This window comes from Felis catus, chromosome F1 (genome assembly GCF_018350175.1).
Source record: "Felis catus isolate Fca126 chromosome F1, F.catus_Fca126_mat1.0, whole genome shotgun sequence".
Taxonomy (NCBI): Eukaryota; Metazoa; Chordata; class Mammalia; order Carnivora; family Felidae; genus Felis; species Felis catus.
The window spans coordinates 66455101-66559903 of NC_058384.1; the positions used below are offsets into that span (position 1 = coordinate 66455101).

At 59.0% G+C, this 104803-nt stretch overlaps 4 protein-coding genes and 1 long non-coding RNA gene across 21 annotated transcripts; 1 reads left to right on the forward strand and 4 right to left on the reverse strand.

Moving 5' to 3' along the window:
- The first annotated feature begins 6529 nt into the window (after window positions 1-6529).
- On the forward strand, window positions 6530-33336 carry LOC102902050 (SLAM family member 9-like). 8 transcript variants are annotated; one of them, XM_045048619.1, is made up of 7 exons: window positions 21879-22462; window positions 25813-26216; window positions 27138-27530; window positions 27900-28196; window positions 29530-29664; window positions 29867-29952; window positions 30210-33336. In XM_045048619.1, the coding sequence occupies exons 3-7, from the start codon at window positions 27215-27217 to the stop codon at window positions 30300-30302; spliced, it is 927 nt and encodes a 308-aa protein (XP_044904554.1). In that variant the 5' UTR covers window positions 21879-22462; window positions 25813-26216; window positions 27138-27214; the 3' UTR covers window positions 30303-33336. The 8 variants fall into 8 exon arrangements, with proteins under 8 accessions (XP_044904551.1, XP_044904553.1, XP_044904550.1 ...); XM_045048615.1 differs by lacking the exons at window positions 21879-22462; window positions 25813-26216; window positions 27138-27530; ... (2 more) ...; window positions 29867-29952; window positions 30210-33336 and adding exons at window positions 6537-6820; window positions 11110-11502; window positions 11869-12165; ... (1 more) ...; window positions 13872-13948; window positions 14189-14253; XM_045048614.1 differs by lacking the exons at window positions 21879-22462; window positions 25813-26216; window positions 27138-27530; ... (2 more) ...; window positions 29867-29952; window positions 30210-33336 and adding exons at window positions 6541-6820; window positions 11110-11502; window positions 11869-12165; ... (1 more) ...; window positions 13872-13948; window positions 14189-14759.
- Window positions 33337-41685: 8349 nt separating this feature from the next.
- Window positions 41686-43703, reverse strand: LOC105260258. Its single transcript, XR_889999.4, has 2 exons — window positions 43445-43703; window positions 41686-43301 (listed from the first exon to the last, which is right to left on the reverse strand). It is a non-coding gene; the product is annotated as an uncharacterized LOC105260258 (long non-coding RNA).
- A 5251-nt stretch (window positions 43704-48954) lies between these two features.
- LOC105259618 (SLAM family member 9-like) lies at window positions 48955-57123 on the reverse strand. Of its 3 annotated transcripts, none has more exons than XM_011291198.4 (6): window positions 56836-57115; window positions 52852-53244; window positions 52188-52484; window positions 51260-51394; window positions 50980-51056; window positions 48955-50739 (listed from the first exon to the last, which is right to left on the reverse strand). In XM_011291198.4, exons 1-6 carry the CDS (start codon window positions 56906-56908, stop codon window positions 50647-50649), a joined length of 1068 nt encoding a protein of 355 aa, XP_011289500.3. In that variant the 5' UTR covers window positions 56909-57115; the 3' UTR covers window positions 48955-50646. The 3 variants fall into 3 exon arrangements, with proteins under 3 accessions (XP_011289500.3, XP_023103205.2, XP_023103203.2); XM_023247435.2 differs by having other exon boundaries at window positions 50676-50739; window positions 51256-51394; window positions 56836-57123; XM_023247437.2 differs by lacking the exon at window positions 50980-51056 and having other exon boundaries at window positions 56836-57121.
- A 6049-nt stretch (window positions 57124-63172) lies between these two features.
- On the reverse strand, window positions 63173-71431 carry LOC123378936 (SLAM family member 9-like). Of its 3 annotated transcripts, XM_045048599.1 has the most exons (7): window positions 70766-71426; window positions 67530-67821; window positions 66446-66838; window positions 65781-66077; window positions 64314-64448; window positions 64036-64112; window positions 63173-63795 (listed from the first exon to the last, which is right to left on the reverse strand). In XM_045048599.1, the coding sequence occupies exons 3-7, from the start codon at window positions 66633-66635 to the stop codon at window positions 63703-63705; spliced, it is 792 nt and encodes a 263-aa protein (XP_044904534.1). In that variant the 5' UTR covers window positions 66636-66838; window positions 67530-67821; window positions 70766-71426; the 3' UTR covers window positions 63173-63702. The 3 variants fall into 3 exon arrangements, with proteins under 3 accessions (XP_044904534.1, XP_044904533.1, XP_044904532.1); XM_045048598.1 differs by lacking the exon at window positions 67530-67821 and having other exon boundaries at window positions 64310-64448; window positions 70766-71431; XM_045048597.1 differs by lacking the exon at window positions 67530-67821 and having other exon boundaries at window positions 70766-71430.
- A 6472-nt stretch (window positions 71432-77903) lies between these two features.
- LOC111556210 (SLAM family member 9-like) lies at window positions 77904-98536 on the reverse strand. 6 transcript variants are annotated; one of them, XR_006591598.1, is made up of 7 exons: window positions 97786-98535; window positions 96173-96571; window positions 95510-95806; window positions 94574-94715; window positions 94295-94377; window positions 93556-94037; window positions 93355-93445 (listed from the first exon to the last, which is right to left on the reverse strand). XR_006591598.1 is itself a non-coding variant. In XM_045048602.1 (6 exons), exons 1-5 carry the CDS (start codon window positions 97856-97858, stop codon window positions 78777-78779), a joined length of 981 nt encoding a protein of 326 aa, XP_044904537.1. In that variant the 5' UTR covers window positions 97859-98536; the 3' UTR covers window positions 77904-78535. The 6 variants fall into 6 exon arrangements, 5 of the variants coding, with proteins under 5 accessions (XP_044904537.1, XP_044904535.1, XP_044904536.1 ...); XM_045048602.1 differs by lacking the exons at window positions 93355-93445; window positions 93556-94037; window positions 94295-94377; window positions 94574-94715 and adding exons at window positions 77904-78535; window positions 78777-78853; window positions 79057-79191 and having other exon boundaries at window positions 97786-98536; XM_045048600.1 differs by lacking the exons at window positions 93355-93445; window positions 93556-94037; window positions 94295-94377; window positions 94574-94715 and adding exons at window positions 77904-78535; window positions 78777-78853; window positions 79053-79191.
- Between the last annotated feature and the right edge of the window lie 6267 nt (window positions 98537-104803).

Sequence of the window (104803 nt, forward strand, 5' to 3'; positions counted from 1 at the left end):
GGTGAGGGAGGGGCAGAGAGAAGGAGAGAGAATCCCAAGCAGACTCCACTCTGTCCGTGCAGAGCCCCACTCAGGGCTCGAACTCACGAACCGCGAGATCATGACCTGAGCTGACATCAGGAGTCGGACGCCTAACTGACTGAGCCCCCCCAGGCGTGCCTACTCATATCTTGAGGCACATGGCCGATCAAACTGTCCCCACGGCAACCCAAGAAGTAAAAAACCTAAATGAATCTAAGACAGAGTTGTAGGAAAGTTACATTTCCCCTCCCTCCCCCCTTCCTTTCTGGGAAACACGAGAAAATCTCGTACACTTAAAATTAGTAACTTCCAGGGGCGCCTGGGTGGCGCAGTCAGTTAAGCGTCCGACTTCAGCCAGGTCACGATCTCGCGGTCCGTGAGTTCAAGCCCCGCGTCGGGCTCTGTGCTGACAGCTCAGAGCCTGGAGCCCGTTTCAGATTCTGTGTCTCCCTCTCTCTCTGCCCCTCCCCTGTTCATGCTCTGTCTCTCTCTGTCTCAAAAATAAATAAACGTTAAAAAAAATAAAATAAAAAAATAAAAAATTAGTAACTTCCACTCTACGTACCTTACACATCAATAAAAAAAATAGCTGGTGAAGTACAAACCCTGCTCCCCCCACTTCTGCGCCTTTCCACGCCCTTCCCTCGGTGGTTCCCGGGCTCCACTGGCCCCTGGAATCCTCTACTTCGGTTCGGAAGCGTTTGCTGTTTGTGAGCAAGGACGGGTGCGTCTGTTTCTTTAATGTGCGTTTCACTCTCCCAGCACATGCTACCCCTCACCCGGTCCTGGGAAGGTGAGACGCAGAGGGCTGGACAAACCCTTGTCTGGCGTCTGGATCGGTTCCCCCCGTGGTCGAGATTGTCCGTGAGCCTCGGGGCTTGAAAGCCTGTCTCAGGGCCCCAGCAAGTCCTGTTTGCCTTGAAGGATGCGTAATGCACACATTTGTTCAGAGGTACCCAGTGAGGGAGCCACCATCACGATGCAGGGGGGAATATTTCCATCGCTAACCCTTTTCTCAATCCGTCCCCCTCCCTCTGGATCCCCCTGGATTCGGGCAACCAACGCCCGATCTGCTTTTTGACTCTGTAATTTTGTCTTTTCTAGAAATTTATGTAAACGGAGTCATGCAGTCTGTGATCTCTTGTGTCTGACGCCTTCCGCTGAGCATCGTGCCTCGGAGAGCCCCCCACGTTTCCGTGCGTGTTCGTGGCTGGCGTCTCCCTGGTGCTGAATAACGCTGCCCTGTGTGGATGCAGCAGAGCGTGATTGTCCACCCACCAACAGATACACTCGAGCTGTTTCCCCATTTGGGCTGTTACACATACCGATGCCACGAACACGCGTGTCTTCGTGTGGCCACGTTTGCTCAGGGCAGGGACCAGGGTGAGTCAGGGAAAGCGTCAGGGCAAGCTTTAAGGAGACACTCGCTCTCGGGGTCTTGCAAGAGCGGCCCCGGGTGGGGGAAATTTCCCTCCCTGGACACCGATCTCGTCTCCGCTGGCCTCAGCCTTGGTTTTCATTTCTTTGGGAATAGGACTTTGGAGTCAACAACCAAGAGTGAGATTTTCTGACTCATACAGTCCACGTGCATTTAAAATTATGAGAGACAGGACGCCTGGGTGGCTCAGTCGGTTAAGCGTCCGACTTTGGCTCAGGTCATGATCTCCCGGTTCGTGGGTTCAAGCCCCGCTCTGTGCTGACAGCTCAGAGCCTGGAGCCTGCTTCGGATGCTGTGTCTCCCTCCCTCTCTGCCCCTCCCCTACTCATTCTCTGTCTCTGTCTCTCAAAAATGAATAAACATTACCAAAAAAAAAAAAATTAAAAAAAAAAAAGCTCCGGTTTGCGTGGCTCCATCTGTCCGTAAGAGGCCCCTCTCTGCTGTGCTGTTCTTTTCACCGGGTCCCCGGGGTCTCCCTCTTGTGGGAACACTTTAGCTGCCAGGCAGGGGGTTGACACATCGCTTTCTGATTTGGGGTCTCAGTCCCTCTAGATTCTCACGCTTTCTGATTTTTCCTCCAAACTTCCAGCTGCTTGACAGCCCTGAACTCTGGCCTCGCGTTTGTGGGTTCTTTTGGTGTTGTGTCCCAGGGTCCAGCTGGGGAAGGGGCCACCAGGTGCCCTCGGGCCCAGTCTTCCCCTCCGGTCCTTCCCAGCAACCACAGGCACAGGCCCAGCCCAGGGTCTTGGTCTGCGGCTCCAAGAGGCAGAAACAGGGGACACGGGGACCCTGCAGCCAGCCACCAGCAGAAATGCTCTGCTCCTCCTGCTGCTGTGGCATGAGAGGCCACAGCCTGGCGGCGAGTGACCTCGTAAAGCGGCCAACTGCCCTCTGCACCCTAGTTCGGAGCCCTCTGATCGTCCCGTTCTCAAAACTGAGCTGAGGTAGGGGCAGGAGAGGAGCTTCTGGTACCTGGGCGTCTGAATAACCTGCCTCTTCTCCCAAACCGGAGCCTTCTTGACACTGAATCTCTGGGAAGGGGGGCTCCTTCCAGATTGACTCGGGTTTAAGTTTGCCTCTGCAGGGAACTGCAGGAGGACCCAGGTCATGGGAGAGCACCTGCCTGCTTGGGACAGGTTGAAACATTAAATGGAAGAAAAGTGATCACTGTGGAGTCAGGCACACAATAGTGCACCTGCTCCTGCCCATGCCGGGGTGGAGGTGGGGGGGGGGGGGGCGGGAAGGGGGGGGAGGGCAGGGCTGGCTCCAGGTCCCTGGCGACACAGGAGCCGCTGCTGTGGAGCAGGACGAGTGGCCCCAAACGGAAGGACGTGCACGGCTCCTCGTCCGCAGGGACAGCAGGTCCTCACAGGCTCTGGAAGAAGGGGCCGTGGCCCCTCCAGTTCCCCCAGGCCCCCCTGAGTCCTTAGTAGTTTCTCCCTCGGGGACCCTCTCTCCGCAAAACGTAGTGGTCTCGCCACTCAAATATGACGGGATTTTCCAGTGGGTCACGTTCAGGGATGAGTGTAGAAAATCAGAAAAGAGAAAATACAAGCAGCTCGGGAACCTGGGGCTCATGTTCCGAGTGGCTGGTGTTCTAGACACACAAGGGCGGTGAGTAGGGAGGAGTGTGAATTGCTCCCAGCATGTGCCTCCTCACTCACATCTGTGAATAAATCCCAAGGCGGAAAAACCAAAAATATTGGGAACAATTTATGCTCAAAAGTTGTCCACCGTGTTCTCTGTTAAAGACCCTCCCTTTAAAAAAAAGAAAGAATAAAAAATTAAATTAAATTAAAAAAGACCTTCCCAGTTGTGGGAATAATACAGAGAGATCACAGCATAAACCTATAGGGGAATGAATTAAAGAAACACTCCACATAAGCAGCAGGGGTCAGGACAGGGACGCCCCGGCCCCCAGGAGTCTCCCTGTGTCCTCACGAATCCCAAAGTCCCCGTCCCCATCGTGAGCCCTTGCCGCCTCTCTCCAGTTGGACCACCTCCGTAGGCAACAGGAACGGGATGGCCGACTTGGCCTGTTCTGGGGGTGCACACAAGGCCGGTCACAGAGCCTGTGGTCTGTCATCTGCGGCCCCTCCCACTCGATCCCGACCTTCTTCCCGCGAGTCCTGGTGCGGGTGCCGGCACCTCTGTAGAGCAGGTGGGGAGGAGAGAACCGCGGAGCCACAGGGGGTCCTGGAGAAGGCGCGGAGCCCCCTGCACAGGGCCCTGCACGCGGGGGACGCTCGAGGCCTGTGCCCCGCCCCCCCCCCAGCATGACGAGGGCCGGGCTCCCCAGGAGGCGGGACGTCCCCACTCTGTCTGCTCCGTCTGTGGAACTGACCTGCTTCCCAGCCTCCTCCTACCACCCCTTCCCCCAGCGAGTCCGGGCCCCTTCCCCCGGGTCCCCAGGGACACAGCTGTGTCTGCGGCCCACACGGCTCCCCTCCCGGGAGGCTGGCTCAGGATCCCTTCCAGGAAGAGGCCCAGGTTCTCCCAGGGGAGCCCCGCTCTGGGTCCCAGCCCGATTCTTCACCAGGACCCTCCCGGACAGGACGGGGCTGCTGCAGGTTCAGCCGGTGATTTCACACAAGCACGTGGGACAGGTTTAATCTGACTTTCAGAGGCAGAGGAATACGGAGGCTCTTGGGACATTTCTTCAAAGAAACCGAGGCAAGGACCATGAACCTGGAAAGTGGAGGCAGAGGGAAGTACAGGGTGGGAAAAAGGGAAAATGTAGAGTCTGGACGGGGAGCTGCTGGGAATCTGCTCAGGAGTAAGCCAACACATTCCGGACGCAGGAGGTTTCTCCTGGAGACGGGCATTCTGGATACACTTGGAGGCTTTCTGGAGCATTGGTGACCTTACCGGCCCCACAGAGTCCCGGTGATTAACCCAGTGACCCCTGGAACGTCTCCAAATCCCTCCGTGTTGAGAGCTCACTGGCTCAGGTCCATGGAGCCATTTGTCCCCGGACATGCAGGAAATGAGTGAAAAAGATGAGATTCTCACTGGGTCTGGTCCTAAAGCTGCTGTCCCAGCAGCTGACTGTGGCCCCGGCACGTCCAGGAGGGTTTCCAGCCCGAAGCCCGCGGGTCAGCACAGAAGCCATGTTGCCCAGGGCACATTCTCCAGCTCAGGGTCATGATCTAAATTAGCTGCTGCCAGTCTGGTTAGAAAGTTCCGGAAGCGGCTGAGTGTGGGAGAAGTAAGCCCCACGGTGAACAGGGCTGGAGGCGCTGGCCCACCTGTGACGCAGGCAGGGTAGGGGGGTGGCTGTGGTCAGCAGGGGCCTCTTTGGACCTCAGATGCTGCAGGGTTCAGGCCACAGGGCCTGTTTCCTCTGCCTGGGGGTGTGAGAAAGGAGAGAGGCTGTCCGGGGGCAGGCCTGGCCTCCCTCCCCCTTCCCCTCCAGTGGGGCTTCTGAAGGTCAGGAGGGACTGAGGTCTGGACAGACCAGTGGACTATGAGCCCGAGATGTGGGCCTGGCCCCGCCATGTCCCGGCTTCCAGACCGTGGGCCCATCAAATACCCTAAATGGGCCCCGACGTTGCTCATCTGTAAAATGGACGCGAATCTTGATATCCGCCGCCTCTCGCAGGGACCGAGCCTGGGAACCGCAGAAACCAGACACGCTGTGCACGGGTGACGTTAGCTCTTGCTGCCCAGGACGGCGGCGAGTGACAAAGATCAGTATGTGGGGTAGAAATGTCCCTGCTGGGGTGCCGGTGTGGCACGTGTGTTGGCGGCCCCTCCCGTGTCCCTGACCTGCAGCTGCTGGGGGTTCCCTCCAGGGCCCTGGGCCCCCCTCCATGCAGTGGTTTGGGTGAGCAGACACTCTTCCCCCGAGACGCTCCCCGGGGGTGCAGGGACAGGGACAGGGGCATTGCCCACTTGCTCCCCATCACGCCGAAGTGACCAGTGGTGAGCTGCCCGGATGGGGCCTCCGTCCGAGGAGTTTCTAACCGTGAGGTCAGGGACTGAGCCTTCTGAAGAACCGTCCCCGTTACGGGACGGGAGTGGGGGAAGAAGGCAGTGTTGATGCTCTCTTGTCCTAGGAGCGCAGAGCAGGTCGGGGAGCCCAGAGTGGACGGGGTGACTCTCAGAGGCCACACGGTGGGAAGGGACGGGGCCTGGGATGTTGGATCTCAGAGATCACGGTTAGGAGTCAAGTCCTTGCTCCATCCTGCTGAGTGACCTGCAATGGTCGCCCACACCCTTAGGATGGGCTTCCACATCCCCAGAAGGGACTTCCCAGCCCATAGGCTGACTACCTTCATTTCGTGTCCCCGGCCATCCTGGGGTCCAGACTTAGGATCCGAGGCTCTGAGCAGCTGGGAGGAGCCTCCGTGGGCGGGGAAAGGGCACGGCCGGCAGGGAGTTATGGGGCTGCTCCCCCAGGGTCCACGGGAGACAAGGTTCTCAGAGGTCGTGGGGCCCCGTCTGGGGAGAAGAGGCATGACCCTCAGCAGGTGGCCGTGAGTCTGAGGCAGCCGAGCCTGTGGGTGGAGGAGCCCATCCCTGCCCCCTGCCTGTGTGTGAGAGCGGGCCTAGGGCTGGCAGAGCCTTAGGGGGATGTGCTGGTGGGGTGCTGCCCTGTTGGGGGGGTTTGCCTCGTGGGGGGGGGCAGGGCGGGTCTGGGTGCCCAGAGGGCCTGGGGTGCTGGCAGTAGCGAAATGTCCGTGTTTGCACTGGGGTGTGGGGGGGTGGGCCCTTCCCACAAAGCGTTTTGTTCTTGTGCTCAGAGCGTCTTCCTTAAACACCCGACAGTTAAGTGCAGAGAAAGTCAGAAAGGAGATTTGACTCGTTCAATGGTGTTAAGACAGAGGACAGGCCCAAAGCAGGGGGGTCACTGTCTCCCTGGTACAGGTTTGTGTGACTTTGGGCCTGGCCATCGGCTGGCCCTGGGGAGCGGGGCTGCCCGGGGGGAGTGTGGACCCAGGGAAACAGGTAAGGGGTCCCAGCAGTGCCGCCTGGGGAGCTGAGATCACCAGGCTGGTCGTGCCCACAGGTCGGGGCGTCTCCCACACAGCGCCTCACCGAGGGGGTTCCTATGTTTATTCCACCATCGTTCCCGAGGGTCCCTGCAGGTGCCAGAGAGAAGAGGAAGCATCTGAAGGGCTTATCTAGAGCAGCCAGCTTGTCCTAGGCAGTTAGCTCCGCCCTTGGGGTGGGAAGAGCCCAAGAGTGTTCTGAGCAGAAGCTCGCCTCTTCTCTTGCCTCTGCCTTCTGGATGTTTCCTCCACGGCCAACTGGGCCCAGACCAAGCCTGAAGGAGGCAGCCTGTGATGGGAGCCCACTCGGAAGACCCCCACCTGTGCCGGGCCTCCCGGCTCCTGGGGTTCAGCAGCCTCGTCCTCAGTGAGTGGCCCGGGCTCCCCGGGGGGGAGGCCGGTGTGCGGGGCAGGGAGGCGGGGGTCCCGTGTGTCTGATGTCTGTGGGGAACGGCCCGAAATACCAGCTCTGTCAGGGAGCACGCGGGGGGCATCTGGCTCTGAGCCGGGACCCGCCTGGCACAGGGGAGAGGCTGCCTCTGCAGCTGTGAGGGGAGCAGGGGCCCGACCCAGGGTCCCCGTCGGAGCTGGAGGACGCTGGTCCCGCTTCTGGGGCGAGAGGAGGGCATGGAACACAAGGAACCAGGAAGGGAGGGCGGCTTCCGGAATTTGAGGGTGTCTGCGCCCACTTGCTGGAAGGGTGTGGATGGAACAGAGGGTGCTGATAATCAGGGCCCCGGGACAGGGTGAACGGGGTGACGGGAAGGGAAGCAGCAGGTCCCCAAAGGGAACTGAAAGAAAGACTGTCCTGAGGAAACCCAGATACTCCCGTTAGCACTTCCCCCGAGACCATCCGCCTTCGTGAAACAGACGAAATATAAACAAAGGACAAGACCTAGGTCTCCAGAGTCAAGGATTCCCCGGGAATTTCATTTCCTGCCATGTTTTGCTTGAGTGCCCTGGCCTCTCTGGGGGAGGGGGATGCAGGGGTTCTAGGAAATTCCCGAACCTGGGGCATCTGTAAGCAGGGCGTCTCTCATCAGACATGAGGGTTGCGGGGACCTGGGGGCTCAGTTGAGCGTCTGACTCTTGATTTCGGCTCAGGTCATGATCTCACGGTTCACGTGGAAGAGCCCCGCGTCGGGCTCTGTGCTTTGTCAGCCTGGAATTGTCTCTCCTCCCGTCTCTGTCCCCACTGCACTCATGCTCTCTCTCTCTCTCTCTCTCAAAATAAATCAATACATTTAAAAATTTATTAAAAAAAAAAAAGAAGAGGAGCTTTGAAGCCATTGACATCTCTCTGATCTCAGTATTTTGGCCACAACAAAACGTAGGCTTTCTTTCTTTTGATTTTAATTAACTGGAAAAATACGTGAGATGACGTAGAGTTTTCTCCGTCAACATCTGGGTTGGAAGATTATGTAGGAAAGAAGGAAAGAAAAATGGAAGAAAGAAGAAGAAAGGAAGGAAGGGGGGAAAAGTAAAAATTTATGTTCACTGCTGAATATTAAATTTTACATTCGTCAGGGCCTCCTGGGTGGCTCAGTTGGTTAAGCTTGGGACTTCAACTCAGTCATGATGTCACGGTTAGTGGGCTTGAGTCCCCAGTCGGTCTCTGTGCTGACAGCTGGGAGCCTGGAGCCTCCTTGGGATTCTGTGCCTCCCTGTCTGTCTGCCCCTCCCCTGCTCTCACTCTCTCTCTGTCTCTTGAAACCAAATCAATGTAAAAAAAACAAAAAACAATAAATAAATGTTATCTTCTTTTTTTTTTAATTTTTTTTTCAACGTTTATTTATTTTTGGGACAGCGAGAGACAGAGCATGAATGGGGGAAGGGCCGAGAGAGAGGGAGACACAGAATCGGAAACAGGCTCCAGGCTCCGAGCCATCAGCCCAGAGCCCAACGCGGGGCTCGAACTCATGGACCAAGAGATCGTGACCTGGCTGAAGTCGGACGCTTAACCGACTGCGCCACCCAGGCGCCCCAAATGTTATCTTCATAAATGAATCCTGGCTCTCTGGATCACAGCCACCTGTGTCCCTGGCCGTCTGTCTCTCTGTCCTTCTGTCCTTCCTCTCTGGGATCAGCACCTTCTGCTGATCTGACAGCTCTCACTGCCTTCCTCCCAGCTTGAGTCGGCTTCCAGCCTCCTGAAGCCCAGGCTCACCATCCAGCCTGGGGGGCAGGCCCTCCCCTGCAGCCTGAGGGCTGAGCCTCCTCCCTCCCTGGTGCCCTCCTTGCCAGCAGGTGCCCGAGGTCTTGCCCTGCCCCAGGCGACGGGTACCTGGGTGCCCTTTGCCAGGAGAAGAGCTGGGGCGTGAGAGCCCAGGACTGCTGGGAGCCGCTGAGAGTGAGCCCCTGCGCAGGGCAGGGTGGGGCAGGGGGAGAGGTGCAGGCAGCTCCCTGCAGGGGAAGCCCTGGCCTGGGGGAGAGGGAAGCCGGCTCCATGGGCAGCAGCCCAGTGGAGAGAAATGGGGAGATGCCCCCACCATGTGGAGCCACAGCACCCGGCCCTCCCTCGTCTCTAGGACGCTGCCCCCCCCTGCACAGGTGTGCTCAGTTTCCTGCTGCGTGGACTTGACAGGGACCATGGAAACCAGCTGCCTTGGACATGGCTCTGAGAGCTTCACGGCTCTGAGCAGAAGGCCCGGGGGGACTTTGGCTCCCGTGGCCGCCTGTGGGGCGGCACCATGGGTGTCTGTCTCCCGGGAGCCCGTCCCTGATCCCGGGAGGAGACCCCGAGAGGGCAGCTGGTGGGGAGCACAGGGCTCCATCCGGGACCTGGGAAGTTCGGGGCGGACCCCAGTTGTGCTTGCCAGGAGCAAGCATCGTCCTGATGGGAACAGCTCACGCCTAAGGGAAAGCTCTCGCCTTCTGACACCCTGGCAACGGTTCCCTGAGGGGAGCACGGTCATTGTCTCTGCATCAGAGACTCAAGGAGAAGGCAGGGAGGTTACATGACTGCCCGAGGCCACAGACTGCAGAGACGGAGGACTCCCGCCTCCCGGACCCTCCCCCGGTCCTCACCGCCCTGCTGCAAGGGACCTCCTGCTCTGAGACCCAAGCACAGTCCCTTCCGGTCACATTCACACACCAACACTGCAACCGCAAAAGTTCTAGGAGGCATGCAGACCGAGTTCAAAGCACACTTTTGCTGTGGGGCCGATGTTTTCCTGCAAGACGTAAAACCAATAAGCCTTACAAGTAACGGATACATCCAGCTTCTTGAGGCTGAGAGCAGGGCCAGAGGCCACAGACAGAGGTGACGTGCACGTTGGAGAAGAGTTACGTTATCTGTGTTAGAAAACAGGCTGATGCTCTTATGACAGGTGCGGCGGCTCCTCTAAAGTAATGGGACACAACAAGCCAAGGACACAAGCAGATGCAAACCGCAATGGGACGCAGCAGCTGGCACGTGGGGACAGGGACCTGCCGTCCGGGCCGGGCAGCGTCAGGCGGGACGCAGCCGCCTGCTGTCGGAATGAGGGAGTTAGTGAGGACATCATTGCGTAGAAGGATCTGGAATCTTCTACAAGCAATACTGGCCTGAGCCCTTCTCTGGGTTCTCTGCACCCTGGGAGAGCCAGGAACGATGTGAACACAGCGAGGGGGCAGGCCCCGCGTGAGGACTGCTCACGGACCTGGAGAGGCGTCTGGGGCCCTGGCAGGCAGCGGTCCCCCAGGCGGTCCTGCCCTGCTGCAGGGGACACATGGGTCTTCCTTTCAGGACAAGGTCGTTCTTTGCCCGTCCCCTTCTTTCCTATCCCGGTCTCCAGAAGGACCCAGGGTATCAGGTCCCCTGGGCTGTGCCGCATGGGGCATTTTGGGGTCTGGAGGGGTGGCCCGGAGGCCCTTGCCTTCTGGTCACGGCTCTGCAAGAGGTGACTGAGGAAGGACATTGAGGGTGTCTCGAGGACCGGCTGGGGAAGCGTGGTCTTCGTGGCAGGCACAGCAGAGCTCACCTACCCATCATATCTTCTCCCACATTTTCCAGTTCTGGGTGGGTAGCCAGGGCCCTGCGACTAGGTGGCCAAACCCATGAGCAGAGATCACGCCGCTTCTGGAGGGGAGAGAAACCCCCACGGGCGATTCCCCTGTGTGCCTTCCCTGCTGTGGCCCCGAGGGGTGCAGCCACCAGGGCGTGATGCCTCTACCTTGTGTGACAGGAGCCCCCTCAGTCTCAGAATCTCCCCTTGTCTCAGCCCCTGAGCTTCTGGAGTGCGGGTTCCCGTAGCACAGCCTCCCTGAGCCTGACCTTGGGCCACTCCGCTCCAGAGCAAGTCACAGGGCACGGCCCCCACTCCAGGGCCGGGGCTCCCACAGCGCGTGGGCAGCCACGGTGGAAGCTGCCTCCTAGCCTGGGCACTTGGCATCGGCCCAGATGTGCTCGGGCCTCTTGATCCGTGATGTCGTCACGTCCAGACTCTCAGAGTTAGGCGGCGAGGACACTGTGGGAGAGCAAGTCAGGACTGGATTCAAGGGGACGCCCCACTAGGATCAGGACCTGATTCCAGCATGACTCCAAATTCTTGCTTGGTCCCGCCTCCCGGAGTCAAGGGAGTCTACTGGGCGGATTTCATGAGCGCCATGGGTTCTAGGGTTTTCTCCTTATTCTCAATGACCAAACACTCACCGTGTCTGTTTCCAATGCCCTAGCCGCCTTCAGCACTGTGGTGAACAGTTCTGGAACTCATAGAACTCAAGTGGAGGATTCTGGAAACGTGGTTTCTCTGACGGGAACTCAAGGAGGTTCTGTGTCGTTTCATGTGACCCGAAGTCCAGAATCACCTCCAGGAGTCACACTGGAGAAGATTTCTTGGGCCATTAAATCTGAGTCACATGGCACGATCATCCTGCACGTGTCTCCTGGGGAAGATGTTCCAAAATGGGTCAACTTCCAGGACAAGTTCGAGAAGAGGGTCCATGTGCTCAACACCACGACCCTGAGGATTGACAACCTGACCCTTGAGGACAGTGGGCAGTACTGGGCTCGAGTCTCCTTAACAGGAGGAAGAGAAATGAACCGGTATTTCCACCTCACTGTCTATGGTAGGTGGTGGCTCCTCCCCCAATACATACTTACCCCTTTCTTTTGTCCCTGGGAGTGTCCCTGGCCCCCCTTGCAGGACCCCTTCCAGACCCCAGACCTGAGGCTCTGGCTTCTCCCTTGAAACTGGACGCAGTGTGTTCACCACAAGTCGAGGCAGAGCTGAGATCACGCCTGAGGCTTCACGCAGTGGCTCCGTCCTCATAGCCACTCGCTGTATATTTGGGTCAAGTCTGTCTTATCTGGAAAGTGGATTCACCATCCTTGGGGGAGGATGCCAGGGGGAAGTGAGATTTTGCCCAAGAGAGCAAGAGGCGTGATGCTCCCCACTCACGTGACCCCGTGTCCTCTTGTCCCTCCTGCCCCAGAGCCCGTGCCCCGCCCCCAGATCCTGGCCGAGACTCCATCCATCACACCAGACTGGTGCAATGTCACCCTGGGGTGCCACGCCCCAGGTCACAGAGAGGACGTGAATGTGTCCTGGGAGAGCAAGGGCCTCCCCAGGGAGCTGGAGCAGAGAGGGGTCCCAGGACCAGCCCCCAACCCCTGGACACTGGCTCTGAAGGTGCCCCTGAGCCAGCCCAGCCCCCGCATCACCTGTGTGGTCAGCAACCCGGGGGACCAGAAAACTGCCACCCGGGACCTTGGGGACGTCTGTGCCCACGGTGAGTGCATCCTGTCAGAGGGGAGGGGACTCCCGGGGCTCACGTCCACCTGGGTGAGGGTTCCGGTCTCTGTCCCCCAGGTTTAGGTCACCTCCTGCCACCGTCACCCGTCCAGGAGGCTGGCAGGCACAACCCGCTTGCTTCTGCCTTTCGGTGTCTCTCTCCTGCTCCTCTGCACCCCTCACCCTGCTGGTCCAGGCAGCCCCCTCGGGTACCTCACCCCTGCCTCATCCTTCAGTCCTTGTGTGTCCCGGGAGGTTTCCAGCAAGAGAGGGGGGAGCGTCAGTGGTCGGTGCCACCTGAGGGAGGCCGAGCCAGCCGCCGCCTTCAAGGTTCAGGCGTCGGGGCTCGTGTGCCCGTCTCCGGTCTCGGGGACCAGCTTCCCGCCCAAGTGCTCGCCTGGATTCCCGGATGTGTCCTGGGCTCCCCAGGTTTCAGCCTCTGGCCAGGCTGCTCCTTCTTCCCCCAGACCTTCCAGTCCCACCTCCTCCCCTTCCCCACTTACTCCCGTCCAGGGACCCCTTGCCTGCAGCTGCCCCATCTTGTGTGACCCCTGCCGGCCCACAGGAGCCCCCGCTGGGGACCCGTCCAGCAGGCACTGACCTCGAGCAGGGCTCCTCACCTCATCTGCTCAGGGCCCTGCACGAGTCCCCTCTGAGCCACCCTCACCCCTCACCTCCTCTCAGGAGCACAGCCCCCACCCCACCCCCCACCCCCGCCACCGAGAGCTGATGCTGTGGCCGAGGATCAGTGTCTCCAGCGGCCTGCTCACCTGGAGGGAAGGGCCGCGGCTGCTTCTGCTTTGCCTTCCTGTCCCACCTCGGCCTCCCCACCTGACTTGCTCACCGTCAGCCTGTCCCCGAGTGAGCAGTGACCGGCTTCCCCGTGTGCCGCCTCGTCCCTCCACCCCATCGTCCCCTGCTGCCTCAGCATCCCTGAGTCCCCGGGGAAGTTCGTCCCTCAGTGACCCCTACCCCTCTGGAGGAGCCTCCTGCCTCCCACTCACCCTCCTCCCTCCGGCTCCTCCCTCAACTCAGTTCGGCCCTCCCCTCCTCCGGGAAGCCCTCCCTGGAGACCCGTGTACCGGCTGTGAACCTCTAGTGCACCGCCATGGCCCTGGCTGGCTGCCTTCGGCCTTTTCCCAGCCCTCCCCCCACGGCTGAGCTGCTCAACACATGGACCCTGTCCTGTCCCTCTCAGCACCCCGGCCCCAAGCAGGGGCCCGGCGCTGGTTGAGTGACAGGACCTGCCGTGTTCCCCCTCTCCAGCTGAGACGGGGTCCCTTCACACGTCTCCATGTGCCTGGCAACAGGCATGTGACATTATCTCTTGTCTCATCCTTCTTTACTGTCTTGTGGGAGGCAAACAGGTCCACTTGGACAGGCCGGTGCTGGTTACTTGAGAGACATCCTGGGGACTCTTGGCATCACGTTCCTGATCCTTGGAGCTGGACTGTACCTTCGGTGCTCACGTGGGAAGAAGCAGAGCTTGGAGCCTGGGAGAGGCAGGTGCACTTCAACTACCGGGGCCATGTACCTCCCCCCGCCCCCTACTGACCCTCAGCTCCGTTCCCCCTGCATCTTGCTGCTAAGGGATGTCCCTGCAGAAGGCTGGTGGGTGTGGGCGTGACCGAGGGGGTCATGGTGGGGGAGGGTACAGGTTTCCAAGGCTCAGATTCAAGCTCCATCCGTGGGACTCTCGTGCAGGGTCGCAGGAAGAGCACAGGGACCGATTTGGTGGCGTCTGTTATGCAAGGAAGATGTCCCGAGACCACAGGAAACAGGTGAGGCTTGGGTTCTCCCACGTCCATGTGCCTGGGTGTGAGTTTGTCAAAGCCAGGGATCAGCAGTTTCTGGCCTCGCTGACTCTGTATCCCTCTCCAGACAGTGCAGAGTTAACACGGGGTCCGTGCAGTGCTGGGCGCTTTGGGGGGAGGTCAGGTGAGCGGCATGGCATCTGTGTGGGTCCCTCTGGGGCCTCTGTGTCCCTCAGCTGTGGCAGGAACCCTCTGTCTGCGTTCCAGGGTTCGGGGGAACCACATCTCGAACAGGAGACACCGCTCACGACAGTCTACAGTGAGGTCCGCCACCCAGGCCAGGGCTTGAGGGTGATTTAACTGGAAGAAGCAGGGAATCCAGCCTCCCCCCGACACCTCTGTTGTGCGTGTGATGCCTGGGGCCCTGGTCCTGCCCCCTCGCCCTCTGACTGCTCTCAGCAGGGACCGGATTCATCCACCCTCCGTGAACCTCTATGCGGACACGTCGTGCCCAAGTTGAGCAGAAGACACACATCGCGGCAGATCGAGGGGGACCTTCGTCGTTAAACGAGTCCAAAGCTGTGGTCCGGTTCCGCTCAGCCTCAGCCCCTTTGGCAACCGTAAATAGAGCCCACTCTCCCCACGTCTGTGCCCCGTCCGTCGTCCTGTCCGGACCCTCGGCCCCTGGGACCCATCGACATGAAGTCTCAACTACTAGCCTCGACCGGTTCACCACCAGCCAATTGTCAGTATGTGCATTTTCCTTCTGTCTCTCTCCCCAAATATATGTGTAAATAACCACTTAGAAAAAAAAAAGATGAAATTTGTCTAAGACCTATTATGGCTTTGTAATTTCAGGTTTAATTTGAAAAAGTTTGTTTTCACTCTGACCCTTGTGACTCAACTCACAGCAGGACCCCGGCCCCTCCCTATCCATCTCTTACTGCCCCCACCCTCCCATCCTCTGCTGGTCCCCACGGAGCCTTCGTCTCTCCCCTGCCACCACCTCTACCCCGGTGACTCCGGCTAAGTCCCAGGCCGGAGCCTGGACGTGCTGAGCCCGCGTCTCCAGTCCTGAGCCGGCACCCTCACGCGGCTGCCTGATGAACATGGGCTCTTGGAGGCACAGTCACCTGTGGGAAACCCGATTCCTGTCTCACGGGGACCCTCCCCCTCCCCGGCTCCTCCATGGGCTCTGATGACCTTTCCAGCTCCCTCGGGTCCCACCGTCCACGCACTGGCTTCAGCAACACCTGGAGGTCCCCTTTGCTCCCTCGTTCGCTCCCCCCTGGCGTCCACACCACCGGCAGCCCGTGGGTCCCCGTATGTGCCCTGCTCTCTGCACGAGGTCCTCGCCGAGCGCCCGCGTCCTACTCTGGCGCTCGGCCCCAGCTTCCTGCAGGTCCAGAACGCGGACCAGAACCCGGTACCGCCTCGTCCCCGGGACCTATCTGTGGGGCCGGCCCGTGGGCGCCCCCTTCCCAGCATCGGGGGGCCTGGGGGGCTGACCTAGCAGCAGAATCCAGGCAGAGGAAGGAAGAATTTGAAGAGGAAAGATTGAGGACCCTGAGGACACCCCACACCCAGCTCTGGGATCCCAGGTCCAGGGACACTGGTTGTTCTGCACACAGGGCACAGTCAGCCTGAGAGATGCCTTATTCGTAGCCTCGGGCCAGCTAGTAAGACACACCAAACTTCAGAGCTGCAGGGGAGGCCTCAAGGCCCAGAGAGCCAGGCCGGGTGGGGGCAGGAGAGAGAGGAGGCGCTGGGCTCATGGGTGGGAGACACCCCGTGCTGACCTTCGCCTGCATCGCCCTGTCCTGCCCGTCCCTGTCGTCAACTGTCCAGCAGTGAGGTGGACGAGGTGTGGGCCGCCTCTGCTCTCCCAGCAGGTGTGTGCAGGCGGGTGTGGCCGGGACCTACAGCCTTGATCAGGGGGGTGGCAGCAGCAACCCCCCCCCACCCCGGAAACCCATTGTGTCCACGGAGCAGGGCCGGAGGGGTGTCCTCCACACGACTCTCATCCAGGACACCCAGGAATGAGGGGCAGGAGAGGAGGGCACCTGGCAGCCAGCCCTGTCCTCTGGTACCTCGGTTTCCCCTTCCTGGGCTATGGCCCTTGGAGAGGGACAACTTGTGAGTGGGGGTGGGGCCATGGCACCTTTCCCAGTGTTTCTGGTAGGTTAAGGGTGGTCTGTCACCCTCACTCCTCCCTGCAATCTGCTCTGACCTCACCCCCAGCCCCCCTGCCCTGTTCCCTGGCTCCCAATGAGCCCCCGGGGACCCGCAGCGGCAAACACAAGAGGGACAGACAAGGGCCAGCCCCAGGGAGCGCGGGGGACAAGCTGACTGTGCACCCTGCATCCGGCCCCCAGGAGTCTCCCTATGTCCTCATAAACTCCAATGTCCCCGTCCCGAGGCGTGAGCCCTTGCCGCCTCTCTCCAGTTGGACCACCTCCGTAGGCAGCAGGAACGGGATGGCCGACTTGGCCTGTTCTGGGGGTGCACACAAGGCCAGTCACAGAGCCTGTGGTCTGTCATCTGTGGCCCCTCCCACTCGATCCCGACCTTCTTCCCGCGAGTCCTGGTGCGGGTGCCGGCACCTCTGTAGAGCAGGTGGGGAGGAGAGAACCGCGGAGCCACAGGGGGTCCTGGAGAAGGCGCGGAGCCTCCTGCACAGGGCCCTGCACGCGGGGGACGCTCGAGGCCTGTGCCCCACCCCCCCCCAGCATGACGAGGGCCGGGCTCCCCAGGAGGCGGGACGTCCCCACTCTGTCTGCTCCGTCTGTGGAACTGACCTGCTTCCCAGCCTCCTCCTACCACCCCTTCCCCCAGCGAGTCCGGGCCCCTTCCCCCGGGTCCCCAGGGACACAGCTGTGTCTGCGGCCCACACGGCTCCCCTCCCGGAGGCTGGCTCAGGATCCCTTCCAGGAAGAGGCCCAGGTTCTCCCAGGGGAGCCCCGCTCTGGGTCCCAGCCCGATTCTTCACCAGGACCCTCCCGGACAGGACGGGGCTGCTGCAGGTTCAGCCGGTGATTTCACACAAGCACGTGGGACAGGTTTAATCTGACTTTCAGAGGCAGAGGAATACGGAGGCTCTTGGGACATTTCTTCAAAGAAACCGAGGCAAGGACCATGAACCTGGAAAGTGGAGGCAGAGGGAAGTACAGGGTGGGAGGTCCGGGGTGGGGGTGCAGCGAAGCCGCCTGGCTCAGGGAGGGCAGTGGGGGTAGGGCGGGGGCTGGACAAACAGCCGGGTGCCTCAGTTTCCTCTATTTGTTTCTCTGTCCTTTTAATTATTTTTTACATTTATTTTTTTTAATGTTTATTTATTTTTGAGAGAGAGAGAGAGAGACAGAGCGTGAGCAGGGAGGGGCCAGAGACAGAGGGAGGCACAGAATCCGAAGGAGGCTCCAGGCTCCGAGCTGTCAGCACAGAGCCCGATGCCGGGGCTCGAACTCAGGAGCCGTGAGATCATGACCTGAGTTGAAGTCGGTCACCCAGCCGACTGAGCCACCCAGGCGCCCCTGTTTCTCTGTCCTTTAAAAGGGCACTTTTGTGTCCCCACTGCTGTTTCCAGGGTCTTGTGCCATTTGCAAGGTGGGTCTCTTAGTCGTAGCACCAGGTTTCAGGAGGAATTCCTGAATATACCTGTGGGTTAAGGAACAGGCTTTAAGGGCTGAATCACCTGGAGAGGTTGGCAGGAAGAGAAGGGGACGTGCCCCAGCCCACTGCTCGTCCCGGGGAAGGTGTGGCCGGGCCTCAGGGATTTGCTGGACACACAAGGGGGCTGCGCTGCCTGGAGGGGGAGCACGGGCGATCACTGACCCCGGAGGCCAGGCTGGGCACAGCGGGCGTGAGAGGTCTGGGGGTGCGGGCTGTCCGGCACAGGGCCCTGGGGGCCTGGAGCACCCACAGACCCTCTGTCCTGGAGAACGGAGTGACGACCTCATGGGAGGTTGAGTGGGGGTGCAGACCCATCGGGAGGAGGATGGGCCCCCAAAACCAGTAGGGGTGGGTGGTGTGCAGGACCCAGAATGAGCCTCAGTCATTTCTGCTTGTTTCTCAGCTAATGTCTGGGTGACCTGCCCACACTCCTCCAATATTCGCTGAGTCCCAAGGTGAGGTGAGGGCTCAGGGTCAGAGAAACCTCAGGCACAGAGCCCGCGGTTGCTGTCCCCATCGTGAGCCTGCGCCGGGTCCTGGGTCTGGGCCTGCCGGGGCAGGGGTGAGGCAGGTGCTCACCGGGGTAGGACGGGGGTGGCGGGAACAGGCAGCCTTCTCTGGCCGGATCTGTGGGAACTGGGTGGTCAGAAGCCCGAGGAGCAGAGGTCAGGTGGGCAGGGCCTCTGAGCTCTGACCTGAGTCTAGAAAAACCTTCAGGGAGAGGTCAGCTCAGAGCCTCAGGCCTTCATCGCTGGGGACACCTGTGGGAGGCATCGTCTGCTTGTATCTGGTGCGGTGTGTGACCCACATCGAAGCTTGGTGCCCAGAGACTTGTCCCAATTCCTCTGTAAGGTCTGTGGGAGTAGAGCCTTCCTCACCTCCAGAAAACATGCATTGCGTGCCCACTACCCACATGGCCCGCGTGACACCTGAGGACGCAAGATGGAAAGACCTTCCTGGACCTCAGGGGCCCCGATTTCCTTCGGAAGCTCCTGACTTCGCCCCCAGCCGGACGGGGACCCCCAGCCGGGGAGGAGGGGGTCCTGGTCCTGCTGCTCTGCTTGTCCATCATGCTCGGGTGCCCTGAGACACGGGACACCGTCAAGTGAGGCGCCTCGGCACCTGGCATACAGTAGGCGCTCAATAATGTCAACCGCCCGAAGATGCAAGGCAGCACTGCTCGGGAACACACAGTGCCAGATGTCCCCGGCCCACAAGGCCTATTGAGACCCCACAGGTAGATTCTGTTAGGACAGTAGAGTTGGGCCTCTGCTCCGGGATGTGGGTCGAACTATTTCCAGGTCCAGATGTAACGACAGGTTGGTGGCATCCTCAGCGGTAATTTTCCCCCAGGTCAGGTCGGGGCCCTGCTCCGATTGTCAGAGTCTGGCAAGCAGGCCCTCCTAGATCTGGGGACCCTACAGACAATGGGGACAGTGACTTGCCTCCCCCCTCTCCAGGATCCCTTGGCAGGAGCCTAGGAAAAGAAGGGGGGGGAGGGGACGGAGTATTGGACCCTCACCAGCTAAAAAGGGCCGAGGCCGCTGTCACTGGGCCTGGAGGGTTGGGGGCAGGTCTGAGTACGTAGCCGGGGTCCACCCCCGGGTCGGCCATCTCCAGGAGGGAGGGGCCCTTCCACGCCCGGGTTGGGGGGTTTTGAGGGGTTTGGCAATAGACGGCAGTGTCATGACTGGGTTCCTGGCCCTGAAGGTCATCGGGGGGGGGGGGGGGGGGGGAGGCTCCCATGCCGTGTCAGAGCCAGTGTCCCGAGGGAGGACAGTGCAGGCAGGACCCGGCTGCTCACACACCCCAGGGCGGGAGGGCCTCATCACTAGCCCGGTTCCCTCTGGGATTGCTGTTAGAGACGCCAGGTGCGTGGGGCCCGCGTGCACTCAGGATCCACCCCGCGGTGCGACCTTGGGGTGCACATGACTCAGTATCTCGCGTTTGTTTCTGGCGCACACGGGAGGTAGACGCATTTCCCGTTCCTCTTCTGTCGGTCCCCGTCCGATGGCCACACGTGCGCGCCTTACGTTTGGGCTCAGTGGCCTCCCTCTCCTGGGGGAGAGACTCCATTGTGCTGTTGGTGAGTGTCTACAATATACCCTCACATTTCTCTGTTGGGAGCCGGCCGCGGGCTCCTGACCTGAAATGCTGACGGGAGCTGGAGACGGAAGGAGTTTCTATCCTCAGGGGTTTCCCGTCCTCAAGGTCAGTCCTATTTCTGTGAAAGGAAATTAGGGAAATGTAGAGTCAGGACGGGGAGCTGCTGGGAATCTGCTCAGGAGTAAAGCCAACACATTCCAGACGCAGGAGGTTTCTCCTGGAGACAGGCATTCTGGATACAATTGGAGGCTTTCTGGAGCATTGATGACCTCACTGGCCCCACACAGTCCCGGTGATTAACCCAGTGACCCCTGGAGCGTCTCCAAATCCCTCCGTGTTGAGAGCTCACTGGCTCAGGTCCATGGAGCCATTTGTCCCCGGACATGCAGGGAATGAGTGAAAAAGATGAGATTCTCACTGGGTCTGGTCCTAAAGCCGCTGTCCCAGCAGCTGACTGTGGCCCCGGCACGTCCAGGAGGGTTTCCAGCCCGAAGCCTGCGGGTCAGCACAGAAGCCATGTTGCCCAGGGCGCATTCTCCGGCTCAGGGACATGATCTAAATTAGCTGCTGCCAGTCTGGTTAGAAAGTTCCGGAAGCGGCTGAGTGTGGGAGAAGTAAGCCCCACAGTGAGCAGGGCTGGAGGCGCTGGCCCACGTGTGACGCAGGCAGTGTAGGGGGGTGGCTGTGGTCAGCAGGGGCCTCCTTGGACCTCAGATGCTGCAGGGTTCAGGCCACAGGGCCTGTTTCCTCTGCCTGGGGGTGTGAGAAAGGAGAGACTGTCCGGGGGCAGGTCTGGCCTCCCTCCCCCTTCCCCTCCAGTGGGGCTTCTGAAGGTCAGGAGGGACTGAGGTCTGGACAGACCAGTGGCCTATGAGCCTGAGATGTGGGCCTGGCCCCGCCATGTCCCGGCTTCCAGACCGTGGGCCCATCAAATACCCTAAATGGGCCCCGACGTTGCTCATCTGTAAAATGGACGCGAATCTTGATATCCACCGCCTCTCGCAGGGACCGAGCCTGGGAACCGCAGAAACCAGACACGCTGTGCACGGGTGACGTTAGCTCTTGCTGCCCAGGACGGCGGCGAGTGACAAAGATCAGTATGTGGGTTCGAAATGTCCCTGGTGGGGTGCCGGCGTGGCACGTGTGTTGGCGGCCCCTCCCGTGTCCCTGACCTGCAGCTGCTGGGGGTTCCCTCCGGGGCCCTGGGCCCTGTCCCCCACACAGTGGTTTTGATGAGCAGACATTCTTCCCCCAAGGCGCTCCCCGGGGGTGCAGGGACAGGGACAGGGGCATTGCCAACTTGCTCCCCATCACGCCGAAGTGACCAGTGGTGAGCTGCCCAGGTGGGGCCTCCGTCCGAGGAGTTTCTAACCGTGAGGTCAGGGACTGAGCCTTCTGAAGAACCGTCCCCGTTACGGGATGGGAGCGGGGGAAGAAGGCAGTGTTGATGCTCTCTTGTCCGAGGAGCACAGAGCAGGTCGGGGATCCCAGAGTAGACGGGGTGACTCTTGGAGGCCACACGGTGGGAAGGGACAGGGGCTGGGATGTTGGGTCTCAGAGATCACGGTTAGGAGTCCAGTCCCTGCTCCGCCCTGCTGAGTGACCTGTGATGGTCGTCCACACCCTTAGGATGGCCTTCCACATCCCCAGAAGGGACTTCCCAGCCCATAGGTTGACTACCTTCAGTTCCTGTCCCCCGCCATCCTGGGGTCCAGCCTTAGGATCCGAGGCTCTGAGCAGCTTGGGGGAGCCTCCGTGGGCGGGGAAAGGGCACAGCTGGGGGGGAGTTATGGTGCTGCTCCCCCAGGGTCCACAGGAGACAAGGTTCTCAGAGGTCGTGGGGCCCCGTCTGGGGAGAAGAGGCCTGACCCTCAGCAGGTGGCCGTGAGTCTGAGGCAGCCGAGCCTGTGGACGGAGGAGCCCGTCCCTGCCCCCTGCCTGTGTGTGAGAGTGGGCCCAGGGCTGGCAGAGCCTTAGGGGGACGCGCCGGTGGGGTGCTGCCCCGTTGGGGGGTTTGCCTCGTGGGGGGGGCAGGGCGGGTCTGGGTGTCCGGAGGGCCTGGGTGCTGGCAGTAGCGAAATGCCCGTGTTTGCACTGGGGTGTGGGGGGTGGGCCCTTCCCACAAAGCGTTTTGTTCTTGTGCTCAGAGTGTCTTCCTTAGACACCTGACAGTTAAGTGCAGAGAAAATCAGAAAGGAGATTTGACTCGTTCAATGGTGTTAAGACAGAGGACAGGCCCAAAGCAGGGGGGTCACTGTGTCCCTGGTACAGTGGTTTGTGCGACTTTGGGCCTGGCCATCGGCTGGCCCTGGGGAGCGGGGCTGCCTGGGCAGAGTGTGAACCCAGGGAAACAGGTAAGGTGTCCCGCTGGCTGCCAGCTGGGGAGCTGAGATCACCAGGCTGGTCGTGCCCACAGGGCGGGGCGTCTCCCACACAGCGCCTCACCCAGGGGTGGTTCCTATGTTTATTCCACCATCGTTCCCCGAGGGTCCCTGCAGGTGCCAGAGAGAAGAGGAAGCATCTGAACGGCTTATCTAGAGCAGCCAGCTTGTCCCAGGCAGTTAGCTCCGCCCTTGGGGTGGGAAGAGCCCAAGAGTGTTCTGAGCAGAAGCTCGCCTCTTCTCTTGCCTCTGCCTTCTGGATGTTTCCTCCACGGCCAACTGGGCCCAGACCAAGCCTGAAGGAGGCAGCTTGTGATGGGAGCCCACTCGGAAGACCCCCACCTGTGCCGGGCCTCCCGGCTCCTGGGGTTCAGCAGCCTCGTCCTCAGTGAGTGGCCCGGGCTCCCCGGGGGGGAGGCCGGTGTGCGGGGCAGGGAGGCGGGGGTCCCGTGTGTCTGATGTCTGTGGGGAACGGCCCGAAATACCAACTCTGTCAGGGAGCACGCGGGGGGCATCTGGCTCTGAGCCGGGACCCGCCTGGCACAGGGGAGAGGCTGCCTCTGCAGCTGTGAGGGGAGCAGGGGGCCGACCCAGGGTCCCCGTCGGAGCTGGAGGACGCTGGTCCCGCTTCTGGGGCGACAGGAAGGCACGGACACAAGGAACCAGGAAGGGAGGGCGGCCTCCGGAATTTGAGGGTGTCTGTGCCCACTTGCTGGAAGGGTGTGGATGGAACAGAGGGCGCTGATAATCAGGGCCCCGGGACAGGGTGAACGGGGTGACGGGAAGGGAAGCAGCAGGTCCCCAAAGGGAACTGAAACAAAGACTGTCTTGAGGAAACCCAGATACTCCCGTTAGCACTTCCCCCGAGACCATCCGCCTTCGTGAAACAGACGAAATAAAAACAAAGGACAAGACCGAGGTCTCGAAAGCCGTGCATTCCTGGGAATTTCATTTCCTACCATGTTTTGCTTGAGTGCCCTGGCCTGTCTGGGGGAGGGGGGTGCCGGGGTTCTAGGAAATTCCCGACTCCGGGGCATCTGTAAACAGGGCGTTTCTCATTAGACATGAGCTTGGCTTATAAGGCTTTGACGTCCCTGTTATCCAAATAATTCTGTCAATAAAAAAACGTAGGCTTTCTCTTTCTTTCAATTTAATTGACTGGAGAAATACGTGAAATTACATAGATTTTCTCTGTAAACATCTGGATTGGAAAATTATGTAGGAAAGAAAGAAAGAAAAAAGGTAGAAAGAAGGAGGAAGGAAATGGAAAATTTTATGTTCACTGTTGAATGTTGAATTTTATCTTCTTTAAATAAAGCCTGGCTCTCTGGATCACAGCCACCTGTGTCCCTGGCCGTCTGTCTCTCTGTCCTTCTGTCCTTCCTCTCTGGGATCAGCACCTTCTGCTGATCTGAGAGCTCTCACTGCCTTCCTCCCAGCTTGAGTCGGCTTCCAGCCTCCTGAAGCCCAGGCTCACCATCCAGCCTGGGGGGCAGGCCCTCCCCTCAGCCTGAGGGCTGAGCCTCCTCCCTCCCTGGTGCCCTCCTTGCCAGCAGGTGCCCGAGGTCTTGCCCTGCCCCAGGCGGACGGGTACCAGGGTGCCCTTTGCCAGGAGAAGAGCTGGGGCGTGAGAGCCCAGGACTGCTGGGAGGCGCTGAGAGTGAGCCCCTGCGCAGGGCAGGGTGGGGCAGGGGGAGAGGTGCAGGCAGCTCCCTGCAGGGGAAGCCCTGGGCTGGGGGAGAGCAAAGCCGGCTCCAGGTCTGTCTCTGCCTTTCATGACCCGGGGTAAGGTCACTCCTGACGGAGCCCCTTCCTCTGTGAAAGGTCCCCTCAAGGCCCTCCCCACTATGACATCCTGAGCCTGGGTGCCCCCATCTGGACAGGACTCTCCTTTAGCTTCTCCAAGGCCTGTGCTCTCTGTCTCCATCCTGTCCTAGTCCCGGGTGCTGACAGGGACGAACAGCTGAGGACCCTTCAAAACCAGGAGCCTAGGCTTTCTGCCTTCAGTGTCTCAGCCTCCCAGGCCGGAAGGATATCGTCTCTTCGAAGCTCCGCTCACAATCCTTGACCCTCTGCTCTCTCTGTCTCCATTCCTGAGCAGGGTCTTCTAGACCATGTGTGAAGGCCAGCAGCCCCTTCCCCGGTGTTTGCAAACTCTGTGTGCACGGCAGGCTCAGGACACGAGCCACAGCGGTGAACCGACAAGAAGCCGCTAACCCACAGCCCGGCTAGAGCCGTGCAGGCCCGCCTGTGGTCAGCACAAAATGCCACCTCCCTTCTCTCCGCTTCCCTGGTGCTGAGCCCCTCTCACCGACGCTGGGGGCACCGAGACAGTCACTGTTGGCTCAGAATTGCTGGCGAACAGCCCTCGGGGAGGTACCACAGTGGAGGCTGAATCCCAGTCCCTCCGGGAGCCCAGTGCACTGTCCCCACCCCCACCCCGGTTGCAACAAGGGCTGTTTCTCCGAATTTCATGGAAGTTGCAGCCAACTTTGCCTATTTCCACATCAGCTCAGCCCTGACCGTTTGGCCGGGGGGCTGCCTTTGGGTCTCCCCGGACACTTCATTGGGCCCATTCATTCCTGAGGGAGCCAGCAGGTGCTCACAGCCCAGTCAGAGAAGGATTGGAAGGATCGAGGGCACACTGGTCCCGGCCATCAGGAAACTCGAAGTGCAATTACCAACATATGCTGCGTTCGCTCGGGTGGATGGTGTTTGCAGTTGCCTGAACAAACATACACGACCTGGGCATCTGACTCCTGGAGGAGCCTGTCAGGGGGGGACCCACGCCTACCTTCTGCTTCGACCAACTGCACCATCCGTAGGCTAGCTGTGATGAACACACAATATGTTAGAGCCACGAGGAAGCCCGGTGGAGAGAAATGGGGAGATGCCCCCACCATGTGGAGCCACAGTACCCGGCCCTCCCTCGTCTCTAGGACGCTGCCCCCCCCTGCACAGGTGTGCTCAGTTTCCTGCTGCGTGGACTTGACAGGGACCACGGAAACCAGCTGCCGTGGATATGGCTCTGAGCTTCATGGCTCTGAGCGGAAGGCCCGGGGGGACTTTGGCTCCCGTGGCCGCCTGTGGGGCGGCACCATGGGTGTCTGTCTCCCGGGAGCCCGTCCCTGATCCCGGGAGGAGACCCCGAGAGGGCAGCTGGTGGGGAGCACAGGGCTCCATCCGGGACCTGGGAAGTTCGGGGCGGACCCCAGTTGTGCTTGCCAGGAGCAAGCATCGTCCTGATGGGAACAGCTCACACCTAAGGGAAAGCTCCCACCTTCTGACACCCTGGCAACGGTTCCCTGAGGGGAGCACGGTCATTGTCTCTGCATCAGAGACTCAAGGAGAAGGCAGGGAGGTTACATGACTGCCCAAGGCCACAGGCTGCAGAGACAGAGGACTCCCGCCTCCCGGACCCTCCCCCGGTCCTCACCGCCCTGCTGCAAGGGACCTCCTGTTCTGAGACCCAAGCACAGTCCCTTCCGGTCACATTCACACACCAACACTGCAACCGCAAAAGTTCTAGGAGGCATGCAGACCGAGTTCAAAGCACACTTTTGCTGGGGGGCCGATGTTTTTCTGCAAGACGTAAAACCAATAAGCCTTACAAGTAACGGATACATCCAGCTTCTTGAGGCTGAGAGCAGGGCCAGAGGCCACAGACAGAGGTGACGTGCACGTTGGAGAAGAGTTACGTTATGTGTGTTAGAAAACAGGCTGATTCTCTTACGACAGGTGCGGCGGCTCCTCTAAAGTAATGGGACACAACAAGCCAAGGACACAAGCAGATGCAAACCGCAATGGGACGCAGCAGCTGGCACGTGGGGACAGGGACCTGCCTTCCGGGCCGGGCAGCCTCAGGCGGGACGCAGCCGCCTGCTGTCGGAATGAGGGAGGTAGTGAGGACATCATTGCGTAGAAGGATCTGGAATCTTCTACAAGCACTACTGGCCTGAGCCCTTCTCTGGGTTCTCTGCTTCCTGGGAGAGCGAGGAACGATGTGAACACAGCGAGGTGGCAGGCACCGCGTGAGGACTGCTCACGGACCTGGAGAGGCGTCTGGGGCCCTGGCAGGCAGCGGTCCCCCAGGCGGTCCTGCCCTGCTGCAGGGGACACATGGGTCTTCCTTTCAGGACAAGGTCGTTCTTTGCCCGTCCCCTTCTTTCCTATCCCTGTCTCCAGAAGGACCCAGGGTATCAGGTCCCCTGGGCTGTGCCGCATGGGGCATTTTGGGGTCTGGAGGGGCGGCCCGGAGGCCCTTGCCTTCTGGTCACAGCTCTGTGAGAGGTGACTGAGGAAGGACATTGAGGCTGTCTCGGGGACCGGCTGGGGAAGCGTGGTCTTCGTGGCAGGCACAGCAGAGCTCACCTACCCATCATATCTTCTCCCACATTTTCCAGTTCTGGGTAGGTAGCCAGGGCCCTGTGACTAGGTGGCCAAACCCATGAGCAGAGATCACGCCGCTTCTGGAGGGAGAGAAACCCCCACGGGCGATTCCCCTGTGTGCCTCCCTGATATGGCCCTGAGAGGTGCAGCCACCAGGCCGTGATGCCTCTACCTTGTGTGACAGGACCCCTCTCAGTCTCAGAATCTCCCCTTGTCTCAGCCCCTGAGCGACTGGAGTGCGGGTTCCCGTAGCACAGCCTCCCTGAGCCTGACCTTGGGCCACTCCGCTCCAGAGCAAGTCACAGGGCGCGGCCCCCACTCCAGGGCCGGGGCTCCCACAGTGCGTGGGCAGCCCGGGTGGAAGCTGCCTCCTACGCTGGGCACTTGGCATCGGCCCAGAGGTGCTCGGGGCTCTCGATCCGTGATGTCGTCACGTCCAGACTCTCAGAGTTAGGCGGCGAGGACACTGCGGGACAGCAGGTCAGGACCGGGTTCAAGTGGACGCCCCACTAGGACCCGGATCTGATTCCAGCATGACTCCAAATTCTTGCTCTCTCCCACCTCCCGGAGTCAAGGGAGTCTACTGGGCGGATTTCATGAGTGCCAAGGGTTCTAGGGTTTTCTCCTTATTCTCAATGACCAAACGCTCACAGTGTCTGTTTCCAATGCCCTAGCCGCCTTCAGCACTCTGGTCAACGGTTCTGGAACCCATGGATCTCAAGTGGAGGATTCTGGAAACGTGGTTTCTCTGATGGGAACTCAAGGAGGTTCTGTGTCGTTTCATGTGACCGGAAGTCCAGAATCACTTCCAGGAGACAAGCTGGAGAAGATTTCTTGGGGCATTAAATCTGGGTCACATGGCACGATCATGCTGCACGTGTCTCCTGGGGAAGATGTTCCAAAATGGGTCAACTTCCAGGACAAGTTCGAGAAGAGGGTCCATGTGCTCAACACCACGACCCTGAGGATTGACAACCTGACCCTTGAGGACAGTGGACAGTACTGGGCTCGAGGCTCCTTTACAGGAGAAAGAGAAACGTACCGGTATTTCCACCTCACTGTCTACGGTAGGTGGTGGCTCCTCCCCCAGTCCATAAATATCCACTTCTTTTGTCTCTGGGAGTGTCCCTGGCCCCCCTTGCAGGACCCCTTCCAGACCCCAGACCTGAGGCTCTGGCTTCTCCCTTGAAACTGGACGCAGTGTGTTCACCACAAGTCGAGGCAGAGCTGAGATCACGCCTGAGGCTTCACGCAGTGGCTCCCGTCCTCATAGCCACTCGCTGTATATTTGGGTCAAGTCTGTCTTATCTGGAAAGTGGATTCACCATCCTTGGGGGGAGGATGCCAGGGCGACAGTGAGATTTCGCCCAAGAGAGCAAGAGGCGTGATGCTCCCCACTCACCTGACCCCGTGTCCTCTTGTCCCTCGGGCCCCAGAGCCCGTGCCCCGCCCCCAGATCCTGGCCGAGACTCCATCCATCACACCAGACTGGTGCAATGTCACCCTGGGGTGCCACGCCCCAGGACCCAGAGAGGACGTGAATGTGTCCTGGGAGAGCAAGGGCCTCCCCAGGGAGCTGGAGCAGAGAGGGGTCCCAGGACCGGCCCCCAACCCCTGGACCGTGGCTCTGAAGCTGCCCCTGAGCCAGCCCAGCCCCCGCATCACCTGTGTGGTCAGCAACCCGGGGGACCGGAAAACTGCCACCCAGGACCTTGGGGAAGTCTGTGCCCACGGTGAGTGCATCCTGTCAGAGGGGACGGGACTCCCGGGGCTCACGTCCCCCTGGGTGAGGGTTCCGGTCTCTGTCCCCCATGTTTAGGCCACCTTCTGCCACCATCACCCATCCAGGAAGCTGGCAGGCACATCCCACTTGCTTCTGCCTTTCGGTGTCTCTCTCCTGCTCCTCTGCACCCCTCACCCCTGCTGGTCCAGGCAGCCCCCTCGGGTACCTCACCCCTGCCTCATCCTTCAGTCCTTATGTGTCCCGGGAGGTTTCCAGCAAGCGAGGGGGGAGAGTCAATAGTCGGTGCCACCTGAGGGAGGCCGAGCCAGCCGCTGCCTGCGGGGTTCAGGCGTCGGGGCTCCTGTGCCCGTCTCCGGTCTGGGAGACACGCTTCCCGCCCCAGTGCTCGCCTGGATTCCCGGATGTGTCCTGGGCTCCCCAGGTTTCAGCCTCTGGCCAGGCTGCTCCTTCTTCCCCCAGACCTTCCAGTCCCGCGTCCTCCCCTTCCGCACTTACTCCCGTCCAGGGACCCCTTGCCTGCAGCTGCCCCACCGTGTGTGACCCCTGCCGGCCCACAGGAGCCCCCGCTGGGGTCCCGTCCAGCAGGCACTGACCTCGAGCAGGGCTCCTCACCTCATTTGCTCAGGGCCCTGCAGGAGCCCCCGCTGAGCCGCCCTCACCCCTGGCCTCCTCTCAGGAGCACAGGGGCCCTCCCACCCAGAGCTGATGCTGTGGCCAAGGACACCGGAGGGAGGGGCCGCGGCTGCTTCTGTTTGCCTTCCTGTCCCACCTCGGCCTCCCCACCTGACTTGCTCACCGTCAGCGTGTCCCCGAGTGAGCAGCGACCGGCTTCCCTGTGTGCCGCCTCGTCCCTCCACCGCATTGTCCCCCTGATGCCTCAGCACCCCTGAGTCCCCTGGGAAGCTCGTCCCTCAGTGACCCCTACCCCTCTGGAGGAGCCTCCTGCCTCCCGCTCACCCTCCTCCCTCCGGCTCCTCCCTCAACTCAGTTCGGCCCTCCCCTCCTCCGGGAAGCCCTCCCTGGAGACCCGTGTACCGGCTGTGAACCTCTAGTGCACCGCCATGGCCCTGGCTGGCTCCCTTCGGCCTTTTCCCAGCCCTCCCCCCACGGCTGAGCCGCTCAAGCGCCTGGACCCTGTCCTGTCCCTCTCAGCACCCCGGCCCCAAGCAGGGGCCTGGCGCTGGTTGAGTGACAGGACCTGCCGTGTTCCCCCTCTCGAGCTGAGACCGGGTGCCTTCACACGTCTCCACGTGCCTGGCAATGGGCATGTGACGTTGTCTCTTGTCTCATCCTTCTTCACTGTCTGTGTGGGAGGCAAACAGGTTCACATGGGCCGGACGGGTCTGCCCACCTGCCAGCTATCCTGGGGGCTCTTGTGGTCGTGCTGCTGATCCTCGGAGCTGGACTGTACCTCCTGTGCTCACGTAGGAGGAAGCAGAGCTTGGAGCCTGGGAGAGGCAGGTGCACTTGTCCTTCCCGTGCCCACGTACTTCCCCCGCCCCCCACTGACCCTCAGCTCCCTTCCCCCTTCGTCTTGCTGCTAAGGGATGTCCCTGCAGAAGGCTGGTGGGTGTGGGCGTGACCGAGGGGGGCATGGTGGGGGAGGGTACAGGTTTCCAAGGCTCAGATTAAAGCTCCATTGGTGGGACTCTCGTGAAGGTTCCCAGGAAGAGCACAGGGACCATGATTATGGCGTCCACTATGCAGAGCTGACCCAGCAGACTTCCAGGGAGAGCAGGGACCAGGTAAGGCCGGGCGAGGTGGTCAGCCTGGGTTCTCCCACGTCCCTGTGCCTGGGTGTGAGTTTGTCAAAGCCAGGGATCACCAGTTTCTGGCCTTGTTGCCTCTGTATCCCTCTCCAGACAGTGCAGAGTTAACACGGGGTCCGTGCAGTGCTGGGCGCTTTGGGGGGACGTCACGTGAGCGTCATGGCATCTGTGTGGGTCCCTCTGGGGCCTCTCTGTCCCTCAGCTGTGGCAGGAACCCTCTGTCTGCGTTCCAGGGTTCGGGGGAACCACATCTCGAACAGGAGACACCGCTCACGACAGTCTACAGTGAGGTCCGCCACCCAGGCCAGGGCTTGAGGGTGATTTAACTGGAAGAAGCAGGGAATCCAGCCTCCCCTCCCCCCCCCCGACACCTCTGTTGTGCGCGTGATGCCTGTGGCCCTGGTCCTGCCCCCTTCCCCGTCTGACTGCTCTCAGCAGGGACCGGATTCATCCACCCTCCGTGAATCTCTATGCGGACACGTCGTGCCCAAGTTGAGCAGAAGACACACATCGCGGCAGATCGAGGGGGGACTTCGTCATTAAACGAGTCCAAAGCTGTGGTCCGGTTCCGCTCAGCCTCAGCCCCTTTGGCAACCGTAAACAGAGCCCACTCTCCCCACGTGTGTGCCCCGTCCGTCGTCCTGTCCGGACCCTCAGCCTCTGGGACACATGGACATGAAGTCTCAACTACTAGCCTCGACCTGTTCACCACCAGCCGGCTCAGTCTGTGCTTGAGAGCTGTGTAAAGAGAATACAAAGTCGCACAGCCAGGGCTTGCTGAGTCCCGGCCCCGTGACGGGCACTGATCTCGTCACCCTCCTCATTCGTCACTCACTGGGCCCTCGCAGACGCTGTGTGAGCTGGGTGTCCTTGCGCCCACTTTGCAGACGAGGAGCAGGAGGCCAGAGAGGCTGAGTCTCAAGGCCGCACAGCTGGGGGAGCCCGAGCCGCACCGCAGCCAGGGCCTGGGTCCCAGCCGTCGTCTGGTTTCCCGAGTCCTGGGAAACCTCCTCCCTTCTGTGCGGACGTGCTGGCACCTGGCAGGGCTCCTGTTTCTCAGGAAAAAGCAGAAGCTGATGAGTGAGTTCTCGTTCTGCCAGTTAACTTTTCCCTGACCGCTTACTGACCTCTGCCTCCCTCTCTCTCCTTCCCCACGGGGGACACTGAGCTCCTCCTGTCTAAGAAGGACCTTTCCCTACACGTGAGGCACCCGTCCTCTGGTCCGTCCCCCTGACCCTGCTGGCTCCCTCCCTGCAGCCTGCACCCTGGCTGGGGCTCCGCCTACTGAACAGCTAATCCCGCACCTGGGCCCCACCTCACGGGGACCCCTAGAGCCCCCAGGGGTGACCCCCACGCGTCAGCTGCCACCTCCACCCACAGCAGGTGCCCCTTCTCAGGAAATGGGCCACACCCTGGACTCCTTCCTTCCTGCTCAGGGGCCCAGATCCGGTGCCTCTGAAGCCCCAGGCCTGTGCCAAGCGCCTCGGGTGCAACGTTTATTTTGTTGTCGCACTTGTAAGAGGAAGGCCGGAGACGCTGAAGCCTTAGCGGTTTCTGCCACTTACTCAAGAGGACACAGGACCAGTCCCTGGGTTGGCACACGTGCTTTTCGGCTCTCCTTCCCACCTGTTGGGGCTGTAGGTTCGGCTCCCCCTCTTCACCCCTGCGCTGTGTCCTCCCCCCCCCCTGCCCTCACAGCCCAGCTCCCCTTCTTTAAATCCAGGGGCCAGGCAAGACAGAGCAGGAGCTCGGCCCCCACAGGAGGGAAAGTGTTTTCAGGCCATGAATGTGCGTGTTCCGTTCGGAGGAGAGGCTGGTCGCCTACCTGAGCCTCAGGTCACCTCTTGGACGCACAAACTCTCTCCTTCCATCTCTACCTCTTCCCCCCCCCCATGCATACAGAGTGGCCTGCTATTTGCCGGAATTAGTAATCCAAGCAGGACAGAAGTGGGTCTCAAGTGTCCCTGCCTGTCCGTCTCCCCAGCTCAGCCTGAGGCTCCACCGGAAGCAGGTGGATCCCCCGAGATCAGAGGAAAGCAGACGAGCTAATCGCCCCTAAAACCTCAGCTTCTGCAAGGGAGCATGCACACACCAGCCTCCAGCCAAGCAGCTGCGTGTGCCTCAGAACTAAGGCTTCCAGAAACATCCACATTGCAACTGAAAGGACGATTCTAAGTATCTGAGAACGGCATCCGCATCCGGAGAGGGGGCAGAGCCGGGCTGTGTCTGAACCTTGCAGTGAATGTTGTGAAACAAGCCTCTTCCCCCTTCCCCCCGCCCCGGGGTCCTGAAACCTCACCCCTGCTGGTGGGCAGGGAGCACGTGAAAGCATCTCCTGGACGCTGGGCTGCACGAACTATAGCAGGTGGTTGGTATGATTAACCTCACTGCACACAGTCAGTGAGAGAGGAGCCCCGACCTGAAGTCTGAAATGATTCTTATTTTCAGTGTAGACTAGACAGGCAGGGGCATGAGGTACACAGGACCAGGGTACCACCCCAATCCTGATGGGGCTCCCTGGCACCGGGGACCACCTCCTCTTCATCCCCTTGTGCGCGACCACACGCCCCACCTGCCCCCACACACCTGCTCAGGGCCTCCGTGACCGCTCCCGGCCTGGAGCACAAACTGTTACGTGTCTGTTCCATCCTGCTGGTACAATGGCCCGTCAGTCCCCTCCCCGTTGGCCTCTATCCTGCCCTCTTGGCAAACTCGCTTACTAGTCTGGGGAATTTTCTGTAGATTCCTGGGATTTTCTACGTAGACAAACATAAGTAACGTCTGTGATCCAGACAGCTTTTCCTTTCCCCTTTCCCATCTATATCTCACTTTATTTCTTTCTCTTGCCTTAGTGCATCTGCTGAGACTTTCCCTAGATGCTGCAGAGGAGCGGTGAGCACAAGCACCGTTGGCTCGTTCCCAACATTAAGGGAAAGCGTCCAGTTGTCCGCCTTCAACAGTGATGTTCGCTGTCGGCTTTTCGTCAATATGTTTTATTACCTGACTCAGTTTCATTTTCTCTACCTTCATTCTTATTTCCTCTCTTCCACTTGCTTTGCATTTGTTTCGCTCTGTTTTGTATAGGTTTGTAAGATAAATGCTTAAATTATACATTTGGAGCATTTCTCCTTTGGCAAACCATGCTTTGAGTCATGTTCATTTCCTTATAAGCACCTTGTTCGCGTCTTTTCCCACGTTTTGATGTCTTGTATGTTCATTTCCGCTCCCTTCAAATGTTGAGATATTTCCCTTCAGGCGCCCTCTTTGACATGTGGGCTATGGAGACTTGTTTCGTTTCCTCCGTGTTTGGAAATTTCCCGTCATCTTTCTGTTATTAAATTCTACCCGAGGTCTGTCCCAGTCCGAGAAAACACGTTATTTCAGGACGCGAAAAATGGTTGACGTGTGTGCTCTGGCCCAGGATGGGACACTGTCTTGGGGGCTGAGAGGGCTCTGCAGGCTGCTGGTGGGGCCGAGTGTTCCTCAGACATCAGCCGGGTCAGGCTGGTTCGTGGTCGTGTTTAGCTGACTGTCCGCCCCTCGCAGAGCTGCCGGGACGGGAGTGCTGGGCCCTCTGGCTGCGATGGTGGACGCACCTGTGCCTCCTTTCAGTTCTGCCATTTTGCCACGTGTATTTGGTGCCGTGCCGTCTTCAGGTGGGCACACGTCGGGGGTTCTCGTCACGTCTTGCTGAACTGACCTTCCGTCATTGTCCACTATTCTCCTTTGCCCCTGGTAACTTCCCGGGCTCTGAAGTCTTCTTTCTCTGATATTATTTAGCCTTTGTACGTTTCTTTGGATTCGTGTTTGTGCGATCTGGTGGTTCATTTTATACGTCACCCGGCTGGCCACAGTGCCGAGAATTTCGGTCAAGGATCATTCTCGATGTTTTCGCGAGGACATGTGGGATGAGATAAACTGAAAAGGATAAACTCTGAGTAAAGCAGGCTGCCCTCCACAACGTGGGTGAGCCGCATCTCATCGGGTGAAGGCCTGGAAGCTGCCAAGTCTGACCTGCCCTGAGGAGGACAGATTTCTGCAGCGGACGGTCAGGGGACGAGACCTCCAGCACTGGCTCTTCCCTGTGTGTCCAGGCTGATGACATTTGGCCTGAACCTCAACAGCAGACCTTCCCTTGTCTCAGCCTGGCTCCCCCACCCTGCAGACTCCAGGCCCGCCAGCCTCTCTAAGAATGTGAGCCAAACCTGTACAATGAATCTCTCTAGACTTGCAAGCATCCCTTTAACTCTGCTTCCCTGGAGAACCCGGAGGGACACCACGGCATGTCTGTTCCTATCCTTTGACTGGGAACCCAGCTCTGTCGAGCCAGACGGGAAGTGTGGTCGCAGAGGGAGCTGACCCCCAGCCGTGCGTGCAGCTGCCCGTCCGCCCCCGGCCGAGGCGCCCCCTGGCCATGCCCTGCCTGTCCCTGTCCCGGCGCCCACACTGAAGGCCCCACACCAATTCTCTCCCCGCTGTGCACTCGGGGCTTTGGTTCTCCCGGCGGCTGATTTTCCTGAGATCCTCTCCTCGCCCTCTTTTCTCCCACTCTGACTGACCGTCCCAGCGAGAGTCACGGTTCCCTTGTCCCAGGCGTCCACCCAGCCTGAGGGGACTCCCGGGGCACCTTCTGTGCCGGCGGGACCTCGGCCGCTGCGTGAAAACCGTGCCCCGGAACTGGAGGAAGAGGGCGGAGGGGTGAGGGGAGGGAGCCTCCAGGTCACGAGGGGACGGTCCCACCCTGCCTGCTCCTGCTCAGCTGTGGGACAAGGAGAACGGAGGCGATGGGGCTGCTGCTGCTCGCGGGAGAGGATGTTCCTGTGCTGAGTGTTTAGAAAACGCTGCTGAAAACGGGCAAAGGGGCGGCAGCGAGAGGGGGAGGCAGACGGACAGGAACGCACGTGGAGCCGGGAGCCGGGGTCCGGCTCTCTCCGCCTGCCTGAAGCCACAGGCCGCCGAGGAAGGCTGGAGGACACTAGAGGTGCAGAGGCCCTGAGAAGGCGTTGGACACGTGGCCTCCGGGGGGTGCGGCTCCGACCGTCCAGTTACAGGGCTGCAGGGCGGGAAGTGAGCGGCTCCATGATGCAGGAGGCGAAATCTGGGTGGATGAGCCCTGGGATGATCAGTTGACCTCATTCCCTCCTCCCGCGTCGCCATCCAGGGTGGAGGGGACGGGGCCCGGTCCTGGCCGGGGCCGCCCAGTGCCCGGGTCCTGGCACCTCGACTCCCTCTGCCCTCTCCCCCCTTCCCACCTGCCACATGGGCTTTAATGGGATAGACCGGATGGTGGGGACCAGTCAACTCTCCCCCGGGAGCGTCTCTAGGAGGCTAAAGTTCCTGCCTCCCTTACTTCTTCTGCAAAACAGCGACCGGATCGAGCTTGGGTGCGGATCTCTCTCCTGGGTTTGCTTCCCTTCCACACCCGGTCCCCGCGCGGCTGGCAAATGCTGCTTGTGCGCGGGGACGTCCTTAGCTTCCGCGTCATTTGTCCCCCCCTGCACCGTAGGCGATCGAGGGCAGAAGCCTCACCTCGCCCTCCGCCACATCCCCCGTCCCTCCTACAGAAGTGCGTCGCAGAAGCAGTTGAGTACCTGTGGCTGGGAGGTGGCGAACATTTGCCCCGAGAGAATCTGTCCCTCGTCTGGGCTTGTCCGGGAGCCCCCCAGCCCCTACGTCAGCTCGCCCGAAGTTGAGTGTCGTTGTCCCTGCGGACAAGCTACTCAGAGCTGCCCGCTCGGCTCTGCAAAGGGCACCCGCCGGGGTCTCCTAGGAGAAGACCTGCTCGGGGTGCATCCGGCCGTGGGAACGCGGTTTCTGCTGCTAAGGCCAAGTCTCAGTCCGTCTCCCGTCATGAGGACCCACCACGGGCATCCGGCCTGTGACACGAGCAAGTGAGAAGGACGTAGCGGGTACCCTGGAGCCCTGGGCCGCAGCAAAGCACCAGGACGTGGACCGTGAGTCTCCTGAAAACCAAGGTTCCTCACACTCTGTTACAGGTTCTAGGGGTCCAGGCCCTTAGGGAGCATCAGCACATCCCTCCAGGTGAAAGCAAATGTGTCACTTTTTGCCCCTTCATAGGGAAGGAGACACCAGGCTTTCCAAGGGTTTGTGACTCTGACGAGCGTGTCACAACGGGTGTGCAACGTCACTCCACTCACACATCACACCCACTTGGAAGACAAGAGAAGGTTCTCTCGCTGGGGCTGCAATGTATGTGGCCCTGCGATCGGCCCTGTGGTGTTGGAGCCACGGGGCTTTGACGTGATCTTGAGACCTGACCCTTCTTGACAGAAGAAAACTCAGAGGTTCCTCTGGGGTGAAGAGAACCACTATTTCCGCAGAAAGCACCTCTCCTCCCAGGGAGAGGGTATCGGACTCGAGCAGGCGCTTAGCGCCAGACCATGGGCCACACCAAATGACCACGTAACCCGATGACGGCCCTCAACCGCGTGTTTTCTGAGCCACAAGACCACACCAGCGGGCGCGTCTGGTCACATTGCGAGTGGAGCTTGCACACGAGAGCAGGCTCCAGCAGGACCCTTGCAGCCCCGTGTGCCTGCCTTGCTGCTCAGACCGGGTCTGTTGGTGGACAAACGCAGATCCACGCGGCCTGTGTCCCCACGTGGTTAAACGCTCAACACAGCAAGCTCCACTCTGCCGTGAAGTCCGGTCCTCTGAGCACACTTGGAGCTTGCTGTGTTGAGCGTCAGGTCACTTATGAAGCAACGAGTCACTTGTGAAGCTGTCGGCCGGACAGTGGTGTTGACCCCTCGGAGCCACGAGTCCTTCCGAAATCAGAGACATCCCTGGGAGGGAAAGGAGGCCTGTGGCCAGCCCTGGGCTGCTGGGGGCCTCCCACCTGCTTCCCCTGATGCAACAGAGTCTCCTGAAGACTGATGGCCACTGGGGGGAGCCGCCCCCAGGCCAGGGGACACCTGGTCCCCTGATCAGCAGACACGGGGCCGTGCCAACGACCGAAGGCACGCCACAGTGTGGTTCGGAGGAGAGGGGGGCGGGTTAGAGAAAGGCCGAAAGGTCCATATGAGACACCGTGTCTCGGTTAATTTTTTTTTTTTAAGTTTATTTATTTCTTTAGAGAGATTGAGAGCGTGAGCGGGAAAGGGGCAGAGAAAGAATCCCAAGCAAGCCCTGTGCTGTCGGCACTGAGCCGGACGCGGGGCTCGAACCCACGAACAATGAGACCGGGCCCTGAGCTGAAATCAAGAGTCGGGCACTTAGCCGACTGAGCTGCCCAGGCACCCCCATGTCTGGGTTGCAAGTTGTTAGGTTTCTTTTTAAATTTTTTTTTAACGTTTATTTATTTTTGAGAAAGAGAGAGACAGAGCATGAACGGGGGAGGGTCAGAGAGAGAGAGAGGCACAGAATCTGAATCAGGCTCCAGGCTCTGAGCTGTCAGCACAGAGCCCGACGCGGGGCTTGAACTCACGGACGTGAGATCATGACCTGAGCCGAAGTCGGATGCTTAACCGACTGAGCCACCCAGGCGCCACAAAAGTTGTTAGGTTTCTGACCACACATCAACCACAGGGCAGGAGAGGCCTCCACACATGCAGAGGTCAGAGGGATTTGCTTACTGGAGACTGACAAAAAGTCACGTAGCTTTGTGTAAGAATCTGCAAGGGTGTCTGACGGAGGAGTCCCGGGCCTCACCAGACGGGCCTCCAAATTACTGTTCTCGGGGCAGCTGTTTGAGGAGGAAGAAAGGTTGGTGGTGATTCGTCGATGGCTGGGTTGGGTGGGGACATCGGTGGGGTTCAGGGACCGGGGCGGGGCGGGGAGGGGGGCACCGCGGGTACGTTGAGCCCCTGAGGTTACATTTGTGCAGAGCAGCCTTCTGAGGGAAGGACGGACAGCGTCCACCTCCGGGCCCGGAAGGGGCCTCAGACCCACTGTGTAAGGGGCGCCGTCCCATACAATGGCCGCTCACTCATCTCCGTGTACGCGGGCTGGGGCAGGGAGCTGTCACGGGACGGAGCACTGCTCTCAGCGCCTGGGAGTCGTGGGGTGTGTGGAGTAGATTCGGACAACCCGAGCCCTGCCTGCAGCCGGGAAGGCGGGAAAGTCCCTAATGGTTTGTTTTGAGTCAAGGCAAAACAGGGTGTTATTAACACCGACACCGGAAGCAGACCCCACCTGGGAGTCCAGGAATCCAAGCCAGGAAACGGGGTGTCCGAGTGAGGGGTAGTTTCAGACCGACCGGTAAAAGACCTTAGTCGATAAACTCTTCTCCCCCTGAAAAGGGAAGAGCATCTACCAAAGGGTGTCCTCTGCCGGTGCACGGGCTGTGATCCCAGGGGTGGCCCTGACCTTCCGCAGGCAGGCCGTGTGAGCGACCGGCTCTAAGGCCCGGGGGCCGCCGGGTTGGATCAAACAACAGTTGCACACATCACAGCTTGAACCCCCAGCCCCTCCTGTGGGTACAGGGAGACCCCGCCGGGCTGGGTTGGACAGATAAAGCCGTATTTGACAAGCCGGCGCCCCTCAGGGCCAGAGCCATAAGGGACCACAAAGTTACAGGACCGTGGCAGGTGCCCAGAGAAGAGTTCTGCACCGCCCTTGGAGAGAGGACAGAGTGCGAGATCCCACAGGACAGGGCAGCCCCGTGTCACAGGCGAACATGGTGGTCGGTCGTCCCCTCTCCCCCCTCGGGAGACGGAATGTGCAAGGACCTATAGGACTCCTCCACGATGACGTGATGGGACGGAGAGAATGGCGTCCACCAGGACTGCAGAGGTTGAAGAAGGCTGACCGGCCGGAGGAGGAGACAAGCAGTCAGAGTGCGGAGGCTGGACCGCCCGTGAGGAGGGCCACTTGTCGAGAGGGGTCGCCCCGGCACCGAGGCGGTCAGGCACACGGGCAGCCCCCCCCCCCCGCCCTGCCGCGGCCTCCAGATGCCGCTGGGGTCACCACACCAGCCAGTGGATTAGCCCAGGCGAGCACTTCTGCGGGGTGCACACGGGGCACCCGTGCAACGCGCGTACCTGGGGTCCGCAGCGGAGAAGCCACGGGCAGGACAGCGAGGCTGCGGACCTCAAACATTACCGGTCTGACGGCCTGTGGTCGTCTCGGGCTGTGAAAGAGGGATTCAGGCCAAGTTCAATCAAGTTCACGTCTGCGTTACATTAAAGATGACGTTCCAAGAGGCGCTGGAGGAGATAAACTCCCGGCATTGGTTTTTCAGTGACACACGTGTCATTCATCGGGGTGCGAGGGCTTTTATGTTGGAGAGGAGCTCAAAAGGCACCTGCTTACCATGCCCCCCCTCCCCTGCAGGCTGGATGACCCTGCAGCAGCGTGGATCAGCCAAGCCTTCAGCGGGCACTGAGCTGACGTCCTCCCTCCTCCCTCCATGGCCGCTCCTCCCCGCTGGGGACATGACCCCAGACAGACCGGCTCCTCAGGAACCACATATGGGAATGGAATCAAATTTCCCAGAACCTCGTAAACAACCACTTCTCTGTCTCTCCTCACCCAGAGTTCGTGACTCCGCCCAGCAAGCATCTCCCTTGGTCTTTTCTCCTTAGTTTGAATTTGACTCTGTCCAGAAGAATCTCGGTTTCTCCCTCAGAGGCTTTGTCACAGAACCTGTCCGCCTTGCCTCAGTCCACTTGTCATACGTCCCCAGGCCTGAACACCCTCTACAAGTCAAGTCTTGTGTGGCCAGTTGGGATGGGGGGCGAGGGGGGGGGTACGGATGGTGGAGAAGAGAGGAGGCTTTTCCCTGCACAAATTCCTTTTTGCCAGAGACAGCAAGCTGACTTCCAAAAAAATGCTCAAATTCACGGATCATCACCGAAATAAGAAATGGAAGAGAGGGGCACCTGGGGGGCTCAGTCGGTTGAGCGTCCGACTGCTGATTCCGGGCTCGGGTCATGATCTCACGGTTCGTGAGTTCAAACCCTGAGCCAGGCTCTGTGCTGATAGTGTGGCGCCTTCCTGGGATTGTCTCCCTCTCTCTCTCTCTCTCGCCCTATCCCCCACTCATGTGCATGCTCTCTCTCGCTCAAAATAAATAAATAAGCTTAAAAAAAAAAAGAAGTGGAAGAGAATACCACTTCCATATATCAAACTGACAGTCAGGATAATCATGTTCAGCGTTGACAAGGCTGTGGAAAAAAAGGGAACTCACATACACCGTTGGAAACTGACACTTCCCAGACCTTTGTACGACAAGGGAGGGCTGATGAAATACAGGAATTCCGTGGGGGGAGCTCGAGGAAAAGCCCTCTCACCCTCCCCCTCTTTTCTTCTTTGTGGCGTCTGGAACTTGCAACAAGATGGCTAGAGTTACAGCAGCCATTTTGTGACCTTGAGGACAGAAGCCACACACCGAGGAACAGAAAAATACAAGTAGCCTGGGACCTCGATGCTTCGCAGAGTCACCACTCCTGCCCTGATCTGCTTGCCTACAGGCTTTTTCTGAACACCAGAGAAAAACAACCCCATCATTTGTTTAGGTCACCACGATTAGATCTCTCTCACGGCAGCCCACGAGAGTACAGTAGAGAGAGTCCAGAGTACAGAGAGTATAGTAGGCCCCCTTGTTCGTGGTTTCACTCTCTGCCGTCATCACAGTCGGGAGGCAGATGACTCTCCCTGTGACAGCCGTAGCCTAACGCCATATCACAACGCCTGCGTCCTTTGCCTCCCTTCCCCTCGTCACAGGGGCATTTTATCATCTGACACCATCCTCGGAAGGAGAGTGAGATATTTTGAGAGAGAAAGCACATACACGTAGCTTTTATGATAGTACACGGTTATGATTGTCCTGTTTTCGTTAGTTAGTATCGTTAATCTCTGTGCCTGACTTGTAAATCAACCTTTATCACAGGTGTGTGTGCACAGGAGCGAATACAGTCTCCATGGGGTTTGGGACTCTGTGGCCTCAGGCATCACCGGGGGTCTCGGGACGCATCTCCCGTGGGTGAGGGGGCACTACTATATTTCTAAAGGACACAGATATTGGTTGTAACATTGCTTTAGAATAATGTTAGCAGCCTAAACACCCCTAGCTCCCACTTTCCTGAGGCTTTCCACGTCCGATCCCCAGCTCAGCACGTGAGATCCTGACCCTCAACCTCTGTCTCGTAGCGAAACTTGAGCATGGGTCTAGTTCAGCACGTGCCTCCCCGGCTGCTAGGGAACCAGATGTGTAATTCTAATATTTCTAAATGTCTGGAAAGGAAGACACAAAGTACACAAGACTCAAGAAGTATAAACTGTGTAAAACCCCAAGTTACATCAGCAAAAACTGAGAAGTAGGAGAAAGAAAATGGGTTCGTTCTCACGAAACCCAGGAACAGAAATAGAGGTCTGTTCGTAGCGTTGATAACGAGAGACAGAGTAGATTTAAATTCCTTATTTATTATTTACAGGATACCACTAATAAAATTAAAATTAAACTAGGAAGGACGCCCAGAGCATCAATCAGTTAAGCACCAGACCCTTGATTTCTGATCAGGTCATGATCTCGAGGTCGGTGATATCGAGCCCCACGTCGAGCTCTGTGCTGACGGCACAGAACCTGCTGAGGACTCTCTCTCTTGCTCTCTCTTGCCCTCCCCCTCTTGCTCTCTCTCTCTCTCTCTCTCTCTCAACGTAAATAAAACAAATTTTTAAAAAATTGAAACTGGGATGTTAACCTTCCAAATCTTTAGGAGGTAGAGAGGCAAAGAAATAAAGTCTATGTTGGTGGTTCATCAATTTTATGGCAAGATTGCAAAACGTACGTTAAAAGATTTTAAGCAGACAATCTCACAATATATTTGTCAATTTGGGAATTGCACATTTTAAAGCATACACCAAAAATTACAACCTAGAAAACATAAGATATCCATACCCAGGAAACAAAGAATATGTTAAGATCTTACAGTTTGTGATGGCTTCGTACAACATTAGCTAATCCCTCAAGGCTCAGAATGGGTTTAGAAGAGACATATGACGGGAGTAGGGGCACAGCCATACTTCCGCCTTCTTGAATATTGTGCAAGTTTGGATTTTTGAATTCAAGGATTCAGGCCAGGGGAAGGTAGGGAAGCTTAGACTGTTTACATTCCTCGTCTATTTTAAGGCAACGTCACAACAAACATCCGGGTCTGTTAGAAATACATTTGGGGGCTAGTCAGAGAGATCTCATCCTGGAGATCTAAACAAGTCTGAATCTGTGATGAGCTCCTTGTCCGATTCAGCTGGTGGTCTGCTTTGCATCATAGTGTGCAGACGGAGAGCTCACGCCAGGCGTGGGACAAGCCAGCTTTGGTTTTTCTTCTTCTTCGCTTAGGTGTGCCGTCTTCAAGACATGAGTCCTGGGAGGGGATCTTTCTCGGCAACGCCACCTTTCTGTGCTGGTTCGGTCAGTGATATCCGTGCCCCCCAGACAGCAAGAATCTGGAGTCCAGCCAGTGGGTGGGAGGGCTCCTCCCGGGGCTGTTTGCTGTCACTGGGTAACAGACAGATCAGGCCAGGGTGCCAGTGAAATTCTATTACATGCTCGAAGTGGGGTTTTTCCCCCTGATCAAAATGAAAGTATAAATAGACATTCTCGTATTTTCTTTGCATCCCTCACTGGATCATCTCGTATAACACACTTTGGAGACCAGGACTTTATCTAAAAGGCTGGCTTTTTTGTTTTCATTTTATTTTATTTTAAAATACAGGAAAACATACCGAGAGGAACTGTATGTGAATGCCTGCGACTGACTAAATAATGGGCAGAGGCCCTGAGGAGACCTGTTCTGAGGGGACATCCAGACGGCCCAGCTCAACATGCATCTCCTCGGGGAAACGCAAATCAAAACCACGAAATCACTTCCCGCCCGGTAGCGTAGCTGGAATCAAAGACACAAGGATCAACGAGCAAAGACCCAAGGGGCAAACTGGCACAGCCACTGTGGAAAACACTGTGGAGTTTCCCCAAAAACTAAAACATAGAAATGCCGTACGACCCCACAGTGTCACGTCTGGCTATTTACCTGAGGGCACTGGAATCCAGATTTCGGAGACTCTGCCCCCTCCCCACGTTCACGGCGGCATAGTCGCAACGGCCAAGACGCGCGCGCACCCCAGGGTCCAGACCGGGATGGGCAGATCACGGGGCATACACACCACAGGGAGTCCTAGTCAGGAGGTGGCCGTTTCATGACCACACGGACGGACGTCGAGGGCCATGTGTTAGGCGAACTAAGTGCAACAGAGAGAAAGACAGACTCAATGCGCCCACTTACGTGTGGATCCACACCTGTTATACTCGCCTGTGATCAGCACCCGGGCCACGTAAGGAAACGTTGAATCGCCACATTGTACACCTGAAACCAACAATACACTGTGTGTTAACCAACCGGAATTTAAATAAAAACTTTTTAAAAAAGCAAGACTAAAAGCGGAACGCCCAGCCCTAGACTAGAGCGTGGTTGCCAGCAGCACGGGCTGGGGTAGGGAGGCAGCTCACACTTGCAGGGCTGAAATGAGTAAGTCCCGGGATCTAAGGCACAGCCTGGTGACTAAAATTAATACCGCCGTGTTATAGGGATGCCTGGGTGACTCAGTCGGTTGGGCGTCCAGCCTCGGCTCGGGTCACGATCTCACGGTCTGTGGGTCCTCGCCCCGTATCCAGCTCTACGATGACAGGGAGGAGCCTGCTTGGGCTTCTCTCTCTCCCTCCCTCTCTCTCTGCCCCTCCCCTGCTCGTGCTGTCTCTCCCTCTCAAAATAAACAAACTTAAAAAAAAATAATAGCCGGGGCGCCTGGGTGGCTCAGTTGGCTCAGTCCAACTTCAGCTCAGGTCACGATCTCACAGTCCGTGAGTTCGAGTCCCGCGTCAGGCTCTGTGCTGACAGCTCGGAGCCCGGAGCCTGCTTCTGATTCTGTGTCTCCCTGTCTCTCTGCCCCTCCCCCGTTCATGCTCTCTGTCTCAAAAATAAACAAACGTTAAAAACATTAAAAAAAAATAATAATAGCTGACATTAAGAAAAAGAAAATGCCACTGCGCTACAGACCAGAAGGGCACTGAGAGGGCGGATCCTATGTGTCACGGCACCACCATGACGCGAGGTGTGGAGGTGCTAACTGTCCTCGTGTGGTGACATTTTCACAACGTGCATACTGTCACCACGCTGTGTGTCCATTATGACTCAATAAAGATTGGCTCTGGGAGGCGTGATAGCAAGTGGTTTTCGTTCTTCTGTGTCAGGTTCTATGTTTTTCCAAATTTTAAATAATCAACAAGGATTATTCTCATCAGAAAAACAAAAACTTATTTTTCAAATCTGTACGCCTGTAGCTCAGCAGGTGGGGGGAGGCCAGTTGGTGCCACCGGTTGGTGGCAACAGATTCAAAGTGGGGGGTGGGGTGGGGGGTAGGAAGCGATGGCAGGGCGGGGACAGCCAGGACGATAGGGGCAGGGGGCGGGGGGGGGGGATGGGCACAGGGAGGGCCGGGGGCTGGGCAGGAGTGGAGCAGGTGTGCTGGGTATCCCTGCACTCAGGACTGTCAACAAAACAGACCCGACTGTGCTCCTTTGCTAGGCAAACAGGGCGAGCAGAATCTTATTTGCATGTGTCTGCACCTGTGGGGACGACCGTCCTTCCTGCTCGTGCACCCGACCCGTTTCTGCTCGCTCCACGCACCCCTGCCCTTTGCGTGCGCGGAGGACAGAGGCGGGGGGCCCGTAGGAACGGGCGCCGTCCCTGTGTCACCTCAACCCCTCGGGCCCCACGGGAACCCCTTCTCTATTCGTAAACTGCTGGATCATGAGAAAAACTGTCAATAAGGAAACGACATGTCACTCCACACACACGAGGGAGCTGGGTCCCCGTGTCAGGCCCTGCTCGGAAGCTGCACTGGGTCATTTGATGTCCCAAGTAACATCTGGCTTAGGTGTCATTCTCTCCATTTGACGGGTGAGGCAAAACAAAGCTCAGGAAGGGACAGCCGGTGTTCCGGGATCTGGGACAATGTGTCCCAAATCTTAGGGCCAAAGGTGGCAGAACCAAACTTGGGGACCCAGGGGGTCTGACTGCAGAGCTCAGCCCCTCTCTCCACCCCGGGGGCCTTTGGGGCCAAGGGCAGGGGCCAGGCTACCAAGTCTGGGTCTCAGGAAGGCCATATCTGCAGCCCAGCCCCTTCCCCCCACAAGAGCCTGGAAACAGTTTGTAACCACATGTACAGGTCACCGGCAGATAAGAAGGGAAGGCCCCCCCTTACCCTGCCCACACCGCCCCTGAAGACAGAGCCACAGCTTGGCTGTCCCTAATGCTGGACTAACGGGGGGCCGTCCTGGCCCCTCGCTCACACATGCCGTCCTCAGCCTGGTTGCTGCAGAGGCAACCAGGCTAAGAGATGGGGAGGGGTGCAAAGGGGACCCTCAGATTGTAGAGAAAGATCCACAGAAAACACAGCACACTGGAGAAGGAGACTGAGTGCCTGATGATCTCAGCCAAAGCAGGGCAAATAACTGCCTTTCCAATTAGACATTTGGTGGCAGTTTCCCTGCCCTGGGGAATTTGAGGGCATCCCAGAAAGGGCCAAGCCCCCCATCCCTCTCCCTCAACCCTTCAAGACTCTGGAAAAATCAGCATGTTGACGCCAGGAAGCCCCCACCCCCCACCTGCCTCCCTCACACCTGCCTCCTGGCCCCTGGCTACACCCACCCGGGAGCCGCCCCTCTGTTCTGCCCCCCACCCCAGCCACCCAGGAGGAGGCAGATCTGGACCATCGGGGTCTGGGCGGGAAACCAGCTAACACATGGAGTCCCCACTGTTGGGCCCCGGGTCACACCTGCTCCTCTCCTGCTCTGCCCCTGCAGTCCCAGCAACCCCATCACTCCCTCCTCTCCTCCCCACCACCGCCCTGACCCATTCCCCTGGTGCCCAGTCCCCCAAGGTCCCTCCTGCCTCTGAATCCCAGACTTCCTTGCTGGTTTCTCCTTGCCTGAAGAGCTACAGACATACAGAGTTGAAAAATAAAGGTTTCTTCCTTGTTTTTTTTTTTTAGCTTTATTAATTTCTTTTGAATGAGAGAAAGTACACTCATGAGTGAGGGGAGGGGAACAAAGAAAGGGAGAGACGACTGCAGAGTCCAGTGAGGGGCACAATCCCACTAACGGTAAGAACATGACTTCATCCAAAACCAACAATCAGATGCTTAACCACTGAGCCCCCGAGATGCCCCATGGGTTTGCTCAGAAGAGAATAATCCATGTTGATTCTATAAAATTCGGTAAACAGAGAAAATAATACAGAAGAATGAAAATCGCGAGACATTTAAATAACTTTGAGGGATGTGCTGATGTTCCCTAAGTGACTGGACCCCTAGAACTTGTAACAGAATGTGAGGAACCTTGGTTTTCAGGAGACTCACGGTCCACGTCCTGGTGCTTTGCTGCGGCCCAGGGCTCCAGGGTACCCGCTACGTCCTTCTCACTTGCTCGCAACACAGGCCGGATGCCCGTGGTGGGTCCGCAAGACGGGAGACGGACTGAGACTTGGCCCCAGCAGTAGAAGCCGCGTTCCCACGGCCGGATGCACCCCGAGCAGGTCTTCTCCTAGGAGACCCCGGCGGGTGCCCTTTGCAGAGCCGAGCGGGCAGCTCTGAGTAGCTGGTCCGCAGGGACAACGACACTCAACTTCGGGCGAGCTGACGTGGGGGCTGGGGGGCTCCCGGACAAGCCCAGACGAGGGACAGATTCTCTCGGGGCAAATGTTCGCCACCTCCCAGCCACAGGTACTCAACTGCTTCTGCGACGCACCTCTGTAGGAGGGACGGGGGATGTGGCGGAGGGCGAGGTGAGGCTTCTGCCCTCAATCGCCTACGGTGCAGGGGGGGACAAACAACGCGGAAGCTAAGGACGTCCCCGCGCACAAGCAGCATTTGCCAGCCGCGCGGGGAACGGGTGTGGAAGGGAAGCAAACCCAGGAGAGAGATCCGCACCCAAGCTCGATCTGGTCTCTGTTTGCAGAAGAAGTAAGGGAGGCAGGAACTTTAGCCTCCTAGAGACGCTCCCGGGGGAGAGTTGACTGGTCCCCACCATCCGGTCTATCCCATTAAAGCCCATGTGGCAGGTGAGAAAGGGGGAGAGGGCAGAGGGAGTCGAGGCGCCAGGACCCTGGCACTGGGCGGCCCCGGCCAGGACCGGGGCCCCGTCCCCTCCACCCTGGATGGGGACGCGGGAGGAGGGAATGAGGGCATCCCAGGGCTCATCCACCCAGATTTCGCGTCCTGCATCATGGAGCCGCTCACTTCCCGCCCTGCAGCCCTGTAACAAGACGGTCGGAGCCGCACCCCCCGGAGGCCACGTGTCCAACGCCTTCTCAGGGCCTCTGCACCTCTAGTGTCCTCCAGCCTTCCTCGGCGGCCTGTGGCTTCAGGCAGGCGGAGAGAGCCGGACCCCGGCTCCCGGCTCCACGTGCGTTCCTGTCCGTCTGCCTCCCCCTCTCGCTGCCGCCCCTTTGCCCGTTTTCAGCAGCGTTTTCTAAACACTCAGCACAGGAACATCCTCTCTCGCGAGCAGCAGCAACCCCATCGCCTCCGTTCTCCTTGTCCCACAGCTGAGCAGGAGCAGGCAGGGCGGGACCGTCCCCTCGTGACCTGGAGGCTCCCTCCCCTCACCCCTCCGCCCTCTTCCTCCAGTTCCAGGGCACGGTTTTCACGCAGCGGCTGAGGTCCCGCCGGCACAGAAGGTGCCCCGGGAGTCCCCTCAGGCTGGGTGGACGCCTGGGACAAGGGAACCGTGACTCTCGCTGGGACGGTCAGTCAGAGTGGGAGAAAAGAGGGCGAGGAGAGGATCTCAGGAAAATCAGCCGCCGGGAGAACCAAAGCCCCCAGTGCGCAGCGGGGAGAGAGATTGGTGTGGGGCCTTCAGTGTGGGCGCTGGGACAGGGACAGGCAGGGGATGGCCAGGGGGCGCCTCGGCCGGGGGCGGACGGGCAGCTGCACGCACGGCTGGGGGTCAGCTCCCTCTGCGACCACACTTCCCGTCTGGCTCGACAGAGCTGGGTTCCCAGTCAAAGGATAGGAACAGACATGCCGTGGTGTCCCTCCGGGTTCTCCAGGGAAGCAGAGTTAAAGGGATGCTTGCAAGTCTAGAGAGATTCATTGTACAGGTTTGGCTCACATTCTTAGAGAGGCTGGCGGGCCTGGAGTCTGCAGGGTGGGGGAGCCAGGCTGAGACAAGGGAAGGTCTGCTGTTGAGGTTCAGGCCAAATGTCATCAGCCTGGACACACAGGGAAGAGCCAGTGCTGGAGGTCTCGTCCCCTGACCGTCCGCTGCAGAAATCTTTCCTCCTCAGGGAGGTCAGACTTGGCAGCTTCCAGGCCTTCACCCGATGAGATGCGGCTCACCCACGTTGTGGAGGGCAGCCTGCTCTACTCAGAGTTTATCCTTTTCAGTTTATCTCATCCCACATGTCCTCACGAAAACATCGAGAATGATCCTTGACCGAAACTCTCGGCACTGTGGCCAGCCGGGTGACGTATAAAATGAACCGCCAGATCACACAAACACGAATCCAAAGAAACGTACAAAGGCTAAATAATATCAGAGAAAGAAGACTTCAGAGCCCGGGAAGTTACCAGGGGCAAAGGAGAATAGTGGACAATGACGGAAGGTCAGTTCAGCAAGACGTGACGAGGACCCCCGACGTGTGCCCACCTGAAGACGGCACGGCACCAAATACACGTGGCAAAATGGCAGAACTGAAAGGAGGCACAGGTGCGTCCACCATCGCAGCCAGAGGGCCCAGCACTCCCGTCCCGGCCGCGCGGCGAGAGGCGAACAGTCAGCAAGGACACGAGACACTGAACACGACCACGAACCAGCCTGACCTGGCTGATGTCTGGGGAACACTCGGCCCCACCAGCAGCCTGCAGAGCCCTCTCAGCCCCCAAGACAGTGTCCCATCCTGGGCCAGAGCACACACGTCAACCATTTTTCGCGTCCTGAAATAACGTGTTTTCTCGGACTGGGACAGACCTCGGGTAGAATTTAATAACAGAAAGATGACGGGAAATTTCCAAACACTTATGGAGGAAACGAAACAAGTCTCCATAGCCCACATGTCAAAGAGGGCGCCTGAAGGGAAATATCTCAACATTTGAAGGGAGCGGAAATGAACATACAAGACATCAAAACGTGGGAAAAGACGCGAACAAGGTGCTTATAAGGAAATGAACATGACTCAAAGCATGGTTTACCAAAGGAGAAATGCTCCAAATTTATAATTTAAGCATTTATCTTACAAACCTATACAAATAAGAGCGAAACAAATGCAAAGCAAGTGGAAGAGAGGAAATAAGAATGAAGGTAGAGAAAATGAAACTGAGTGATGTAATAAAACATATTGACAGAAGAGCCGACAGCGAACATCACTGTTGAAGGCGGACAACTGGACGCTTTCCCTTAATGTTGGGAACGAGCCAACGGTGCTTGTGCTCACCGCTCCTCTGCAGCATCTAGGGAAAGTCTCAGCAGATGCACTAAGGCAAGAGAAAGAAATAAAGTGAGATATAGATGGGAAAGGGGAAAGGAAAAGCTGTCTGGATCACAGACGTTACTTATGTTTGTCTACGTAGAAAATCCCAGGAATCTACAGAAAATTCCCCAGACTAGTAAGCGAGTTTGCCAAGAGGGCAGGATAGAGGCCAACGGGGAGGGGACTGACGGGCCATTGTACCAGCAGGATGGAACAGACATGTAACAGTTTGTGCTCCAGGCCGGGAGCGGTCACGGAGGCCCTGAGCAGGTGTGTGGGGGCAGGTGGGGCATGTGGTCGCCCACAAGGGGATGAAGAGGGGGTGGTCCCCGGTGCCAGGGAGCCCCATCAGGATTGGGGTGTGTACAGTGCCCTTGTGGCCTTGTGGGACGGAGGCAGGTTTTAATAACTAGTCAGTTGACAGCTAACTAGTAGGAACTAGAAACGTCTGCTTTTTTCCTGAGAAACAGGAGCCGTGCCAGGTGCCAGCACGTCCACACAGAAGGGAGGAGGTTTCCCAGGACTCGGGAAACCAGACGACGGCTGGGACCCAGGCCCTGGCTGCGGTGCGGCTCGGGCTCCCCCAGCTGTGCGGCCTTGAGACTCAGCCTCTCTGGCCTCCTGCTCCTCGTCTGCAAAGTGGGCGCAAGGACACCCAGCTCACACAGCGTCTGCGAGGGCCCAGTGAGTGACGAATGAGGAGGGTGACGAGATCAGTGCCCGTCACGGGGCCGGGACTCAGCAAGCCCTGGCTGTGCGACTTTGTATTCTCTTTACACAGCTCTCAAGCACAGACTGAGCCGGCTGGAGGTGAACCGGTCGAGGCTGGAAGTTGAGACTTCATGTCGATGGGTCCCAGGGGCCGAGGGTCCGGACAGGACAACGGACGGGGCACACACGTGGGGAGAGTGGGCTCCGTTGACGGTTGCCAAAGGGGCTGAGGCTGAGCGGAACCGGACCACAGCTTTGGACTCGTTTAACGATGAAGGTCCCCCTCGATCTGCCGCGATGTGTGTCTTCTGCTCAACTTGTGCACGACGGGTCCCCATAGAGATTCACGGAGGGTGGATGAATCCTGTCCCTGCTGAGAGCAGTCAGAGGGGGAGGGGGCAGGACCAGGGCCGCAGGCATCAGGCGCACAACAGAGGTGTCGGGGGGAGGCTGGATTCCCTGCTTCTTCCAGTTAAATCACCCTCAAGACCTGGCCTGGGTGGCGGACCTCACTGTAGACTGTCGTGAGCGGTGTCTCCTGTTCGAGATGTGGTTCCCCCGAACCCTGGAACGCAGACAGAGGGTTCCTGCCACAGCTGAGGGACACAGAGGTCCCAGAGGGACCCACACAGATGCGATGCCACTCACCTGACCTCCCCCCAAAGCGCCCAGCACTGCACAGACCCCGTGTTAACTCTGCACTGTCTGGAGAGGGATACAGAGGCAACAAGGCCAGAAACTGCTGATCCCTGGGTTTGACAAACTCACACCCAGGCACAGGGACGCGGGAGAACCCAAGCCTCACCTGCTTCCTGTGGTCTCGGGACATCTTCCCTGCATAACGGACGCCACCAAAACAGTCCCTGTGCTCTTCCTGCGACCCTGCACCAGAGTCCCACGGATGGAGCTTGAATCTGAGCCTTGGAAACCTGTACCCTCCCCCACCATGACCCCCTCGGTCACGCCCACACCCACCAGCCTTCTACAGGGAAATCCCTGAACAGCAAGACGCAGGGGGAAGAGAGCTGAGGGTCAGTGGGGGGCGGGGGGAGGTACGTGGGCACGGGAAAGAGAAGTGCACCTGCCTCTCCCAGGCTCCAAGCTCTGCTTCCTCCTACGTGAGCACAGAAGGTACAGTCCAGCTCCGAGGATCAGCAGCACAACCACAAGAGCCCCCAGGATAGCTGGCAGGTGGGCAGACCCGTCCGGCCCATGTGGACCTGTTTGCCTCCCACACAGACAGTGAAGAAGGATGAGACAATAGACAACGTCACATGCCCGTTGCCAGGCACGTGGAGACGTGTGAAGGGGCACCCTCTCGGCTGGAGACGCTCCCGAGAGGAGGCGAGGGGTGAGGGTGGCTCAGGGGGGACTCCTGCAGGGTCCTGAGGTGAGGAGCCCTGCTCGAGGTCAGTGCCTGCTGGACGGGACCCCAGCGGGGGCTCCTGTGGGCCGGCAGGGGTCACCCACGGTGGGGCAGCTGCAGGCAAGGGGTCCCTGGACGGGAGTAAGTGCGGAAGGGGAGGACGCGGGACTGGAAGGTCTGGGGGAAGAAGGAGCAGCCTGGCCAGAGGCTGAAACCTGGGGAGCCCAGAACACATCCGGGAATCCAGGCGAGCACTGGGGCGGGAAGCGTGTCCCTGAGTCCGGAGACAGGCACACGAGCCCCGACGGCTGAACCCTGCAGGCCGCGGCTGGCTCGGCCTCCCTCAGGTGGCACCGACCACTGACGCTCCCCCCTCGCTTGCTGGAAACCTCCCGGGACACACAAGGACTGAAGGATGAGGCAGGAGTGAGGTACCCGAGGGGGCTGCCTGGACCAGCAGGGGTGAGGGGTGCAGAGGAGCAGGAGAGAGACACCGAAAGGCAGAAGCAAGTGGGATGTGCCTGCCAGCTTCCTGGATGGGTGACGGTGGCAGAAGGTGGCCTAAACATGGGGGACAGAGCCCAGAACCCTCACCCAGGGGGACCTGAGCCCCAGGAGTCCCCTCCCCTCTGACAGGATGCACTCACCGTGGGCACAGACGTCCCCAAGGTCCCGGGTGGCAGTTTTCCGGTCCCCCGGGTTGCTGACCACACAGGTGATGCGGGGGCTGGGCTGGCTCAGGGGCAGCTTCAGAGCCACGGTCCAGGGGTTGGGGGCCGGTCCCGGGACCCCTCTCTGCTCCAGCTCCCTGGGGAGGCCCTTGCTCTCCCAGGACACATTCACGTCCTCTCTGGGTCCTGGGGCGTGGCACTCCAGGGTGATATTGCACCAGTCTGGTGTGACAGATGGAGTCTCGGCCAGGATCTGGGGCCGGGGCACGGGCTCTGGGGCCCGAGGGACAAGAGGACACAGGGTCACGTGAGTGGGGAGCATCACGCCTCTTGCTCTCTTGGGCAAAATCTCACTTCGCCCTGGCATCCTCCCCCAAGGATGGTGAATCCACTTTCCAGATAAGACAGACTTGACCCAAATATACAGTGAGTGGCTCTGAGGACGGGAGCCACTGCGTAAAGCCTCAGGCGTGATCTCAGCTCTGCCTCGACTTGTGGTGAACACACTGCGTCTAGTTTCAAGGGAGAAGCCAGAACCTCAGGTCTGGGGTCTGGAAGGGGTCCTGCGAGGGGGGCCAGGGACACTCCCAGGGACAAAATAAGTGGGTATTTATGGATTGGAGGAGGAGCCACCACCTACCGTAGACAGTGAGGTGGAAATACCAGTTCGTTTCTCTTCCTCCTGTTAACGAGACTCGAGCCCAGTACTGCCCACTGTCCTCAAGGGTCAGGTTGTCAATCCTCAGGGTCGTGGTGTTGAGCACATGGACCCTCTTCTCGAACTTGTCCTGGAAGTTGACCCATTTTGGAACATCTTCCCCAGGAGACACATGCAGGATGATCGTGTCATGTGACTCAGATTTAATGCCCCAAGAAATCTTCTCCAGCGTGACTCCTGGAAGTGATTCTGGACTTCGGGTCACATAAAACGACACAGAACCTCCTTGAGTTCCCGTCAGGGAAACCACGTTTCCAGAATCCTTCACTTGAGATCCATGAGTTCCAGAACCGTTGACCACAGTGCTGAAGGCGGCTAGGGCATTGGAAACAGACACGGTGAGTGTTTTGTCATTGAGAATAAGGAGAAAACCCTAGAACCCATGGCGCTCATGAAATCTGCCCAGTAGACTCCCTTGACTCTGGGAGGCGGGACCGAGCAAGAATTTGGAGTCATGCTGGAATCAGGTCCTGGTCCTCGTGGGGCGTCCCCTTGAACGCGGTCCTGACCTGCTGTCCCGCAGTGTCCTCGCCGCCTAACTCTGAGAGTCTGGACGTGACGACATCACGGATCGAGAGCCCCGAGCACATCTGGGCCGATGCCAAGTGCCCAGCCTAGGAGGCAGCTTCCACCGGGGCTGCCCACACGCTGTGGGAGCCCCGGCCCTGGAGTGGGGGCCGCGCCCTGTGACTTGCTCTGGAGCAGAGTGGCCCAAGGTCAGGCTCAGGGAGGCTGTGCTACGGGAACCCGCACTCCAGTCGCTCAGGGGCTGAGACAAGGGGAGATTCTGAGACTGAGGGGGCTCCTGTCACACAAGGTAGAGGCATCACGCCCTGGTGGCTGCACCCCTCGGGGCCACAGCAGGGAAGGCACACAGGGGAATCGCCCGTGGGGGTTTCTCTCCCTCCAGAAGCGGCGTGATCTCTGCTCATGGGTTTGGCCACCTAGTCACAGGGCCCTGGCTACCTACCCAGAACTGGAAAATGTGGGAGAAGATATGATGGGTAGGTGAGCTCTGCTGTGCCTACCACGAAGACCACGCTTCCCCAGCTGATCCCCGAGACACCCTCAATGTCCTTCCTCAGTCACCTCTCACAGAGCTGTGACCAGAAGGCAAGGCCTCCGGGCCGCCCCTCCAGACCCCAAAATGCCCCATGCGGCACAGCCCAGGGGACCTGATACCCTGGGTCCTTCTGGAGACCGCGATAGGAAAGAAGGGGACAGGCAAAGAACGACCTTGTCCTGAAAGGAAGACCCATGTGTCCCCTGCAGCAGGGCAGGACCGCCTGGGGGACCGCTGCCTGCCAGGGCTCCAGACGCCTCTCCAGGTCTGTGAGCTGTCCTCACCCGGGGCCTGCCTCCTGGCTGTGCTCACATCGTTCCTGGCTCTCCCAGGAAGCAGAGAACCCAGAGAAGGGCTCAGGCCAGTATTGCTTGTAGAAGATTCCAGATCCTTCTACGCAATGATGTCCTCACTAACTCCCTCATTCCGACAGCAGGCGGCTGCGTCCCGCCTGACGCTGCCCGGCCCAGACGGCAGGTCCCTGTCCCCACGTGCCAGCTGCTGCGTCCCATTGCGGTTTGCATCTGCTTGTGTCCTTGGCTTGTTGTGTCTCATTACTTTAGAGGAGCCGCCGCACCTGTCATAAGAGAATCAGCCTGTTTTCTAACACACATAACTTAACTCTTCTCCAACGTGCACGTCACCTCTGTCTGTGGCCTCTGGACCCGCTCTCACCGTCAAGAAGCTGGATGTATCCGTTACTTGTAAGGCTTATTGGTTTTACGTCTTGCAGAAAAACATCGGCCCCCCAGCAAAAGTGTGCTTTGAACTCGGTCTGCATGCCTCCTAGAACTTTTGCGGTCGCAGTGTTGATGTGTGAATGTGACCGGAAGGGACTGTGCTTGGGTCTCAGACCAGGAGGTCCCTTGCAGCAGGGCGGTGAGGACCGGGGGAGGGTCCGGGAGGCGGGAGTCCTCCGTCTCTGCAGTCTGTGGCCTCGGGTAGTCATGTAACCTCCCTGCCTTCTCCTTGAGTCTCTGATGCAGAGACAATGACCGTGCTCCCCTCAGGGAACCGTTGCCAGGGTGTCAGAAGGCGAGAGCTTTCCCTTAGGCATGAGCTGGTCCCATCAGGATGATGCTTGCTCCTGGCAAGCACAACTGGGGTCCGCCCCGAACTTCCCAGGTCCCGGATGGAGCCCTGTGCTCCCCACCAGCTGCCCTCTCGGGGTCTCCTCCCGGGATCAGGGACGGGCTCCCGGGAGACAGACACCCATGGTGCCGCCCCACAGGCGGCCACGGGAGCCAAAGTCCCCCCGGGCCTTCCGCTCAGAGCCATGAAGCTCAGAGCCATATCCACGGCAGCTGGTTTCCATGGTCCCTGTCAAGTCCACGCAGCAGGAAACTGAACACACCTGTGCAGCGGGGGGCAGCGTCCTAGAGACGACAGAGGGCCGGGTACTGTGGCTCCACATGGTGGGGGCATCTCCCCATTTCTCTCCACTGGGCTGCTGCCCATGGAGCCGGCTTCCCTCTCCCCCAGCCCAGGGCTTCCCCTGCAGGGAGCTGCCTGCACCTCTCCCCCTGCCCTACCCTGCCCTGCGCAGGGGCTCACTCTCAGCGGCTCCCAGCAGTCCTGGGCTCTCACGCCCCAGCTCTTCTCCTGGCAAAGGGCACCCCGGTACCCGTCCGCCTGGGGCAGGGCAAGACCTCGGGCACCTGCTGGCAAGGAGGGCACCAGGGAGGGAGGAGGCTCAGCCCTCAGGCTGCAGGGGAGGGCCTGCCCCCCAGGCTGGATGGTGAGCCTGGGCTTCAGGAGGCTGGAAGCCGACTCAAGCTGGGAGGAAGGCAGTGAGAGCTCTCAGATCAGCAGAAGGTGCTGATCCCAGAGAGGAAGGACAGAAGGACAGAGAGACAGACGGCCAGGGACACAGGTGGCTGTGATCCAGAGAGCCAGGCTTTATTTAAAGAAGATAAAATTCAACATTCAACAGTGAACTTAAAATTTTCCATTTCCTCCCTTCCTTCCTTCCTCCTTCCTCCTTCTTTCTACCTTTTTTCTTTCTTTCTTTCCTACATAATTTTCCAATCCAGATGTTTACAGAGAAACTCTATGTAATTTCACGTATTTCCCCAGTCAATTAAATTGAAAGAAAGAGAAAGCCTACGTTTTTTTATTGACAAAGTTATTTGGATAACAGGGACGTCAAAGCCTTATAAGCCAAGCTCATGTCTAATGAGAAACGCCCTGTTTACAGATGCCCCGGAGTCGGGAATTTCCTAGAACCCCTGCACCCCCCTCCCCCAGAGAGGCCAGGGCACTCAAGCAAAAATTGCAGGAAATGAAATTCCCGGGGAATCCACGGCTCTCCAGACCTCGGTCTTGTCCTTTGTTTTTATTTCGTCTGTTTCACGAAGGCGGATGGTCTCGGGGGAAGTGCTAACGGGAGTATCTGGGTTTCCTCAGGACAGTCTTTCAGTTCCCTTTTGGGGACCTGCTGCTTCCCTTCCCATCACCCCGTTCACCCTGTCCCAGGGCCCTGATTATCAGTGCCCTCTGTTCCATCCACACCCTTCCAGCAAGTGGGCGCAGACACCCTTAAATTCCGGAAGCCGCCCTCCCTTCCTGGTTCCTTGTGTCCGTGCCCTCCTGTCGCCCCAGAAGCGGGACCAGCGTCCTCCAGCTCCGACCGGGACCCTGGGTCGGCCCCCTGCTCCCCTCACAGCAGCAGAGGCAGCCTCTCCCCTGTGGCAGGCGGGTCCCGGCTCAGAGCCAGATGCCCCCCGCGTGCTCCCTGACAGAGTTGGTATTTCGGGCCGTTCCCCACAGACATCAGACACACGGGACCCCCGCCTCCCTGCCCCGCACACCGGCCTCCCCCCCGGGGAGCCCGGGCCACTCACTGAGGACGAGGCTGCTGAACCCCAGGAGCCGGGAGGCCCGGCACAGGTGGGGGTCTTCCGAGTGGGCTCCCATCACAGGCTGCCTCCTTCAGGCTTGGTCTGGGCCCAGTTGGCCGTGGAGGAAACATCCAGAAGGCAGAGGCAAGAGAAGAGGCGAGCTTCTGCTCAGAACACTCTTGGGCTCTTCCCACCCCCAGGGCGGAGCTAACTGCCTAGGACAAGCTGGCTGCTCTAGATAAGCCGTTCAGATGCTTCCTCTTCTCTCTGGCACCTGCAGGGACCCTCGGGAACGATGGTGGAATAAACATAGGAACCCCCTCGGTGAGGCGCTGTGTGGGAGACGCCCCGACCTGTGGGCACGACCAGCCTGGTGATCTCAGCTCCCCAGCTGGCACCAGGCGGGACCCCTTACCTGTTTCCCTGGGTTCACACTCTCCCCAGGCAGCCCCGCTCCCCAGGGCCAGCCGATGGCCAGGCCCAAAGTCACACAAACCACTGTACCAGGGACACAGTGACCCCGCTGCTTTGGGCCTGTCCTCTGTCTTAACACCATTGAACGAGTCAAATCTCCTTTCTGACTTTCTCTGCACTTAACTGTCGGGTGTCTAAGGAAGACGCTCTGAGCACAAGAACAAAGCGCTTTGTGGGAAGGGGCCACCCCCCACACCCCAGGGCAAACACGGGCATTTCGCTACTGCCAGCACCCCAGGCCCTCTGGGTACCCAGACCCGCCCTGCCCCCACACACAGGGCAAACCCCCCCAACGGGGCAGCACCCCACCGCGCGTCCCCCTAAGGCTCTGCCAGCCCTGGTCCCGCTCTCACACACAGGCAGGGGGCAGGGACGGGCTCCTCCGTCCACAGGCTTGGCTGCCTCAGACTCACGGCCACCTACTGAGGGTCAGGCCTCTTCTCTCCAGACGGGGCCCCACGACCTCTGAGAACCTTGTCTCCCGTGGACCCTGGGGGAGCAGCCCCATAATTTTCCCCCGGCCGTGCCCTTTCCCCGCCCACGGAGGCTCCCCCCAGCTGCTCAGAGCCTCGGATCCTAAGGCTGGACCCCAGGATGGCCGGGGACACGAACTGAAGGCAGTCAGCCTATGGGCTGGGAGGTCCCTTCTGGGGATGTGGAAGCCCATCCTAAGGCTTTGGACGACCATCGCAGGTCACTCAGCAGGGTGGAGCAGGGACTGGACTCCTAACCGTGATCTCTGAGACCCAACATCCCAGCCCCCGTCCCTTCCCACCGTGTGGCCTCTGAGAGTCACCCCGTCCACTCTGGGCTCCCCGACCTGCTCTGCGCTCCTCACACAAGAGAGCATCAACACCGCCTTCTTCCCCCGCTCCCGTCCCGTATCGGGAACGGTCCTTCAGAAGGCTCAGTCCCTGACCTCACGGTTAGAAACTCCTCAGACGGAGGCCCCACCCGGGCAGCTCACCACTGGTCACACTGGCGTGATGGGGAGCAAGTCGGCAATGCCCCTGACCCTGTCCCTGCACCCCCGGGGAGCGCCTCGGAGGAAGAGTGTCTGCTCACCCAAACCACTGCGTGGAGGGGGGCCCAGGGCCCTGGAGGGAACCCCCAGCAGCTACAGGTCAGGGACACGGGAGGGGCCGCCAACACACGTGCCACGCCGGCACCCCACCACGGAGATTTCGACCCCACATACTGATCTCTGTCACTCGCCGCCGTCCTGGGCAGCAAGAGCTAACGTCACCCGTGCACAGCGTGTCTGGTTTCTGCGGTTCCCAGGCTCGGTCCCTGCGAGAGGCGGCGGATATCAAGATTCGCGTCCATTTTACAGATGAGCAACGTCGGGGCCCATTTAGGGTATTTGATGGGCCCACGGTCTGGAAGCCGGGACATGGCGGGGCCAGGCCCACATCTCAGGCTCATAGGCCACTGGTCTGTCCAGACCTCAGTCCCTCCTGACCTTCAGAAGCCCCACTGGAGGGGAAGGGGGAGGGAGGCCAGGCCTGCCCCCGGACAGCCTCTCTCCTTTCTCACACCCCCAGGCAGAGGAAACAGGCCCTGTGGTTGCCACTCTGCAGGCTCTGAGGCTCACAGAGGCCCCTGCTGACCACAGCCACCCCCCTACACGTCCTGCGTCACACGTGGGCCAGCGCCTCCAGCCCTGCTCACCATGGGGCTTGCTTCACCCACGTTCGGCCACGTCCCGAAACTTTGGAAGCAGACTGGGAGCAGCTAACATACATCATGACCCTCAGCCCAAGGACTCAGAACCCTGCCCGCATTCCTCTCTTCGGGGGAGGGGAGGGGACATGGACGAAAGACAGTCTCTTCAACAAATGGGGCTGGAACTACCAGACGTCCACGTGCAAAAAAGAGAACCGAGACACAGGGCTCACACCCTTCCGAAAAACTAACTGAGCAGATCAGTACCTCTATATAAACGAAGAATGGGGAAACTCCGACAGGACAACATAGGGAAATCTAGATGTTCTTGGGACCGGTGAACACGTTTCAGAAAGACACAAAAGGCACGATTCATGAAAGAAAGATGACGTAAACAGGAATTCAGTGAAATGAAACAGTTCCGCTCTGCAAAGGCAATCCCGGGAAGGAAAAGACAAGCCACAGACGGGGAGAAAATATCTGCAGAAGACACAGCTGATAAAGAAGTATTAGCAAACATATATAAAGAACTCTCCAGGCTCAACATTAAGAAAACAAACAACCCAATGAAAAGAGGCCCAAGGCACTAACAGACACCTCACCAGAGAAGACACACTGATGGCAAAAAGCACAGAAGAGATGCCATCAGGGAAAATATGTCATCAGGGAAAATAAATAAACAGCTAAATCCAGACAATGGGGCGTCACCCAGCACTAAAAAGAAATGAGCTATCAAACCACAACAAGCCTTGTGGGAAACGTAAATGCCTGTTACCACATGCAAGACACCAGTCTGAAGAGATTACACACTGTATGATTCCAGCTACATGAGGTTCTGGAAAAGGCAAGTTAATTTTTTAAGTCTATTTAAATATTTTCAGAGACAGAGAGCACCCAGCAGAGACACAGAGGGAGATGGAGAGAGAGACAGAGACACAGAGAGAGAGAAGCCCAAGCAGCCTCCAGGCTCTCATCACGGGGTCCAATGCGGGGCTCCGACCCCTGATCTGTGAGATCATGGCCTGAGCGGAAATCAAGTGTCGGCAACTTAACCAACTGAAACACCCAGGGGCCCCAAAAGGCGAACTTATGGAAATAGTAGGATTTTTAATCATATGTGTAAAACGTGATCTTTGTCATCGGGAGCCACCTTCCAGAGAGAACACAGAACAATTGATTTCCTGTGTCATTCATTTTGTTTAATTGAACCTAACAAACCTTAGACTACTTTATTTCGTAGGCTCTGCTCCCAAAGTGGGGCTCGATCTCACCACCCTCAGATGAAGAGTCTCACCCTTCACAGACTGTGCCAGACAGGCACCCCTAGACTTTCCCTTTAAATTATTTAAATGTCTATTTAGTTTTGAGACAGAGAGTGCGCAAGCAGGGGACGGAAGAGAGACAGAGGGAGACACAGAATCCGAGGCAGGCTCCAGGCTCTGAGCTCTCAGCGACTCCTCTTCCAGGGAGCAAACCTTCTCTCAGGACCAGGTATCACCCCCATGACCTGCGACCTCTGGGATCCCCTGCGTCCCATCTCCCTCCCCAGGGATCGACCCTCACCTCTCAGGGTCTGTCTCAGGGGATGGGGCAGGCACCCCACTCTGCCCTCCAGCCTGTTTCACCCCGGAAACCTGGATCGGGACCTCGGACCTCAGACCCAGGATACTCCAGGGATCCCCCTTTCCCAGCGGTCACCCACGCCCCTCCCAGCCCCAGATACCCTTCCCACCCCCCCTCCCCAGTCACAGTCGCCGCCCTCAGATCCCGCCCTCACCCCGCCCCCCCCCCCCCCCCGCACCCCTCCTACCTCACGACCACGCCCCCCACCACTCACCTGGGCTCCTACCTTCCAGGTTTGGCTCCTGATCCCTGACTCCTAGCTGCACATTTATGTCTGCACTGCCCCATCAACCACCTGCCCCCCCTCCCAGTGTATCTGGCGCTGATCTCCCCCTTCTGCCCAGTGCTGGGTCTGGGCTCCAAAGGAGAAGTTCCGCCGCCCCGCCCCCCTCAGCACCACCGGCCCCTCCCCACCCCCCCAGTGGCCCTAAGCAGCCTCCCTCCAGGCCCTGAGCGTCGGCCACCGGCGCCACCTGGCGGCCGAGGACCGAACTGCCTCTGGATACTTCCTGCCAAGAAGCCTTCACCATGGGTTCACCTGCACACACAGGTCATGAGCGCCTACTGTGTGCACCACAGGGGCAGGGAGAAACAGGGAGCTGAGTCCTCGTCCCAGTGGAGCTCCCAGGCTGGCGGAAGCTGTTCAGGCCTCGGGAAGCAGGTCAGTTCCACAGACGGAGCAGAGTGGGGACATCTCACCTCACCGGGGAGCCCGGCCATCATCACAGAGATTGGGGGGAGGGCGGGGCACAGGCCTCGAGCGTCCCCCGCGTGCAGGGCCCTGTGCAGGGGGCTCCGCGCCTTCTCCAGGACCCCCTGTGGCTCCGCGGTTCTCTCCTCCTCACCTGCTCTACAGACGTGCCGGCACCCGCACCAGGACTCGCGGGAAGAAGGTCGGGATCGAGTGGGAGGGGCCGCAGATGACAAACCACAGGCTCTGTGACCGGTCTTTTGTGCACCCCAGAACAGGCCAAGTCGGCCATCCTGTTCTGCTGCCTACGGAGGTGGTCCAACTGGAGAGAGGTGGGCAAGGACTCACGTCTGGGGACGGGGACACTGGAGTTTATAAGGACATAGGGAGACTCCTGGGGGCCGGATGCAGGGTGCACAGTCAGCTTGTCCCCCGCGCTCCCTGGGGCTGGCCCTTGTCTGTCCCTCTTGTGTTTGCCGCTGCGGGTCCCCGGGGGCTCATTGGGAGCCAGGGAACAGGGCAGGGGGGCTGGGGGTGAGGTCAGAGGAGAGTGCAGGGAGGAGTGAGGGTGACAGACCACCCTTAACCTACCAGAAACACTGGGAAAGGTGCCATGGCCCCACTCCCACTCACAGGGTTTGTCCCTCTCCTAAGACAACAGCCTAGGAAGGGGAAACTGAGGCACCAGAGGACAGGGCCGGCTGCCAGGTGCCCTCCTCTCCTGGGTGCCCTCATTCCTGGGTGTCCTGGATGAGAGTCGTGTGGAGGACGCCCCCCTCCGGCCCTGCTCCCTGGACACACTGGGGTTCCGGGGCGGGGCGGGGGGAGGGGTTGCTGCTGCCACACCCCCCTGATCAAGGCTATTGGTCCCGGCCACACCCACCTGCACACACCTGCTGGGAGAGCAGAGGCGGCCCACACCTCGTCCACCTCACTGCTGGACAGCTGACGACAGGGACGGGCAGGACAGGGCGATGCAGGCGGAGTCAGCACGGGGTGTCTCCCACCCATGAGCCCAGCACCTCCTCTCTCTCCTGCCCCCACCTGGCCTGGCTCTCTTGGCCTTGAGGCCTCCCCTGCAGATCTGAAGTTTGGTGTGTCTTACCAGCTGGCCCGAGGCTACGAATAAGGCATCTCTCAGGCTGACTGTGCCCTGTGTGCAGAACAACCAGTGTCCCTGGACCTGGGATCCCAGAGCTGGGTGTGGGGTGTCCTCAGGGTCCTCAATCTTTCCTCTTCAAATTCTTCCTTCCTCTGCCTGGATTCTGCTGGTAGGTCAGCCCCCAAGGCCCCCCGATGCTGGGAAGGGGGCGCCCACGGGCCGGCCCCACAGGTAGGTCCCAGGGACGAGGCGGTACCGGGTTCTGGTCCGTGTTCTGGACCTGCAGGAAGCTGGGGCCGAGCGCCAGAGTAGGACGCGGGCGCTCAGCGAGGACCTCGTGCAGAGAGCAGGGCACATACGGGGACCCACGGGCTGCCGGTGGTATGGATGCCAGGGGGGAGCGAACGAGGGAGCAAAGGGGACCTCCAGGTGTTGCTGAAGCCAGTGGGTGGAAGGTGGGACCCGAGGGAGCTGGAAAGGTCATCAGAGCCCATGGAGGAGCTGGGGAGGGGGAGGGTCCCCATGAGACAGGAATCGGGTTTCCCACAGGTGACTGTGCCTCCTAGAGCCCAGGTTCATCAGGTGTGAGGGTGTTGGCTCAGGACTGGAGACGCGGGCTCAGCGTGGCCAGGCTCCAGCCTCGGATTGGCCGGAGTCACCGGGGGAGAGGTGGTGGCAGGGGAGAGAGGAGGGCTCCACGGGGACCAAAAAAGGATGGGGGGTGGGGACAGTAAAGGACGGAGATGGAGGGGCCAGGGGTCCTGCTGTGGGCAGAGTCACAAGGGTCAGAGTGAAAACAAACTTTTTCAAATTAAACCTGAAATTACAAAGCCATAATAGGTCTTAGACAAATTTCATCTTTTTTTTTTTTAAGTGGTTATTTACACATATATTTGGGGAGAGAGACGGAAAGAAAATGCACATACTGACAATTGGCTGGTGGTGAACCGGTCGAGGCTGGAAGTTGAGACTTCATGTCGATGGGTCCCAGAGGCCGAGAGTCCGGACAGGATGACGGACGGGGCACACACGTGGGGAGAGTGGGCTCCGTTGACGGTTGCCAAAGGGGCTGAGGCAGAGCGGAACTGGACCACAGCTTTGGACTCGTTTAATGACGAAAGTCCCCCTCGATCTGCCGCGATGTGTGTCTTCTGCTCAACTTGGGCACGACGTGTCCGCATAGAGATTCACGGAGGTTGGATGAATCCGGTCCCCGCTGAGAGCAGTCAGACGGGGAAGGGGCAGGACCAGGGCCGCAGGCATCACGCACACAACAGAGGTGTCGGGGGGAGGCTGGATTCCCTGCTTCTTCCAGTTAAATCACCCTCAAGCCCTGGCCTGGGTGGCGGACCTCACTGTAGACTGTCGTGAGCGGTGTCTCCTGTTCGAGATGTGGTTCCCCCGAACCCTGGAACGCAGACAGAGGGTTCCTGCCACAGCTGAGGGACACAGAGGCCCCAGAGGGACCCACACAGATGCGATGCCGCTCACCTGACCTCCCCCCAAAGCGCCCAGCACTGCACGGACCCCGTGTTAACTCTGCACTGTCTGGAGAGGGATACAGAGGCAACAAGGCCAGAAACTGCTGATCCCTGGGTTTGACAAACTCACACCCAGGCACATGGACGTGGGAGAACCCAAGCCTCACCTGCTTCCTGTGGTCTCGGGACATCTTCCCTGCATAACGGACGCCACCAAAACAGTCCCTGTGCTCTTCCTGCGACCCTGCACGAGAGCCCACGGATGGAGCTTGAATCTGAGCCTTGGAAACCTGTACCCTCCCCCACCATGACCCCCTCGGTCACGCCCACACCCACCAGCCTTCTGCAGGGACACCCCTTAGCAGCAAGATGCAGGGGGAACGGAGCTGAGGGTCAGTAGGGGGCGGGGGGAGGTACATGGCCCCGGTAGTTGAAGTGCACCTGCCTCTCCCAGGCTCCAAGCTCTGCTTCTTCCCCCGTGAGCACCGAAGGTACAGTCCAGCTCCAAGGATCAGGAACGTGATGCCAAGAGCCCCCAGGATGTCTCTCAAGAAGCCAGCACCGGCCTGTCCAAGTGGACCTGTTTGCCTCCCATACAGACAGTGAAGAAGGATGAGACAAGAGACAACGTCACATGCCCGTTGCCAGGCACGTGGAGACGTGTGAAGGGACCCGGTCTCGGCTGGAGAGGGCGGAACATGGCAGGTCCTGTCGCTCAACCAGCACCGGGCCCCTGCTTGGGGCCGGGGTGCTGAGAGGGACAGGACAGGGTCCAGGCGCTTGAGCGGCTCAGCCGTGGGGGGAGGGCTGGGAAAAGGCCGAAGGCAGCCAGCCAGGGCCATGGCGGTGCACTAGAGGTTCACAGCCGGGACACGGGTCTCCAGGGAGGGCTTCCCGGAGGAGGGGAGGGCCGGACTGAGTTGAGGGAGGAGCCGGAGGGAGGAGGGTGAGCGGGAGGCAGGAGGCTCCTCCAGAGGGGTAGGTGTCACTGAGGGACCAGCTTCCCCGGGGACTCAGGGATGCTGAGGCAGCAGGGGACGATGGGGTGGAGGGACGAGGCGGCACATGGGGAAGCCGGTCGCTGCTCACTCGGGGACAGGCTGACGGTGAGCAAGTCAGGTGGGGAGGCCGAGGTGGGACAGGAAGGCAAACAGAAGCAGCCGCGGCCCCTCCCTCCGGTGCCCTTGGCCACAGCATCAGCTCTGGGTGGGAGGGCCCCTGTGCTCCCGAGAGGAGGCGAGGGGTGAGGGTGGCTCAGAGGGGGCTCCTGCAGGTCCCTGAGCAAATGCGGTGAGGAGCCCCGCTCGAGGTCAGTGCCTGCTGGACGGGACCCCAGCATAGGCTCCTGTAGGCCGGCCAGTGTCACACACAGTGGGTCAGCTGCAGGCAATGGGTCCCTGGACGGGAGTAAGTGGGGAAGGGGAGGACACGGGACTGGAAGGTCTGGGGAAGAAGCAGCAGCCTGGCCAGAGGCTGAAACCTGGGGAGCCCAGGACACATCCGGGAATCCAGGCGAGCACTGGGGCGGGAAGCGTGTCCCCGAGACCGGAGATGGGCACACGAGCCCCGACGCCTGAACCCTGCAGGCAGCGGCTGGTTCGGCCTCCCTCAGGTGGCAACGACCACTGACACTCCCCCCTCGCTTGCTGGAGACCTCCCGGGACACACAAGGGCTGAAGCATGAGGCAGGGGTGAGGTACCCAAGGGGCTGCCTGGACCAGCAGGGGTGAGGGGTGCAGAGGAGCAGGAGAGAGACACCGAAAGGCAGAAGCAAGCGGGATGTGCCTGCCAACTTCCTGGACGGGTGATGGGTGGCAGGAGGTGACCTAAACATGGGGGACAGAGCCCAGAACCCTCACCCAGGGACCCCTGAGCCCCGGGAGTCCCCTCCCCTCTGACAGGATGCACTCACCGTGGGCACAGACGTCCCCAAGGTCCCGGGTGGCAGTTTTCCGGTCCCCCGGGTTGCTGACCACACAGGTGATGCGGGGGCTGGGCTGGCTCAGGGGCACCTTCAGAGCCACGGTCCAGGGGTTGGGGGCCGGTCCTGGGACCCCTCTCTGCTCCAGCTCCCTGGGGAGGCCCTTGCTCTCCCAGGACACATTCACGTCCTCTCTGGGTCCCGGGGCGTGGCACTCCAGGGTGACATTGCACCAGTCTGGTGTGACGGATGGAGTCTCGGCCAGGATCTGGGGGCGGGGCACGGGCTCTGGGGCCCGAGGGACAAGAGGACACGGGGTCAAGTGAGTGGGAAGCATCACGCCTCATGCTCTCTTGGGCGGAATCTCACTGTCCCCCTGGCATCCTCCCCCCAAGGATGGTGAATCCACTTTCCAGATAAGAGGACTTGACCCAAATATACAGCGAGTGGCTATGAGGACGGGAGCCACTGTGTGAAGCCTCAGGCGTGATCTCAGCTCTGCCTCGACTTGTGGTGAACACACTGCATCCAGTTTCAAGGGAGAAGCCAGAGCCTCAGGTCTGGGGTCTGGAAGGGGTCCTGCAAGGGGGGCCAGGGACACTCCCAGGGACAAAAGAAGTGGATATTTATGGACTGGGGGAGGAGCCACCACCTACCGTAGACAGTGAGGTGGAAATACCGGTTCGTTTCTCTTCCTCCTGTTAAAGAGACTCGAGCCCAGTACTGCCCACTGTCCTCAAGGGTCAGGTTGTCAATCCTCAGGATCCTGGTGTTGAGCACATGGACCCTGTTCTCGAACTTGTCCTGGAAGTTGACCCATTTTGGAACATCTTCCCCAGGAGACATGAGCAGGAGAAGTAAGTAGTCGGACTTGTTTTTAAAGGCCCAAGAAATCTTCTCCAGCTTGAGTCCTGGAGCTAATTCTGGACGTCTGATCACATGAAATGACACAGAACCTCCTTGTGTTCCCTTCAGAGAAACCAGGTATCCAGAATCCTCCACTTGAGATCCATGAGTTCCAGAACCGTTGACCACAGTGCTGAAGGCGCCTAGGGCATTGGAAACAGACACGGTGAGTGTTTTGTCATAGAGAATAAGGAGAAAACCCTAGAACCCATGGCGCTCATGAAATCCGCCCAGTAGACTCCCTTGACTCCGGGAGGCGGGACCGAGCAAGAATTTGGAGCCGTGCTGGAATCAGGTCCTGGTCCTACTGGGGTGTCCCCTTGAACCCGGTCCTGACCTGCTGTCCCGCAGTGTCCTCGCCGCCTAACTCTGAGAGTCTGGTTTCTCTCCCTCCAGAAGCGGCGTGATCTCTGCTCATGGGTTTGGCCACCTAGTCACAGGGCCCTGGCTACCCACCCAGAACTGGAAAATGTGGGAGAAGATATGATGAGTAGGTGAGCTCTGCTGTGCCTACCACGAAGACCATGCTTCCCCAGCCGGTCCCCGAGACACCCTCAATGTCCTTCCTCAGTCACCTCTTGCAGAGCCGTGACCAGAAGGCAAGGGCCTCCGGGCCGCCCCTCCAGACCCCAAAATGCCCCATGCGGCACAGCCCAGGGGACCTGATACCCTGGGTCCTTCTGGAGACCGGGATAGGAAAGAAGGGGACAGGCAAAGAACGACCTTGTCCTGAAAGGAAGACCCATGTGTCCCCTGCAGCAGGGCAGGACCACCTGGGGGACCGCTGCCTGCCAGGGCCCCAGACGCCTCTCCAGGTCCGTGAGCTGTCCTCACCCGGGGCCTGCTCCTGGCTGTGCTCACATCGTTCCTGGCTCTCCCAGGAAGCAGAGAACCCAGAGAACGGCTCAGGCCAGTATTGCTTGTAGAAGATTCCAGATCCTTCTACGCAATGATGTCCTCACTAACTCCCTCATTCCGACAGCAGGCGGCTGCGTCCCGCCTGACGCTGCCCGGCCCGGACGGCAGGTCCCTGTCCCCACGTGCCAGCTGCTGCGTCCCATTGCGGTTTGCATCTGCTTGTGTCCTTGGCTTGTTGTGTCCCATTACTTTAGAGGAGCCGCCGCACCTGTCATAAGAGAATCAGCCTGTTTTCTAACACAGATAACTTAACTCTTCTCCAACGTGCACGTCACCTCTGTCTGTGGCCTCTGGCCCTGCTCTCAGCCTCAAGAAGCTGGATGTATCCGTTACTTGTAAGGCTTATTGGTTTTACGTCTTGCAGAAAAACATCGGCCCCCCAGCAAAAGTGTGCTTTGAACTCGGTCTGCATGCCTCCTAGAACTTTTGCGGTTGCAGTGTTGGTGTGTGAATGTGACCGGAAGGGACTGTGCTTGGGTCTCAGACCAGGAGGTCCCTTGCAGCAGGGCGGTGAGGACCAGGCCAGGTTCCGGGAGGCGGGAGTCCTCCGTCTCTGCAGTCTGTGGCCTCGGGCAGTCATGTAACCTCCCTGCCTTCTCCTTGAGTCTCTGATGCAGAGACAATGACCGTGCTCCCCTCAGGGAACCGTTGCCAGGGTGTCAGAAGGCGAGAGCTTTCCCTTAGGCGTGAGCTGTTCCCATCAGGACGATGCTTGCTCCTGGCAAGCACAACTGGGGTCCGCCCCGAACTTCCCAGGTCCCGGATGGAGCCCTGTGCTCCCCACCAGCTGCCCTCTCGGGGTCTCCTCCCGGGATCAGGGACGGGCTCCCGGGAGACAGACACCCATGGTGCCGCCCCACAGGCGGCCACGGGAGCCAAAGTCCCCCCGGGCCTTCCGCTCAGAGCCATGTCCAAGGCAGCTGGTTTCCATGGTCCCTGTCAAGTCCACGCAGCAGGAAACTGAGCACACCTGTGCAGGGGGGGCAGCGTCCTAGAGACGAGGGAGGGCCGGATACTGTGGCTCCACATGGTGGGGGCATCTCCCCATTTCTCTCCACTGGGCTGCTGCCCATGGAGCCGGCTTCCCTCTCCCCCAGCCCAGGGCTTCCCCTGCAGGGAGCAGCCTGCACCTCTCCCCCTGCCCTGCGCAGGGGCTCACTCTCAGCGGCTCCCAGCAGTCCCGGGCTCTCACGCCCCAGCTCTTCTCCTGGCAAAGGGCACCCTGGTACCCGTCCGCCTGGGGCAGGGCAAGACCTCGGGCACCTGCTGGCAAGGAGGGCACCAGGGAGGGAGGAGGCTCAGCCCTCAGGCTGCAGGGGAGGGCCTGCCCCCCAGGCTGGATGGTGAGCCTGGGCTTCAGGAGGCTGGAAGCCGACTCAAGCTGGGAGGAAGGCAGTGAGAGCTCTCAGATCAGCAGAAGGTGCTGATGCCAGAGAGGAAGGACAGAAGGACAGAGAGACAGACGGCCAGGGACACAGGTGGCTGTGATCCAGAGAGCCAGGATTCATTTATGAAGATAACATTTGGGGCGCCTGGGTGGCGCAGTCGGTTAAGCGTCCGACTTCAGCCAGGTCACGATCTCGCGGTCCGTGAGTTCGAGCCCCGCATCGGGCTCTGGGCTGATGGCTCAGAGCCCGGAGCCTGTTTCCGATTCTGTGTCTCCCTCTCTCTCGGCCCTTCCCCCATTCATGCTGTGTGTCTCGCTGTCCCAAAAATAAATAAACGTTGAAAAAAAAATTAAAAAAAAAAAGAAGATAACATTTATTTTATTCATTGTTTTTTGTTTTTTTTACATTGATTTAGTTTCAAGAGACAGAGAGAGAGTGAGAGCGGGGGAGGGGCAGACAGAGAGGGAGGCACAGAATCCCAAGGAGGCTCCAGGCTCCCAGCCGTCAGCACAGAGACCGACTGGGGGCTCAAGCCCACCAACCGTGACATCATGACTGAGCTGAAGTCCCAAGCTTATCCGACTGAGCCACCCAGGAGGCCCTGAAGAAGATAAAATTTAATATTCAGCAATGAACATAAATTTTTACTTTTCCCCCCTTCCTTCCTTCCTCCTTCTTTCTTCCATTTTTCTTTCCTTCTTTCCTACATAACCTTCCAACCCAGATGTTGACGGAGAAAACTCTACGTCATCTCACGTATTTTTCCAGTTAATAAAAATTAAAAGAAAGAGAAAGCCTACATTTTGTTGTGGCCAAAATACTGAGATCAGAGAGATGTCAATGGCTTCAAAGCTCCTCTTCTTTTTTTTTTTTTAAATAAATTTTTAAATGTATTGATTTATTTTGAGAGAGAGAGAGAGAGAGAGCATGAGTGCAGTGGGGACAGAGACGGGAGGAGAGACAATTCCAGGCTGACAAAGCACAGAGCCCGACGCGGGGCTCCACCACGTGAACCGTGAGATCATGACCTGAGCCGAAATCAAGAGTCGGACGCTCAACTGAGCCCCCAGGTCCCCGCAAACCTCATGTCTGATGAGAGACGCCCTGCTTACAGATGCCCCAGGTTCGGGAATTTCCTAGAACCCCTGCACCCCCCTCCCCCAGACAGGCCAGGGCACTCAAGCAAAACATGGCAGGAAATGAAATTCCCGGGGAATCCACGGCTCTCCAGACCTCAGTCTTGTCCTTTGTTTTTATTTCATCTGTTTCACGAAGGCGGATGGTCTCGGGGGAAGTGCTAACGGGAGTATCTGGGTTTCCTCAAGACAGTCTTTCTTTCAGTTCCCTTTGGGGACCTGCTGCTTCCCTTTCCGTCACCCCGTTCACCCTGTCCCGGGGCCCTGATTATCAGGGCCCTCTGTTCCATCCACATCCTTCCAGCAAGTGGGCGCAGACACCCTCAAATTCCGGAGGCCGCCCTCCCTTCCTGGTTCCTTGTGTCCGTGCCTTCCTGTCGCCCCAGAAGCGGGACCAGCGTCCTCCAGCTCCGACGGGGACCCTGGGTCGGGCCCCTGCTCCCCTCACAGCTGCAGAGGCAGCCTCTCCCCTGTGCCAGGCGGGTCCCGGCTCAGAGCCAGATGCCCCCCGCGTGCTCCCTGACAGAGTTGGTATTTCGGGCCGTTCCCCACAGACATCAGACACACGGGACCCCCGCCTCCCTGCCCCGCACACCGGCCTCCCCACCGGGGAGCCCGGGCCACTCACTGAGGACGAGGCTGCTGAACCCCAGGAGCCGGGAGGCCCGGCACAGGTGGGGGTCTTCCGAGTGGGCTCCCATCACAGGCTGCCTCCTTCAGGCTTGGTCTGGGCCCAGTTGGCCGTGGAGGAAACATCCAGAAGGCAGAGGCAAGAGAAGAGGCGAGCTTCTGCTCAGAACACTCTTGGGCTCTTCCCACCCCAAGGGCGGAGCTAACTGCCTAGGACAAGCTGGCTGCTCTAGATAAGCCCTTCAGATGCTTCCTCTTCTCTCTGGCACCTGCAGGGACCCTCGGGAAGGATGGTGGAATAAACATAGGAACCCCCCCTGGGTGAGGCGCTGTGTGGGAGACGCCCCGACCTGTGGGCACGACCAGCCTGGTGATCTCAGCTCCCCAGCTGGCAGAAGGCGGGACCCCTTACCTGTTTCCCTGGGTTCACACTCCCCCCAGGCAGCCCCGCTCCCCAGGGCCAGCCGATGGCCAGGCCCAAAGTCGCACAAACCACTGTACCAGGGACACAGTGACCCCCCTGCTTTGGGCCTGTCCTCTGTCTTAACACCATTGAACGAGTCAAATCTCCTTTCTGATTTTCTCTGCACTTAACTGTCGGGTGTCTAAGGAAGACGCTCTGAGCACAAGAACAAAGCGCTTTGTGGGAAGGCCCACCCCCCACACCCCAGTGCAAACACGGGCATTTCGCTACTGCCAGCACCCCAGGCCCTCCGGGCACCCGGACCCGCCCTGCCCGCCCCACAAGGCAAACCCCCCCAACGGGGCAGCACCCCACCAGTGCGTCCCCCTAAGGCTCTGCCAGCCCTGGGCCCGCTCTCACACACAGGCAGAGGGCACGGACGGGCTCCTCCGTCCACAGGCTCGGCTGCCTCAGACTCACGGCCACCTGCTGAGGGTCAGGCCTCTTCTCCTAAGACGGCGCCCCATGACCTCTGAGAACCTTGTCTCCCGTGGACCCTGGGGGAGCAGCCCCAGAACTCCCACCGGCAGTGCCCTTTTCCCGCCCCCGGAGGCTCCCCCAAGCTGCTCAGAGCCTCGGATCCTAAGGCTGGACCCCAGGATGGCCGGGGACACGAACTGAAGGCAGTCAGCCTATGGGCTTCTGGGGATGTGGAAGCCATCCTAAGGCTTTGGACGACCATCGCAGGTCACTCAGCAGGGCGGAGCAGGGACTGGACTCCTAACCGTGATCTCTGAGACAGAACATCCCAGCCCCCGTCCCTTCCCACCGTGTGGCCTCCAAGAGTCACCCCGTCCACTCTGGGCTCCCCGACCTGCTCTGCGCTCCTCACACAAGAGAGCATCAACACCGCCTTCTTCCCCCGCTCCCGTCCCGTATCGGGGACGGTCCTTCAGAAGGCTCAGTCCCTGACCTCACGGTTAGAAACTCCTCGCACGGAGGCCCCACCCGGGCAGCTCACCACTGGTCACACTGGCGTGATGGGGAGCAAGTCGGCAATACCCCTGTCCCTGTCCCTGCACCCCCGGGGAGCACCTCGGAGGAAGAGTGTCTGCTCACCCAAACCACTGCGTGGAGGGGGGCCCAGGACCCCAGAGGGAGCCCCCAGCAGCTACAGGTCAGGGACACGGTAGGGGCCGCCAACACACGTGCCACGCCGGCACCCCACCACGGACATTTCGACCCCACATACTGATCTCTGTCACTCGCCGCCGTCCTGGGCAGCAAGAGCTAACGTCACCCGTGCACAGCGTGTCTGGTTTCTGCGGTTCCCAGGCTCGGTCCCCGTGAGAGGCGGCGGATATCAAGATTCGCGTCCATTTTACAGATGAGCAACGTCGGGGCCCATTTAGGGTATTTGATGGGCCCACGGTCTGGAAGCCGGGACATGGCGGGGCCAGGCCCACATCTCAGGCTCATAGGCCACTGGTCTGTCCAGACCTCAGTCCCTCCTGACCTTCAGAAGCCCCACTGGAGGGGAAGGGGGAGGGAGGCCAGGCCTGCCCCCGGACAGGCTCTCTCCTTTCTCACACCCCCAGGCAGAGGAAAGAGGCCCTGTGGTTCCCACTCTGCAGGCTCTGAGGCTCACAGAGGCCCCTGCTGACCACAGCCACCCCCCTACACTGCCTGCGTCACACGTGGGCCAGCGCCTCCAGCCCTGCTCACCATGGGGCTTGCTTCACCCACGTTCGGCCACGTCCCGAAACTTTGGAAGCAGACTGGGAGCAGCTAACATACATCATGACCCTCAGCCCAAGGACTCAGAACCCTGCCCGCATTCCTCTCTTCGGGGGAGGGGAGGGGACACGCTTTCCAGAAACAGGGCACAGAGGGAGCTGAGGTGCAGGGTGGGTGTAGGGACAGGTGCTCGGGCTCACGAAGGAAGTCTTCCCTGAGCCTGGACACGTGCCTGCTGCTGGGGACGGGGTCTGGGGGCCGTGACGAAAGCGGTCGGGGCCTCGACAGGGACCAGAGCACCTTCCCCTCCAGACACGGGTGACAACCAGAAACAGAGAGAGACAGAGCATGAACGGGGGAGGGGCAGAGAGAGAGGGAGACACAGAATCGGAAACAGGCTCCAGGCTCCGAGCCATCAGCCCAGAGCCTGACGCGGGGCTCGAACTCACGGACCGCGAGATCGTGACCTGGCTGAAGTCAGACGCTTAACCGACTGCGCCACCCAGGCGCCCGTATGCAAGGATCTTTATGAGGAAAACTACAAGACTCTCATAAACAAAATCAGAGAACAACTAGGTACATGGGGAGATAGACCATGTTCATGGATGAGAAGGCTCAATATTGTCTAGATATCCAAATTCCCAACTTGATCTATACATTCAGTCAAGCACAAGCTGCAGCCCAGCACGTTATGTTGTAGACATTGGTCACGTGATTCCACAGTTTGCGTGGAGAGAAAATGACCCAGAGGAGGCCACACCATGTTGCAGAAGAGCGAGGTGGAAGACTGACACCCCCTCCTTCAAGACCTCCTACACACCTACAGCCATCAAGACACTGCGGACTTGGTGAGAAGAACCAAACAGATCATGCAACAGGATAGAGAGCTCAGAAATAGACCCACGTATAGACGGTGAACTGATCTTTGACACGGAGCAAAGGCAACACCATGGACGAAAGACAGTCTCTTCAACAAATGGTGCTGGAACTACCAGACGTCCACGTGCAAAAAAAAGAACCGAGACACAGGGCTCACACCCTTCCGAAAAACTAACTGAGCGGATCAGTACCTCTATATAAACGAAGAATGGGGAAACTCCGACAGGACAACATAGGGAAATCTAGATGTTCTTGGGACCGGTGAACACGTTTCAGAAAGACACAAAAGGCACGATTCATGAAAGAAAGATGACGTAAACAGGAATTCAGTGAAATGAAACAGTTCCGCTCTGCAAAGGCAATCCCGGGAAGGAAAAGACAAGCCACAGATGGGGAGAAAATATCTGCAGAAGACACAGCTGATAAAGAAGTATTAGCCAACATATATAAAGAACTCTCCAGGCTCAACATTAAGAAAACAAACAACCCAATGAAAAGAGGCCCAAGGCACTAACAGACACCTCACCAGAGAAGACACACTGATGGCAAAAGGCACAGAAGAGATGCCATCAGGGAAAATATGTCATCAGGGAAAATAAATAAACAGCTAAATCCAGACAATGGGTCGTCACCCAGCACTAAAAAGAAATGAGCTATCAAACCACAACAAGCCTTGTGGGAAACGTAAATGCCTGTTACCACATGCAAGACACCAGTCTGAAGAGATTACACACTGTATGATTCCAGCCTCGTGAGGTTCTGGAAAAGGCAAGTTAATTTTTTAAGTCTATTTAAATATTTTCAGAGACAGAGAGCACCCAGCAGAGACACAGAGGGAGATGGAGAGAGAGACAGAGACACAGAGAGAGAGAAGCCCAAGCAGCCTCCAGGCTCTCATCACAGGGTGCAATGCGGGGCTCCGACCCCTGATCTGTGAGATCATGGCCTGAGCGGAAATCAAGTGTCGGCAACTTAACCAACTGAAACACCCAGGGGCCCCAAAAGGCGAACTTATGGAAATAGTAGGATTTTTAATCATATGTGTAAAACGTGATCTTTGTCATCGGGAGCCACCTTCCGGAGAGAACACAGAACAATTGACTTCCTGTGTCATTCATTTTGTTTAATTGAACCTAACAAACCTTAGACTACTTTATTTTGTAGGCTCTGCTCCCAACGTGGGGCTCGATCTCACCACCCTCAGATGAAGAGTCTCGCCCTTCACAGACTCTGCCAGACAGGCACCCCTAGACTTTCCCTTTAAATTATTTAAATGTATATTTAGAGTTTTGACACAGAGAGTGTGCAAGCAGGGGACGGAAGAGAGACAGAGGGAGACACAGAACCCAGGCAGGCTCCAGGCTCTGAGCTCTCAGCGACTCCTCTTCCAGGGAGCAAACCTTCTCTCAGGACCAGGTATCACCCCCATGACCTGCGACCTCAGGGATCCCCTGCGTCCCATCTCCCTCCCCCGGGATCAGCCCTCACCGCTCAGGGTCTGTCTCAGGGGATGGGGCAGGCACCCCACTCTGCCCTCCAGCCTGTTTCACCCCGGAAACCTGGATCGGGACCTCGGACCTCAGACCCAGGATACTCCAGGGATCCCCCTTTCCCAGCGGTCACCCACGCCCCTCCCAGCCCCAGATACCCTTCCCACCCCCCCTCCCCAGTCACAGTCGCCGCCCTCAGATCCCGCCCTCACCCGCCCCCCCGCACCCCTCCTACCTCACGACCACGCCCCCCACCGCTCACCTGGGCGCCTACCTTCCAGGTTTGGCTCCTGATCCCTGACTCCTAGCTGCACATTTATGTCTGCACTGCCCCCCCTGCCACCTGTCCCCCCTCCCAGTGTGTCTGGCGCTGATCTCCCCCTTCTGCCCTGTGCTGGGTCTGGGCTCCAAGGGAGAAGTTCCGCCGCCCCGCCCCCCTCAGCACCACCGGCCCCTCCCCACCCCCCCCCAGTGGCCCTAAGCAGCTCCCTCCAGGCCCTGAGCGCCGGCCACCGCCGCCACCTGGCGGCCGAGGACCGAACTGCCTCTGGATACTTCCTGCCAAGAAGCCTTCACCGTGGGTTCACCTGCACACACAGGTCATGAGCGCCTACTGTGTGCAGCACAGGGGCAGGCAGAGACAGGGAGCTGAGTCCTCGTCCCAGAGGAGCTCCCAGGCTGGCGGAAGCGGTTCAGGCCTCGGGAAGCAGGTCAGTTCCGCAGACGGAGCAGAGTGGGGACATCTCACCTCACCGGGGAGCCTGGCCATCATCACAGAGATTGGGGGCAGGGCGGGGCACAGGCCTCGAGCGTCCCCCGCGTGCAGGGCCCTGTGCAGGGGGCTCCGCGCCTTCTCCAGGACCCCCTGTGGCTCCGCGGTTCTCTCCTCCTCACCTGCTCTACAGACGTGCCGGCACCCGCACCAGGACTCGCGGGAAGAAGGTCGGGATCGAGTGGGAGGGGCCGCAGATGACAGACCACAGGCTCTGTGACCGGTCTTTTGTGCACCCCAGAACAGGCCAAGTCGGCCATCCCGTTCCTGCTGCCTAAGGAGGTGGTCCAACTGGAGAGAGGTGGGCAAGGACTCACGTCTGGGGACGGGGACACTGGAGTTTATAAGGACATAGGGAGACTCCTGGGGGCCGGATGCAGGGTGCACAGTCAGCTTGTCCCCCGCGCTCCCTGGGGCTGGCCCTTGTCTGTCCCTCTTGTGTTTGCCGCTGCGGGTCCCCGGGGGCTCATTGGGAGCCAGGGAACAGGGCAGGGGGGCTGGGGGTGAGGTCAGAGGAGAGTGCAGGGAGGAGTGAGGGTGACAGACCACCCTTAACCTACCAGAAACACTGGGAAAGGTGCCATGGCCCCACCCCCACTCACAGGGTTTGTCCCTCTCCTAAGACAACAGCCTAGGAAGGGGAAACTGAGGCACCAGAGGACAGGGCCGGCTGCCAGGTGCCCTCCTCTCCTGGGTGCCCTCATTCCTGGGTGTCCTGGATGAGAGTCGTGTGGAGGACGCCCCCCTCCGGCCCTGCTCCGTGGACACACTGGGGTTCTGGGGCGGGGCGGGGGGGGGGTTGCTGCTACCACACCCCCCTGATCAAGGCTGTTGGTCCCGGCCACACCCACCTGCACACACCTGCTGGGAGAGCAGAGGCGGCCCACACCTCGTCCACCTCACTGCTGGACAGCTGACGACAGGGACGGGCAGGACAGGGCGATGCAGGCAGAGTCAGCACGGGGTGTCTCCCACCCATGAGCCCAGCACCTCCTCTCTCTCCTGCCCCCACCTGGCCTGGCTCTTTTAGCCTTGAGGCTTCCCCTGCAGATCTGAAGTTTGGTGTGTCTTACTAGCTGGCCCCAGGCTACGAATAAGGCATCTCTCAGGCTGCCTGTGCCCTGTGTGCAGAACAACCAGTGTCCCTGGACCTGAGGTCCCAGAGCTGGCGGTGGGGTGCCCTCAGGGTCCTCAGTCTTTCCTCTTCAAATTCTTCCTTCCTCTGCCTGGATTCTGCTGGTAGGTCAGCCCCCCAGGCCCCCCGATGCTGGGAAGGGGGCGCCCACGGGCCGGCCCCACAGGTAGGTCCCAGGGACGAGGCGGTACCGGGTTCTGGTCCGCGTTCTGGACCTGCAGGAAGCTGGGGCCGAGCGCCAGAGTAGGACGCGGGCGCTCGGCGAGGACCTCGTGCAGAGAGCAGGGCACATACGGGGACCCACGGGCTGCCGGTGGTATGGATGCCAGGGGGGAGCGAACGAGGGAGCAAAGGGGACCTCCAGGTGTTGCTGAAGCCAGTGGGTGGAAGGTGGGACCCGAGGGAGCTGGAAAGGTCATCAGAGCCCATGGAGGAGCTGGGGAGGGGGAGGGTCCCCGTGAGACAGGAATCGGGTTTCCCACAGGTGACTGTGCCTCCTAGAGCCCAGGTTCATCAGGCGTGAGGGTGTTGGCTCAGGACTGGAGACGCGGGCTCAGCGTGGCCAGGCTCCAGCCTCGGATTGGCCGGAGTCACCGGGGGAGAGGTGGTGGCAGGGGAGAGAGGAGGGCTCCACGGGGACCAAAAAAGGATGGGGGGTGGGGACAGTAAAGGACGGAGATGGAGGGGCCAGGGGTCCTGCTGTGGGCAGAGTCACAAGGGTCAGAGTGAAAACAAACTTTTTCAAATTAAACCTGAAATTACAAAGCCATAATAGGTCTTAGACAAATTTCATCTTTTTTTTTTTTAAGTGGTTATTTACACATATATTTGGGGAGAGAGACGGAAAGAAAATGCACATACTGACAATTGGCTGGTGGTGAACCGGTCGAGGCTGGAAGTTGAGGCTTCATGTCGATGGGTCCCAGAGGCCGAGGGTCCGGACAGGATGACGGACGGGGCACAGACATGGGGAGAGTGGGCTCCGTTGACGGTTGCCAAAGGGGCTGAGGCAGAGCGGAACTGGACCACAGCTTTGGACTCGTTTAATGACGAAAGTCCCCCTCGATCTGCCGCGATGTGTGTCTTCTGCTCAACTTGGGCACGACGTGTCCGCATAGAGATTCACGGAGGTTGGATGAATCCGGTGCCTGCTGAGAGCAGTCAGACGGGGAAGGGGCAGGACCAGGGCCGCAGGCATCACACGCACAACAGAGGTGTCGGGGGGGGGGGGGGGAGGCTGGATTCCCTGCTTCTTCCAGTTAAATCACCCTCAAGCCCTGGCCTGGGTGGCGGACCTCACTGTAGACTGTCGTGAGCGGTGTCTCCTGTTCGAGATGTGGTTCCCCCGAACCCTGGAACGCAGACAGAGGGTTCCTGCCACAGCTGAGGGACACAGAGGCCCCAGAGGGACCCACACAGATGCCATGCCGCTCACCTGACCTCTCCCCCAAAGCGCCCAGCACTGCATGGACCCCATGTTAACTCTGCACTGTCTGGGGAGGGATATAGAGGCAACAAGGCCAGAAACTGCTGATCCCTGGCTTTGACAAACTCACACCCAGGCACAGGGACGTGGGAGAACCCAGGCCTCACCTACTTCTTGTGGTCTCGGGACATCTTCCCTGCATAACAGACGCCACCAAAACAGTCCCTGTGCTCTTCCTGCGACCCTGCACCAGAGTCCCATGGATGGAGCTTGAATCTGAGCCTTGGAAACCTGTACCCTCCCCCACTATGCCCCCCTCGGTCACGCCCACACCCACCAGCCTTCTGCAGGGGCATCCCTGAGCAGCGAGACGCAGGGGGAAGGGAGCTGAGGGTCAGTGGGGGGCGGGGGGAGGTACGTGGGCACGGGAAGGACAAGTGCACCTGCCTCTCCCAGGCTCCAAGCTCTGCTTCCTCCTACGTGAGCACAGGAGGTACAGTCCAGCTCCGAGGATCAGCAGCACGACCACCAGAGCCCCCAGGATAGCTGGCAGGTGGGCAGACCCGTCCGGCCCATGTGAACCTGTTTGCCTCCCACACAGACAGTGAAGAAGGATGAGACAAGAGACAACGTCACATGCCCGTTGCCAGGCACGTGGAGACGTGTGAAGGGACCCGTCTCGGCCGGGCCCCTGCTTGGGGCAGGGGTGCTGAGAGGGACAGGACAGGGTCCAGGCGCTTGAGCGGCTCAGCCGTGGGGGGAGGGCTGGGAAAAGGCCGAAGGCAGCCAGCCAGGGCCATGGCGGTGCACTAGAGGTTCACAGCCGGTACACGGGTCTCCAGGGAGGGCTTCCCGGAGGAGGGGAGGGCCGGACTGAGTTGAGGGAGGAGCCGGAGGGAGGAGGGTGAGCGGGAGGCAGGAGGCTCCTCCAGAGGGGTAAGGGTCACTGAGGGACGAGCTTCCCCTGGGACTCAGGGATGCTGAGGCAGCAGGGGACGATGGGGTGGAGGGATGAGGCGGCACACGGGGAAGTCGGTCGCTGCTCACTCGGGGACACGCGGACGGTGAGCAAGTCAGGTGGGGAGGCCGAGGTGGGACAGGAAGGCAAACAGAAGCAGCCGCGGCCCCTCCCTCCGGTGCCCTTGGCCACAGCATCAGCTCTTGGTGGGGGGCCCCTGTGCTCCTGAGAGGAGGCCAGGGGTGAGGGTGGCTCAGCGGGGACTCCTGCAGGGCCCTGAGCAAATGCGGTCAGGAGCCCCGCTCGAGGTCAGTGCCTGCTGGACGGGACCCCAGCATAGGCTCCTGTGGGCCGGCAGGGGTCACACCCGGTGGGGAAGCTCAGGCAAGGGGTCCCTAGACGGGAGTGAGTGCGGAAGGGGAGGACGCAGGACTGGAAGGTCTGGGGAAAGAAGCAGCAGCCTGGCCAGAGGCTGAAACCTGGGGAGCCCAGGACACATCCGGGAATCCAGGCTAGCACTGGGGCGGGAAGCGTGTCCCCGAGTCCGGAGACAGGCACACGAGCCCCGACGCCTGAACCCTGCAGGCAGCGGCAGTTCGGCCTCCCTCAGGTGGCACCGACCACTGACCCTCCCCCCTCGCTTGCTGGACACCTCCCGGGACACACAAGGACTGAAGCATGAGGCAGGAGTGAGGTACCCAAGGGGCTGCCTGGACCAGCAGGGGTGAGGGGTGCAGAGGAGCAGGAGAGAGACACCGAAAGGCAGAAGCAAGCCGGATGTGCCTGCCAGCTTCCTGGATGGGTGACGGTGGCACAAGGTGACCTAAACATGGGGGACAGAGCCCAGAACCCTCACCCAGGGGGACCTGAGCCCCAGGAGTCCCCTCCCCTCTGACAGGATGCACTCACCGTGGGCACAGACTTCCCCAAGGTCCCGGGTGGCAGTTTTCCGGTCCCCCGGGTTGCTGACCACACAGGTGATGCGGGGGCTGGGCTGGCTCAGGGGCAGCTTCAGAGCCACGGTCCAGGGGTTGGGGGCCGGTCCCGGGACCCCTCTCTGCTCCAGCTCCCTGGGGAGGCCCTTGCTCTCCCAGGACACATTCACGTCCTCTCTGGTTCCCGGGGTGTGGCACTCCAGGGTGACATTGCACCAGTCTGGTGTGACGGATGGAGTCTCGGCCAGGATCTGGGGGCGGGGCACGGGCTCTGGGGCCCGAGGGACAAGAGGACACGGGGTCAAGTGAGTGGGGAGCATCACGCCTCATGCTCTCTTGGACGGAATCTCACTGTCCCCCTGGCATCCTCCCCCCAAGGATGGTGAATCCACTTTCCAGATAAGAGGACTTGACCCAAATATACAGCGAGTGGCTATGAGGACGGGAGCCACTGCGTGAAGCCTCAGGCGTGATCTCAGCTCTGCCTCGACTTGTGGTGAACACACTGCGTCCAGTTTCAAGGGAGAAGCCAGAGCCTCAGGTCTGGGGTCTGGAAGGGGTCCTGCAAGGGGGGCCAGGAACACTCCCAGGGACAAAAGAAGTGGATATTTATGGACTGGGGGAGGAGCCATCACCTACCGTAGACAGTGAGGTGGAAATACCTGTTCGTTTCTCTTCCTCCTGTTAAGGAGACTCGAGCCCAGTACTGCCCACTGTCCTCAAGGGTCAGGTTGTCAATCCTCAGGATCCTGGTGTTGAGCACATGGACCCTGTTCTCGAACTTGTCCTGGAAGTTGACCCATTTTGGAACATCTTCCCCAGGAGACACGAGCAGGAGAAGTAAGTAGTCGGACTTGTTTTTAATGGCCCAAGAAATCTTCTCCAGCTTGAGTCCTGGAGCTAATTCTGGACGTCTGATCACATGAAATGACACAGAACCTCCTTGTGTTCCCTTCAGAGAAACCAGGTATCCAGAATCCTCCACTTGAGATCCATGAGTTCCAGAACCGTTGACCACAGTGCTGAAGGCGCCTAGGGCATTGGAAACAGACACGGTGAGTGTTTTGTCATAGAGAATAAGGAGAAAACCCTAGAACCCATGGCGCTCATGAAATCCGCCCAGTAGACTCCCTTGACTCCGGGAGGCGGGACCGAGCAAGAATTTGGAGCCGTGCTGGAATCAGGTCCTGGTCCTCATGGGGCGTCCCCTTGAACCCGGTCCTGACCTGCTGTCCCGCAGTGTCCTCGCCGCCTAACTCTGAGAGTCTGGACGTGACGACATAACGGATCGAGAGCCCCGAGCACCTCTGGGCCGATGCCAAGTGCCCAGCCTAGGAGGCAGCTTCCACCGGGGCTGCCCACGCGCTGTGGGAGCCCCAGCCCTGGAGTGGGGGCCGCGCCCTGTGACTTGCTCTGGAGCAGAGTGGCCCAAGGTCAGGCTCAGGGAGGCTGTGCTACGGGAACCCGCACTCCAGTCACTCAGGGGCTGAGACAAGGGGAGATTCTGAGACTGAGGGGGCTCCTGTCACACAAGGTAGAGGCATCACGCCCTGGTGGCTGCACCCCTCGGGGCCACAGCAGGGAAGGCACACAGGGGAATCGCCCGTGGGGTTTCTCTCCCTCCAGAAGCGGCGTGATCTCTGCTCATGGGTTTGGCCACCTAGTCACAGGGCCCTGGCTACCCACCCAGAACTGGAAAATGTGGGAGAAGATATGATGAGTAGGTGAGCTCTGCTGTGCCTACCACGAAGACCATGCTTCCCCAGCCGGTCCCCGAGACACCCTCAATGTCCTTCCTCAGTCACCTCTCACAGAGCTGTGACCAGAAGGCAAGGCCTCCGGGCCGCCCCTCCAGACCCCAAAATGCCCCATGCGGCACAGCCCAGGGGACCTGATACCCTGGGTCCTTCTGGAGACCGCGATAGGAAAGAAGGGGACAGGCAAAGAACGACCTTGTCCTGAAAGGAAGACCCATGTGTCCCCTGCAGCAGGGCAGGACCGCCTGGGAGACCGCTGCCTGCCAGGGCTCCAGACGCCTCTCCAGGTCTGTGAGCTGTCCTCACCCAGGGCCTGCCTCCTGGCTGTGCTCACATCGTTCCTGGCTCTCCCAGGAAGCAGAGAACCCAGAGAAGGGCTCAGGCCAGTATTGCTTGTAGAAGATTCCAGATCCTTCTACGCAATGATGTCCTCACTAACTCCCTCATTCCGACAGCAGGCGGCTGCGTCCCGCCTGACGCTGCCCGGCCCGGACGGCAGGTCCCTGTCCCCACGTGCCAGCTGCTGCGTCCCATTGCGGTTTGCATCTGCTTGTGTCCTTGGCTTGTTGTGTCCCATTACTTTAGAGGAGCCGCCGCACCTGTCATAAGAGCATCAGCCTGTTTTCTAACACAGATAACTTAACTCTTCTCCAACGTGCACGTCACCTCTGTCTGTGGCCTCTGGCCCTGCTCTCAGCCTCAAGAAGCTGGATGTATCTGTTACTTGTAAGACTTATTGGTTTTACGTTTTGCAGAAAAACATCGGCCCCACAGCAAAAGTGTGCTTTGAACTCGGTCTGCATGCCTCCTAGAACTTTTGCGGTTGCAGTGTTGGTGTGTGAATGTGACCGAAAGGGACTGTGCTTGGGTCTCAGAGCAGGAGGTCCCTTGCAGCAGGGCGGTGAGGACCGGGGGAGGGTCCGGGAGGCGGGAGTCCTCCGTCTCTGCAGTCTGTGGCCTCGGGCAGTCATGTAACCTCCCTGCCTTCTCCTTGAGTCTCTGATGCAGAGACAATGACCGTGCTCCCCTCAGGGAACCGTTGCCAGGGTGTCAGAAGGCGAGAGCTTTCCCTTAGGCGTGAGCTGTTCCCATCAGGACGATGCTTGCTCCTGGCAAGCACAACTGGGGTCCGCCCCGAACTTCCCAGGTCCCGGATGGAGCCCTGTGCTCCCCACCAGCTGCCCTCTCGGGGTCTCCTCCTGGGATCAGGGACGGGCTCCCGGGAGACAGACACCCATGGTGCCGCCCCACAGGCGGCCATGGGAGCCAAAGTCCCCCCGGGCCTTCCGCTCAGAGCCATGAAGCTCCCGGCTGTGTCCACGGCAGCTGGTTTCCGTGGTCCCTGTCAAGTCCACGCAGCAGGAAACTGAGCACACCTGTGCAGCGGGGGGCAGCGTCCCAGAGACGAGGGAGGGCCGGATACTGTGGCTCCACATGGTGGGGGCATCTCCCCATTTCTCTCCACTGGGCTGCTGCCCATGGAGCCGGCTTCCCTCTCCCCCAGCCCAGGGCTTCCCCTGCAGGGAGCTGCCTGCACCTCTCCCCCTGCCCCACCCTGCCCTGCACAGGGGCTCACTCTCAGCGGCTCCCAGCAGTCCTGGGCTCTCACGCCCCAGCTCTTCTCCTGGCAAAGGGCACCCAGGTACCCGTCCGCCTGGGGCAGGGCAAGACCTCGGGCACCTGCTGGCAAGGAGGGCACCAGGGAGGGAGGAGGCTCAGCCCTCAGGCTGCAGGGGAGGGCCTGCCCCCCAGGCTGGATGGTGAGCCTGGGCTTCAGGAGGCTGGAAGCCGACTCAAGCTGGGAGGAAGGCAGTGAGAGCTCTCAGATCAGCAGAAGGTGCTGATCCCAGAGAGGAAGGACAGGACAGAAAGACAGACGGCCAGGGACACAGGTGGCTGTGATCCAGAGAGCCAGGCTTTATTTAAAGAAGATAAAATTCAACATTCAACAGTGAACATAAAATTTTCCATTTCTCCCTTCCTTCCTTCCTCCTTCCTCCTTCTTTCTACCTTTTTTCTTTCTTTCTTTCCTACATAATTTTCCAATCCAGATGTTTACAGAGAAACTCTATGTAATTTCACGTATTTCTCCAGTCAATTAAATTGAAAGAAAGAGAAAGCCTACATTTTTTTATTGACAAAGTTATTTGGATAACAGGGACGTCAAAGCCTTATAAGCCAAGGTCATGTCTAATGAGAAACGCCCTGTTTACAGATGCCCCGGAGTCGGGAATTTCCTAGAACCCCTGCACCCCCCTTCCCCGGACAGGCGAGGGCACTCAAGCAAAACATGGCAGGAAATCAAATTCCCAGGAATCCACGGCTTTCGAGACCTCGGTCTTGTCCTTTGTTTTTATTTCGTCTGTTTCACGAAGGCGGATGGTCTCGGGGGAAGTGCTAACGGGAGTATCTGGGTTTCCTCAAGACAGTCTTTCTTTCAGTTCCCTTTGGGGACCTGCTGCTTCCCTTCCCGTCACCCCGTTCACCCTGTCCCGGGGCCCTGATTATCAGCACCCTCTGTTCCATCCACACCCTTCCAGCAAGTGGGCGCAGACACCCTCAAATTCCGGAAGCCGCCCTCCCTTCCTGGTTCCTTGTGTCCGTGCCCTCCTGTCGCCCCAGAAGCGGGACCAGCGTCCTCCAGCTCCGACGGGGACCCTGGGTCGGGCCCCTGCTCCCCTCACAGCTGCAGAGGCAGCCTCTCCCCTGTGCCAGGCGGGTCCCGGCTCAGAGCCAGATGCCCCCCGCGTGCTCCCTGACAGAGTTGGTATTTCGGGCTGTTCCCCACAGACATCAGACACACGGGACCCCCGCCTCCCTGCCCCGCACACCGGCCTCCCCCCCGGGGAGCCCGGGCCACTCACTGAGGACGAGGCTGCTGAACCCCAGGAGCCGGGAGGCCCGGCACAGGTGGGGGTCTTCCGAGTGGGCTCCCATCACAGGCTGCCTCCTTCAGGCTTGGTCTGGGCCCAGTTGGCCGTGGAGGAAACATCCAGAAGGCAGAGGCAAGAGAAGAGGCGAGCTTCTGCTCAGAACACTCTTAGGCTCTTCCCACCCCCAGGGCGGAGCTAACTGCCTAGGACAAGCTGGCTGCTCTAGATAAGCCGTTCAGATGCTTCCTCTTCTCTCTGGCAACTGCAGGGACCCTCGGGAAGGATGGTGGAATAAACATAGGAACCCCCCCTGGGTGAGGCGCTGTGTGGGAGACGCGCCGTCCTGTGGGCACGACCAGCCTGGTGATCTCAGCTCCCCAGCTGGCACCAGGCGGGACCCCTTACCTGTTTCCCTGGGTTCACACTCCCCCCAGGCAGCCCCGCTCCCCAGGCCAGCCGAAGGCCAGGCCCAAAGTCGCACAAACCACTGTACCAAGGACACAGTGACCCCCCTGCTTTGGGCCTGTCCTCTGTCTTAACACCATTGAACGAGTCAAATCTCCTTTCTGACTTTCTCTGCACTTAACTGTCGGGTGTCTAAGGAAGACGCTCTGAGCACAAGAACAAAGCGCTTTGTGGGAAGGGGCCACCCCCCACACCCCAGGGCAAACACGGGCATTTCGCTACTGCCAGCACCCCAGGCCCTCTGGGTACCCAGACCCGCCCTGCCCCCACACACAGGGCAAACCCCCCCAACGGGGCAGCACCCCACCAGCGCGTCCCCCTAAGGCTCTGCCAGCCCTGGTCCCGCTCTCACACACAGGCAGGGGGCAGGGATGGGCTCCTCCGTCCACAAGCTCGGCTGCCTCAGACTCACGGCCACCTGCTGAGGGTCAGGCCTCTTCTCCCCAGATGGGGCCCCACGACCTCTGAGAACCTTGTCTCCCGTGGACCCTGGGGGAGCAGCCCCATAATTTTCCCCCGGCCGTGCCCTTTCCCCGCCCACGGAGGCTCCCCCCAGCTGCTCAGAGCCTCGGATCCTAAGGCTGGACCCCAGGATGGCCGGGGACACGAACTGAAGGCAGTCAGCCTATGGGCTGGGAGGTCCCTTCTGGGGATGTGGAAGCCCATCCTAAGGCTTTGGACGACCATCGCAGGTCACTCAGCAGGGTGGAGCAGGGACTGGACTCCTAACCGTGATCTCTGAGACCCAACATCCCAACCCCCGTCCCTTCCCACTGTGTGACCTCCAAGAGTCACCCCGTCCACTCTGGGCTCCCCGACCTGCTCTGCGCTCCTCACACAAGAGAGCATCAACACCGCCTTCTTCCCCCGCTCCCGTCCCGTAACGGGGACGGTCCTTCAGAAGGCTCAGTCCCTGACCTCACGGTTAGAAACTCCTCGCACGGAGGCCCCACCCGGGCAGCTCACCACTGGTCACACTGGCGTGATGGGGAGCAAGTCGGCAATGCCCCTGTCCCTGTCCCTGCACCCCCGGGGAACGCCTCGGAGGAAGAGTGTCTGCTCACCCAAACCACTGCGTGGAGGGGGGCCCAGGGCCCCAGAGGGAACCCCCAGCAGCTACAGGTCAGGGACACGGGAGGGTCGCCAACACACGTGCCACGCCGGCACCCCACCACGGACATTTCGACCCCACATACTGATCTCTGTCACTCGCCGCCGTCCTGGGCAGCAAGAGCTAACGTCACCCGTGCACAGCGTGTCTGGTTTCTGCGGTTCCCAGGCTCGGTCCCTGCGAGAGGCGGCGGATATCAAGAGTCGCGTCCATTTTACAGATGAGCAACGTTGGGGCCCATTTAGGGTATTTGATGGGCCCACGGTCTGGAAGCCGGGACATGGCGGGGCCAGGCCCACATCTCAGGCTCATAGGCCACTGGTCTGTCCAGACCTCAGTCCCTCCTGACCTTCAGAAGCCCCACTGGAGGGGAAGGGGGAGGGAGGCCAGGCCTGCCCCCGGACAGCCTCTCTCCTTTCTCACACCCCCAGGCAGAGGAAACAGGCCCTGTGGTTGCCACTCTGCAGGCTCTGAGGCTCACAGAGGCCCCTGCTGACCACAGCCACCCCCCTACACGGCCTGCGTCACACGTGGGCCAGCGCCTCCAGCCCTGCTCACCGTGGGGCTTGCTTCTCCCACGTTCGGCCACGTCCCGAAACTTTGGAAGCAGACTGGGAGCAGCTAACATACATCATGACCCTCAGCCCAAGGACTCAGAACCCTGCCCGCATTCCTCTCTTCGGGGGAGGGGAGGGGACACGCTTTCCAGAAACAGGGCACACAGGGAGCCAAGGTGCAGGGTGGGTGTAGGGACAGGTGCTCGGGCTCACGAAGGAAGTCTTCCCTGAGCCTGGACACGTGCCTGCTGCTGGGGACGGGGTCTGGGGGCCGTGATGGAAGCGGTCGGGGCCTCGACAGGGACCAGAGCACCTGCCCCTCCAGACACGGGTGACAACCAGAAACAGTGTGCCAGCAGCAACAGCCCGATGGAGAACGAACACACGACCGCCTGTCTTCCCAGAGGGGCTTGGGGCTCAGCAGTCGCACCAACGGAGCTCCAGACAAGTCGCCAACGTTCTTCAGACAAGCCACCCACGTGTTTCAGTGGGGCGATCGTGTGTCCTCCAGAAACCCTGCGGCTTCTCATGTAGCAACCTACGTGTTGGCTTGACTCTGGGACCTGGTCTTTCCTGGAGCTGCTCTGCCTCCCATAGGTATAGAAAAGAGACTTGGGTTCCTTTGCTTTAGACTAGTTTGTTCTAAATTGCCCTCAGCAGCTTGGAAGGTATGCATGCTATTGTGTCAGTACAAGGGTTTGGTCTTACTCTGTGTCCCAGTAAGCAGGAAGACGGGGTCCACCCGGGAAGATGAGTGTTAATGGCCTAGCTGCTATCAGTCCACAAGATTACTTTTTTCCATTGACTTCTGATTCCAAAAGAAACTGAGCCCAACACCCACTCATGATGATAAACTCACAGGAAACTAGGAACGGAGGAGAATTTCTTCAACTTGATAAAGATCATCTCCACAAAAACCACAGCTAACATCATACCTAGTGCCTACAGGTGGGAAATACTTCCTCTAAGGCCTGGAACCAGGAAGGATGGCTCCTATCCACACCCTCTCTCAGGGTTGTACGTGAAGTCCCAGCTGACACAATAAGACAACAAAATGCAATAAAAGGTACACTGACTGGAGAATGAAATAAAACCATCATTGCACACATGTGACGTGGGTTTCCATGTACAACGTCCAAAAGAATCGACACAACAAGAAGTACTCTTCATCTGATGACGGATGATAGCACGGTTACAGGAACGCAAGGTTTCTACTCAACGCTCAATGACTCACTTACACACCAGGAACGAAGAAATGGAATTTTAAACTGAATGCACCGTACCGTTTACACTGACAACGCAAAGTGAACTGTTTAGGCATAAATATCACAAAATATGCAAGGATCTTTATGAGGAAAACTACAAGTCTCAAATAAACAAAATCAGAGAACAACTAGGTACATGGGGAGATAGACCATGTTCATGGATAAGAAGGCTCAATATTGTCTAGATATCCAAATTCCCAACTTGATCTATACATTCACTCAACCACAAGCTGCAGCCCAGCACGTTATGTTGTAGACATTGGTCACGTGATTCCACAGTTTGCGTGGAGAGAAAATGACCCAGAAGAGGCCACACCATGTTGCAGAAGAGCGAGGTGGAAGACTGACACCCCCTCCTTCAAGACATCCTACACACTTACAACCATCAAGACACTACGGACTTGGTGAGAAGAACCAAACAGATCATGCAACAGGATAGAGAGCTCAGAAATAGACCCACGTATAGACGGTGAACTGATCTTTGACACGGAGCAAAGGCAACACCATGGACGAAAGACAGTCTCTTCAACAAATGGTGCTGGAACTACCAGACGTCCACGTGCAAAAAAAAGAACCGAGACACAGGGCTCACACCCTTCCGAAAAACTAACTGAGCAGATCAGTACCTCTATATAAACGAAGAATTGGGAAACTCCGACAGGACAACATAGGAAAATCTAGATGTTCTTGGGACCGGTGAACACGTTTCAGAAAGACACAAAAGGCACGATTCATGAAAGAAAGATGACATAAACAGGAATTCAGTGAAATGAAACAGTTCTGCTCCGCAAAGGCAATCCCGGGAAGGAAAAGACAAGCCACAGACGGGGAGAAAATATCTGCAGAAGACACAGCTGATAAAGAAGTATTAGCCAACATATATAAAGAACTCTCCAGGCTCAACATTAAGAAAACAAACAACCCAATGAATAGAGGCCCGAGGCACTAACAGACACCTCACCAGAGAAGACACACTGAAGGCAAAAAGCACAGAAGAGATGCCCCACATCATATGTCATCAGGGAAATGGAATCAAAGCAGTGAGATACCACTGCACCTGTTGGAATGACCGCAGTCTGCACACCGTCTACACCCGGTGCCTCAAGGAGGTGCAGCACCAGGAGCCCTCGCTCACTGCTGCTGGGAAAGCAAAATGGTGCAGCCGCCTTGGAACACGGCTTGGAGCTTTCTTACAAACCCAGAATGTTCCTACCATACAACCCAGCCGCCTCACCCTGGGTAATTGCCCACAGGAGTTGAAAACTTAGTTCAGACTGAAACCTCCATCTAGATGCTTTTAGCAACTTGGTCATCATTGCCAAGATCTGGAAGCACCAAGAGGTCCGGCGCTAGATGAATAAATGAATAAACAGCTAAATCCAGACAATGGGACGTCACCCAGCACTAAAAAGAACAAGACTTGTGGGGAACGTAAATGCCTGTTACCACATGCAAGACGCCAATCTGAAGAGATTACACACTGTATGATTCCAGCCTCGTGAGGTTCTGGAAAAGGCAAGTTAATTTTTTAAGTCTATTTAAATATTTTCAGAGACAGAGAGCACCCAGCAGAGACACAGAGGGAGATGGAGAGAGAGACAGAGACACAGAGAGAGAGAAGCCCAAGCAGCCTCCAGGCTCTCATCACGGGGTCCAATGCGGGGCTCCGACCCCTGATCTGTGAGATCATGGCCTGAGCGGAAATCAAGTGTCGGAAACTTAACCAACTGAAACACCCAGGGGCCCCAAAAGGCGAACTTATGGAAATAGTAGGATTTTTAATCATATGTGTAAAACGTGATCTTTGTCATCGGGAGCCACCTTCCGGAGAGAACACAGAACAATTGACTTCCTGTGTCATTCATTTTGTTTAATTGAACCTAACAAACCTTAGACTACTTTATTTTGTAGGCTCTGCTCCCAACGTGGGGCTCGATCTCACCACCCTCAGATGAAGAGTCTCACCCTTCACAGACTGTGCCAGACAGGCACCCCTAGACTTTCCCTTTAAATTATTTAAATGTATATTTAGAGTTTTGACACAGAGAGTGTGCAAGCAGGGGACAGAAGAGAGACAGAGGGAGACACAGAACCCACGCAGGCTCCAGGCTCTGAGCTCTCAGCGACTCCTCTTCCAGGGAGCAAACCTTCTCTCAGGACCAGGTATCACCCCCATGACCTGCGACCTCAGGGATCCCCTGCGTCCCATCTCCCTCCCCCGGGATCGGCCCTCACCGCTCAGGGTCTGTCTCAGGGGATGGGGCAGGCACCCCACTCTGCCCTCCAGCCTGTTTCACCCCGGAAACCTGGATCGGGACCTCGGACCTCAGACCCAGGATACTCCAGGGATCCCCCTTTCCCAGCGGTCACCCACGCCCCTCCCAGCCCCAGATACCCTTCCCACCCCCCCTCCCCAGTCACAGTCGCCGCCCTCAGATCCCGCCCTCACCCCCCCCCCCGCACCCCTCCTACCTCACGACCACGCCCCCCACCGCTCACCTGGGCGCCTACCTTCCAGGTTTGGCTCCTGATCCCTGACTCCTAGCTGCACATTTATGTCTGCACTGCCCCCCCTGCCACCTGCCCCCCCTCCCAGTGTGTCTGGCGCTGATCTCCCCCTTCTGCCCTGTGCTGGGTCTGGGCTCCAAGGGAGAAGTTCCGCCGCCCCGCCCCCCTCAGCACCACCGGCCCCTCCCCACCCCCCCAGTGGCCCTAAGCAGCCTCCCTCCAGGCCCTGAGCGTCGGCCACCGGCGCCACCTGGCGGCCGAGGACCGAACTGCCTCTGGATACTTCCTGCCAAGAAGCCTTCACCCTGGGTTCACCTGCACACACAGGTCATGAGCGCCTACTGTGTGCAGCACAGGGGCAGGCAGAGACAGGGAGCTGAGTCCTCGTCCCAGAGGAGCTCCCAGGCTGGCGGAAGCGGTTCAGGCCTCGGGAAGCAGGTCAGTTCCGCAGACGGAGCAGAGTGGGGACATACCGCCTCACCGGGGAGCCCGGCCATCATCAAGGAGATTGGGGAGGGGGGGGAGGGCGGGGCACAGGCCTCGAGCGTCCCCCGCGTGCAGGGCCCTGTGCAGGGGGCTCCGCCCCTTCTCCAGGACCCCCTGTGACTCCGCGGTTCTCTCCTCCCCACCTGCTCTACAGAGGTGCCGGCACCCGCACCAGGACTCGCGGGAAGAAGGTCGGGATCGAGTGGGAGGGGCCGCAGATGACAGACCACAGGCTCTGTGACCGGCCTTGTGTGCACCCCCAGAACAGGCCAAGTCAGCCATCCCGTTCCTGCTGCCTACGGAGGTGGTCCAACTGGAGAGAGGCGGCAAGGGCTCACGTCTGGGGACGGGGACACTGGAGTTTATAAGGACATAGGGAGACTCCTGGGGGCCGGATGCAGGGTGCACAGTCAGCTTGTCCCCCGCGCTCCCTGGGGCTGGCCCTTGTCTGTCCCTCTTGTGTTTGCCGCTGCAGGTCGCCGGGGGCTCATTGGGAACCGGGGAACAGGGGGTGGGTGCTGGGGGCAAGGGCAGAGTAGAGAGCAGGGAAGAGTGAGGGTGACAGACCACCCTTAACCTACCAGAAACACTGGTAGGTGCCATGGCCCCACCCCCACTCACAGGGTTTGTCCCTCTCCTAAGACAACAGCCTAGGAAGGGGAAACTGAGGCACCAGAGGACAGGGCCGGCTGCCAGGTGCCCTCCTCTCCTGGGTGCCCTCATTCCTGGGTGTCCTGGATGAGAGTCGTGTGGAGGACGCCCCCCTCCGGCCCTGCTCCGTGGACACACTGGGGTTCCGGGGCGGGGGGGGGGGGGGGTTGCTGCTGCCACACCCCCCTGATCAAGGCTGTTGGTCCCGGCCACACCCACCTGCACACACCTGCTGGGAGAGCAGAGGCGGCCCACACCTCGTCCACCTCACTGCTGGACAGCTGACGACAGGGACGGGCAGGACAGGGCGATGCAGGCGGAGTCAGCACGGGGTGTCTCCCACCCATGAGCCCAGCACCTCCTCTCTCTCCTGCCCCCACCTGGCCTGGCTCTCTTGGCCTTGAGGCCTCCCCTGCAGCTCTGAAGTTTGGTGTGTCTTACTAGCTGGCCCGAGGCTACGAATAAGGCATCTCTCAGGCTGCCTGTGCCTTGTGTGCAGAACAACCAGTGTCCCTGGACCTGAGGTCCCAGAGCTGGAAGTGGGTGCCCTCAGGGTCCTCAGTCTTTCCTCTTCAAATTCTTCCTTCCTCTGCCTGGATTCTGCTGCTAGGTCAGCCCCCCAGGCCCCCCGATGCTGGGAAGGGGGCGCCCACGGGCCGGCCCCACAGGTAGGTCCCGGGGACGAGGAGGTACCGGGTTCTGGTCCGCGTTCTGGACCTGCAGGAAGCTGGGGCCGAGCGCCAGAGTAGGACACGGGCGCTCGGCGAGGACCTCGTGCAGAGAGCAGGGCACATACGGGGACACACGGGCTGCCGGTGGTGTGGATGCCAGGGGGGAGCGAACGAGGGAGCAAAGGGGACCTCCAGGTGTTGCTGAAGCCAGTGGGCGGATGGTGGGACCCGAGGGAGCTGGAAAGGTCATCAGAGCCCATGGAGGAGCCGGGGAGGGGGAGGGTCCCCGTGAGACAGGAATCGGGTTTCCCACAGGTGACTGTGCCTCTGAGAGCCCATGTTCATCAGGCAGCCGCGTGAGGGTGTCGGCTCGGGACTGGAGACGCGGGCTCAGCGCGGCCCGGCTCCGGCCTGGGACACAGCCGGAGTCACCGGAGTCACCGGGGGAGAGGTGGTGGCAGGGGAGAGACGAGAGCTCCCTGGGGACCAGCAGAGGATGGGGGGGTGGGGGCAGTAAGAGACGGCCAGGGAGGGGCCGGGGTCCTGCTGTGAGTTGAGTCACAAGGGTCAGAGTGAAAACAAACTTTTTCAAATTAAACCTGAAATTACAAAGCCATACTAGGTCTTAGACAAATTTCATCTGTTTTTTTTTTTAAGTGGTTATTTACACATATATTTGGGGAGAAAGACGGAAGGAAAATGCACATACTGACAATTGGCTGGTGGTGAACCGGTCGAGGCTGGAAGTTGAGGCTTCGTGTCGATGGGTCCCAGAGGCCGAGGGTCCGGACAGGACGACGGACGGGGCACAGACATGGGGAGAGTGGGCTCCGTTGACGGTTGCCAAAGGGGCTGAGGCAGAGCGGAACTGGACCACAGCTTTGGACTCGTTTAATGACGAAAGTCCCCCTCGATCTGCCGCGATGTGTGTCTTCTGCTCAACTTGGGCACGACGTGTCCGCATAGAGATTCACGGAGGTTGGATGAATCCGGTCCCTGCTGAGAGCAGTCAGACGGGGAAGGGGCAGGACCAGGGCCGCAGGCATCACACGCACAACAGAGGTGTCGGGGGGAGGCTGGATTCCCTGCTTCTTCCAGTTAAATCACCCTCAAGCCCTGGCCTGGGTGGCGGACCTCACTGTAGACTGTCGTGAGTGGTGTCTCCTGTTCGAGATGTGGTTCCCCGGAACCCTGGAACGCAGACAGAGGGTTCCTGCCACAGCTGAGGGACACAGAGGCCCCAGAGGGACCCACACAGATGCCATGCCGCTCACATGACGTCCCCCCAAAGCGCCCAGCACTGCACGGACCCCGTGTTAACTCTGCACTGTCTGGAGAGGGATACAGGGGCAACGAGGCCAGAAACTGCTGATCCCTGGCTTTGACAAACTCACACCCAGGCACCGGGACGCAGGAGAACCCAGGCTGACCTCCTCTCCTGGACTCACCTCATCTCTGCCGTCTCCTGTCTCGTGTTCTCCTTCATTGACGCCAACAACAGAGTCTAAACCTTTCTGTTCTGATCCTGCCCCTGAGACACACACAGATCGAACTTGCATCTGAACGTCGGAAACGTGTACCCTCCCCACCACCATGACCCCCAAGATCATGCCCACACCCACTAGCCTTCTGCAGTGATGTTCCCTGAGCAGGAAAATGCAGGAGAAAGGGAGACGAGGGTCCCAGGGGAAGGGAAGGCGAAATGCACCTGCCTCTCCCAGGCCTACCTGTCACACATCAGCCATATGCGCACCATAACCCCAATGACCAGAAGCGCGACCACTAAAGCTCCCACGATCAATCCCACGTTGACACCAACAGTCGCCAAGATGTCTGGCAGGCGGGCAGACCCGTCCGGCCCATGTGGACCTGTTTGCCTCCCACACAGACAGTGAAGAAGGATGAGACAAGAGACAACGTCACATGCCCGTTGCCAGGCACGTGGAGACGTGTGAAGGGGCACCCTCTCGGCTGGAGACGCTCCCGAGAGGAGGCGAGGGGTGAGGGTGGCTCAGGGGGGGCTCCTGCAGGGTCCTGAGGTGAGGAGCCCTGCTCGAGGTCAGTGCCTGCTGGACGGGTCCCCAGCGGGGGCTCCTGTGGGCCGGCACGGGTCACACAAGGTGGGGCAGCTGCAGGCAAGGGGTCCCTGGACGGGAGTAAGTGCGGAAGGGGAGGACGCGGGACTGGAAGGTCTGGGGGAAGAAGGAGCAGCCTGGCCAGAGGCTGAAACCTGGGGAGCCCAGAACACATCCGGGAATCCAGGCGAGCACTGGGGCGGGAAGCGTGTCCCCGAGAACGGAGACGGGCACACGAGCCCCGACGCCTGAACCCCGCAGGCAGCGGCTGGCTCGGCCTCCCTCAGGTGGCACCGACCACTGACACTCCCCCCTCGCTTGCTGGAGACCTCCCAGGACACACAAGGGCTGAAGCATGAGGCAGGGGTGAGGTAGCCGAGGGGGCTGCCTGGACCAGCAGGGGTGAGGGGTGCAGAGGAGCAGGAGAGAGACACCGAAAGGCAGAAGCAAGCAGGATGTGCCTGCCAGCTTCCTGGACGGGTGACGGGTGGCAGGAGATGACCTAAACATGGGGGACAGAGCCCGGAACCCTCACCCAGGGGGACGTGAGCCCCGGGAGTCCCCTCCCCTCTGACAGGATGCACTCACCGTGGGCACAGACGTCCCCAAGGTCCCGGGTGGCAGTTTTCCGGTCCCCCGGGTTGCTGACCACACAGGTGATGCGGGGGCTGGGCTGGCTCAGGGGCAGCTTCAGAGCCACGGTCCAGGGGTTGGGGGCCGGTCGTGGGACCCCTCTCTGCTCCAGCTCCCTGGGGAGGCCCTTGCTCTCCCAGGACACATTCACGTCCTCTCTGGGTCCCGGGGCGTGGCACTCCAGGGTGACATTGCACCAGTCTGGTGTGACGGATGGAGTCTCGGCCAGGATCTGGGGGCGGGGCACGGGCTCTGGGGCCCAAGGGACAAGAGGACACCGGGTCAGGTGAGTGGGAAGCATCACGCCTCAGGCTTTCTCGGGCGGAATCTCACTGTCGCCCTGGCATCCTCCCCCCAAGGATGGTGAATCCACTTTCCAGATAAGACAGACTTGACCCAAATATACAGCGAGTGGCCATGAGGACGGGAGCCACTGCGTGAAGCCTCAGGCGTGATCTCAGCTCTGCCTCGACTTGTGGTGAACACACTGCGTCCAGTTTCAAGGGAGAAGCCAGAGCCTCAGGTCTGGGGTCTGGAAGGGGTCCTGCGAGGGGACCAGGGACACTGCAGGGACAAAAGAAAGGGTAAGTATGTATTGGGGGAGGAGCCACCACCTACCATAGACAGTGAGGTGGAAATACTGGTTCGTTTCTCTTCCTCCTGTTAAGGAGACTCGAGCCCAGTACTGCCCACTGTCCTCAAGGGTCAGGTTGTCAATCCTCAGGGTCGTGGTGTTGAGCACATGGACCCTCTTCTCGAACTTGTCCTGGAAGTTGACCCATTTTGGAACATCTTCCCCAGGAGACACGTGCAGCATGATCGTGTAGTTTCTTCCAGATTTAATGGCCCAAGAAACCTCCTCCAGCTTGACTCCTGGAGCTAATTCTGGACGTCTGGTCACATGAAATGGCACAGAACCACCTTGAGTTCCCTTCAGAGAAACTATGTTTCCAAAATCCTCCACTTGAGATCCAAGAGTTCCAGAACCGTTGACCACAGTGCTGAAGGTGCCTAGGGCTTTGGAAACAGACACGGTGAGTGTTTGGTCATTGAGAATAAGGAGAAAACCCTAGAACCCATGGCGCTCATGAGTAGACTCCCAGTAGACTCCTTTGACTCCGGGAGGCGGGACAGAGCAAGAATTCAGAATCATGCTGGAATCAGGTCCTGGTCCTAGTGGGGCGTCCCCTTGAACCCGGTCCTGTTCTGCTCTCCCGCAGTGTCCTCGCCGCCTAACTCTGAGAGTCTGGACGTGACGACATCACGGATCGAGAGCCCCGAGCACCTCTGGGCCGATGCCAAGTGCCCAGCGTAGGAGGCAGCTTCCACAGTGGCTGCCCACACGCTGTGGGAGCCCCGGCCCTGGAGTGGGGGCCGCGCCCTGTGACTTGCTCTGGAGCGGAGCTCAGCTAAAGTGATGGACGTCACTCAGCGACAGCAGGTCTCACAGGAGTGAGACGTCCGTCTGGCTCCCACCCTGTCTCTCGCTGCTGTGACGACCCCAATGCCGTGTTGGGGGCTGCGCTGTGGAGACGGCCATTGGCAGGGACTGAAGGCAGCCTCGGGCCAGCCGTGTGAACAGTCCGTACACATGGAAGGATCTCATTTAACGTTGCACACGTCCCCTCGTGGACTGGAGTTCTCTCCACGTGTGACGGACAGTTCGTTTTTCTTGTCTCTACAAACGCTGTCGCGTTGAGTAGCCTTGGATTGGAGACTGTGCACAAGTGGATGCACGTACCCCAGCCTCTGTGCACACCCACCTGTGCACACCCACCGTATACGGGGGTATATACATCACGCACACACATACACCACACATAGGCGTGCATGCGCTGGGATAACCCAGTGGGTGAGTCCAGAGCACCAAAGGCAGGTTCATGTACTGGGGACAGGCCTGCCTCAGTGCCGTCCTGAGAGCGACCGACACGTAACAACCAAACTTTTTGCCTTCTGCGGAATAGATGAGGGAAAATCCGCTCACGTGATATTTTAACGAGCGTCTCTCCTGCAAAAGACCCTGGTCGCCATGTCACGTGACTGTTTGATCTGCTTGGCTTTTCCTGTTAGTTTACAGGAGCGAGACCCATAGGCTCAGAGCCAGATGCCCCCCGCGTGCTCCCTGACAGAGTTGGTATTTCGGGCCGTTCCCCACAGACATCAGACACACGGGACCCCCGCCTCCCTGCCCCGCACACTGGCCTCCCCCCCGGGGAGCCCGGGCCACTCACTGAGGACGAGGCTGCTGAACCCCAGGAGCCGGGAGGCCCGGCACAGGTGGGGGTCTTCCGAGTGGGCTCCCATCACAGGCTGCCTCCTTCAGGCTTGGTCTGGGCCCAGTTGGCCGTGGAGGAAACATCCAGAAGGCAGAGGCAAGAGAAGAGGCGAGCTTCTGCTCAGAACACTCTTAGGCTCTTCCCACCCCCAGGGCGGAGCTAACTGCCTGGGACAAGCTGGCTGCTCTAGATAAGCCGTTCAGATGCTTCCTCTTCTCTCTGGAACCTGCAGGGACCCTCGGGAACGATGGTGGAATAAACATAGGAACCACCCCTGGGTGAGGCGCTGTGTGGGAGACGCCCCGTCCTGTGGGCACGACCAGCCTGGTGATCTCAGCTCCCCAGCTGGCAGCCAGCGGGACCCCTTACCTGTTTCCCTGGGTTCACACTCCCCCCAGGCAGCCCCGCTCCCCAGGGCCAGCCGATGGCCAGGCCCAAAGTCGCACAAACCACTGTACCAAGGACACAGTGACCCCCCTGCTTTGGGCCTGTCCTCTGTCTTAACACCATTGAACGAGTCAAATCTCCTTTCTGATTTTCTCTGCACTTAACTGTCGGGTGTCTAAGGAAGACGCTCTGAGCACAAGAACAAAGCGCTTTGTGGGAAGGGCCCACCCCCCACACCCCAGTGCAAACACAGGCATTTCGCTACTGCCAGCACCCCAGGCCCTCCGGGCACCCGGACCCGCCCTGCCCCCCCCACAAGGCAAACCCCCCCAACGGGGCAGCACCCCACCAGCGCGTCCCCCTAAGGCTCTGCCAGCCCTGGGCCCGCTCTCACACACAGGCAGGGGGCAGGGACGGGCTCCTTCATTCACAGGCTCGGCTGCCTCAGACTCACGGCCACCTGCTGAGGGTCAGGCCTCTTCTCCCCAGACGGGGCCCCGCAACCTCTGAGAACCTTGTCTCCCGTGGACCCTGCCCCATAACTCCCCCCCGGCCGTGGCCTTTCCCCACCCACGGAGGCTCCTCCCAGCTGCTCAGAGCCTCGGATCCTAAGGCTGGACCCCAGGATGGCCGGGGACACGAATTGAAGGCAGTCAGCCTATGGGCTGGGAAGTCCCTTCTGGGGATGTGGAAGCCCATCCTAAGGGTGTGGACGACCATCGCAGGTCACTCAGCAGGGCGGAGCAGGGACTTGACTCCTAACCGTGATCTCTGAGATCCAACATCCCAGCCCCCATCCCTTCCCACCGTTGTGGCCTCCAAGAGGCCTCCAAGAGTCACCCAAGAGGCCTCCAAGAGTCACCCCGTCCACTCTGGGCTCCCCGACCTGCTCTGCGCTCCTCGGACAAGAGAGCATCAACACCACCTTCTTCCCCCACTCCCGTCCCATAACGGGGACAGCCTGCCAAAAGGCTGTCCCCAGTATGGTACTGGCACAAAAACACACACATAGATCAATGGAACAGAATGGAAAACCCAGAAATGGACCCACAAATATATGGTTAACTCATCGTCAATAGACCAGGAAAGAATATCCAATGAAAAAATGACAGTCTCTTCAACTAATGGTGCTGGGAAAACTGGACAGCGACATGCAGAAGAATGAACCTGGACCACTTTCTTCGATCACTCACAAAAGTAAATTCAAAATGGATGAAAAACTTAAACTGAAACAGGAAACCATCAAAATCCTAGAGGAGAACACAGGCAGCAACCTCTTTGACCTCGGCCAGAGCAACTTCTTACTAGACACGTTGCCGAAGGCAAGGGAAACAAAAGCAAAAATGAACTATTGGGACCCCATCAACATAAAAACCTTCTGCACAGCAAAGAAAATCAACAAATCAAAAAGGCAGCCTATTGGGACGTCTGGGTAGCTCAGTCGGTTAAGCATCCACCTCCTGATATGAGCTCCGTCATGATTTCAGGGTTCATGAGATCAAGCCCTGAATCGGGTTCTGTGCTAACAGCAGGGAGCCTCCTTGGGATTCTCTCTCCCTCTCTCCCTCCCCCTCCCCCCTCCCTGCTGCCAGGCTTGTGCTCGCTCTCTCCCTCTCTCTCTCTCAAAATAAATAAATAAACTTTAAAAAAATTAAAATGAATAAACTAGTTTGTTCTAAATTATTTTTGGTGGTTTGGAAGGTATATATGCTATTTATCTGAGTGGAATAGAGTCTCCGCTTTACTCTGTGTCTCAGTAAGCAGGGAAGACAGGGTCTACCTGGGCAGATGAGTATTAGTATTAACTCCCTAGGTGGTGTTCCTCTACAAAATTAAGTTTCTTTATTGTTTTCTTTGACTCCAAATGTGACTGAGCCCAACACTCACTCATGATAATACACTTACAGTAAACTAGGAATTGGAGGGAACTTCTTTAACTTGATAAAGATCATCTCCAAAAACACCACAGCTGGGGCGCCTGGGTGGCTCAGTCGGTTAAGCGTCCGACTTCAGCTCAGGTCACGATCTCACAGTCTGTGAGTTCGAGCCCCACGTCAGGCTCTGTGCTGACAGCTCAGAGCCTGGAGCCTGCTTCAGATTCTGTGTCTCCCTCTCTCTCTGCCCCTTCCCTGCTCATGCTCTGTCTCTCTCTGTCTCAAAAATAAATAAAAACATTAAAAAAATTAAATCAAAAACACCACAGCTAACATCATAGGTAACCATGAGAGACTGGAAGTGCTCCTTCTAAGACCAGAAATGAGGCAAGGATGGCCTTATCACCGCCCTTTTTTAGGGTTGTACCTGAAGTCTAGGCTCATACAATAAGACAAGAACATTCAATAAGAGGAATACTGACAGGGTAGGAAGAAATAAAACTAACTTGATGAACAAGTGATATGGATTTCTATGTATGAAATCCAAAAGAATCTACACAACACAAGAATAAGAAGCACTCTTAGATCTGACAAGGGATGATAGCACGGTTGCAGGAAACACAAGCTTCCTACCTGACACTCAATTACTCACTTACACACCAGCAACGAAGAAATGGAATTTGATTCTGAAAACACAGTACCGTTTACACTGACAATGCAAAAGTGAACTATTTAGGTACAAATCTAATAAAATATGCACAAGATCTTTGTGAGGAAAACTACAAGACCTGGTAAACAAAATCAGAGAAGACTAAATACATGCAGAGATAGACCATGTTCATGGATAAGAATGCTCAATATTGTCTAGATGTCCATTCTTCCTAACTTGATCTATACATTTGGTCAACTGCAATCTACATCCCAGCAAGTTATGTTGTAGGTATTGATCATGTTATTGTACAGTTTGCGTGGAGAGAAAATGACCCAGAGGAGCTCACACCATGTTACAGAAGAGCAAAGGTGGACAACCGACACCCCCTCCTTCAAGACCTCCTATAAAGTTACAGTCATCACTGGAGGGGCCAACATGGCAGAGAAGTAGGGGGATCCATACTTCCCACATCTCTCAAACAAAGAAGAGCTGAAGCCAAAGGACTTTGAACCCCAAGAGTCTGGGAGGAAAAGAGACTGAGTCTACCAGGGAGAAACTGGGACAACCTGATGGACAACAGGTGGGTGATTGCGAACTGGGGAGATAAAACGGGCCCGAGTAGGTACAGAGGGGAGGGATGCCCTTTTGTGGAGAGACAAAGGGAAGAGAAAGAGTGGCTGGGGAAGCGTAGAACTGTATCTGGATAAGGGAATAAAATCTCGGACGAGGACGGAGAGGGATCCCACCTCTAACTGTAGGTTAGAGGATCTCTAATTGCAGATCCCACCTTCAGACTGGGGCCGGCTGCCCTGTTCGCACACCTGGGGAGGAGGGGAGCCACCTCTGGGTTCAGTGATAGATCAGGGGCGCAGTCCACAGCAGGAGAAACTGGTCCCCTCCCCGAAGTGCTACGGCACAGGACAAAACCAGCCAAGACCTCACCCCAGGAGGCACTTCCCCAGTACCAGGGCACACAGAGCAGGAGTTTAATTCCCAGCCAAGCACCAGGGCAAAAGAGTTGTGGGAGTGAGACAGACAGCCTTGTCTGCACCCGCAGCACAGTGACGATGGCTCCTAAGGAGTGATTTGGGACACCGGGTCATGGAGAAAAGGCGGGGGGGGGGGGGGGAATCACCATTTTTCTCCCCACCACTACCAAGGTGGGGCCTCAGGGATTGGTTCTTAGGGCCCACAGTGGAGGCGGGACCAGCCTGCACTAAACCACACCCCTCCGTGCTGGATAACTGCATATCTACCAGACCTGGATAGATGGTGTGGAACCAGACGGCCCCCTCCTCCAGGCCAGCGCTACAGGGGTGCCTGGATTAATTCTAGGACAATTCTTGTTACATAGATATATTCTCCCCCCCCATTTCTCCTCTTTACCTCTTCCTTCCTCTAGGCTGGTTACTCTGGTCATTGGTTTGTCTAAACAGACCTATTTAATCCATTCTCTTGGTACATGTTCTACACCTCCTTCTTTGCGCTCCTTTCTCTCTCTCTGGAGAGACCCCCCCCCCCCCTCCCCGGCTCCTTCCTTATTCTCCTTTATCTCTCTCTGAATTAAGCGTTTTAGTCTCCCTGCCTGGCCCATGTTTATTTTCTCCTTTTTCCTCTGCCCCCGTCATTTCTCTCGTTGTATGTGCTCTTCCATCAGCCGCCTCCACCCTCTTCTTTATTGTAGCTGGTGTTTCTGTTTTTTTGCTTTTGGATTGTTTTTAGTTTTCTGGTTTTGTTTGTTTGTTTGTGAATTTGCATGTTTTTGTTTCCTGTTTGTCTGTCTGTTTGTGTTCCTTTCCAGGGCTACTTCAAGGAACAAATCAAAGCACCCCTGGTGGAAGGTCCAAAACATCACTACGAGCAGGGAAATAAAATAGCCAAAGTCCCAACAGTAACCCTCTCCAAAAAACACCTCCGGAAGGGTCAGGCCCTGGACAGTGTATGACCCACCCCTTTAATATAGCAGTGCTCACAGGTGCAGAGCACATCACAAACTTTTAAATCTCATAAGGGACAGAAAACTAGCCAAAATGATGAAACACAAGAAGTCTCCTCAAGAGAAATTCCGGGAAGTGACAGGCCAACTCAACCATCCCGTTCGTGCCCCTGTGGAGGTGGTCCAACTGGAGAGAGGCGGGCAAGGGCTTCTGTCTGGGGACGGGGACTTTGGGATTCTTGAGGACACAGGGAGACTCCTGGGTGGCCGGGCATCCCTGTCCTGTTACCAAGATTTTTGTTTTCCTCCTTTTGCGATTTACTCATAGATGTGAGTGACGAGGCACATGCTGGGAGCAATTCACACTCCTCCCTACTCACCGCCCTTGTGTGTCTAGAACACCAGCCACTCGGAACATGAGCCCCAGGTTCCCGAGCTGCTTGTATTTTCTCTTTTCTGATTTTCTACACTCATCCCTGAACGTGACCCACTGGAAAATCCCGTCATATTTGGGTGGCGAGACCACTACGTTTTGCGGAGAGAGGGTCCCCGAGGGAGAAACTACTAAGGACTCAGGGGGGCCTGGGGGAACTGGAGGGGCCACGGTCCCTTCTTCCAGAGCCTGTGAGGACCTGCTGTCCTTGCGGACGAGGAGCCATGCACGTCCTTCCGTTTGGGGCCACTCGTCCTGCTCCACAGCAGCAGCTCCTGTGCCACCGGGACCCGGAGCCAGCCCCTCCCTACCCCCCCTCCCCCGGGGCAGGAGCAGGTGCACGGGGTGGGGGGCAACGGAGCAAATACACACCTCACGCAGGGGGAGTAAGCAGAGGGATGGGGGAGACAGCATACAGGCAGGGGTGCGGAAAGGGGGTGAGAGCTGAGTTTGGCTCTGGGGTGGGAGGGGCGGAAAGGTCCAGGGACTCAGAGAATCCCCGGGAAGGAGAAGCATCGCCATTGGGGTGGGGGGGGGGGGCTAGATTGGAGAGACGGGAAGCGACCCCGAAGGCCTGGTGCCCGGCTCAGCGCGGAGCTTTGTCCTGAAAGTGGCGTCTCCCAGGCAGGCGACGAGCGGACGCTGGCGTAGCAGGAGCCCATAGCACCTCTGCTCCAAAAGAAGACAGGAGTGAGAATTCCGCGCCCCCCATGACCGGAAACCCGGATGAGAGCATTGCCGCCGTTCCCGCTGGAGTCGGACCCTGAACAGGTCAGCAGGGACCCGTCTGCTGCGTCTCCCCCATTTCTCTGACCTCGTGCCCCGCCCCCACTCTGAGGAGCCTCCCGCAGAACTCACCCTCCCCGCTCGCACCCGGAGTCCCCGATGCAGGTAACCCGGGTGCCGGCGTGTGGACACGCTGAGCGACCGCGGCCTGGCCGGGCCGGGCTCTCCCTCCAGCCCCTTCTCTCTGTCCCCACAGGGCAGCTCCTGGACCCCCCCCCCCCCGCTCCTGTCTGGTGACCCCTGTTTGGTCTCAGCGGCAGGACCACGTGCAGGCCCCGACTGCGAGCTGTTCAGGGGGCACGGTCTGCCCCCAACCGGACCCTCCCACGGTGGACTCGTTCCTTCCACGCCTGCGCCTGCTCCTGAGCTCCTACTGGGTGCACAGACCCCTGCAGGAAGCACCCAGCCCGGGCTCCGCCCCCCTCACTGTACTGGGAGGAGAAAGGCAGTGGGCGGTGCCCACAACACAGAGGGGGAGGGGCTCTGGAGAAAAGAGCAGGTGGGGGGAGGCTCAGGGCCTGGGAGTGTGGTTTCGAGGTCACACCAGGAGGTCGGAGCGGCCTCCCCACGACGCCTCTGAGAGGAGACCAGAGGAGGTGAGGAGTGACCGTGGACATCTGGGGAGCTGCTCTCCGGGCAGAGGTGACAGCCCGTGTCATGGCCTCAGGCGGGACCTGGGCTGTTGTGTTCCAGGAGCCAGAGGTCAGGTGCCCAGAGCATACGTGAGCCCAGACAGGACAGTTGGGAGATTGGGATCAGACAGGTATCAGGGAGCCAGATCGGGTCCATCCTGACCTAGAATCCTGGGATCCCAGGGCCAGAAGGGCCTCGGAGCTGCCCCATAACCCACCACCCGCTGGACGGCTGAGGAACCAGGGAACAGGAGGGACGCACGCCCCGAGGCA

Coding starts and splice junctions, on each gene's coding strand:
- LOC102902050 (XM_045048613.1), top strand. CDS start 22,390: ATGGGAGCCCACTCGGAAGACCCCCACCTGTGCCGGGCCTCCCGGCTC. Junction 22,463..27,137: donor GTTCAGCAGCCTCGTCCTCA/GTGAGTGGCCCG, acceptor CCAATGCCCTAG/CCGCCTTCAGCACTCTGGTC. Junction 29,665..29,866: donor GAGCTTGGAGCCTGGGAGAG/GCAGGTGCACTT, acceptor ACTCTCGTGAAG/GTTCCCAGGAAGAGCACAGG.
- LOC105259618 (XM_011291198.4), bottom strand. CDS start 56,908: ATGGGAGCCCACTCGGAAGACCCCCACCTGTGCCGGGCCTCCCGGCTC. Junction 52,485..52,851: donor TTTCCACCTCACTGTCTACG/GTAGGTGGTGGC, acceptor CTCGGGCCCCAG/AGCCCGTGCCCCGGCCCCAG. Junction 51,057..51,259: donor GAGCTTGGAGCCTGGGAGAG/GCAGGTGCACTT, acceptor ACTCTGGTGCAG/GGTCGCAGGAAGAGCACAGG.
- LOC123378936 (XM_045048597.1), bottom strand. CDS start 70,838: ATGGGAGCCCACTCGGAAGACCCCCACCTGTGCCGGGCCTCCCGGCTC. Junction 66,839..70,765: donor GTTCAGCAGCCTCGTCCTCA/GTGAGTGGCCCG, acceptor CCAATGCCCTAG/GCGCCTTCAGCACTGTGGTC. Junction 64,113..64,313: donor GAGCTTGGAGCCTGGGAGAG/GCAGGTGCACTT, acceptor GCTCTCGTGCAG/GGTCGCAGGAAGAGCACAGG.
- LOC111556210 (XM_045048600.1), bottom strand. CDS start 97,858: ATGGGAGCCCACTCGGAAGACCCCCACCTGTGCCGGGCCTCCCGGCTC. Junction 95,807..96,172: donor TTTCCACCTCACTGTCTATG/GTAGGTGGTGGC, acceptor CTTGGGCCCCAG/AGCCCGTGCCCCGCCCCCAG. Junction 78,854..79,052: donor TTGGAGCCTGGGAGAGGCAG/GTGCACTTGTCC, acceptor ACTCTGGTGCAG/GGTCGCAGGAAGAGCACAGG.